Source organism: Lepus europaeus, chromosome 10, assembly GCF_033115175.1.
Source record: "Lepus europaeus isolate LE1 chromosome 10, mLepTim1.pri, whole genome shotgun sequence".
NCBI lineage: Eukaryota > Metazoa > Chordata > Mammalia > Lagomorpha > Leporidae > Lepus > Lepus europaeus.
The window spans coordinates 100,029,390-100,146,591 of NC_084836.1; the positions used below are offsets into that span (position 1 = coordinate 100,029,390).

Sequence of the window (117,202 nt, forward strand, 5' to 3'; positions counted from 1 at the left end):
GAAACTTGCCGAGGAAGGAGACTGTGCACCCTTGAGGGCAGGAAACGCAACGGCCACTTTGCCGCTCAGCGCTCTTGGCTCACGGCAGCGTGGCTGGGGGAGTGCCCGCGGAGGGCAGCCGGGCTCTGGTCGTGGGCCCTGAGCGCCGGCACTGGGGGAGGAAAGCCGAGCAGGTCGCCGGACCAGGCTGCGGGGAGGCTCAGGAGCCTCCAGGGTGGACCCGGGCCTGCGGACCCTGCCAGCGCAGGGCGCGCCGCTCATCCAATCAGAGCGGCGAGCCGGGCGCCCTCCGTCGCCTTGGCGACGGGACTCACAGGCTCGCGCGGCGCGGCGGCCGTTGGGACGGGGCCCTAGGGAATCAGGTCATGTTGCGGCCGAAGGTAGGAGTGGCGCCTGTCTGGATGCGCTCGTCTCCTTGAGAGAGGGAAGGAAGCTGCGGGGAGATTCAGAACCTGAGGGTCTCTCGAGGAGCGAGTCCCACAGAGAGAGACGTCCTCCTCAGGGACTACAAGTCCCGGCACGCCCCGCGCCGCCCCAGCGGCTGCGCATGTCCCGCGAGGCCCACGTGCTGGCAGCAGGTTGTAAAACTCCGGAGTTCTGACCTGGGCTCAGATTACTGTGACCCAAGAGGAGCTGTGTTTTCAGATTTTCCGCCTCAGAGAAGCCCTTAGAGGTTGTTCAGCCTGCTACCCGCCTGCCTATCCGTCCATCCACCCACCCATCCATCCATCCAGTCATCACCCATCCATCACCTATCCATCCGTCCATTATAGTAAGCGAGGGAGAGACACAGAATCTTCCATCCACTAGTTCACTCCCCAAGTCGCCCCAATGGCCCGGGGCTGGGCCAGGCTGAAGCCAGAAGCTTTTGTTATGCCCAGATAAGTAGATCCCCAAGAAGCTATCAGCGACCTGATCACACCGAAATGCAAAAGCAAGGTTTTTATTAAAAAGGTACAAGCCGCGACAGGGACCTCATCCAACCACCGGGCACAGCGGAGGGAGGAAGGAGGTCTTTGTTTGGGGATGCTTTTAAAGGGAAGATACGTCAGCAAGGGCTTAGGGTGCGGGGCCTTTTGTGATTAGGCTGGGCAGGGCAGGTGGTGGGTCTCCATTTGGCTTGGGTTCAGGGAGTTACCTCATTTGGTAATCTCTACTGAGCTGCCCTTGGTCTGCTGAGCTAGCTGTCCTTGGTAAGCGTTGATATCTCTGGAATGCCTGAATGCCCGCTTTTACAAGGACTCGGGTCTGCTATGGGAAACGGAGGCTGCTTTTTATTGTTTCAAAATAGAGTCACTTTGGCTCTTCACTTTACCCAGGTCTCCTACATGGGTGATGGGCTCAAACACTTGGTCTGTCCTCTGCTGCTTCCCCAGGTCATTAGCAGGGAGCTGATCGGAAGTGGAGCAGCTGAGACTCTAATCGGTGTCCACAGGGGATGCTGGTGTTGCAGGTGGTGGCTTTACCTGCTATGCAATAATGCCAGCCCCTTGAATTTGTTCTTTTCTCTGCCTCAACTTTCTCTATGCCAATCATGATTTAATTTCCAATATTAAAAAGTAAAACTATTTAAACACAGACTGGGACACATATCATTGCTTTTTAAAAAAATATTTATTTATTTGAAAGGCAGAGTTACAGAGGGGCAGAGGCAGAGAGAGAGGTCTTTCATCCACTGGTTCACTCTCCAAATGGCCTCCATGGCCAAAGCTGAGGCAATCCAAAGCCAGGAGCCTGGAGTGTCATCCGGGTCTCTCACGTGGGTGCAGATGCCCAAGGATTTGGGCCATCTTCCACTGCTTTCCCAGGCCATAGCAGAGAGCTGGATCAGAAAGTGGAGCAGGCAGGACTTGAACCAACACCCATATGGGATGCCAGTGCTGGAAGCAGCGACTTTACCTGCTGTGCCACAGCGCCGGCCCCACATATCACTGTTTTTAAGTATTATAAAAGCAGAAACTAAACATCACCTGAAATAATCCTTTCCTACCAGCCTGACTGAGCTGTTGAGAGAGGGACAAGGTGCAAGTGGCTGAGGGATGCACACTGTTAGCCGTCTACACCTTGACCATCGGGCGTGGCTGACCCAGGTCGATGTGGGGAAAAGAGAGTGGACTGCTTCCCGTGACAGGGTCTGGTTTGGGGCTCTTGAAGCGGGCGGCGCAGAGCACCTGTGTATTGACTGACAATTTTGTGCTTTCTTTCAAATGAGTCAGCGGAAATAGAAATGCGAATTTATAGAAGCGGGGGCTGGGGGTGTCGGCCTTGGAAGGGCACGCAGGGTGTGTGTGTGCACCCCACAAAAACAGGAGCACACGGGGGAATCACGCGTGTACGGGGGAATCACGCGTGTGCCAGCTTCAGTCTCAACCCCTCCACTAGAGGCCCGCTGCGAGCTCTCCAGAGGGCAGAGGGTGTGAGGAACCGGATCAGGCAGGCGTGAACCTGGGCCAGAAGGTGCCGCAGAGCAATGAAGCCGGCCCCTGGGGAGGCGGGGCTGGGGGTGTGTGTGGACCCTCCAGGGAAGAGCGCTTCTTTGCTTTTCAGCTTATAGAGGCTGTCCCTACTTCCTGGCTCTTGGCCCCCCTCATTTTCAAAGCCGGCCCTCTCATGAGGCCTCACTCCGACACTGGTCTTCTGCCTCCTTTATCCATGCTGAAGGACCCTTGTGATGACATGGGCCCACCCAGATAATCCAGAAAGTCTATTTTCAGGTCATTCCACCTGTGTCCTGAGTTCCCCCTTTCCGTGCAATGCGCGTGTGTGCAGGCTCTGGAGAGAAGACATAAGCATCTCTGTGGGTGGCATTATTCTGCCTATCACCGTTGATTATCATCAGAGATTTAGAAGATGAATGATAGAAATATTGTTTATATAACAGCATCAAACATCACATATATCCGAATATGTATAACTCAAAATGTGCGGGACTTCCCTACGGGAGCTGGGGAGCACTGTGGACATAAATCTGAATGAGCTTGAAAGGTGAGAACTGTTAACCCAGCCATCATCTAGATCGGTGCCTTGTGACTCCTGGGCACAGGATCCCACTGAGCTGTGTGTGTGGGCCCAGCCCGTGGAAACCCACACGACAACTCTGCACTGTCGTAAGCCACAAAGTAGGTCGTAATTTCCCACCCAGCAACGGAAAACTAATGCAAAGCTGTTCACGTTGCCAGGGTCATACTGCCCAGGACCAGTTTCGATTGTTCTCCCCTTAGGTGATCAGCCTTGATGGTATGAGGGCCAGGCTGCAGGGGCTTTGCAGGAGCAGGGTAATCCCCGCCACCCACTGAGGATGCACGAGATCCCTCTGGGTAGAAGGAATTCAAACTGCCCGAGTCTGTGACCCAGCCTCCTCCGGGGTCCGCAGCTGTATCAGACATTTCCAGCTGGGGGAGGAGGCCCAGGGACCTCTCCCTGAACCTGCTGAACTGGAGTCTCAGCACTGGGACTCAGGGTTCCCCTTTGGGGCTGGAAACCAGCCATTCACTGTGCTCCCATCTGTGGGGGAGCCCGCGGGGAGGCGGGCCCTCTGATACTGGGGAGTGCCTTCAGGGAAGAGGAGGTCCATCCTAGACTGTTTGCTGGACACAGGGTGGCCTGTGAGGACTTGGCTAGGCCCTGGGCATTGGGGAGTGCAATGGTTTCAACATTTTGTTTTTAAAGCCAGAGGTGTTTTTTTTGTTTTGTTTTGTTTTTTAATTTGAAAGAGTTACAGAGAAAGGTAGAGACAGAGAGAGAGGTCTTCCATCGCTAGTTCACTCCCCAGATGGCCACAATGGCCAGAATTGTGCGGATCCAAAGCCAGGAGCCAGGAGCTTCTTCCGAGTCTCCTACACGGGTGCGGGGCCCAAGGACTTGGGCCATCTTCTACTGCTTTCCCAGGCCACAGCAGGCATATGGATTGGAAGAGGAGCAGCTGGGGCTAGAACCGGTGCCCATATGGGATGCTGGTGCCTCAGGCCAGGGCTTTAACCCGCTATGCCACAGCACCAGCCCAGTTTCAACATTTAAATTGAGCTGGGCAGGCAGGATTGAGGTGCAAAAGCAGTTATACCCTTTTCCTTTTCTCATTGCAGAATCAAAATGTTAAGGGCCATGGAGCGTCAAAGGGCAAAGAGAGGTGAGTAGTCCCACGGGATCCAACAAACAGGAAAGGTTCCTGTCTGCCCACCCAGCTCCCTCCCTTTCTCCTTTCTTTACTTATAATGATTCTAAGAGCAGTAGTCATAATAATAAACTATTATGCACTTACCAGGCCCTGGGCCAAGGACCTTCCCCGTGTATTATCTGCAAATCCTCACCACGCCCTTTGAGGTTCTGCTCAAAGTTGTGTCCATTTCACAGATGGAAAAGGGGAGCTCAGAGAGGCGAAGTGGCCAGCGCAGTGTCACGGGTCTGTGAGTCACAGAGCTCATTGGCCTGCAGGGCGCCCCTCTGCCTCTGCCGTCTTCCTGCTCCTTCAGCAAGCCTGGGGGGACTGACGACGACGTCATTGTCAGCTGCGCCTGGCCCTCCGTAGCCTGGATGCACAACTCAGCACCCGCTGGCTTCCCTGAAACAGAGTCAGCTTGTGCAGAGCGGCACTGATTGGTGTAGACTGTGCCGGGGCGAGTCAGAGGATGCTGTGTGCACCGCACACACCCTAGCAAATGTTTTAGGGGTTTCTGCTCTCTGTGTCATTAGCTCTGTCTGTTCTCGCCGAGGCCTCTCCTGTCCCCACGGACCTGCTCCATCCTTTCGGGGGCACCCACCACCCACCCTTCTTCGCCTTCTTTCTCTCCACCCTGACTCTGTCCCATGCATATGAACGCTCACTGACCGACGGAGCAGCTCAGCTCCACTCCAGATCCTGCCTGGAACTTACAGCCTGCCTAAACAAAGCGCTCCAGCCAACAGCACCCATCCACCTATTTTATTAAGGTAAATGTCAATTAGAGATGTATTCAGCTACAAGTACCAGAAAACCCACCTAATGTATCTTATAAACAAATTTAATTTATTATCCTCACATATCAGAGGGCCTAGAGGTGCAGTGGTTTAATAATGTCAGCACCAGCATCTCTGTGATTTTTTAAAAAATATTTATTTATTTGAAAGTCAGAGTTACACAGAGAGAGGAGAGGGAGAGAGAGAGAGAGAGAGAGAGAGAGAGAGAGAGAAAGAGATCTTCCATCTGCTGGTTCACTCCCCAATTGGCCACATGGCCAGAACTATGCTGAACCAAAGCCAGGAGCTTCTCCCGGGTCTCCCACCTGGGTACAGGGGCCCAAGGACTTGAACCATCTCCTACTGCTTTCCCAGGCAATAGCAGAGAGATGGGTTGGAAGTGGAGCAGCCGGGACTCGAATCAGCTCCCACATGGGATGCTGGTATTGCAGGCGGCGGCTTTACCCGCTACACCACAGAACCGGCCCCTGTGATTTTCTTTTTTAAGATTATTTGAGAGACAGAGTTACAGAGAGAGAGAGAGAGAGAGAGAGAGAGAAGGAAAGATAAAGAGGTCTTCTATCTGCTGGTTCACTCCCCAAACAGCCTCAATGGCTGGTGCTGGGCCAATTTGAAGCCAGGAGCCAGGAGCTTCTTTCTGGTTTCCCACGCAGGTGCAGGGGCCCAAGCACTTGGGTCATCTTCTGCTGCTTTCCCAGACCATTGCAGGGAGCTGGATGGGAGGTGGAGCAGCCAGGACTTGGACTGGCGCCCATATGGGATGCCAGCACTGCAGGTAGAGGCTTAAGCTACTGCACCACAGCGCCGGCCCAAGCATCTCTGTGATTGTCTTGAGTCTTTCCTCATGGACACCAAGTGGTTGCTGTAATTGAGTCTTCATCTTATTTATTTATTTATTTTTTGACAGGCAGAGTGGATAGTGAGAGAGAGAGACAGAGAGAAAGGTCTTCCTTTTTGCCATTGGTTCACCCTCCAATGGCCGCTGCGGCCGGTGCATCTCGCTGATCTGAAGGCAGGAGCCAGGTGCTTCTCCTGGTCTCCCATGCGGGTGCAGGGCCCGAGCACTTGGGCCATCCTCCACTGCCTTCCCGGGCCATAGCAGAGAGCTGGCCTGGAAGAGGGGCAACCGGGATAGAATCCGGCGCCCCGACCGGGACTAGAACCCGGTGTGCCGGCGCTGCAAGGCGGAGGATTAGCCTGTTAAGCCATGGCGCCGGCAGAGTCTTCATCTTATGATCATAACAAAAAAAAGAAGCAGCAGCAGTGGGGGCTGGCGTTCCGCTGTCACTGTTTCACCCTCCCTCCCACTGCCACACAAACTCTAGGTTCTGCTTTCCCCACGTTGGTGCTCAGGACTCTGGATGCATGGCAACGCTGCGTGTGCCCCGTTGTTTACCACAAGTGGTTCATCCATCTTCCTTTGAAAGGCTCTTAGTGTTGGTTCCCCCCAGGAGCAGGCGCCGAGACCAGGATGTGACGGCAGGTAGTTTCTTCGGAAGGTAACTGCCGTGAGCACCGGCAGGAAGTGGGGAAGTGAGATGCCGAGCGAAGGAAATCCACAAAAGATGCTAGCGACAGGTTATTGCTGTGGCCAAGTGGGTTCAGTCCCACTGGGGGTTGCTGGGAGACAATGAAGACTGACTGCAGGCCCCCTGATGGAGGGATGGAGAGCTGGGGCGTCCTCGGTGCACCAACTGCAGCCTGTTGGTTGCCTGTTGTGGGGGAGGCCAGTTAACCACTGGATCCTCAGGTCTCCTCCAGATACTGGCTGCACAGCCCAGGGCGGCCCGAGAACTTCCCAGGCAGCTGCTGGCAGTGGAATGTCCTCTGATTGGCACCAAAGGGACAGTGAGTGCCGGGGGGTATGGGCAGACCCCCAGTGGGGTGTGCTTCAGGCTGTTTTCATTAAAAGAAAAAAAGCTACAATTGCAGATCACTGTGTTGGGGGAAAGCATCCTGCCTGCTGCTAGTGGGTTGGCTGCAGTTTCTGTAGGTGCTGAGGAAGTTCCCCTCTGAGAATTTTCGTCCTGAATCAGTGTTTCCTTTTGTCTGTTTCCTTTTTTTAAAAAAAAGATGTGTTTATTTATTTCAAAAGTAGAGTTAGAGAGGGAGAGACAGAGAGAGGTCTTCCATCCGCTGGTTCACTCCCCAAGTGGCCACAATGGCTGGAGCTGTGCTGATCCAAAGCCAGAAGCCTCTTCCAGGTCCCCCACATGGGTGCAGGGACCCAAAGACTTGGGCCATCTTCTATTGATTTCCCAGGCACATTAGAAGGGAGCTGGATCGGAAGTGGAGCAGCTGGGATTTGAACCAGAGCAGTTTTTATCTGCTACGCCACAGCACAGGCCCCGTCCTCCTTCAGAGCGTTTACTTGTGCGTCAGGGGATGTGACACTGCGATGTCTCTTCCTTAGTCTTTTAGTCTTTTAGCAGGTGGATGACCTCGATTGCTATTCTTTTTTTTTTTTTTTTTTTTTTTTTTTTTTGGACAGGCAGATTTAGACAGAGAGAGAGAGAGAGAGAGAGAGAGAGAGAGAGAAAGGTCTTCCTTTCTGTTGATTCACCCCGCAATGGCCGCTTTGGCCGGCGCTACGCCGATCTGAAGCCAGGAGCCAGGTGCTTCCTCCTGGTCTCCCATGCGGGTGCAGGACCCGAGCACTTGGGCCATCCTCCACTGCCTTCCCGGGCCACAGCAGAGAGCTGGACTAGAAGAAGAGCAACTGGGACAGAATCCGGCACCCCAACCTGGGGTGCCAGTGCCGCAGGTGAAGGATTAGCCAAGTGAGCCACGGCGCCGGCCCCTCGATTGCTATTCTAACAGATGTGCTTGGTCCCCACCAAAGTTCAGGTTGAAAGTTAATTCCCAGTGAAATGGTGTTGAGGAGAGCTGGGGCCTTGGAGTGGTGTGTGGGGTGAGGGGCGCCACCCGCGGGCAGGGAGCAGTGTGGCTCCTGGGGGAGTGGCTCAGCCTCCCCTTGGCCTCTCTCCCCAGCTCGTGCTTTTCCACACGTGCCTGCTCACGGCTTGTGCCCACTTTGTTTGCTCTGTGAAGCCACCCGCCAGCAGCCGAGGAAGGTTGGTGTCATGCTCTTAGGCCCCAGAACTGGGAGCTGAGTAACCTCTTTTCATGATGAAGTGCCCAGCCACAGGTATTTCGCTATAGACCAGTATGCAGACTGAGACAACAGCCGAGTCAGCCTTGCTGCTGAGGTGGGCTCCACGTGGCTGTGGTGTGCAATTCTTTTTTTTTTTTTTAATATTTGTTTATTTATTTGAAAGTCAGAATTACTCAGAGAGAAGGAGAGGCAGAGAGACAGAGAGAGGTCTTCCATCCATTGGTTCACTCCTCAAGTGACCTCAACGCTGGAGCTGGGCCACTCCGAAGCCAGGAGCCAGAAGCTTCTTGCGGATCTCCCACACAGGTGCAGGGGCCCAAGCACTTGGGCCATCTTCTACTGCTTTCCCAGGCCACAACAGAGAGCTGGATCAGAAGTGGAGCAGCCAGGACTCAAACCAGTGCCCACATGGGATGCCAGCACTGTAGGCAGTGGCTTTACCCACTACGCCTCAGTGCTGGCCCCGTGTGTAATTCTTTTTATGTTAGGCTGAATCCTATTTGCATCTGTATTCATGAGTTTTCTCTCTGTGTACCATTCCCGTCTGGTTCTGGTATCAGGTTAACACTCACTTCACAGAATGAATTTCTTCTTCTTCTTCTTTTTTCTTAAATTTATTTGACAGGTAGAGAGAGACAGAGAGAAAGGTCCTCCCTCCATTGGTTCACCCCCAAAATGGCCGCTACAGCCGGCGCTGTGCTGATTGGAAGCCAGGAGCCAGGTTCTTCCTCCTGGTCTCCCATGCGAGTGCAGGGACCCAAGCACTTGGGCCATCCTCCGCTGCTTTCCTAGGTGCATTAGCTGGGAGCTGGCTTGGAAGTGGAGCAGCTGGGACTCAAACCAGAGCCTGTACAGGATGCCGGCTTTGAGGGTGACAGCTTAACCCGTGATACCACAACACTGGCCGCATTCTTTGTTTCTGAGGTCCTTTGTCAGTCTGCCATCTCTACCTTTTGGTCTTAGGTCTGTTCTATGTAGAGTATCTCGGGTTTTCAGTTGTATTCATAGGAGGACTAGTGAAAACTACGCTTCTCCATCTTCCCAGATGACTGTCAGGAAAGGGAATTGGAAACACTCAGCACTTGATAGAAGAATTAGAGGCCACCATTGTGGCACACTGGGTTAAGTCACTGCTTGTGACGCCAGCATCCCATCTTGGAGTGCCGGTTCAAGCCCTGGCTGCTCCACTTCTGCTCCAGCTCCCTGCTAATGCACCTGGGGAGGCAGTGGAAGACGGCCCGAGTGCTTGGATCCCTGCCACTGATGTGAGAGACCTGGAGGAAGTTCCTGGCTCCTGGCAAAGACCTGGCTGTTGTAGCCATTTGGAGAGTGAAACAGTGGATGGAAGATCCCTCTCTTTTTGTCTCTCCCTTCCTCTTTCTGTCACTCTGCTTTCAAATAAATAAATATTTTTAAAAATTGGCCAGTGCCATGGCTTAACAGGCTAATCCTCCGCCTTGCGGTGCCGGCACCCCGGGTTCTAGTCCCGGTTGGGGCGCTGGATTCTATCCTGGTTGCCCCTCTTCCAGGTCAGCTCTCTGCTATGGCCCGGGAAGGCAGTGGAGGATGGCCCAGGTCCTTGGGCCCTGCACCCGCATGGGAGACCAGGAAAAGCACCTGGCTCCTGGCTTTGGATCAGCATGGTGCGCCGGCCGGCACGCTGCGGCCATTGGAGGGTGAACCAATGGCAAAAAGGAAGACCTTTCTCTCTGTCTCTCTCTCTCACTATCCACTCTGCTTGTCAAAAAAAAAAAAAAAATTAGGGTACATATAAAGCAACTGCACCATGCCTGGCACCCAGTAGGCACTGGATACATTGATTGCTATTTTTTAATGATTCAAAGATTCTCAGTTTATTGTAAGTGTTGTCGTGCTGTGATTTGTTAATTCGGATTTTGTGGAACTTGACCCTCTCCCTCCTCTTTTCCTCTCCCTGGGCCATCCCAGGAAACTTGTTGGTGCTGAGCAGGTGTTCTGCCGCCTTGTCTTGCAGAGAGCAGAGAGCATCAATCCGGTTCAAGACCACCCTCATGAACACGCTCATGGATGTCCTTCGCCACCGGCCAGGATGGGTGGAAGTGAAGGAGTAAGACCGCCCCCGCCCCCCCAATCTTATCCCTGCTTTCCTCTCCCAACCCTCCACACGTCCCTTCGTTTTTCTCACGGTTCTCTGGGAGCCCACTGGGACTTGTCCCAGAGCGGCTGTAACATTTGTTTAGACTCACAATGTGTCAGGTGTGTTACTGATGCCATCTGTCTTATTTAAGCCATACAGCCACCCAGGAAGATAGGATTACATTCAGAGTGACTAAGCCAGTTTTTCAAGGTCACACAGTAGGTGTTGGAGTGGGATTTGAGCCCAGTTCAGTGTAACTGGTGCACAGCCGGTGTCCCGTGGCTCTCAGTAGAAACAAGGAACACAGCCACCATGCTCCCGCTGGCTGGAATCCTGCAGCGATGGGGCCAGACCGAGGGTTGTTCTTTGCATTCTCTGATGTTCTAGAGCAAGTTGTTTGACCTGCGAGCCTACATTTCTTCTTTTATGCTGGGCTCTGGGGATACTAAAACAAACTAAGATACAGTGCCTGGCGCATAGTAGGTGCTCATTTTGGTTGGGTTTAGTGCTCAGATTAGTAAGATTTAGAGTCGCAGTGCAGAGACCCAAAGTAAAAGCTTTGACAGGTAGAGGTTTATTTGTCCCTTGGAAGTCCTTCCCCCACCATGAAGTCTTTACATAGGAAGTTCAGAGATGTAAGGAAGCATTTCAGAAATCTTCCATCCTTCCATGGGCTCTCCCTTGAGTGAGAGCCAGTCTTCATGGTGCAAGGTGCGTGTCTGGCCTTGCATTCAAATTCCAGGCAGCAGTAGGTAGGAAGGGAGCAGGGAAAGACGTTCCCTCCCCTGGGAGCCTGTCACATCTCACCAGCCACTATGTAACCACGTGGCCACACCTAGCTGCAAGAGAATCTGGAAAATGTCTTTATTGTGGAAAATGTCAACTCTGCTTCCCCAGGTAGATGCTCATGATTTAATCATTATAGGAAAGGGGAGCAGGGATGTGGCGGGGGAGGTCAACCAGCTGCCTGGCCAACGTGCTCAGGGAACTTCAGAAAGTCCACGGAAAACAGCTACAAACTAAGTTGATTTAGCTGCAAAAATTTTTTGAAATCCATGCATAAAGGAGCCTATGGAAAACCGCACATGAATTTCAAATTTTTCTTTTTTAAAGATTTATTTATTTGAAAGGCAGAGTTACAGAGAGACAGAGAGAGAGGGAAAGACAGAGAGAGAGAGAAAGAGAGAGAGAGAGAGAGAGAGAGAGAGAGAGAGAGAGAGAGAGGTTTTGCATCTGCTGGTTCAATCCCCAGATGGCCACAATGGCCAGAGCTGTGCCGATCCAAAGCCAAGAGCCAGGAGCTTCTTCCAGGTTTCCCACATGGGTGCAGGGGCCCAAGGACTTGGGCCATCCTCTACTGCCTTCCCAGGCTATAGCGGAGAGCTGAATCAGAAGTGGAGCAGCCAGGACTGGACCTGGTGCCCATATGGGATGCCAGTGCTGCAGGTGGAGGCTTAACCCACTGCGCCACAGCGCCGGCCCCTCAGAATGCTTCTACACCAAAATAAGCTGACTCTTCATTCCGTTTTCCACAAACCTGTTGACTCCTCGTGGCAGCAGCTAAGCCGGCTGGACATCCCCGCACTTCACTTGCTCGGTTTCCTTTAATCTTGCCCACAACCCTTCCACACTGGGGCTATCAGCCTCCGCCTCTTATTGATGAGGAAACTGGGCACAACGTGATGAAGAGTGCCACGTCTGAGGTCTGTCGGCTGGTGCGGGCGGGGCCAGGCTCAGCGCCTTGTCTGTCTGTCGGTGGAGTCCAGCTCATCCCCTCTCCGTTCTGGGAGCCTCTCAGTGAATAAAGGAGCCTGGGAGCAGGCGCTGTGACTCCATGACGCCTGCTGCCTGGGGCTGGGATCTGGCGGGAACACAGACGTTAAATCGCCCACAAAGAAACCAGGGGGTGACTTCCCACGACAAGCAGGGGCCAGGGCACCCATGACAGTGGAGTCCTGCCTCTGGGATCTGGGGGACTAGAACAATGATTTCAGTGGTGATGGCAGCTGCCCTGGGTTTGCCTCCATGGTTCTCACCGTCACACTAATCGGGTACCGAATGAGGTTCCCTGCCCTGGGTATCGAGGGGTGCATGGGCACTTGGGGGAGATAGAGAAGCAGTGTTTGCTCATTCATTTGTCCCAATGCTGACCTTCTCCTGAGTGCCAGAGGGCCGTGGTGCATGGCCACACCCTCAAACCGTTCACCCTTTTCTGATGAAAGCCACGCCTCAGGAGCCAGCTCTTGATGGGCGCAGGTCCCCAGGCTTCCGGCTCAGGGGGCAGGTGGCAGTGCAAGGCCACGAGGAAAAGCCATCTAGGGATGGTCTTCTGCGACTTTACCCTTTATCTTTTTGAACATTTTAAAATCTGTCATTTGAAATATTTTGTTACTGTCTTTTTAGACCTGATTATTTTTGACAAACTATATGCCAGTCTCATTTTTCTCTTTTGTTTTTTTTTTTTGAAAAATAATTCATAAATCATAGAACAAATCATGTTAAAATATGTACTTCCAGGTCTTTCAGCACATTCCCGAAGTGGTGTGATCATCACTGTCTAATTCTAGAGACTTAAGTCATCTGCAGAAGAAACCCCGCACCCACTAGAGGTCGTTCCCACGTCTCTCCTGCTGCCCCTGGCGGCCGCTGGCTTACTTCCCGCCTCTCTCTATCCGGGTCATTCGCATAAATTGAGTCATCCACTGTATGACCTTTTGCTGTCTTCCCTCACTCTCCGTGATGGTTTCAGGACTCAGTCACGCTGTAGCACCTGTCAGTCCTAAACGCCGTTGGACTGGTGGGGAATAGTCTGTGGTGGGGAAACCACATTTTCTTTATTCATTACTTGGTGGGCGTTTGGGCTGTTGTAACTAATGCTGCTGTGAACATTCATGCCCAAGGGTTTTGTTTTGTATTTCAGGTAAAATAATGAAAAGCTGGCAAGCACTCGGAGCTGGGAGTGGAATTGCTTGGTCGTGGGGTAGCCCTGTTTACGTTTTTGAGAAATGTATGAAGCGGCAGATTCCCCACACCCTCACCAATGTTCGTTATTAGCTGCCATCTTTACTTGAGGCACCCAGTAGGTATGGAGCAGTACCTCCTGTGGTGGTGTGGAGAGGTACCTCCTGTGGTGAGGAGGGGTACCTCCTGTGGTGGTGTGGGGCAGTACCTCCTGTGGTGTTGTGGGGCAGTACCTCCTGTGGTGGTGGGAACAGTACCTCCTGTGGTGGTGTGAACAGTACCTCCTGTGGTGGTGTGGAGAGGTACCTCCTGTGGTGAGGAGGGGTACCTCCTGTGGTGGTGTGGGGCAGTACCTCCTGTGGTGGTGTGGAGCAATACCTCCTGTGGTGGTGTGGGGCAGTACCTCCTGTGGTGGTGTGAACAGTACCTCCTGTGGTGGTGTGGGGCAGTACCTCCTGTGGTGGTGTGAACAGTACCTCCTGTGGTGGTGTGGGGCAGTATCTCCTGTGGTGGTGTGAAGCAGTACCTCCTGTGGTGGTGTGAAGCAGTATCTCCTGTGGTGGTGTGGGGCAGTACCTCCTGTGGTGGTGTGAACAGTACCTCCTGTGGTGGTGTGAAGCAGTACCTCCTGTGGTGGTGTGAAGCAGTACCTCCTGTGGTGGTGTGAAGCAGTATCTCCTGTGGTGGTGTGGGGCAGTACCTCCTGTGGTGGTGTGAACAGTACCTCCTGTGGTGGTGTGAAGCAGTACCTCCTGTGGTGGTGTGGAGCAGTACCTCCTGTGGTGGTGTGAAGCAGTATCTCCTGTGGTGGTGTGGGGCAGTACCTCCTGTGGTGGTGTGGGGCAGTACCTCCTGTGGTGGTGTGAACAGTACCTCCTGTGGTGGTGTGAAGCAGTATCTCCTGTGGTGGTGTGGGGCAGTACCTCCTGTGGTGGTGTGGGGCAGTACCTCCTGTGGTGGTGTGAACAGTACCTCCTGTGGTGGTGTGAACAGTACCTCCTGTGGTGGTGTGAAGCAGTATCTCCTGTGGTGGTGTGGGGCAGTACCTCCTGTGGTGGTGTGAACAGTACCTCCTGTGGTGGTGTGAAGCAGTACCTCCTGTGGTGGTGTGAACAGTACCTCCTGTGGTGGTGTGAACAGTACCTCCTGTGGTGGTGTGAAGCAGAATCTCCTGTGGTGGTGTGGGGCAGTACCTCCTGTGGTGGTGTGAACAGTACCTCCTGTGGTGGTGTGAACAGTACCTCCTGTGGTGGTGTGAACAGTACCTCCTGTGGTGGTGTGGGGCAGTACCTCCTGTGGTGGTGTGAACAGTACCTCCTGTGATGTTGTGAAGCAGTATCTCCTGTGGTGGTGTGAACAGTACCTCCTGTGGTGGTGTGAAGCAGTACCTCCTGTGGTGGTGTGAAGCAGTATCTCCTGTGGTGGTGTGAACAGTACCTCCTGTGGTGGTGTGAACAGTACCTCCTGTGGTGGTGTGAAGCAGTATCTCCTGTGGTGGTGTGAAGCAGTACCTCCTGTGGTGGTGTGGGGCAGTACCTCCTGTGGTGGTGTGAACAGTACCTCCTGTGGTGGTGTGAACAGTACCTCCTGTGGTGGTGTGGGGCAGTACCTCCTGTGGTGGTGTGAACAGTACCTCCTGTGGTGGTGTGAACAGTACCTCCTGTGGTGGTGTGAAGCAGTACCTCCTGTGGTGGTGTGAACAGTACCTCCTGTGGTGGTGTGAAGCAGTACCTCCTGTGGTGGTGTGGAGTGGTACCACTTGTGGTGATTTGCTTTACTCTGGTGGCTGATGCTGTGTAGCCTTTGTTCACGTGCATATTGGCCATTTGCACATCTTTGGAGAAATGTCTACTCAAAGCCAAGCCCGTTGTTTTAAATTGAGTCTGTATCAGTCAGCTCTGTGTAAGATGCCTGATAGGTACTGCCTACTAAGGACGCAGGTTTATTCTGAGTCACAGTTCTGGAGGTTCACAGTCTGAGATTGGGGACCCCATTGGGGCAGGCAAAGGTGAGGCCTGCAGGTGAGGGAGGGATGACCCCGTGATGCACCAGAGACAGGGCGCTCTGCTTCCACCCTCTCTGGTCTCTCCTTAGGAAATCGTCACAATTTGATCTTGAGCTGCACCTGGCAACCTAATCCGGCACAATCACTTCCTAAAGCCCCCGTGCCCAACACTATAATGGAATCAAGCCCCCCCCCCCCCCCGCACCCGTTAACTGTTCACGTAGGAGTTCGGCATTTAAACATCTGCTTGAGCTGGGGAGCCAAGTCCTGTTGATGCAAGGAGAGATTGCTTCCCTTTTGACTGCGACTTGAGTCCTTTGTGCCCTTGTCACAGGGTTTGCAAATATTGGCTCCTGTTTGGTGCATCCCCTTCCCACTTTCTTGCTAGTACCTTTGTAGACAGCTTTTTAATTTTGACGAAGCCCAGCTTATCGATTTTCTTTTGTTTCTTCCTTGTGCTTTTGACGTCACAGCAGAAGAAACCATTTCCAAATCGCAGGTCACAAAGTTTTACTCTGTGTTTTCCTCTGAGAGTTTTATAGTGTCAGCTCTCCTGTTTAGGTCTTTCATCAGCTCGGTAGAATTTTTGCATGTGGTATGAGGTAGGGGGCCCAGCTTTGCCCTTTTGAACACACCGATCTTTTAAGCATTTCTAATTTGAAATAATATAGACTTGCAGGAAAGTTTCACAAATATAGTTGTCCCTCAGTATCCTTGGGGAATTGGTTCCAGGACTACCCCTCCCCCATGCTAAAATCTACAGATGTTCAAGTCCTTTATATAAAGGACTTAAAGACATAGTCTTTACATGTAACGCATGCATAGCCTCCAATATACTTTTTTTTTTAAAGATTTATTTATTTGTTTGAAAGTCAGAGTTACAAAGAGAGGAGAGGCAGAGAAAGAGAGAGAGAGAGGTCTTCCATCCGCTGGGTCACTCCCCAATTGGCTGCAACAGCCAGAGCTGTGCTGATCTGAAGCCAAGAGCCAGGAGCTTCTTCTGGGTCTCCCATGCAAGTGCAGAGGCCCAAGCAGTTGGGCCTTTTTCACTGTTTTCCCAGGCCATAGCAGAGAGCTGGATCAGAAGTGGAGCAGCCAGGACATGAACCAGAGTCCATATGGGATGCCGGCACTGCAGGCGGCAGCTTTAGCTCCAACACCACAGCGCCAGACCCTCCCATATACTTTTTTTTCAATAAATATTTTTTATTTATTTGAGAGGTAGAGTTACAGACAATCAGAGGGAGAGACAGAGAGAAAGGTCTTCCTTCCGTTGGTTCACCCCCAAATGGCCGCTACGGCCGGAGCTACGCCGATCCGAAGCCAGGAGCCAGGTGGTTCTTCCTGGTCTCCGACGTGAGTGCAGGTGCCCAAGCACTTGGGCCATCCTCCAGTGCCTTCCCGGGCCACAGCAGAGAGCTGGACTGGAAGAGGAGCAACCGGGACTAGAACCTGGTGTCCATATGGGATTCTGGCACCGCAGGCGAAGGATTAGCCAAGTGAGCCACGGTGCCGGCCCTCCCATATACTTTTAAAAGATTTCTTTATTTATTTGAAAGGCAGAATAATGAAGTGGGAGAGAGCTTCCATCTACTGGGTCCTCCCCAAATAGCCTCAGTGGCTGGTGCTGGGTCAGGTGAAGCCAGGAGCCCAGAATTCCATCCAGGCCTCCCACATGGTGGCAGTGGGCCCAAACACTTAGGCCATCTTTCGCTGTTTTCCCAAGTGCGTTAGCAGGAGCTGGATTGGAAGGGAGTACCCAGGACTCGAACAGGCACTCCACACAGGATGCCAGTGTCACAAGCTTGGCTTAACCCGCTGCACCGCATCACCAGCCCCTCCTGTATGCTTTAGTTCATCTCTGGATGACTTATGCCGCCTGGTGCGAGATATTGCTGTTGAAGTAGCTGCTGTTCTGTAGCGTGTAGGGCATAACGACAAGGGAAAAAAATATGTTCGTGTTCACTGCACATGCGACTTTTCCCCCCAGTATTTTCCGCCCAGGGTTGCTTAATCCTTGGGTGCAGAACCTGCAGGTAGGTGGGGCCAGCTGTAGTGCACAGCCCCTTGTCAGTGCCTTCACCTGGTTTCCTCTGAATTGGAGACATCATTTGGATCTCACTGGTTTTCCCCGAGTATCCTTTCTCTGTTTCGGAGTCCGGTCCAGGATTCCCCCTGCAGTTAGTTGACTGCATCACCTCAAATACACGACCGTGCCTCGGTCTTCCCTCACCCTTTGTGACCCTGACACCTTGAAGAGTTCTGCCGGGCATTTTGCAGAGGGACCTCACTTTGGGCTCATCTGGCATTTTCTTGTCCCAAGGCTGTGCATTCTGGCAAGAAGGCACGGAAGTGCTGCCGCGCCTTTCCCGGGGCACCACGTCAGGGTTCGTGATGCCAACCTGTCTCTGGCATGTTACCCGGATCACCAGGTGAAGGTGCTGCCTGCCAGGCTTCTGCAATGAAAATGAGCTTTCTTCTTTTTATAAAAAAATTGTTTCAAAAATATTTGAGAGGCAGAGAGAGATTTCCCATCTGCTGACTTACTCCCCAGATGCCCACAATTGCCCCAGCTGGGGCTGAAACTGAGAACTGCAAACTTAATTCAGGTCTCCCTTTTGGGTGGCAGGAAGCCAACTTCTTCGGGAAGTGGAATCAGGAGCCAGAGGCGAGTGTTGAGCCGAGGCACTCCCGTAGCGGACGCGAGCGTCTGAACCTGGTGTCAACTGCTAGGCCAAATGCCCAGCTCTCCTTTTCTGATTTGTACTTAATAAGTATCTTGTAGACAGACACGTATATACTATGCAAATATCAACAGACTTGTTTTTTTTTTTTAATTTTTGTGCTTATTTATTTGAAAGGCAGAGAGAGAGAGAGAGAGAGAGAGAGATCTTCCATCCACTGCTTTACTCCCCAAATGGCCAGGTCTGGGCCAGGCTGAAGCCAGGAGCCAGGAACTCCATCCGGTCTCCCTTGTGGGTGGTAGGGACCAAGCACTTGGGCCATCTGCTGCTGCTTTTGCAGGTGCATTGGCAAGGAGCTGGATTGGATTTGTAGCAGTGAGGACTTGAACCGGCACTCCTGTATGGGACATCGGTGTCACAAGTGGCAGCTTCACCCAGGTTGCCACAGCACCTGCCCCAGGATCAGCGAACTTTACAGCAAGGTTTCAGATTCTTAGAGGAGTCTGGCCTACATCTGTTATTATTACTACACCGACTGAAACGGCAACTCTGACTCACAGGTTCCTGCTCCATCTATAAAGAAACATTTCTCTCCGTTGTCCACCTAGTGATTAAATGTCAGTTTCGCTCCTGGGAGTCCACGATCCCAACCAGAAGTTTTCACTCCGGGACGTCCCACGTAGGGGAAGCTGACTCTCAGGAAAGACCGCAGGTCCCCGAGGCAGCAGGAGCCGAGCCAGGGCTCCTGACTTGGGGCCGGGGGGTGCCTACGCGGCAGAACCTGGCTTAGATGAGGCACTGGGGGGAACGGGGCCGAGGTGCCTGGAGGAGGCCCCAGTGCACCGGCCAGCGTCGGCGGCTGCGGGCCTGTCTCCGGCAGCTTTCCATCCGCCCGCGGAAGCCAGCCCTCACCACTGCTGTGCCTGCGGCCGTGGCCCAAGGGGAGGTTTGGAGAGGGCCCAGGCCCGGGGTGCCGCTGTGCAGCAGGTAATTCCTGGCTGCATTGCCATCTGTGCGTGCTGTGTTGTTTGGATTTTCCTCAAGATCCACTCAGTGTTGAACTTAAATAGAGGAACTCGTGACGTTATATGTAGAGTGATGGGTTTGTCTTGCTAGTTACGCCGTCTTTTCCAGTTAATATTTTTGGTTGTTGGTTTTGTTTTGTTTTTTTTTTTTTTTAAGATTTATTTATTTATTTGAAAGGCAGAGTTACAAAGAGGCAGAGGCAGAGAGAGAAGGGTCTTCCATCCATTGGTTCACTCCCCAGTTGGCTGCAACAGCTGGAGCTGCACCAATCCGAAGCCAGGAGCTTCTTCCGGGTCTCCCACATGGGTGCAGGGGCCCAGGGACTTGGGCCATCTTCTACTGCTTTCCCAGGCCATAGCAGAGAGCTGAATCTGGAGTGGAGCACCTGGGATTCAAACCCATATGGGATGCCGGCGCTACAGGCGGTGGCTTTACCCGCTATGCCACAGCACTGGCCCCTACAGTCAATGTTAAAATAGGGACACGCTGTTAACCTTTTAAAAGGCAGACTGCGGCTTGTGGCGGTGATGGGGCCTGTGTGCTGGGAAGTGTTACCCACACAACGCCCCCTGCAGGAGACAGACTTCTCCATCCCCGCCTCCCCCACCCCCACCCCCGTCCCCACCCCTGAGCTCCACCTGAGGCGGGGCCTGCCTTGCTGCCTTCAGGCTCCGCCCCCCCCCCCCCCCCCCCCGCCCCGTGTGCAGGGGAATCTGGGAATTGAGGAGCGGTTTAAATCTGCACTCTGCTTCCTTGAAAATCCCGAAGGGAGTTCCAGCCACAACCCAAACTTCTCCACTGCTACTGCTGCAGCAGGTGACGGCCAAGGTGCTTGGGCCCCTGCCACCCATGTCGGAGACCCGGATGGATTCCTGGCTCTGACTTCAGCTTGGCCCAGACCTGGTGGTTATGGGGGAGTAAGCTAGCAGATGGAAGATCTCCCTCTCTCTCTCTCTCTTTCTCCTCCTCCTCCTTCTTCCTCCTCTTCCTCCTCCTCCTCTTCCTCCTCTTCCTCCTCTTCCTCTTCCTCCTCTTCCTCTTCTTTCCATTTCAAATAAATAAGTCATAAAAAAAAAAAAACTTAGCTGTGAAGGCAACACGGCATTAGGCTCACAGCTCCTGTGGCCAGGAATGGGGCTTCTCTCTGCAAAACCAGGGGCCAGAGTGGGGGTGAGGAAGAATCCACTCTGGGGGCCACTCAGGAGGCGCTTCCAGAGCTGAACCCAAGAATGTCCTCGAGGCTTCTCCATGCAGCCTCGCTGCCCTCAGTGTGCCCTGGCATCTCCTCTTCCCTCCTCCCCCCCCACCCCCACCCTGCCCACCTGGCATGCCCAGGTGCTGCTCATCTTTCCCCTCCAAGGTGTCAAAGCTCAGCACAGTGTCTGTAATGGGAAGAAGGGCTCTCAGCCAGACACCTGGCGACAGGAAGACAGGTGCGTGCACTGTGGCGCGTCCACTTGCTGGAGGGGTGGCAGAGTGAGACTCACAGATATCAGGGGCTGGATTCCCCAAATAGAAGGTTGCTGGGAAAAGCAAGGTGTGTGAGGAGACAGATGGGAGTGGCTCGGACCACAGTGGCCGGGATCTGGAGCCCTGAATTCAGGTCCTGCTGTGCCGCCCACCAGCTAGATGACCATGGTGAGCTCTTTAACCTCTCTGTGCCTGCCTCAGTTTCCTTGACTGCAAAACAGGCGTAATAACGGAACCTAACACTTAGGGTTTCTTTTTTTCATTTTTAAAGATTTGAGAGGCAGAGTTAGAGAGAGAGACAGAGTCTTCCATGCACTGGTTCACTTCCCAAATGGCCACAATGGCTGGATCTGTGCCAACCTGAAGCCAGGAGCTTCTTCTGGGACTCCCATGTGGGTGCAGGGGCCCAAAGACTTGGGCCATCTTCTACTGCTTTTCCAGGCCATAGCAGAGAGCTGGATCAGGAGAGAAGCAGCTGGGACACGAACCGGCACCCATATGGAGGTTTAACCTACTATACCACAGCTCTGGCTCCAGGGTTTCTATAATGGTCAGTGAGGTACATTTGTAAAGTCCTGAGGACAGGGCCTAGCACCTAGAAAGCCTAAAAACCTGCCACGTGGCTCCACGTCCTGCGTCTGGGCACACACATGCAGCAGTCCTGCAGAGGCCCCGTGTAGAAATGACACACCACGCTCCCACTAATGGCTTCCCCTGGGTCAGGAGAGAAAAACATTCAGGGGCTTCAGTTACAGCTGTCATTTTTTACTTAAAAATCAGGCAACAGTGGTCGTCATGTCATTTTCTTTCCTGTGGCATCTTTCCCAAGCCCCTTCCCTCTGCTCTTCAGCAGTGGTACCCAGGTTTGGTGGGTGAGTCTAGTTTCCTGCCCCTCTCTCTGGCACGGTGGGGGACAGCGGGCTCAGGAGTTGGAGGCTGGCAGGGGCATGGGCGAGTCCTCCCCAGCAGTCCGTCCTATTGAGAGCTCTGCGGATTCACTGAGGGCTTGGTGGCTGGTAAGGGCTTGCAAGTGTTGCCTAATTCCTCTGTGGGGGTGGCCAGGCCGGCAGCAGGACCAGGTGAGGCTGGCTGGTGGGCCCATGCCCTAGCGAGTGATGGGAGCTACGGACGGCTGTCAGCCCTGCCCATCGAGGCCAGGAGGCGCTGTGGGCGCACCTGCTGCTAGTTCAAGGGCAGCCAGCTGCCGGGATTTTCGTGTCCGCCTTGCCTGGCTTTTGCTAAACTCTAACGAAGTACAGGTGAGCAGCAGTGGCCCACAGCTGACCCCCGAAGACCCTTAAAGGCACTCCGTGTGTGCGCCCGTGCAGGCCCCTCCAAGGGCCACGGAGCCCAGCAGCAGCCAGGTCCTCCGGCCGTGACTCTGTGTCTCCCTCCTGCAGTGAAGGGGAGTGGGATTTCTACTGGTGCGACGTCAGCTGGCTCCGGGAGAACTTCGACCACACCTACATGGACGAGCACGTGCGCATCAGCCACTTCCGGAACCACTACGAGGTGGGTGGGTCCGCGCAGGGCACTGGGGGCGGCAGTGAGCAGCGTTCAGGGGCACGAGGGCCAGGGTAGAAAAACGTGTGGGAACGTGGGGTCCACAACCCGTGCTACATGGGAGGGTGTGAGGCTCGGAGCCTGACGCGGGAGTCGGCTGTCCTGGCCTTGGGCTTGCGGGCTGGCCAGTGACTCAATAGCGGCCATGTGACATGCTGGTGGGGGTGCAAGGACTGGGGGAGCAGCAGGCTTGGGGAGTGACAGTAATCTCTGGGGGAGGCTTGATTTCTAAAGACAGAGGTGGGGCTGGGGGTGGGGGAGGGGAGGCTTGCAAAGTGCTAGCTCAGCAGTAGCTACTTAGTGTAGCTTAGTAGTTAATAGAAAAACTTATTTGTTGGGGCCAGCGTTGTGCCATAGCAGGTAAAGCCATTGCCTGCAACTCCAGCATCCTCTTTGGGCACTGGCTTGTGTCCTAGCTGCTCTACTTCTGATCCAGCTCCCTGCTAACGACCTAGGAAAGCAGTGGGGAAAATGGCCCAAGTGTTTGGGCCCCTGTACCCATGTGGGAGACCCGGAAGAAGTTCCTAACTTCAGCCTGGCCCAGTCGTAGCTGTTGTAGCCGTCTGGGGAGTGAACCAACTGAGGATCTCTCTCCCCGACCCTGCTTCCCCCATCTATAACTCTTCCAAATAAGTACATCTTCGAGAAACTAAACTTATTTTCATCTTGTTTGAAAGGCATAGGGTGGGATTATGTCTTCCATCTGCTGGTTCACTTCCCAAATGCTCACGACAGCCAGGGCTGGGCCAGGTTGAAGCCAGGGGCCTGGACCTCCACCCGGGTCTCTTAAGGGGGTGGCAAGGAGCTTGGGGTGAGGAACGTGAACTTCAGAGTCAATGGCCACAGGGGAGGTAGCTCTGGGCAGCTGGGCCCCCGTCTCCTCCCCTGGAAAGAGGGCGTGAGTGTGGTCACTCCCGCTGCTCCTGTCGCGTGAGCCGGGGCGGGGAGGCCGCGGGGCCCTCACGGCCTGCCCTGCCTGCCAGCTGACCCGCAAGAACTACATGGTGAAGAACCTGAAGCGGTTCCGGAAGCAGCTGGAGCGCGAGGCGGGGAAGCCCGAGGCAGCCAAGTGCGACTTCTTCCCCAAGACCTTTGAGTTGCCCTGCGAGTACCACCTGTTCGTGGAGGAGTTTCGCAAAAACCCGGGAATCACCTGGATCATGAAGCCCGTGAGTGCCCGGGGCAGGGGTCGGGGCGGGGGCAGGGTGCCCACTGTGGGCCGGGCTCTGCTGGACAGCTGGCCTCACATGGCCTCTCTGCCTGCCCTCGAGGGCTGGCATGGGCTCTGCTTCTCCGCGGAGTGTGGGCCCAGTGGCTGTGACTGCTGGCACACAGTAGGTGCTCAATAAGCACTTACTGAATGCACAAGTGATGCTTGGGCCCCAGGGCAGGGAATCCGGAGCTCTCTTCTCGGCCGGAGGGACAGCAGTGGCTGTGCACCCATGGGCGTTAGCGATGTTGCTGTCAGCCCAGCCTTGGAAGAGCCCGGGCTGTTTACCCAAGCACCCGCAAATACAAGGAACCCCAACAAGGTGGGAGAACAGAATTCAAAGGCAAGTCTGCTCTGGTACAGAAAAAGTCACTTGCAGAGTTTGCTCACAACGTGCATCTCTGAGCTTCTGGGAGGGTCCTGGGCCTCTCTAAGCGCTTGTTTTATAGAAAGCCCTTGGCCTCAGCCCACAGGCAACAGAGAGGATAGACGTGCTGAGTGTTGGTGAGGAGGCTGGCGTAGGAGAGGGAGCGCAGGGGCCTGGCTGGCCGGGCAGGCGTCTCGGAAGCCAGAGGTTGGACTCTGAGGCCTGACCCTTCGGTCTGGATCCTGGCTGTACCACTTGGTGGCTGTGTGACCTAGGACAGGTTACCTAACTTCTCTGTCCTGATTCCCCGATCAGACACATTGGAATAACTGTAGTACCTTGCATGGTGTTGTGTGGCTAAGTCGGGTTACACAGGTAGGGAAGGTGGTAAGTACTCACCAAGTGGGAGCCGCTGTTGTTCATGTTACAAGAATTGGCATGGCGCTGCCTAAAGGCATCAAAAGGACGGAGGGAGGGAAGGGCGTCCAGGCAGAGGGAACTGCATGTGCGGAGTGTGTGGCCCAAGCCCTTCAGGGGTCAGGAAGCCAAGTGGAGGGCAGAGCACCTGTCAGTCTCCTGCTTGCCACCAAGCCATGGGCCGCCATGGTCTCGAATGCCATCGTCAAGGCCCCTGTGAGCTTTCCGGGCCAGAGCTGGGGGCAGGGAAGAGGGCACAGCCCTTCCTTGTGGAGCTGAAGATTGGGGCCTGGTGTTGGCTGATGCTTGGCGGGGGACCCGGTGCTGGGCAGGAGAAACCCCTGGGTGCTCCCAGCAGGTGCTGGGCCCAGATGTCCCCGGGCCTCTCTGCTTCTTCAAGGCATGGCAAGGAGGGCTGGAGCTTGGCGCGGTGGGGATTAGGCAGATGATAATTTGCACTAATTGGGAACGAGCGACTGTGTAGTAAGTTGATTCCTTTCCCAGCCTACAGCCTTTGTTAGCAGCAGACGCTGCAATTAAGAGGAGGATTCTTGGCTGTCTCCCTAGAGAGCTGAGCCGCCCCAGCTGGGGAGTGGGGGAGGGTGCTTCTGGTCTGCATGGCCTGGGTTCTGACTCTGTGAGTGAGAGCAGGTTACTGAGTGCTGCTGGGCGCACCTGCTCATCCGTCAGCTGCAGGGGAGCCGGTTCCCCCTACCTACAGGCTGCGAGCGATCCCGGTGTGGAGACGCATGCTGTCTGCATGACCACGAGTAACAGGCATTCGCGTTGTTACTCCAGGAGCACAGGCAGATCCCTGGGAAGCACCTGGCCAGTGCCTCTTGGGCTTTAGCGAACCTATACATCCTCCGGGCACCTGGTGAGACTGCAGCAGGTCTGGGCAGCACTGGGCATCTGCAGCTGTGGGGCTTCGGACAACGCCTGGAGTAGCCAGGTTTCTGGGCGGCGGCACAGTCCTCTCTAGAGCTTGTTAAAGCACCCCCCCCCAGCCCCCAGAGGTCTGATTCAGGAGTTACACAGAGAGGAGAGGCAGAGAGAGACAGAGAGGTCTTCCATCTGCTGGTTCACTCCCCAGTTGGCTGCAACGGCCAGAGCTGTGCAAATCTGAAGCCAGGAGCTTTTTCTGAGTCTCTCACATGGGTTCAGGGGCCCAAGCACTTGGGCCATCTTCTACTGCTTTCCCAGGTCATAGCAGAGAGCTGGATCGGAAGAGGAGCAGCCCGGACTCAAACCGGTGCCCACATGGGATGCCGGTGCTTCAGGATGGGGCTTTAACCTGCTGCGCCACAGTGCCAGCACCTAGATTTAGTTACTTAAAGAGAGAGCCAGAAAGAGACATCTTGCAGCCACTGGTTCATTCCCCAAATGGCCGCAAAGACCAGGACTGGGCTGGGCTGAAGCCAGAGCTCCATCCAGGTCTCTCTCGTGGATACAGGGGCCCAAGCATGTGGGCGTTCCCCCATGCTTTTCCAGGCCACCAGCAGGGAGATGGATTGGAAGTGGAGCAGCCAGGGCACAAAGCAGTGCAGATACAGGATGCCAGTGTCACAGGCAGCGATATTACCTGCTCTGCCACAGTGCCAGCCCCCAAGAATAGTGGCTTCAAACACAAAATCTTTGTTTGAAAAGAAAGCAATTACAAGCAAGGAGCTCAAAGACTCCCAGCATGGAGTCCTGATAGGGAGAGGGGGGGATTGGACACACTGAATCCATGGACCAGATTGCCAGATTGCCACGTCGTACCCCATAGACACATCCGTTAAAATAACAAACAGGTATGGAGGTACGCCAGGCTAAGCCCCTGCTTGGGATGCCCTTACCCATATCACAACCCCAATTTGAGTTCCTGTGCTTCCAAGCCAGCTTCCGGCAATGTGCCGGGGAAGGCAGTAGAAGATCATCCAATAGAGGTTTCAGCCTGGCCCAGCCGTAGGCGGTGTGGACATCTGGAGAATGAACCGGTGACTGGAAGACCACCTTCTCCACCACCGCGTCCTTCCCTCCCACCGTCCTGCTCACCCCCTCGCTCTGTCTTTAAATAAATGTTTTAAAAACAAACTATACTTAAAAATAGTTACCAAACTGTTACTCTGGGTCCTCCAAGAAACAACCACAAGACAAGGCTAAATATACCAGAGGTGTTTTTTTTTTTAAAGATTCATTTTTATTTATTTACTTGAAAGGCAGAGCGACAGATCTTCCATCTGCTGGTTCACTTCCCAGATGGCTGGGCCAGGCTGAAGCCAGGCGTCTGGAATTCCTTCCAGGTCTCCCACATGCATAGCAGGAGTCCAAGTATTGGGCCGTCTTCCTCTGCTTTCCCAGGTGCATCAACAGGAAGCTGGATGGCAAGCAGGGTAGCAGGGACTTGAACTGGCGCCCCGATATGGGATGCTGGCATCTTAACCCACTGTGCCCCCTAAATGTGCCGGAGTTTTGCCTGTAGGAGAAAGTGGAGAGGGAGCAGGGTGAGGCGGGGAGAGCGTCTGACCTCGGAGAGGAGAGTGGAAGAAACAAGGGGCTGGGGAGAAGGAAAGCTCCTAGACCATGTGCACCCTGAGGGCAAGTCCAGCCAGGCCCCAGGGAAGTCGCTGTGTGTGTGGGGGGGGGGGGGACAGGCAGCAGCCCCTGGCAAGGACGTCAACACCGTGTGGCGCTCGGCCCGCTGCTCTCCTGCGCTGGAGGCCTGTGGGGTGTGAACTTGCTGCCACCTCGCAAGCTGTTCAGCCGTTCTTTGTGCCACGGTACTCGACGTTAACCATCGCTGGCCCCAAGTCGTGTGGGGCGTGCGCTGTCTTTTGAGACCATGGCAATGATTGCAACGTAATGTGAAAATAGCTGATTGCTCTGGAGGCGGCGTCACTGGCACCGCTGATACGCTTGTGATGTGCTGCCTGCACTTGTAACAGAATTCCTTCTGCTGGAAACGCGACCATCTGGGTAGGAATTAGTGAAGATGAAGTCCTTGGCCGGCGCCGCGGCTCAACAGACTAATCCTCCGCCTAGCGGTGCCGGCACACCGGGTTCTAGTCCCAATCGGGGCGCCGGATTCTGTCCCGGTTGCCCCTCTTCCAGGCCAGCTCTCTGCTATGACCCTGGAAGGCAGTGGAGGATGGCCCAAGTCCTTGGGCCCTGCACCCCATGGGAGACCAGGAGAAGCACCTGGCTCCTGGCTTCGGATCAGCGCGATGTACCTGCCGCAGTGTGGCAGCCACTGGAGAGTGAACCAACGGCAAAGGAAGACCTTTCTCTCTCTCTCTCTCTCTCTCTCTCACTGTCCACTCTGCCTGTCAAAAAAAAAAAAAATGAAGTCCATTTCTCATGTGAGCTTACAGACCTTGGGGGGGTGTCCTCCAATGGAGAAAGGGCAGTTCCAGGGACGATTTGCAGGCAGCTCCCGCCTCGCAGTCACAGGGTGGCTGACACAGCTCTAACCACACCCCTCCCACCTCCCTGGCCTTGGGTCCCTTTTGGAAAAGATGAAGCTCCTCCCAGAAGTCCTTGCCGCAGACTTTTCCTAGCCAATCATGTGGCAGTGACATGGAACCCCAGTGGGGGGCTCAGACCTCCCCAGAGGACGGAGGGGTTGAGCTAAATGGGGAGCGGTGCGTCTTGTCAGGGATGGGGGGGAATAGCCGTGTGGGGGACCCCTGACTGCTCAACAGCCTGGTGAGTGTGGCCTCTAGCAGGGACAGAGCAGTGGTGACATGGGACAAGGACTGGGTGGCCACAGCTGGTATAGTTCATTCTAATAATCCATTCAAATATTGTTTCCCAGCAAAAATAATCTTTTTGGAAGAAACATAATTCAGGAGCCAGCGTTTTATACCATGTCATCAAGTAAGACAGATGCTTCCGGAAGCAGCCCCACTCGTGCCATGTCGTGATTCTGTGTGCCCCCAGTGCTGTGTCCTGCCAGCCGGGTGACTGGGCATGTGTGCAGCCTCCTGGCTCCTCGCTGTTCTTGGCTGAGCCCTGGGGGTCGTATCAGTGCCTCTGTCCGAAGGCCTCCCTTTGGAGCTTTGATGTGGGTGTGTGTGGAGGTCTTGGTGCCTGGCTCGGCGTGGACCCTGGAGAAGTTTGCCACTGGCGTTACAACGCTGTCGGGAGCATTCTGGCTCCTCCTGAGTGACACAGCCCGCAAAGTGTAGTGACTTGAAGCACCAGCACTGCCTTGTTTGTGGCTCAGGAGCCTCTGGTGGCGGTGGTGGGAGGTGTGAGCCTCTGCAGAGGGCGGGAAGACGAAGTGTCCCTCCGCCCCTCCTGCGCTGTGTGGTGCTGGGCTTCAAGGGTCACGCCTGCCCGGCAAGAGAGCCAGGCGGGAGCTGCATTGCCTTTAGGATCCAGTGCTGGAACCCACATGCTGTCACTGCGGCTGGACACTGTCATGCCGGTCCCTAAGGCTCGCCCCCGGATCGAGGGGCAGGGACTCCACCTTGGGTTGCTGGCGGGGTCCTGGAGAATACAGGGGCCTGGGAATATCGGTGATCGTGATCGGTGATCGTTTGTGGGAGGTGGCTGTTGGAACTGCAGGCGGCACTTCCGCAGACAATTAGCATTTAAAGAAACGGGAACCAGGCCTTTCCTCCCATGTCACCTTCCTCCCTGATGCGTTTTTTAAAAAGATTTATTTAGAAGGTAGAATTAAACAGAGGCAGAGAGAAAGGTCTTTTTTTCTTTTTTTATTTATTTGAAAGAGTTACACAGAGAAGGAGAGGCAGAGAGAGGGAGGTCTTCCATCCGCTGGTTCACTCCCCAATTGGCCACAAAGGACAGAACTGGGCCGATCTGAAGCCAGGAGCCAGCAGCTTCTTCCCGGTCTTCTACGTGGGTGCAGGGGCCCAAGTTCTTAGGCCATCTTCCACTGCTTTCCCAGGCCACAGCAGAGAGCTGGATTGGAAGTGGAGCAATTGAGACTTGAACCAGCACTCATAGGGGATGCCAGCACCGCAGGTGGTGGCTTTACCCACTATGCCACAGCACCAGCCCAGAGAGAAAGGTCTTAGGCTAGTTCACTCCCCAAATGGCCACAAGGGCTGGGGCTGATCTGATCCAGGGCCAGGAGCTTCTTGGTCTCCCACATGGGTGCAGGAGCCCAAGCACTTGGGCCATATTCTACTACTTTCCCAGGCCATAGGAGAGAGCTCAGTCAGAAGTGGAGCAGCTGGGACTCGAACCGGCATCCTATGGGATGCCAGCACTGCAGGTGGCAGTTTTACCTACTGTGCTGCAGCACCAACCCTCCCTCCCACCATGCATTTAACAAGGAGAAAAATCTGCCCCAGAATTGCCAGACAGATGTCTTCCAAGGTTTCATTGGCCAAAAGTGGTCGCATGGGGTCCACCAGTTGCAAGGGGAGCCAGAAAAAACCAGTATCTGGCCTTCTATGTCCACCGTGAGAGGTTGGGCTTTGCTGCCAGGAAAGGACTGGCTGTGGTGAGGGCAGCAGGGGTGGGTGTGGCTCCCAGACCAGAATGTGTGAGCCCAAAGAGGTGCTTGGAGTAGAAGTAGGGGTCCAATCTGAATGTTCACAAACTAACTGCACTCAAGTAGCCAAAGGCCAGGTCATCAGCAAAGAAGCCCCTCGGGCCCCTTCCGTGCACAGAGCCCCGAGCCAGCTGCGGCATAGGTTCGGTTTGTCTGTCCAGACTTCATGTGCATAGAGTCAGAGTGGGACTCCATGGCGTCTGGTTCCTCCCCCTCAGTGTCGTACCGTTCATCTTGTTATGGGAGTGTTTGTAAACCAGTGACGGTCGGTCATGGTCGTATCCCAATCCATGGGGCCAACGTGTATCCATTTGGGAGTTTCAAGGCTGGAGCAGTTATGAATGGCGCTGCTGTGGGTGTCCGTGCCGGGGTGTGCGGGTGCCTAGGAGAGGAATTGCTGAGTCATGTTTTGAGGAGGCCACCTAACAGTTTCCCTGCAGCGCACACTCCACCTGCCGTGAGTGGAGTTTCAGGCTCTCCCAATCCTGCCCAGCACTTGGTGTTTTCTGTTCTAGCTGTTCTCAGGGAGGGCGTAGTCATGCCACACTGGGAATCTCATCCATGTTTCCCGGGTGCCTGGTGCAGTCACGCACCTGCTCCCATGTTGACGCTGAGCAGTCTTCCTTTACCAAGTGCCCATCCAAGTCTTGCAAAGTTGAGGACTGCTGGAAGCCGTGGCTCGGGTGCTTCCCAAAAGTGCTGTGCCTGCTTGGCTGTCCTTAAGCCCTTGCCGTTGGTCCACAGTCTTTTGGGTACCCTATCTTCTGGGCACCCTCAGGCTGTCCTTAAGCCCTTGCCGATGGCCCACAGTCTTTTGGGTACCCTATCTTCTGGGCACCGTCAGGGTACATGACATGGCAGGCAGAGCAGAGGTCCCTCATGGTCAACCTGTACAGCCACGCTTGCCTGTTGTGTGTGCCCTGCAATGTACAGGGGGCCTCGGGGGCCACACCCAGGGGAGAACAGAGGGGAATGAGTTTGTACCTGCTCAGAGGCTGCAGGTAATTAAAGGGCTGTTCTGGCAACTGAGAATCCCATTTTTCTATGAGACTCTAGAAGCCAGAACTAGACTGGCGAAGTTTAGCTTAGCACAGTGAGACCATGAACATTCCACAAGGCCTGGGTTACCACTGTCTCGTGATGTTCAGCACACAGTAGGCACCTATGTACCATTTGGGGTGGGAGAGGGTAGTGAGCTCCCTGGCACCGTGAGAGTGCGAGGCCAGGCGGGTGACCGCTGGAGGAGCACTCCGCAGGACGTGAGGGATTCTGCCACCAGGGACTCAGAGGCTGAGAATTATCCACGCCGGGTTCAGCGAAGGCAGGCTGATTGCGGTATTAGCCGAAGCAAAACCTAATTAGGAAGGCAAATTGATTTCCAAAAAAAGAACTGGATGAAATGTTCCCAGGACTGTTAGAAATGGTTTTTTAATTGTCTGTTCTCTTGCATTATTCATGCAGATGCACGTCTTTGTGAGCGAAGTCTCCCGCTTTCTTCCCCCCTTCCGCTTAGCACCTTCTCTGTTCCAGCCCCTTCAGGGCAGAGCAGGCAGCCCTCTGGTCGCGGGAGACAGAGGTGCAGGGGAGCGGTCGTGCAGCGCTGAGCGGCCTCTCTGCCCCCGTCCTTGTCCCAGGTAGCCCGGTCGCAGGGGAAGGGCATCTTCCTCTTCCGGAGGCTAAAGGACATTATGGACTGGAGGAAGGTGAGCCTGCCCCCAGAGCCCCTCCTCCCATGCCTTCCTCTGCCCGGCTTGGGGGAGGAGCCGTCTCTCTTCCCTCAGCTCAGGCTGGCCCAGAGCTCTGCCCTTTGGCCTGCCCTGGGAGTGCGGCTCTGGATCCCAGTCCTGAGCCTGCCACTCAGTGGTCATGCAATGGTGGGCGGGCGAGTTACTCACCTCTCGGTGCCCCAGTGGGCAGGGATAGTAGCAGTACCTGCCAAGGACATGGCGCGTTACTGCACATCAAACCTCATGAATGGAGCGGCACCTGGCACGTGGGGAGCGCTCAGTCCGTGTTCTTGATCTGGTCCTCCTGCTCCTCACCAGCTCTGTGGTTTCGGGGGAGATTACCGAAGCCTCTGAACCTTAGAAGTGGTGGTGGTGTGGGTGTGTGGGAGGAGTAGCACCCTCTGCACCAGCAGGCTCACAGCAGGCGCTCAATAATTGCATCTCCCCCGTACCACATGTCCTGATTCCTCCCGTGAAACTGTCAGGGCACCGTGGGGAAGAAGCTCGCCAGCCTGGAGCTGCAGCCTGCCCGGAGCACCATCAACCTCTCCAGCAGCCATGTGAGCAGAGGCGGCGGGGGTGGTAGGGGTCGGGGGGAAGGCCAGGCCTGACTGCCCTTGACTGACACAGCCCTGGGGTGGGGGTTGGAGGAGGCAGCCCTGCCACTAGGCCTCGTTCCCCCATGTTGGAAAGGGGACAGTGGACAGGGAGGGATTTGCGGACAGTGGGGGTGTGGTGGGGGGGAGGGCGCTGTCCCGAGGGTCTGGGTGGTCTGGGGAACTTCCTGGAAATGCCACGTGCCTGAACCCTCCCCCCCTACGTGGGGACCACTAGCCTCAGGACACCAAGCCCCGGCAGGTGGCTGGGGGCCCCTGAAGGAGTGAATTTTAAATCTTTTTGTCCACTTTACTTAAGCGTGGGAAACTATACACAACACGGAACTGGCCATTTAGCCAAAATGCAGAGTGCGGTTCCATGCCACGGCACAGCGATGCCCACTGTCCAGCTCCAGAGCGCGTCACCTTTCCCAGCCGAGACTCGGTCCCCAGCAAGCGCAGCTCCCCATCCCTACTTCCTGTAGGGAACCTCGTGTTGGTGGACGCCCAATACTCATCCTGTGTCTGACTTAATTCACTGAGCACGCTGTCTTCACATTTCATCCATGTTGGAGCGTGATTTTGTTTAAATTTTTTTTTTATTTAAAAAATTTATTTTCATTCTGTTTGAAAGGCAGACAGAAAGAAAACCAGTCTTCCATCCACTGGTTCACTCCCCAAATGTCTGCAACAGCCAGGGCTGGGCCAGGCAGAAGCCTGGAGCCCAGAATTCAGTCTGGGTCTCCCACATGGGTGACAGGGACCACCCACCTGCTGGCCATCACCCACTGCCTCCCAGGGTGCGCATCCGCAGGAAACTGGATTGGAAACAGAGCCAGGACTCCAACTGGGTGTCTTGCAACGTGATGCAGGCATCCCAAGTAGTGTTTTAACCGCTGTGCCAAACACTTGTCCCCGTTACAAAAACCTATCTATGATCTCATTTACTTTTAATCAGTTGGAGTATAACTAGGCACATCCAGCCCAGGGCTGTCCCCCTGGGCACCCAGGCACAGGGGTCACATGCTCAGGTCCTGGGCCGAGACTCTGAATGCTCACCCCAGCTGTACCACTGACCAGCTCAGTGACCCGGGCAAGCCAGGCTCACTCCATGTGCTTCTGTTTCTCATCTGTGACATGGGCGTCGCGGTAGTATGTCCCTGGGAGGGCACAGGTGGAGGTCCCAGTGTGACGCCCAGCCCCTGGCAAACACGCAGCGGATGTTAATGGTGATCATGACCGCTAGGAGCCGAGAACTTCTGAAGAGCAGAAAGACGAGATCCCTGTGGAGAACTACGTGGCTCAGCGTTACATTGAAAACCCCTACCTGATAGGAGGTGAGGCGTGGGCTCCACCCCCCCGGCCTTCTACCCTCAGCCGGTCCAAAAGTCAGTCAACAAGCCTTGAGTGGCATCTGCCAAGGGCACAGCATGACACTGGCCATGAAGGGGTGTAGGGGCCTGGCCTGGCCTGGCCTGTACTCTCCCCTCTTAGCCACTGCCCGGGCTGTTCCCTCTGGCTGGCAACGCCCTTGCCGGCCCCCTTCTGCAAGACCCGGCTCTCCCATGCACCATGCAGCAGATGCTTGCTGGGTGCCCGCTGGGTGCCAGCCTCTGTCCCAGGTACCTGCTGCCACCCTGCTCTCGGGGAACGTGGGTCCCAGAGACAGACAGCCCCACGCAGTGGTGGGTGCTAGGAAGTGGGTCAAGCAGGGTGATGGGACAGAGTGACTGGGGGGTCAGGGAGGGTCCTCAGTGGTGACAGTGATGGAGGACAGCCAGGAGTCACCTGTGGGAACAGAGTGCAGGGGCCAGGTGGGCACATACTGCCTCCCTGAGGTCTGGCAGGTGATGGACAGCCCCTGCCTCTGCTTCCCACGTGGGCCTGCGACCTGTAGACACATCCAGTGTGGGCTGCTGTGTGGGGGTCTGGATTGAGGCACACCTTTACTGCAGTGTTGACGCCACCTGCCCCTGCCCCGCCTCCGGCAGTGACACCACCCCCCCATGGGGCGGTGGGTCCTGGATCTCTTTCTTTCCTCCTTCCCCCAGTGACCCTGTCCTGTCTCCTGGCTTTAAACACCACCCAGATGGCAGTGACTCCCAGCTTTCTGTCTCTAGTCGAGACCCTGGCCCCAAACCCCAGATCTTGATGTCCAGCAGCTGGTGACTCCCCCTTGGAAGTCAACCAGCAACTCCAACCCAACGAGCCCCACATTCAAACTGCCACCTCCCCCAGATCCGACTCATCCCGCAGCCTCTCCGACGGGGTCTGGGTCATAGCCCCTCCACACCCACCGGGAATGATTCTGGGCGTGTCCTCCCCTCCCCGGATTCTTCACTGTCAGCAGCACGGCTCTTGAAGTTGCCTGGCCACCCCTCTGGCTTGCATCCTGGTCCTCGCCGATGCTCCAGTGCTCTGGTCCCCTTCACTGCCGTGCTGAGGCCCGGAACCCTGCCGTGGCTTCCTATGGTTGGTGGAAGAAGCCCAAGGATTGTGTGTGACCCGGCCTCTGCCAGCCTCACCGACTTCATCTCCTTCCGCTTTGCCCTCGGCCCAAGCTCTTTGTCCCCCGGGGTCCCTGTCCACTGGTGCCTCCTGCCTGAGGCTGCTCCACACTCTGAACTAAGCCCCTAGAGTCCCCCCTCCCACCGGGTCTGCCTTGGCCCCTGAGCGCCAGATCTCTCCCCAGCACTGCCCTGCCACGGGGCACCCTCTCCTGTGCCTTGTGTGAGTTATGGGGAGCTCTCTGAAGGTGGGGTGCCATGTCTGTCCCCTGCTGTGTCCCTCCCGAGTCTCTCCCAGTGCCTGACGCCCTGTGAATCCACTCTCTGTCTTCCCGACAGGCCGCAAGTTTGACCTGCGCGTCTACGTGCTGGTGATGTCGGTGAGTAACCCTGGTAGGGGCCCGCTCTAGCGGGAGTTGGGGGGATGGGCAGAGGCCGCGTTGGGAGCAGCTTGTGTGAGCCTGTCGGTTTTAGCTGCTGAGCCCCGGGGGGACGTCCCTGAGGCTGACTGGGATGCCCAGTGCCTGGATCCGTCCCTGACCTTGATTCGGTGTTCTGTAGTCACCACAGCGAGCGTCTGTTAACACCTTCCCAGTCAGCAGCTCCTGCCTCATCTAGCCCTCCTAATAACCCAGCGAGGTAGATTCTGTGACTATCCTAATATTGTAGGCGGCAACAGACACAGAAGTTTGGGGACTTGCCCAGGGTCACACAGCTGGTGAGTGGCAGAGCTGGGATCTGAATCCAGGCAGCCTGGCCCCAGGGTCCACACCCAACTGGCGAGTCGCTGTCTTCCTCCCATCCATCTGTTCAGCCATTCACTCAGCAAACAGCCAAACCAGCCTGGCGCACTCCTCTGCCGGGCACAGGGGTGGCCGAGATGGGCTCAGCCACTGTCCTGGATGTCGCAGGCAGGTGGGTGTCCCTAGGAACAGAGGAGCACAAAGGGGGCCCATCCGTTTTCCTCCTGTGTCCCCCTCACCCTGGAGAGGCCATTGTGGGAGCAGGGGCTTGTAGGATGGCATGGGGGGGGGGCAGGCGGCTGGAGGGTGCGAGCTCACCTGCATGCTCCTCCCCCTTCTCTCCCTCCCTCCCACCTCCATCTCAGTACATCCCCCTGCGGGCCTGGCTCTACCGGGACGGCTTCGCCCGATTCTCCAACACCCGCTTCACGCTGAACAGCATTGACGACCAGTGTATCCTGGCATCCACCTGCCCCTCTCTGCCATCCGCAGCCCTGCACGCGCCCCTTCACCCTGCAGACGTCTGCTGGCTGCCTGCAGGGCTCTGGGCGAGCTGTGCACGGAGTGGACAAGACAGGCCCAGCCCTTTCCCTGTGGGAGCTCCAGTTTTGTGAGGTCCCAGGGGAGCAGCCCCCCCCCCCCCCCACTGCGCTGCCTGATGATGGTTTTGGTGGTGGGCTCGCGTGATTCATTTGTGCCCTTTTGTGTGCTTTGTCTTCAGTGCCTCATTCATCCTAACACAATGCCATTGTCGCCCAGCCCAGCAAGGCTCGGGGAGTCCACGAGTTGCTGGCAGGGGAGTAAAATGGTCCAACTCCTTAGAAGGCAGTCTGGCAGATGTCTATCAAAAGACACTTGGCACCACCCTGCTGCAGCAGTGTGCCGGTCCTGGACATCTATCCTACAGGTGCACCCACGACACAGGACAGAGCAGCCTCGTGTCAGCAAAGGAAACAATGGAATGAATGGCTCATTTCTACATCAGAATACTATGCAGCTGTTTGTTTTACTTTTAAAGGTTTGTTTTATTTATTTGAAAGAGTTCCAGGGAGAGACAGAGAGGTCTTCCATCCGCTGGTTCACTCCCCAATTGGCCACAATGGCCGGAGTTGCGCCGATCTGAAGCCAGGAGCTGCTTCTGGGTTTCCCATGCTGGTGCAGGGGCCCAAGGACTTGAGCCACCTTCTATTGCTTTCCCAGGTCATAGCAGAGGGCTATGGCTCCACTTTTCAAATACATAAATCTCGGCACTTGAACCAGCATGGATATGGAATGCCAGTGTTGCAGGTGGCAGCTTTAACCCGCTACACCACGATGCCAGCCCCTAAACTTTTTTTTTTTTTTAAGTTTTTTAAGATGTTTAGGCCTGAGCCTCAGAAGAGAATGTGCAAATGCTTGAGCTCGCTGGGCAGTCTAGAGTGGCCCAGAGTGGGGGGATAATTTGCATACAGTAATGGCAGGTGCTGCTGCCCAGCTTCTGGCGTGGGCAACCCAGCCAGTGTCTCGGCCTTGACCTAATCATTCAATTAAGTGTGTGTCCAAGGACATGTGTTTGTGTTGCCTCCTGTAAGGCTGAGATTAGGCCCCTCTGAGTGTTTGTTTTTACAATTTCTTTTTTTCTATTTTGGCTTCTTCATTTCCAATATGTTTGTTCTCTTTTGTAATTCTGATGACATGCGGGTTATCACATTTGTTTGAGTTGGGTTTTATTGCCCCCTGTTTTTATAATTAAATTAAACAATACACACAGAGTGCAGGGAACAGGGCCTACCCAAAGGGAGCCCTCAGCAAATGTTAGTGTCCTGACTCCCCGTCCAGCGTGTTTGCACTTCTGGGCAGCATGGGGACCTGCTGAACAAGCTGACCCTCTCCCAGGCTGCCTTCTATTTAATAAGGCCTCGCTGTTTGCACAGAGTGAATACACATCATCTTCCACCCCTCCTTTTAAATTGTTTTTAATTTTTTTAATCTTAAAATATTAAACTACATAGAAAACTGCAGCAAAGACTATAATAGAAACTCGTGTATGTACCATATTAATATTTGGCTGTATCTGCCTCAGATATTACAAACCAACTTTTAAAATAGTATAGAAGGGAGCAAATCTTTAGCTTAAAAGTTGGGATGCTGGTTAAGTGTCGGGGTTCAGGACCTGGCTCTGGCTCCTGACTCCAGCTCCTTGCTAGTGCAGGCCCCAGGAGGCAGCAGGGGTCACTCAGTGGCTGGGACACGAATCGGCGCCCATAGGGGATGCCGGTGCCACAGGCAGAGGCCTAACTTACTAGGCCACAGTGCTGGCCTCCAATTTATTTTTTCTAAAAAGGATTTATTTCTTTGAAAGGCAGAGTTGCAGAGAGGAGGAGGAGAGCCAGAGGTCCATCGGCTGCTTCACTCTTCCAGGTTCATTTATAGATTCTTTGCTGTCAGTTGCCTTGAATAGGAGCGATCCCCAGGTATAAATATAACCTTTTTTGCCCTAACCATTATCATCAGAAGTTACATTTGCTGTAACTTTTTAATTGCTACAAAATACTGCAGTGCATAGATTTAACAGGCCATTTGGGAAGCATTGAGCTTCTTGCTAGTGTAACAGACAATGCTGCAAACCTTTTGCTGTGTTTGATGTTTTTCCTTTGGAAGGAGTTGGAGACGTAAGCACAGGTCGAGGGCCCCTGGCCAGGTGTTTTCCGGAAGTTCTGTATTTACCTGCCCGCTGACCGGGTCACCCCAGCCGCCCGGTACTGGGGACAGCCATTGTCTGAAGGTCGTTTCTGAGAACATGGTCATGGCCAGGAGGAGCGTGCACGTGACCGCTTGTTACGCTATTCTCGCGACTGTTTTGTAGTTTTGAATTTTTCCAAACAAAAAGGTTGGAAACACGTGACTGACTTCAGGAAGCAGAGCTTTGCCTGAGGGGTCGCATCTCCGATGTGCATTTTGCCCAGTTCCCGTCCATTTCAAATGGTGGCTCTTGGGTTCCTAGCTGTGGTCATTCTCCTCGACGCACTCCTGCTGGCTGTGTTTTCTCGTATGTTTTCATAACCTTCGTGTATTAGAGCCGGGACGTTTCGCTGGGAACAGTTGATGTGAGATGACTCTCGCCACGTTCGCTTCCAGTCTTGGCGGTGCTCACCTTCATTCTGTCTGGACACCTGATTACCCTCGTTGTTACGGAGCTGGCCCCGGAGCTGTCTGTCCATTGCCTCTGTCCTCTCTCAGTTGAGAGGATTCCTTTCCCCCTCGAGATTTCACAACAAATCGGCTGCATTTCTCTCCGAATTGGTTCTGATAGTCTGTTCGCCCTTGGCCGCGTGGCTGGTCCCCAGGGACCTGATTTGCAGTCTGTGTGGAGGGGGAGGATCCACTGGCCCCCTGTGCCTGTGACTGGGGAAGGCGGGAGCAGGTGAGGCTGAGTCCTGGGAGCCGGCGAGGGCCCCTCTGACGCCGGCAGCTGCTCAGCCAGAGCATCCTCTTCCCTTGTTATTTTTTAAACAACCACTAACTGGGGTGTAATTGAGCTTTCTGTGCAGGAGTATATCCTAAGCTCTATGGAGATAGAACTCGCGTCCCACACGGCTCACCGCCGAAGCACACGGTGGCAGGGCTCTCACCGTACCCACACAAGCATTGCCAAGGTCTATCTCGGAGTGCTGTCGGCATCTCAGCGTTGGCAGCCAGTTTCCGCTTCAGCGGATGGGCCTTCGTACAGATGGAGCCGTATGGCCTGTGGCCTTCCGACCGGCTGCTTTCACACATGGGTGCTCCCTGTCTCCTTGCTGCAAAGGCGATCACACCACACGGATATGCCTGCCTCCGGGGGGGTGGCCGCACCCTTGGCTTCTCCCCTGGGGACAGGGCTTTGTTGACCCTTTCTGCTCATGGGCATTTCTCGTACAAGTGTGTGTGTGTGTGTGTACGTGTGTGTCCCTCTCTCTTGGATGCCTATGTACCTAGGGATGGGCTTTCTGGTCACGTGGTAATTCTCTGTGTGGGTTTTTTAAGTTTGCTTATTTGAGAGCATGCGAGGCCTGCCTTCTGCAGTTCTCCCCCAAGTGCTGCAATGGCCGGACTGAGCAGGCTGAAGCTGGGAGCCCAGGGACGTGGTCCAGGTCTCACCTGTGGCGGGCAGGGACCTCACGGCTGCCTCCTAGAATCTGCATGAGCCTGGAGTGGGTGGAGCTGGGTGTCAAACCCAGGCAGTCCCTCACTCTGGGAGGCGGGCATCTTTACCGCAAGGCCTGGTGGCCACCCCAAAGTCTATGGTTACTTTTTTTTTTTTAAGATTTTATTTATTTTTTTTTTTACAGGCAGAGTGGACAGTGAGAGAGACAGAGAGAAAGGTCTTTCTTTGCCGTTGGTTCACCCTCCAATGGCCGCCGCGGTAGGCGCGCTGCGGCCGGCACACTGCGCCGATCCAATGGCAGGAGCCAGGTGCTTCTCCTGGTCTCCCATGGGGTGCAGGGCCCAAGCACTTGGGCCATCCTCCACTGCCTTCCCGGGCCATAGCAGAGAGCTGGCCTGGAAGAGGGGCAACCGGGACAGGATCGGTGCCCCGACCGGGACTAGAACCCGGTGTGCCGGCGCCGCAAGGCGGAGGATTAGCCTGTTGAGCCGCGGCGCCGGCCAAGATTTTATTAACTTATTTATTTGAGAGGTAGAGTTACAGTGAGAGGAAAAGACACAGAGAAAGGTCTTCCATTTGCTGGTTCATTCCCCAGATGGCCACAACAGCCAGGGCTGTGCTGATCTGATGCTAGGACCCAGGAGCTTCTTCCAGGTCTCCCATACCAGTACAGGGGCCCAAGGACTTGGGCCATCTTCTACTGCTTTCCCAGGCCACAGCAGAGAGCCAGGTCAGAAGTGGAGCAGCTGGGACTCAAACTGGCACCCACGTGGGATGCCAGCACCACAGGCAGAGGACTAACCACAGCTCCTTTCTGGTTACCTTTGAGGAACTGCTAGATTTTCCCCAAGCACTGCACCATTTTCCACGTCCTCCAGTGTCACCCAGTTCCCATTTCACCATGTTCTCGCCAACACCCGTCACCTCTCGCTGCAGCAGCCTGGTGTCCGGTGGGTGTGAAGTGGTTCTCCCTTGCATTTCTCTGGTCACTCATGGCAGTGAGCTCCGTTCATTTGGGAATCACGTGTTCAGCACCTTTGCCCATTTTTAAATTGATGGTTTTGTCTTGTTGAGTTACAAGAATCCTTTATGTATTCCAGATGCTAGTCCATATCAGGTTCACGATTTGCAAATGCTTTCTCCCATTCTTTGGGACTTTTTGAAGAAAATGAAAAAAAAAAAAAAGTCTTATGAAGCACAAAAGTTTTTACTTTTGATAAAATTGGATTTAGTTTGCTTATTGCCTTTGCTTCTGGTGTCATATCTTAGAATCACTGCCTATCCCAGGCTCGTGACAACTTATTCCTATATGTCCTGTTAATAATGTTACAGTTTTGCCTTTTATGTGCAGGTATGTGGTCTGGTTGGAGTTATTTTTCATCTGTGGTGTGAGGAAGGGGGGTCTCACCTCATTCTTTTGCACATGGATATCCTGGTGTGCCTGCCCCATTTGAAAAGACCGATTCCTCTTTGCCCTAAGTACCTTCTCATACCACTTGGCCATACACAGCAGGGCCCCTTATTGGATGAGCTGTCCTGTGCCGCTGCCATTGCAACTGATGCAGGAAAAACTCAGATGAAAGTGAAGGAGAGGGAAAAGGAACTCTGAAAAGCTCTGAGGAAGACGTTTTGGGGAAAGCATGCTGAAGCTGACGCCCGCTTCTCCAGAGAGGCTGGGGGCCCTGTGCCCTGTCGCATCTGAACAGACGCGTCTCCTGGTCCTCCCGTAAGGCACGGGGCCATCCTGCTTGTGGTGCAGGGGAGGATGTGGAAGGAGGGCGTCCTCTCGATGGCCGCCGCGTCTCTGTCTCCACCTGCTCGTCTGTGGGTTGCTGTGGGACCTGCTGAGCGACGCCGGGGTCACTGGTGGTGACGGTGGTGACACAGGAGGGCAGTCTCAGGGCTGGGTCTTCAAGGCCACTCCCACCCCCACAATTCCTACAGAGTGCCACCTAGCCTGAGCCCCTTGGTCTGTCCCAGGAGGACTGCCCCATGTCTGGTCCCTTTACTGCCTAGGAAGTTTTCATTCCTCTTGAGTTGGAAAATATTAACAATAGCTTTGCAGGGCAGCATAATGGTCCTTCTATGCAGTGTTCCATCCGATCTTTCAAACAGCCCTGTGAGGCCAACAAACTGCTATGTTCCCCCGCTGCGTGGGTGGGGAAGCGGCCGGTAGAGGTGCAGGCGGGACTTGAACCCAGGCTCGTCTGCTTCCCGAGATCGTGTGTGGGACCTCTGAGCTGTTGTGTGGCCTCTCCCCATCTGGTCCTGAGCAGGGGTCTGGGTGCCGTCCCTCGGGGCTCCGTGGGGTGGGGCCCCCTCCTCTTGTCCACACTGGCCCTTGACCACCAATCTCTGCCAGACGTTCACCTCACCAACGTCGCCGTCCAGAAGACATCTCCCGACTACCACCCGAAGAAGGTGAGGGTGCGGGCTGCGGCCACCCACAGGCTGCAGCTGGGCAGGGTGGAGTGGCGAGGAGCCTGGCACGGGCCTCGGCAGAGGGGAGGAGGCTCAAGGTCACCAGTGAGGTCAGGCCTGCCCTTCCCCCGTGCACAGCCTGGGGCAAGCACATGATGGAGGCCTGTTTCTCTTGGGTCTAAACGTGTAAAACCAAACGCACCCCTGAACGAGATGCGCCTCATCCTTCTGCCATGGATATCCACTGGCGTTATCACACAGACAGAGTTTCTCGCCTGTCTGCCGTCTAATTTGTGTATAACCTGCACCGCGGGTGCCCGTATGGAATCCTCAGACTTCTGGGGTAAAGGGGCCCAGCTCACCTGCTTGCTGCTGCTCCCTCCCCGGCTCCATCCTGGTCTCGGCCCGGTGCACACAGCCCTCCACCTGCAGCCTGGGATGCACACGGGGCCGGTATGGTCTGCTCTCAGGGAGGCAGGGCCAGCGAGGAGTCCTGCGCAGGCCACCTGGGCAGGGACTTCTGGGATCCTGAGCGGCCAGTCCCCGTGGACGTGCAGAATCTTTGTCCCACAAACAGGGGCACACCTGGAGTTGTCCTAACCCCAGGCCTTGGGGCTGGGCGGGACAGGTGGAATCCTGGGGCCCCCAGGGTGCGGTCAGATGAAGGTTCCCCGCTCTCCACGCCGCGCAGGGCTGCAAGTGGATGCTGCAGCGCTTCCGGCAGTACCTGGCGTCCAAGCACGGGCCCGAGGCGGTGGAGGAGCTCTTCGGCGACATGGACAACATCTTCATCAGGAGCCTGCAGAGCGTGCAGAAGGTGATCATCAGCGACAAGCACTGCTTTGAGCTGTACGGCTATGACATCCTCATCGACCAGGACCTCAAGCCGTACGTGCCGGGGGCTGGGGGTTTCACACGCTCTGCACCTTTGAGTCCAGGCACAGCCAATTCCTCCTCGTGTAACCCTGCACATGCTTCCTTTTTCCGTGCCTCTTGCCCATGCACAAAACGAGGAGCCCGGGATGGGCTGGCCTGGGCTAGGAGATGAGCGCCAGGGCAGGCCCCACCTTCCCACGTGCAGGGCCCAGGGCCTGGGAAGGTGCGTGGCTGCGTCTGGTTGGTCCTCGCGCCTCCTCCATGTTAAGGAACTGGGGGCTAATGAGCAGAGCAGGGCATAGCAGCCCTGTCTTGATCGGCTGCTCTGCTTCAGCAGGTGAGAAACTGCTGCTCTCTGTGTCTTGGCGCTTAGAGGACGCAGAGTGCTGCGTGAGAAACAGCGCGGTGACGGCGGTCGCCACCGAGAGCTGGCAGGGACTGCGGTGAGACGCAGCATCGGGAGGCAGAGGCCCCTAGGTGGTTAGGGAGCTGAAGGTCAAGGGTGGAGCCAGGCCCAGGGTCCCGCCTCCAGGAGCCCCGCTCCCTGCCCAGGGTCACTAAAGGTGCGGGGCGGGGTTCAAAGCCTCTCACTCCTTTGCTGCCTGTATCAAGAGTGGCTGCAGGCATTGGGGTGAACGCTGCTGGGAGGAGAAACAATGGGAAGGGGGACCCCGGTGCCCCCTGCCCTGCCCTCTAGAGTCCAGCTTCCTGTGTGCAAGGAGAAGGCTGCAGGCTGCAGGCCCTTGGGCTGCTTTTGAGCTCTGATCACTTTGAGGTTGGCCCTCGGGGTGTTTGTGTGTGTCAACAATCTGAAATCTGGGAGATGTGTACGTGAAAATCAGGATGTGGGGGTCTTCAGGAAAATCGGATGCTCTTGAGATCCTGGGCCCCCCTCCCGCAGGAGCTGGGCAGGGCCACCCTGCGGATGACCCAGGGCCTTTCCAGCTCAGAGTCTGCAGCCTCCCCACCACCTCCCCAGCCCGGGTCACCTGCCATCTACCGGCAACCCTTTCTCAGGGCAGACACTTTTTACACCTGCATCTCTGTCAGGAGGAGGAAAATCGGTGATGGCACAAGGACGCCAGCTCCCCTCGCAGCACTGCTGAGCTGAGAGTGGAGCCCAGGCACCCCGGCTAGCCTCTCGGTGAACTCCCAGGGCCTCCAGGGCCCGAGGACCCTAAGGCTGTCCCGCGCCCCCTCAGGTGGCTCCTGGAGGTGAACGCCTCACCGTCGCTGACGGCCAGCAGCCAGGAGGACTACGAGCTCAAGACCTGCCTCCTGGAGGACACCCTGCACGTGGTGGACATGGAGGGGAGGTGAGGACCCCGGCCTGGCTCCCCTGTGCAGGCAGAGCATGAATGTGGAGCCTGGCGGCCCCCATCTCACACACAGGGAAGCCAAGGCATCCACACGAGACAGGGCTTGGCCCAAGGCCTCGGCCTCTCTGGGCTGAGACCCAGCCTAGGGCTTCCCTCAGGCCCTGGACCAGTCCCCTCAGTCTGTTTCCCCATCTGTGAAATGGGCAACGTGCCTGCACGCGGGGTTGTTGGAGGAACTGACCGAGACGCTGTATTGTGACCGGCCTGGCCTCAGGACGAGGCTGCCGCTTACCGGTGTGTGCGTGCTGGAAGACCCAGGCTGCGGTTTCGGGAACGGGTGGGTCCAGGCGCTCGGTCGGTGTCGGTTGCTTCGCCTGTTCCTCTCCCTCTCGTCCATGTGAGCTTTCCCCCAGTCATTCCGGCAAATGTTGGAGGGCAAGCCCTCGCGGCTGGGGACCAAGCCACGTGCCTCTCCCTGAACCAGTCCCCGTGACTCTGAATGACCAGGCACAGGTCTTGTGCCCACCTCCCCGGGGCAGAGTCGCCCCCACCTGAGTGCCGTGGGTGGAGGAGGAAGGAAGGGTTCTCGAAGAGCTGAGCTACCCCTGGACTGGAGGTGAAACGTGCTGGGCAGACAAACCCCAGCATCCACCAGACCTACCATCACTTATTCGTTCAACAAATGCACGAGCCCCTTGCGTGTGGACCTGTGCTATACACAGGACTACAGTGGTGAACAGGACAGGCCTTACCCCAGACTACATAGAAACCCTAGCAGGTGCTTGTCACTGAGGGGTCAGGAGGGGTCAGGGCCTGGCTTGGGAACCCATTGGGTGCACCTCTTTTAACCCTTGCACCCCCTGCCTGTCCAGACTCACGGGAAGGGAGAAGCGAGTCGGGGGCTTTGACCTCATGTGGAACGACGGCCCTGTCAGCAGAGAGGAGGGGGCTCCTGACCCGGTGGGGAACTTTGTGACCAACACGCACCTCGGTAAGTGTGAAGTGCGGCCGGGAGGTCTGGCAGGCAGCTGGGCGTGGCAGTCACCTCATCCGAATTCTACCTGCAAAAGCGCCCGCTGTGTGACCTCAGCAGGGGACTCGGCCGCTCTGCCCCTCACTGTAAGGTAGACATGGAATCGTTTCTCTGAGCTCTAGAACGTGGCCTGGCGTGCAGAGGGAGGTCATTACTAATCTGTCAGGAGGTGGACTCCAAAGGCTTAGGCGGAAGACAAAACTCAAGAGAAATCAAGGGCTTCAAGACTTTAAATTTGGTTTCTAAAACGTGAAAAAACATCCCCAATTATACAAATTGTTCTCACTCACTGTAGAATATTTGAAAACTAAAGGAAATTTTTTAAAAAGCCAGGCAGACAGACGTCGTTAACAATCTGGTGTGTCTCCTTCCAGTTTTTCAGAACGGCATCGTTTTCACAACACTGGCATCGGGCTGGGCTCCGGGGCCCCTCTCCCATGAGCTGTTCTCCATGCTAACGGGAGCCTCCCACTGGGAAGCACTTTTTCGGCCAGGGGTTGACTGAATATTTTACACACCTCATTTCACCTAGGGCAGCTTGGAGTGCCATTTTAGATGGGAGGAGATGGTCTCTGGAAGCCCCACGGCTTCCTGGGAGTCTCGGGTGGAAGTGGTATGCCAGGGCTTGAACGCTAGTCAGCCTGACTCCAAAATGCAAGTGACTGCCCATTGTGCTCTCCTGCCCCCTGGCAGAGTGAGAAACCGAACTGCTATACAGCTGCCAGACAGTCGAGCTGCAGGGGCTGCCCAAACTCACTGAACCAACTTCTTACAACGGAACATCTGGCACAGTTCCAACTTTGCCCGTTTTATAAATAACACTGTGATGAATATCCTCTCACACACAGCTCGGCTGCAATCCTGGCTGTTTCCTTAGGACAGGTTCCTGGAAGTAGAATTGCTGGGTCGGAAGCATGGGCTCATCACAACCAAACTGCTTTCCAGAAAAACTAAATCTGCGGGCATTGGATTGCGAAGAAAAAACTGTGCCAGCTTCACAGAAGTGCTGACTCGGGGCTGTTTGTGTGCATTTCAGGGGTTACTGGGGTAGTTTCAATTTTTTATATTTGTATTTCCTCCATACTCTGTATCTACTTTTCTATGGGTTATTTACAGTGTACTAAGTGTGTAAGGCCTGTGGATATTAATATGCTAAAGATACGACCCCTCTAACTTATGGTAGACACTTTCTTGAGTTTGTCATTTGCTTTTTAAATTTTGTGGCTGGCTTTTTTTTTTTTTTTTTTTTTTGAAAGGCAAAGTGATAGAGAGACGGAGAAAGAGGGAGATCTCCCATCTGCTGGTTCACTCCCCAAATGTTTGCAAGAGCTGAGGCTGGGCCAAGCCAAAGCCAGGAGCCCGGAACTCCATCTGGGTCTCCTACATGGGTGGCAAGGCTTTGAGCACTTGAGCCCTCGTCCACTGCTCCCAGGCTCGTCAGCAGGGAGCCGGATTGGAAGCAGAGAGCCAGGGCTTGAACCAGGTCTTCTGATAATGGGATGCAGGCATCCCAAGTGGTAGAGCTGAGCCTGTCCCTCTTTTTTTTGAATGAAATCTTTTTTGGGTTTGGTATGACTTGGAATTGGGTTTGGCTGCCAGCCACTGGAAGCCATGGTGAGCTGAGGGGTTGGTTTGTCTGGAGCCGCAGGAAGCCATGGGTAGGACACCCAGGGCTGATATGACAGCTGCGTGCCACCCCAGAGACCTCGCTTTTCCTCTTTGCTTTGCACATGCGACAGGTCGGCTCAGTGGTCATGCTTGTTGCCTCACAGTTCCAAGATGACCGCTTCAACTCTGGACAACACATCCTCGTTCCAGGCGGGAAAGACGGGATGACATAAGAGCCAGTACCTTCTTGTCAAGGCTTGTTTCTTATTCCTAAAAGGAAGCCCTCACAGGGACGTCTGCTGGCATCTCGTTGGCCAGAACTGCAGGGATGTCGAGAGTTTGCCGTGCGGAGAGCAGAGAGGGAGCCTGTGAGTGATGTTGGCACAGCCGACCCCGGGGGCTGCATCACTGGAACTCTCCATACAACGTGGACTCTGATTCAGGAGTGGGGACAGGGCCCAAGAGCAGCCTTTCTAACAAGCTCCCAATCAGTAACTTGCTGTGTAACAGACCTCCCCCAGCCTGGCAGCTTCAAATGACTTGGTTTGCTGAGGGCTCTTCAGGTCTCTCCTGGGGTAACTGGGAGGCCCACAGGCACCTGGTGGATTCACGGGGACCTGCCAGCCTGGACAGCTGCATCTGCAGGTGCGGGGCCTCCAGCGGGCGAGGCCTGGCTGCTGCATGTGCTGCTCGCGGGGCTCCATGAGAGAATGCCGCGTTCATCTGTCCATGAACTTGTCGAAGGCCCCTGGTCGGCTCCCCGGCCTTGATGGGAGCAGGGACGTAGCCTTGCAGCGAGGCCCGTGTGCAGGAACGGGAGGGGGAGGAGGGGGCGCGGCGGCGGCACCAGCTCTGCACCGGCAGCCATCAGCGCTGCTGCTGAGGAGCAGACATAGAGGACACGGGTCTCTCGTGGGCTGCGAGCCCAGACTCGCCGGGGAGCTTTCAGATGCAGTGGTCTGGCTGGACCACGGTCAGCAGTTCCCAGCCCTAAAGCCACTGCATTGGAAGCCTCTAGAATTATCCCCAAGTTTCCCATTGAGCAGGCGGATGGTGGTAAACATAGGAGGAGCTGCCTGGAGCTGGGGAAAGTACCATAGAGTGAGTGATGTGGTCAGGCACACCCAGGTGAGATCAGAAGAAAACGGAGTCTAGAATTCCAGGGGCTGTGTGTTGGACATGAAGATTTGAGAGTTGGGAAGGAGCTGGGGTTCCCTGGTGTGGACCTGGAGAGCACTGGGGATGCGCAGAGTGGGTTCTCAGTTCAGTGAAGCCTCATGGTCTGGGAGCACCTAGGAGGCAGTGACTGGGTTTGAGGGGCTAAAAAGGACGGCAGACACCTCCAGGTCAGTACCTGTGGCCGTGGGGACTCTGCAAGCATCACTCGTGAGGGCCCAGATGAACTGACTATGGGTGGGCTCCAGGGCCAGAGCTGGGAGCAAATGGGAAATGAAGGAGCGCAGGTGTGCAGGGGCTGCTGGGGCCACCGGGGGGCAAAGTCCTCTCTTGCCCACCTGTGCCTGGCACGTGGGCTGGGTAAGCAAAGTAAGCTAACGTTCACTGGGCACCCATCAGGTGTCAGCTGTGTCTCCACTGAGCAAAGCCGAGAGCAAAGGTAGCGAAGGGCAGCAGCTGACGGCGTGACTGGCACCAGACAGCCCAGGTGCAGATCCCAGCTCTACTGTGTGATCTGGGGCGAAGGGCGTGTCCACGAGTCCCTGAGGCTCCAGCAGGGTGTCCACCTGGGTGCTCCTGAAGCAGACCCAGCTTGTGGTGGCTTCCGTTCAGGAACCCATAAGTCCACTCTCCCAAGCAGGAAGCATTGTCTTGGTTTCCAGGTGAGAAGACTGACATGCAAACTGCTGAATGACCCACCTGAGGACCACGGGAGCCCAGGAGTGGAGCACGATGCAAACCAGGCCATGCATGGCTGCACAGCTCTGCCACCCCCTCCCCCACCGGACGGTGAGTGACCAGGCCCTCCCAGCCAACACCCCTCTTCCCCTCCAGGCTGCGTCAACGATCGGGAAGCACAGCTCAGGCAGCTGTTCCACTCCCTGCAAGTCCAGAAGAAATCCTCGGGCTGAGGCCCACTACCACCGGAGGAAAACGGCCCTGGGAGGCCCCGGCCTCTCCCCAGCCTGATTCCAGCACGGCAGCAGCAGCCTCCCTTCCTCCCTCCCGCCGGCCTGGCAACAACTTCGCTGGCTAAGCAGCCTGCTTGGCCTGGGCCCCCTGGATTCCCCGCCCCTGGCATCTTTGCCCCAGGAGACAGCCAATCCCAGGAACTGGATGGCCTTTAACCTTGACGGACTGGCTTGTTCAGGCCCGAGGAGGACAACTGCAGCGAGCGCCGCTACCCGAGACCACATCTAATAAATGGGCACAGGCCTTCCTTGGAAAGTCTCTGCTACTGGCCTGGCTCAGGGCAGGCTGCTAGCTGCAGCCAAGTCCCCTGGCTTTGGCATTTTGACTTCTTACAAGGTCAGTGCTGAAAGGGGTCTTTTGGGAGCAAGAGTTCGCAAGCGTAGATTAAGACTGGTCACTGAGAGACAGGGCAGTACTGAGCCCTACCGTGCACGTCGCGGCAAGCCGCGGGCCCTCTGACCACCAGCTGAAAGCCACTGGGCTGGAGCCGCCCCGCTTCTCACAGACAAGGATCAGGAAGGCAAAGCTGCTTGGTGCTCTCTGCAGAATGCATCCAAGCCGCTGGCAGCACCGGCACCCCCCGGTGCTCCCTGTATGAGGCTGGAAGCTAAGCTTCTGAACCTGTAAAGCCCCAGGCTGAACGCAGGCTGGCTTGGGAGGCGGGGAGCAAGCAGGAAAAGCTGTGTTTTCCCATTCTATACCCCTCCCCCTCCTGGGGGAGCTCCCACCCCTCCCTCAGGCCAGTTCTGGCTCAGGACAACACAATCTGCCTGGGTTAAGGCAGCTGGCCCCAGAAGCAGAGCTCCTCCAGGGCGCACCCAGGCAGCCTCTGCAGGGGCTGAGTGGCTCTTGGGCTCAGCACCCACCTTGCCTGGCAAGCAAGGGCAGTGTTCCCGTGGGGAAGCCGTGAGCCAGGCAGTCCCAACAAAGGGTGTCTACTGCTATGAATTCCGTGGCGCCTGCTCCTGCACGTGTTTAAAATGTCTCAGCAGGGTTTCAAAATCCCAAGTTGGCAAAGGCGGCACTGTGACCTCCCCGACTTGCAGCTTGCCCCAAGGATGTGCTCACACTCACTGGCCCATCATACACCTGCTCTGCTCCTTGCTCTTCTCAGTGTGGTGCCTGTTCAAATCCGTGCTCAAGTGCCTGCCTTAGCCTCGGTCAGCGCTGCACAGTACTCCACTGTCTGGAGCCACCCTCTACGGATGGGCACTTAGTTTCTAGTTCCACCTCCCTCCATCAGAGGGTTATCATGAGGAATGCGTCACTTCTACAGGCCTCTCCTGTAAGGTGTTTCGACAAACACCCAAGTTTTTACGTGTTTTTTTGACTCAGGAGACTCAACAACCCAGATTTCTGGCTCTTGAAAAATACTTGATCTGGTCCTACCAGGCTGTTCCTACCATGGTTAGTCAGTGGAACAAGGGGAACGGGCAAAGTGTGCCCTCTGCACGTTGTCAGTTGTGAGTCCCTGCTGCCTAATCCCAGGAGCCTGGAACTCCACCTTTGCATGTTTCCCTTGTGCATGGACCCAGGCACTTGCACCATCATTGCTCCCTCCCAAAGTACGCATTAACCAGGAGGCTGGGATTGACGGCAGAGTTTGGAACCCAGGCACTTGGCCACGTGATTAGTGTCCTACCTGATGCTTCAAACAGCTGCCCCGATGTGGGGTTCTCAAAGGACTGGTGCGCACTCCATGGAGGACCGAGTGAGAAAGTGCTAGAAACCGACTGTTTTCACTACCATTTATTGAGCCCTCCACAAGCAGGACACTCTTGCCCATGAGGAGCCCAGATGCTGAAGGCAGCCAGGCCTCTAAGTGGTGATGAAGGGGCGCCCCGCCCCCCCAGGGGTCTAAGCAGCACCCACGCCCTGGGGCCAGCAGGGGACATGTGTGCGCATGCCCCCAAGCTGCACAAAGCACTGAATGTCCAGAAGCCACCTGCTCTATTCCAGTTCCACCACGGATGTTGCCTGCCTGGAAAACGTCTTCCCTGAGACGAGGGCTGGACCAAGGCTCCAGCTTTGCCTCTCCTGCCCGGCGCCATGTGAACAGCAGGCCATTGTTGGGAAGTGCCTGTTGCAGTCACTCACCCACACACACCCACTGCAGCCGCCAGGGCCCATCAATAGGTCCTGTGTCCTCTGAGCCATGGACGTCAGGCCCAGCAGACACAGGTGGGCTGAGGCGCCCTCCTGCCATCACCAAGTAGCCCAGCACTATGAAGCCTTCGCATGGTGCCCCAGAGGGCTGCCTGCTGCTGCCAGTGCACGGCTGTCCTTGTAGCTTGCAAGGTTAGGGAGTCCTGGCTCCTGCGTGACTCGGGGGACGCCGGTCTTAGTTCCCCCACGGTGGTACCTGAGCTTCATCCTTTCAAGATGACCTTGAGAGCTTTAAGCTCAGCCGGGTTGAGGGGGTTCAGGTTAAAGCCCTTCAGCTCCGGTTTGCCTACAGGGAGAAAGCAATCCATCAGCACATGGGCCTCCTGCTGTCCACCCTACTGCTGGCTCTGGCAACAGGCCCAGGAAAGCGGCTAGCACGGCACAAATACTGCCAAAGTCGGCCTTGGGTTCTGGCAGGATGGGCCTCAAATTCTGCACTGCACCTGCTCCTGGGTCACCACGAACCTGCAAAGTCATGAGACTGCACACCCAGAGAGCTCCAGATTTTTGCCAGATCTGTGACTGATCTGGGGTGCTCGACCTACTCTAAGTTTCAGCTCTGACCTCGATCCCCTGACTAAGGCCACTCTATCTCTGGGTGGTTGCAGACAGCCACTGCCTGTACCGCCACTGCCCACCACTGAGGGGCTTCCCACCCCGGCCCCCCAGCCAATACCTTGGGCCTCAAAGAGGCGGTTGACCTTCACTTTAAGTTGTTTCCGCAGTTTGTCTATTTCTTTATCCAGATGGTCCTGATCTGAAAGAGGCAGGCAGACGGTAAGGCTATAGTGGACAGACTGACCTGCAAGTGGGGCTGCCAGCCTCCAGAGCACTGAGGAAGGACAGCCCTGCCCAAAACAGGCCAGGCCCCCGACTCCCAGGGGGAGTGACCTGCCCTTTTCCCAGCCAGGGAGCTGTTGCAGCCCAAGTTTGTGCCTTTAAGATACTTTTCCAGAGTTCCCAGGATCTAATGGTCTTTAGAAACTTGAGTGGCACATGCTGAGTGCCCAGACTGGCAGACCCCACAGCAGGGGTGGGGCACCTTTTTTTCTGTCTAGGGTAATTTGGATATTTATAACATAATTCATGGGCCTTATAAAATCATCAACTTAAAAATTATCCGCCTAGCAGCCTTCACTGTGGCACAGCGGGTTAAAGCCTAGCCTTCAGCGCTGGCATCCCATATGGGCGCTGGTTCAAGTCCCGGCTGCTCTTCTTCCCATCGAGCTCTCCTATATGGCCGGCGAAAGAAGATGGCCCAACTCCCTGGCCCCTGTGCCCACATGGGAGACCCCGAGGAAGCTCCTGGTCTCAGCTCAGCTCTGGCCTTTGAGTTCATTTGGGGAGTGAACCAGCGGAATGGAAGACCTAACTCTTTCAAATAATCTTAATTCGCCTCCTACAGACTGACTGAATTCCTAGTCCCACCTGCAGCTGCCTTGGCAGGGCCAGACCAAAACGTGCCCGAGGGCTGGACGTTCCTCACGCCTAGGTTCACTCCCCACACCGCCACTTCAACAGTCTTTACTGCAGTGAACAGGAAGAATAAAAGCCCACGGTCCCAGGGTCTTCTGCAGCTGAGTGCCATGTGACCTGTTCTGGGCGACGAGGTATCGGCAGTAAGCCCCTGGGAAGGATGGCTTTATTTCTAAGAAGAAAGGCCACAGGTGGAGGGCGCCTCCGGCCTCTCCTCCAGCCTGGCAAGACACGCAGTCTGTAACGACACACGGGAAACACGCAGGTGCGACACTGCGCAACCGTGCCAGTCCTGAACTGCCCTCCTGTGTCATCTCTCATGCGTGAACCCCGAATCCTTATTTCCCTGAAGCCTCCATGTGTTGGGTTTTCTGCTACTTGTAACCCAACGAGTTCCTCTCTGGTGAGCAAGCACGGTGCTGTGCGACACAGCAGCCCAAGGAGAGGGCAGGAGTTAGCCCGCATCAGTGTGACCTGTAACACAGCTGCCTCTCCTCAAGCTGCCCAGGCTCCACGCTCGGTTCTGGGTTAAGACCGAGACTTCCAAGAACGGCACCACAGCCCTGGCCCACCCCGAGGCGGCCTTCCTTACCTTTCTCAATCATCTCCTTGGTCTGAGGGTGCGGCATCTTGATAAACATGCTCCCAAAGCAAACCATCACATCCTCTGAAACGGCAAACAGTCACTCACTTACCAGTTTTCCGAGTACCTGCCATCTTCCAGGCATTGTCTTAAACACTGAGAACACAACAGAACAAGACAAAGTTCCTGCACTCGTGGTGTTTAGAGTGCAGAGGGAATAAAGCAAAGAAGGTGTGTCAGGCACCAATAAAAGCTGTGTGAAAGTCAAGTAGTTTAAAAAGAACTGGGAATCCTAGGGGAGGGAAGGCGCTTATACCAAGTGGTTCGAGGTCTCTGATTATGTGACATCTGAGCAGAGACCAAAGTGACAGTGTAGACATCCATGGAGGGAGCGAGTCAGAGGAGGAAACGGGACCAGCAAAGATCAGAAACGTGGGCAGACGCAATGCCCACATCCCATATGGGCGCCAGTTAGAGACTTGGCTGCTCCACTTCTGAACCAGCTCTCTGCTATGGCCTGGGAAAGCAGCAAAAGAGGGCCCACGTGCTTGGGCCCCTGCACCCACGTGGGAGACCCAGATGAAGCTCCAGGCTCCTGGCTTCTGATCAGCCCAGCTCTGGCCGTTGTGGCCATTTTGGGGAGTGAGAGCAGGATCAGAAGTGGAGCAGCTGGGTCTCAAACCAGTGCCCATATGGGATGGCGGCACTTCAGGCCAGGGTGTTAACCTGCTGTGCCACAGCACCGGCCCCTCAAATAAATAAATCTTAAAAAAATAAAGACTGGAAATGTGCTGGAGGTGTCACAACAGCCAGGAGACGCACAGGTCTGGAGTTCGTGAGTGAGAGAATATTGGACAGTTGTGGGGGTGGACGCTGGGCTCCATGGGGTCTCACAGGATGACTCTGGATTTTACTCTGGTGCCAGGAGAAGCAATGGGAAGGCTGTACACATTGCAGCGCCCTTCAAACAGAACACAAACTTCTTCCCTTGGCCTCTCGGCCCTTCATCACGGCGGGGTCTCTGCTCTCTCACCTGCCCTGCCACCCCCTGAACTCTGGCCTCACCTACAGAGCTCTGCTTCCGAGATACTCAACACGCGCCCCACGCCCAAGCCCATTCTTGCCGCCTCCCGACTTTCACCCACACATCTTCTGCTGTGTTTCTCACCAGAGTACAGGGCAGAGGCTGTCGTCCTGATGGACCCCAGCGCAGTGTCTGCCGCTGCTGATGAGGCCGGAGCGGGCAGCCCGTCACTAAGGTGCCCAGCAGGAATCCCCAGCCAGGCTGTCTCAGTGCCCACTAGGCTGAGTCCACATCTGTGGCCTCCTGCCTGGTCTCCACCGGGGCAAGATGGAGGCCTCTATGGAGGTTTCATTTAACTGACACGTAGTAATTATACAAACTATGGGATAAAACGTGTTTCCATTCGGGTACAGGACGGCGGGCAGGAAGTCTCCACTCACCAGAGCTGCTGAGCTCCTTCTGCAGGGCCCGCAGGCCCTCTCGGTTCTGATTCCTTTTGGTGTCCAGGTCCACAATCTGCAAAGGACAGGGACAGGGGCTCTCAGCTACCTCCTGCCCGAGCCGGCACATCCCGACAGACACGGGGCTGCGCAGTCGGGGCTCCCTGGGCTGCTGCTTTCCCGTCCTAAAGACAATGCTGTGCGCAGGTGCCGCCCACCCCACAGGGGCTGGAAAATGTCTACTAAATGGGCGATTCTGCAGTAACCAAATTTTATAGCAGATCAGAATCACCAAGGGCGTCCGACGCCTCCCCACACTCTGATCAAGCAGGTCTAAGCAGCTCTGGTGCTGGACAAAGTACTCCCGCTGACCCCGACTCGGTATGGTGAGAAACTCGAAGAGCAGGGTGAGGTGTGCCACGGTGGCTGCTAAGCAGTGAGGAGGCGGGGGTGCCCGGCTGGGCTGGCGAGCCCGGCTCCGGAGCACAGCACGCCGAGGAATCCTGCTGGGCCCGGGGAGCTGGGCACTTTCATCTTCCTATGTACTCCCCTGAACAACCGTCGGGAGCACCTGCCACTGTTCCTCTCGGCCCGCACGCCGGAGGCAGTCCTCAGCCTGACTCCTCCCCAGGTCTCCCCTTTCTCGGTAAACACAGGACCAGCCACCCAAGCACTCTACCTGGGGACGACAGGGAGTCGCGGACCCCTCAATTCCCACTTCCTCACCTGCCACTGCCTCCTGATCCACCCACTTCTCCAGCACCAAAACCTGGAGCGGCAAACGCCCCTTGCCGGTCTCCCGGGCTCCATCCTCGCCCTCCTGTAATCTGCACAGCTGCGGGAATAGCCTAAAGCCCAGCCCAACTTTTACCCTCCCCTTCCCCATGAACTCTCTTTGGAAGCGTGGCACTTAAATTAGAACCAGACCCACGCCGCCTGGGCAGGCCTGCAGCGCCCTCGGCGACCAGGGCCGCCCCCGAGGCCTCCTCTGTGCCCTTCTTCTCCCCTCGGGGCCTTGGCCGGCCCAGCGCAGCCAGACTCGCGGCGAGGCCCGGGAACTCTTTTGAAACAGGTGCTCGAAGAACCAGGCCGAGGCGGTAATGGGTCAGGACCCGGGGGGCACGCTACGGGGCAGACAGGGACGGAGCCAGACCGAACGCCCACTCAACGCCAGCCCGCGTCCGACTCACGTTACCCACGGCCGCCGCGCCTGTGGTGGCGGAGCTCAGGCCACCGGCCCAGGTCCACTCCCGCGCCCCGCGCGCTGCCCTACGCCCTGGCCGCCGGGCCCCAGCGCCCCGGCCCGGCCTCCTACCTGCCGCTTGTCCGCCAGCACCTCCTCCGCGAGCTCCTCCACCTCCACCAGGTACCGAAGCACTCGCTCCGCCTCGGGGGACAGCATGGCACCCGGCCGCTACCACCGCAGTTTAAACGCCACCGGGTTCAAGTTCGGCTCCGGCGCCGCTTCGGCTCCTCCGCGCACGCGCTGTCCGGACAGGGCTTCCGGCGCGCCTGCGCAATCAAAAGAAGCACGGTGGCGCGCTGGCTCCGACGCATGCGCGTTGACGGAACGCCAGAGGCGGGGCCTCTTTGAGGCGCGCGTTTGGAGCGCCCCCTGCAGGCCCTGAGAACACAATCGGCAGAGAGCGCTGCCTCCTACTCGTCCCGGTCCTCCCCGCTGTAAATATTTCCTAAGCATCCGCTAGATGCCAGACAGTTGGCAGTGAATAAAGAAAAACCCCTGTCTTTATGGGATTTCATGCTAGTGGGAAACACCGACAAATAATTATACGTCATGGTGGGTAGTGGTAAAGGCTTTGCAGAAGTAGAAGTCAAGCCCGTGTGGCAGTGGGACTTAGGTTTAACCTGAGACACCTTCAGCTTCCTGGTTATGAATAAAGAGGCCTAGGCATCCCCTCATGGTCTTCGGAGGAAGCGGTGAATTTTTGTTTGAGCCGTGTTTGTTGAGTCCCTCTGTTGGGTTCGATGTCCAGAGTTGTTGACTAGACACAAAGGAGGGCTGGAAACTATGGGCAGCGACCCTTGGAACTCCAGGTCAGAAAAGAGGTCTGCAGGCACTGGACAGTGAATTGGTGTTGGGCCATGAGATCCAGGAGGGCACCCCGGAGGAGACAGGTGGGCGAAAGTGGCTCCCAGCAGAACCAGGAGGCTCCCTAGGGCTCTTCATGCCCTTCCCCATCATGGAATGGCTGGGAAACCAGGGATGGGAGGACTTTGAAAAGTTAACAGCAGGGGCTGGCATTGTGGCGTAGCAGGTAAAACTGCTGTCTGCAGTGCCGGCACCCTATATGGGCACTGGCTTGAGTCCTGGCTGTTCCACTTCCAACCCAGCTCTCTGCTGTGGCCTGGGAAAGCAGTAGAAGATGGCCCAAATTCTTGGGCCCCTGCACCCGCATGGGAGACCTGTAAGAAGCCCCTGGCTCCTGGCTTCAGATCGGCACAGCTCTGGCCGTTGCAACCAACTGGGGAGTGAACCATCTGATGGAAGACCTCTCTCTCTCTCTCTCTCTGTCTCTCCTTCTCTCTCTGTTAACTGTGACTTTCAAATAAATAATAAATCAATCTCTTTAAAAAGCGTTAACAGCAGACCTGATCTAGACTCCCTGCCTCCCCGAATCCAGCGTAACCTTTATTCAAGAGGCAGAGAGAGACAGAGGTAGGCAGGCAGAGGTTCTCTCCCCAGATGCCTTAAAGGGCCAGGGCTGGGTCAGGCCAAGGCGAGGAGCTGGGAGTTCAACCCAAGGACTTGAGCCTTGCTTGGTCTGCATCAGCAGGAAGCTGGTGACTCCAGCCTTTTGTTCTTGGCTCTTGGCCCACCCTCTTGGGCCCTCTGTCTTTGCTGTATTGCACAGCAACCTTCGTCCAGACAGCATCCTTACCGCCCTGCTTTATAGCCGCAGACTGAGGCCAGGAGACGGGCAGTGCCTTGCCACACAGCAAGTCAGGAGCAGGTGTGGTCCGGAAGGGCTCCAGTCGCCATTCCATGGCTGTCTCTGGACCCTAAGAAACAACTCCCCCCCCCCACTGTGGCCCCAGAAGCCCCAGCACCTCCTCTTTCTCCTCGTTGCCCAGCCTCTGGCTGCCTTGCACTGCCGGACACGGAGCTAATTCTCTGTGCTGCCACCTGGTGTGGGGAAGGCGGCAGATCCGTTAGGGAGTCCTCACTGAGGGCGGGTTTGCCACCAAACCCAGGATGTTTTGTGTAAACACCGTCTGTCTGAGACACACAGACACGTGCCCTGAGGAGGAAGAGGGGGCATTAGTCAATGGAGAAACAGGGCTCATCAGGCATCCATGGGACCCGCACCCAGGACTGGGTCTGCTCGACCGGGGGTCCAAAGAGCTGGACCAGGCTGACCTCCAACCCCTGCCAGATAGGCCTGGATGGAGGAGGCTTAAGGAGGATCCAGGGACTGGCGCTGTGGTGCAGTGGATTAAAGCCCTCGCCTGCAGTGCTGGCATCCCATATGGGTGCCGGTTCGAAACCCAGCTGCTCCTCCTCCAATCCAGCTCTCTGCTATGGCCTCAGAAAGCAGTGGAAGATGGCCCAAAGTCCTTGGGCCCCTGCTCCCACATGGGAGACCCGGAAGAAGCTCCTGGCCCCTGGCTTCAGATCAGTGCAGCTCTGGCCATTGCGGCCATCTGGGGAGTGAACCAGTGGATGGAAGACCTCTCTCTCTCTCTCTCTCTCTACCTCTCTCTATAACTCTGTCTTTCAAATAAATAAAATAAATCTTTAAAAAAAAAAAAAAAGGAGGATCCAGTGTTTAGCAGCCCCATGCCTGTAATTGACCATTAGAAGCTACCCCTGGCCACAGTCCAACTGGGGAGGGGTCGAAGGCACAGCCAATACTTGGAGGTGGTCCGGCCCAGGACTTTGGAGAGCCCTTCCGTGTCAGCACCGTCTATTTAGCAAGTATTCACTGACCTTCTAGGCTCTGTGATGGGGAATCTGCCACGAGCAACCCTAGACCTGGTCCCTGTCCTCAGTGTGGTGGCAGGGACAACCCGTGAGCCAGGGCAGCACGTCGCCTGCCCGCCGGTGACACTGCCAGGAACGCAGGGCTGGGCAGGGTGGAGGAGAAACCATGGCAGTGTCGGCTGAGATAAAGCAGTCAGGGAGGGCTTCTCTGCGGAGGCAGCATCTGAGCAGAGGTGTGGAGGAGGTGAGGCGGTGAGCCTTGTGGCTCTCTGGGGGAAGAGTGCTCCAGGCAGAGGGAACAGAGGGAGCAAAGGCTCAGATCAGGCTTGGTTTGAAACTTGGAAGAAAGCGAGGCCAGCGTAGGTGGAACAGAATGGGCAAGGGGAAGAGGGGTAGAGATGAGGTTGGAGAGGGGAAGGAGGCACTGAGCGTGTGGAGGCTGCCGGCGCCCCACCCAAACGCACTGCCTCCCTGGCGGCCACCTGCCGGCTCTGCGGCACATACTACAGCATAGCACACATACTTTGTGCTCGCTCAGGGAGTGCCAGGGAGTACGGGTCCACGGGAACGAGCTCCCACCCGGAGAGCTGACTGCCTCTGCCAGCTTCCTTGGCCTCCTGTGGGAGACCCAGGAGGGGAAGGCTGCTGCAACCATCCAGCCAAAAGAGGATGCTCACTGGGTCAGGGGTAGCAGTGGGGCTGGTGACCAATGGTGGGAATCTTGGGGCCTTTGCCCTCACTGCTCAGTCAGCCTGGTTCATTTTGCCCCACACTTGTGTACCTGCATAACTCCCATGTGTCACCCTACTCCTCAGCTTGATGTCACCTCCCCCCAAGGGATCAGAGTCTCCTCTGGGTCCCTGTAGCTTCCTGGGTTCCCCCTTCTCTGCACTTCCCACACCATCATTTTTCTCTAAATATCTTCTTCTCCTGGCATGAGCTCTTCTCGGTCACTGCTCTATCTCCAGAACCAAGACTGGTGCACACAGTAGGTGCTCAGTCCACGTGGATGGAGCGTGTGTGAGTGGACGCAACAAGAAGCAGAACTCTCTAAACCCAGAGTAGGTGCAGAGAAGTAGAGTGCCCTCAGGGCAACTCGCGCCCATCCCAGGAGCCAGGTCAGCTGAAGCTGGGCACCACCTGGTCAGGGTATTGCCAACGAGATTCCGGCTCTGGGTAGGATGGCCCCTGAGTCTTCTCTAGCCAGAAAACACCTACTCGGTAACACCGGGGCACTTTGCCCACCCTCAGCTGTCCCTACCCAGGGCCGTGGCTGCTGGGGCTCTGGTGTGCGGGGGTGGACGCAACCAGAACAGTGCCCCGTGTGTCCCCCACATCCTCTCCCGCCCTCAGTGGGTTCATGACCAGCACCGCGTCTCTCCTTAGGGAAGACTGTCCTGGCCCTGGAGCCTCTCCGGGGGCCTTATCCTCCCTCCAAGCTGCACCCCGACTTCTCAGGTGAGTGGAAGCCCACTTTCCCTGCCTGGGAGAGGGCAGGGTCCCGCTGAAGCTGCCATCTCCACGCCTTTGGGGGAGGCTCCCAACCGCTCTTGGTGTCCTCTCCTCCCCACCCTGCCTCGGGCACTCCTTTGTGGCTGCGCCTTCCAAGGCCAAGCCACAGGGCCCCATGCCACCCGTCCTGCCTCTCTGAGTCGCCTTTTGCCTCCTCGCCTCCTCGCTGTTCCACAGACAAGCGGGACGTGGACCAACCTCAGGGCCTTTGCTTGCTCTGCGGCACGTTCCGCTGAGGTCTCCAGGGCCTCCTCTCTCACCTCCTACAAGGTTTTGCTTAATTGCCACCTTCTCAAAGAGGCGGCCCTGCCCCCCAGTGCTCCACAGCAACTTCCTCTGCTCCGCTTTCCCCTCTTTTCATAGCTCTGTCACCTTCTCATGTGCTCTGCCGTCACTCATCGGCTGGGTTCATTGTCCATCTCCCTCTGCTATCCTCGCTGATGCAACCCAAATGCCTGGAATAGTTCTGGGTCCACAATAGGTGCTCAAGAAACATTTAACGGCTTTATTTATTTATATATTTATTTGAGAGATGGAGAGCTCCCAGCTACTGGTTCACTCCTCAAATGTCCATACTGCTGACCCAGGGCTGGGCCAGACCAAAGCTGGGAGTCAAGAGCTCAGTCCAGGCCTTCCCTGGGGGGCGGGGTAGGGACCCAGCACCTTCAGCCCTCACCTGCTGCCTCCCTTGGTCCCCATTAGCAGGAAGCTGGAGTGAGCAGGTAGGCTGAGACTCAACCGCAGGCACTCTGATTTGGGGTGCAGGCATCATAATTGCTAGGCCAAATGCCCACCCCTCAGCAAACATTCATGAATGAATGAGAAGAACCAGAGTTCTAAGGTGGGCAGAGTCTCTCGGATGCCTGGCTCCTGGAGTCAGGGAGCGGCAGCCACAGACCGAGCCAGGCCCTGCTGCCCGAGGTAAGGGGATCTGGCTGTGCTCTGAGAACTGTGAGAAGCTGTCCGCTAACCTAACTGGAGGGTTTACACGGACACAGGCATGTCGGGATTTGCCTCGTGGAAGGGCCCCTAGCCTTGGGGATAGGACGGGCTAAGAGGAGTGCTGTGGTCGAGTCCTCTGGGTTGTGTGTGCAGAGGTGAGGATGAAAGGGAGCTGAGGCTGTGGCCGCACCGGGGCTGGGGAGAGAAGAGAGAGGAGCCGGCCCAATGTCCCAATTCTCCAGGCAGCCTGGGTGGCTCCTCCACCAGTGCTGGCCTGGGTCGTCCAGGCCAGGCCTCCCAGCTGCTGACAAGGCACGCTCCCACCCTGCAGATGGGCTGTTTGCTCGCCTGGGTGGTCCCCAGCTCCCCGCTCCGTTTCCTTTGCACCCTTGTGGGCTTGGCAGGTGGAAGGGAGGCCTCCACGCCCTCCCCTCTGCTGACCCGGAGAATAATCCCATGCATTCATCCTCCCACACCCCTGGGTAACACAGAGGTCTGGCTCCCATTGCACAGAAGGGGACCCTGAGCCCAGGAACAGAAAGGGGACCCTCCCAAGGTCAGGCAGCCGGATGGGGACCCAACTCCCCACACTTCCATTTTCACCAAGCAACAGATGTCCCGCGGTTTGACTGGAAAAATCTTAAGTGACCTCAAAGAGAGGGCAAGCCCAGAACATCCCAGGCCTCCCTGAACTGGTCTTTAGGACACCTTTCATCCTGAATTCATTCGTTGAAAATTGCATGAATAGATTCTTATCAAAAGTGAAAACACAATGGAACTGGTGTTTGGGGTAACAGTTAAGACAATGCTTAGGACTCCTGCATCCTACATCAGAGTCCCCAGGTGTGAGTCCCGGCTCCACTCGACTCTACCTTCCTGCTGATGTGCACCCCGGAAGGCGGCCGGTGGTGGCTTAGGCACTCGGCTCCCTGCCACCCAGAGGGACACCCAGGTTGAGTTCCAGGCTCCTGGCTTCTTCTTGGCCCAGCCTCAGTTGTTGCAGCCATTTGGAGCCTGAATGAGGAAATGGAAGATTCTCTCTCTCTCTCTCTCTCTCTCTCTCTCTCTCTCTCTCTCTCCCTTCCTCCCACCTTCCCTCCCTCGCTCTCTGCTTTTCAAGCATATGAAAATAAATAGGGACCAGCATTGTGGTGTAGCAGGTTAAGCCACCACCTGCAGCACCAGCATCCCATATGGGCACCGGTTTGATCCTGGCTGCTCCACTTCCAGTCTAGCCCCCTGCTCATGTGCCTGGGAAAGCATCAGAACATATTCCAAGTGCTTGGGCACCTATACCCCTGTGGGAGACCCAGAAGAAGCTCCTGGCTCCTGGCTTTGCATTGGTGCAGCTCCGGCTGTTGTGGTCACTTGGGGAGTGAACCAGTGGATGGAAGAACTCTGGCTCTCCTTGTCTCTCTCTGTATCTCTGCCTTTCAAATAAATAAAATAAATCTTTTTTAAGAAAAAGGAAATAAATAAACCTTTTGTAAAAATTTGTGTACAGATAGAATTTAAAAACAAATGTGTTTTGGTGCTTCCCCGCACAGTTCTACAATATGCATTTCCATGAATTTTTTGAAGGCGCCACATATCCAGACCCCCTCCCCCCTCTTTTCTAACAGGGGCAAAACATTCCATAGAACACAGGCTCTATAGTTCACTTGCTTTCTGGCTTTTCAAATAACTGTCCCCTTGCTATTTCACGCATAAAGTAAAGGGAGCTGTGCTGGCCCCTCCCTGCTTCTTTCCTCTCACTGCCCTTGGCGGGTGGCGCACCCTCATTCCTGCCGGAGCTGCCGGAGGGACTTTAGTTCCCACTTTCCTCTGGCATGATCCCTTCTCTGTCTAGGAAGAGGGCAAGCCTCTTCTGGCTTTGGCCTTTTCACCCACCTGAGGCCCGCTGAGGTCAGGGGTTGTTGTGGTTTGGACGATAGTTTGGGTGTCCCCTGCAGGCCCACGTAAATGAACCCAGGAGAGGACCTAACCCAGTGCCAGCGTCCGAATTCAGGTGGGAGCTTTGGGAAGTGATCGAGTTGCACTCTGTTGCTGGGATGGAGCTCCGTGGTCCAGTCACGATGGCTTTATAAAGAGGGATGTGTGGACACGGAAGACAAGCTTCCCCCACTTCTCGGCCTGTCCTGTGACCCTTTCTCTACACACACTCTGCCTTTGCCGGCCCCCACCATCATTAGATGTCATGCACGGGGCCAATAATGATGTTGGGCTGTGAAAAGGTGATGAACACGGGCCTCCCTAGGCTTCCCCTGAACCACACAGGCTTTCAGCAGCGAAACAAGGCTGAGGTTCGGGCACACACCTTTCCTAACCATGATGAGGCTCGGAGGCCCCTGAGTCACGTGCAGAGAAGTCCGAGCCTAAAGCCGGGGGTGGCAAGAGAGGAGGCTTCCTTTTTTTTTTTTTTTTTTTTTTTAAATGTTAACTTATTTATTGGAGAGGAAGAGAGGGTCCCAGTGGCTGTTTTACTCCTCAAATGCCTGAAAGGGCCAGGGCCGGGGACTCAACTCAATCGAGGTCTCCCCATGGGCGGCAGGGACCTAACTCCTTGGGCAATCACTTGCTGTCTCCCAGGGTCCACATCAGCAGGAAGCTGAATCAGGAGCAGAGCCAGGCTCGAACCCAGGCGCTGTGATGCTGGGATGTGGGAGTCTTAACCACTAGACGGGATGCCCACGTTCAGGCAGCTTTCTTGAGTGACATTTGAGCTGGGATCCGAGGATGAGCAGAAATGAGCTAAGCACATGGAGGACCTGTGGTTGGGTGTGGGACAGAGAAGATGTCAGCGGGTGGAAACAGCGAGTGCAAAGGCACAGAGCAGGGGGGACTGTGGAGGCTGCCTATGTGTGTGGAGCACAGAGGGACGGGGGAGACAGACAGGGAGGCTGAATGGGTGGGCAGGGACTAGGTCATAATGGAGGGCCTGGTGGGCGGGGCAAAACTGAAGGCTGCCGGACTCCTACTGTGAATTCTGAGCTATGCTTTAGCAGTGAGCAGGACAGGCGTGGCCCCCAGGTTGCTCACTGGTACAGATAATAAGAGTCAGCAATTAGGGCCGGCACTGTGGCCAGTGGGTAAAGCTGCTGCCTGTAGTGCTGGCATCCCATATGGGTGCCGGTTCAAGACCCGGCTGCTCCACTTCAGATCCAGCTCTCTACTATGGCCTGGGAAACAGTAGAAGATCCAAGTCCTTGGGCCCCTGCACCCACGTGGGAGACCCAGAGGAAGCTCCTGGCTCCTGGCTTCGGATTGGCGCAGCTCTGGCCATTGCAGCCATCTGGGGAGTGAATCAGTGGATGGAAGACCTCTCTCTCTCTGCCTCTCCTTCTCTCTTTGTGTAATTCTGACTTTTGAATAAATAAATAAAACTTTAAAAATAAAAAAGAATTTATTAAAAAAAAAAAAAACTGTAAGCAGTGGAGGAGCCATCAGCCTTCCGCAGAAGCACTGCCATGTGCCAGGGACAGTGACAAGCATTTTCTGTGTCCTATCTCACTTGAACTTCACCACCACCTTGGCAAGTATAGTACCTTCTTACCGAAGAGGAAACCCAGGCTGAGCAAGATGAGTGATTTACCCTGTGCGAGGGGTCATGGGGGCTTTTGGCCGTACCTTTCAAAAGGCCTTTTACAAGCCTTCACTCAGTGCTGGTGTGTGGAGGATAAATGGGCAAGTTTCTACAGAGGGCATCTATCAACACATGTACTGTTCAATCAGCAAGTCCATTGCTAGGAATTTATTCTACAGAAAGCCAAATGATGTGTCCATGAAGTTAGTGCCTGCCGTGTTCTTGATACAGACTGGGAACAAGCACACTGCCCATCATGAAGCGGACTGGTGAAGCAGGGCGTGGCCATCCAAGCCCAGAGGCTGAGAGAGGACCAGGATGCGCTGTGTGCACTGATACAGAGTAATCTCCCAAGATGCTGTCTCCTTGGGGTGGAGGAGAGGCAACACACCGCACTGAATGTAATTAAGTTACCGTTTGTCGAAAAGTGGTGGGACAGGTAGATGAGACTGAGAGAGACAAGCAGAGAAGGAGAAAGGAAGAGAGAGACACCTACAAGAAGTGTGCGCCGTGGATTGCCTCGGGGAGGGGAGCTGTGGCCGGAGACAGGCAGGAGGAACACTTTTTAATGTGTCCCCTCTCCGCCTTTGAGTTTTGAACCATACAAATGTATTAACTGTTCAGTGAACAAATAAATACAATTCAGTCCTTTTAAAGAACTTCTGGATTCCATGGGGATGAAAGAGACATTGGAATAGAGAAGATAGCTCAGAATTGTTGGGTTCAAAAATGAGTAATTTCCTTGTTTTGGGGCGAGCACTGTGGCATAGTGGATTAAGCTGCTGCCTGCAGTGCTGGCATCCCATATGGGTGCTCGTTTGAGTGCCAGCTGCTCCATTTCCTATCCAGCTCTCTGCTGTGGCCTGGGAAAGCAGTAGAAGATGGCCCAAGTGCTTGGGTCCCCATATCCACATGGGAGACTCAGATGAAGCTCCTGCCTCTTGGCTTTGGTCTGGCCCAGCCCTGGCTATTGCAGCCATCTGGGGAGTGAACTAGTAGATGGAAGACCTCTCTCTGTTTATCCCCACCCCCAACTTGGCCTTTCAAATAAATAAAGATAAATCTTAAAAAAAAAAAAAAACTCGCTTATTTTACAAGTAAGGAAGCTGAGGCTGGGAGCGGTGAGGTGGTCTGCGCAGGGTCACCCAGGCAGGTGATAGCAGACTCAGGACTGGCTGCTGGCTGCACTGTGGACCTGTGCCTTTTCCTGTCATGGCTGCTGCAGGACCACTGAGCATTTGCCATATTCCAGGCTCCACCAAGCGTGGAGGAGACAGCGGTGAGCTGTGTTGGTGTGATTGTAGCCTTCACTGACCTTACATGGTACACAAGAAACTAGTGCACATGTGTGACAGGCAGTGCTGGACTCTGTGAGTAAAACATAAGGTGGGGGGCTGGCACTGTGGCGTAGCGGGCAAAGCCACTGCCTGCAGTGCCGGCATCCCATATGGGCATTGGTTCGAGTCCCAGCTGCTCCACTTCTGATCCAGCTCCCTGCTATGGCCTGGGAAAGCAGTGGAAGATGGCCCAAGTCCTTGGGGCCCTGCACCCGCATGGGAGACCCAGAAGAAGCTCCAGGTTCCTGGTTTTGGATTGGCACAGCTCTGGCCGTTACAGCCACTCTGCCTTTCCAATAAATAAATAAATCTTGAGAGAGAGAGAGAGAGAGAGGCTTCTCTCCAGAGTAAGCATTTAGCCTAGCAGTAGCCTAGCAGTTAAGATGCCTGTGTCCATGTCAGAGTACCTGAGTTTGATACTCCATTCTGGCTCCTGACTCCAGTTTCCCACCGTTGCAGACCCTGGGGGCAGCAGGTGATGGCCCGAGTAATTGGGAGACCTGCATGGCGTCCCCAGCTTGGGCATTTGGGGAATGAACCAGCCCATGAGAGCTCTTTGTCTCTGTCTCTGTTTCTGTTTCTCTGTCTTTGACTCTTAAATACACTTTAAAAACCTGTTATAAAGGCTCCCCTGGCGGAGGGTGGAGAACGAACCTTAGGCAGGGAAAGGGGCTGCAGTGAGGGGGCTGGGACACAGGGTCTTGGCTGGGGGCAGTGTGGTGTGGGCAGGAGCTGGTCTCCCCATCTGTCAGCAAGGGAGTGGGAGGAGATGTCCCCTGAGGGCCTTTCCAGCCGGGGAATTTTGTGGTTTGGTGAATTACCACGCACCCACCAACGAGGTGCAGCCAGTCGCTGTTTTTCTTCTCTCATAGTCTCTGGGCTTTGCCTCTTGGATTCTGCATCTGAACAAAGCCCAACATCAGATGGGGCCTCCTGCCCATCCCCATCACTGCCAGCCCCACTCTTGTCCCCACCTCCCAGGGACAGATGGGTGGGCAGCAGGAGGCAGCTGGGCCTGATGCACGCAGGGCCCCAGAGGAGAGAATTAGCTGACAGTTCGCAACCCCTCTCCGCCTTCCAGATCCTGAGTTAAAAGCCCCAAATGTCGCATCCCCAATGGGCAGGGGTTGAAGGGCACCAAGAGATGGGCAGGGCAAGATGCTTTCCTGTCTCACAGCCGCCTGCATCGGGGTGGGAGACCTGGGAACTGAGAACGCCAGTGCTGGGAACTGGGAGCCGGTGGCCTTCAGGCCATGTCTGACCCACTGCTTCATGTCTTGGCCTGAGAAATATTTTAGAAAAATTGGAGCCAATGTTTAAAAATCAAGACATTTTCCAGGAAAGTCCAGATTTCTGAGTTCTCATGAATCTGACCATGCTAATTGCCAATTCCCATTTTACAATATACAGCAGGAGCTGAGGAGCAGCTGTCCTCATTATTATTTTAGTTTATTAATAGGTTAATACATTCACATGGTTCAGAAAAATTACACTAATGAAGCCTCCCATCTTTGTCCTCCTAATGCCCAGTGTCCTCTCGGTAATCGATGGTTTTCCTATGTCAGCTTCCAACATTTACGTGTATATAACACATAAAAAATTGAGATTACTCTCGCCCTTTCTTCCCTGCTTCACCCCTGTTCTGTCCCCATCTTTCCCCTGGAGAGGCCTTTCTGTATCAGGACGTAGAGAGCTTCCTGCCATGGGCCACTCTGTTGTCAGGAAGTCCCATGATTTATTTGGCCAGTCTCCCACTGATGGACACTTGGGTCTTCCCAATATTTGCTGTTATAAACAATGCTGTATGAATTATCTCTTGTATAGTTTGCACAGACACAAATATTTCCACAGCAGCTAAAGGAAATTTTAGGATCAGACAAAAGCAGAGCATGTAGTAGGCTCCCAGCAGGACCTTGAAGCAAGGCTAAGCCTAGAATGGTGGTGAGGGCTGCTCCTAAGAGGATCCTCAACAAAGCCCAGAGACCTCGGCCCTGGGGACTAGAGAAAAGCCCCCAGACTTGCCTCTGCCACATGCTAAGTGCAGAACATCTCTCAGGTCCTCAGCGTCCCCATCTGTAACATGAGAGAGTAGCGTGGGGAACTGGATGAGTTCCCCAAGGGCCTGTTCAGCTCTGACCAGCTGTGGCCACCTTCGCCCTCCCTGCAATGTGCCTGGCTTAGCTCCACTGTGGAGCCCTCACACAGGCTGTCCCCATCCCCTCCCCACCCCTTGCCACGAGAACACCATCCTAGTCTGGGTCTCTGAATTTGTGGCCACTCAGAACACACCAGTCCCATGTCCTTTAGAGTAGAGTTCCCTCAAGAGCACCCCCAAGAGGTGGGTCACCCTAAAACCTGACCCACACCTTAGATCCCCCCTCAAATCATTCTTCTAGGTCACTTCCTCCAGTAGCCTGAACGCCAGCAATGAGTTTCTGGATACCAGCTCCGCCACTTCCCAACAAACAGCTTTGTGACAGCCCTTCCCTGAGCCTCAGTTGCCACTCAAAGAACGGCTCCTTTGAGCACAGCATGTGGCAAATCCATGAAGCTCTCAGCACAGCTGTGGATACACAGAAGGGCTTAGCGATCTTGTAAGTTACTCCCCTGGTCTTATTAGGTTACCTTTACAAGATGGACAGAAAGATGGGCCCTTTATTGTAGGGTTGATTGCTCATTCATTCACTAATTCCATGATTTTTATAGAATACCTATCTAGTGCCGGGCACACCAGTGGGCATGAGAAAGTCTGGTGGTGAAGAAAGTACAGACATGTGTCACTTAATGGTGGGGATACATTCTGAGAAATGCATTAAGTGATTTCATCCTTGTGCTAACCTCACTAAATCTGCTTACACAAATTTAGATGATATAACCTATGACACACCTAGGCTCTCCGGTATAAGCTATTGCTCCCAGGCTGCAAACCAGTGCAGCAAGTTCCTGTATGAATACCGTAGGCAATGATAAACACAATGGTACATATGTGAGTATCTAAACACAGAAAAGTACAGTAAAAATACCAGGTGTTAGGGCCTGGTGCTGTGGCACAGTGGGTTAATGCCCTGGCCTGAAGCACTGGCATCCCATATGGGCGCCGGTTCGAGTCCTGGTTGCTCCACTTTCAATCCAGCTCTCTGCTATGGCCTGGGAAAGCAGTAGAAGATGGCCCAAGTCCTTGGGCCCCTGCACCCACGTGGGAGACCTGGAAGAAGCTCCTGGCTCCTGGCTTCAGATTGGCGCAGCTCCAGCCATTGCGGCCAATTGGGGAGTGACCCATCGGATGGAAGACCTCTCTCTCTCTCTCTCTCTCTCTCTCTCTCTCTCTCTGCCTCTCCTTTCTCTGTGTAACTCTGACTTTCAAATAATAAAAATAAATCTTAAAAAAAATACCAGGTGATAGAAATGCTTCAGCTCCACTGATGGGACCATCGCCGAATATCCCATCTGTCACTGACTGAAATATCAGGATGCAGTACATGGCCAGAGGTGGATTGTCCCAGCCCTCATCGAGCACCCAAGCAGTTCAGAGCAGGCTTGTGTGCTGATACTAAGCAGAAAAACCCTAAGGCATTATGGACACTCATAACAGGGGACCTCAGGGGCACTGGGGGATAGAGAACAGGGCACACAATTGGGTGAGAGACCCAGGCGTGAGAGGTATCACCCCCCAGAAAAAATCATTATTTATCCTCACCACAGCCCCAGGAGGAAAGCACCTGTTATCTCTCATCTTACCTTTCTCTAAAGTTAAAGGAAATCAAGTGCTTTGCCCAAAGGGATGGGTGGGTTTGAAACCTACATTTAGCCAGTTCCAGAGTCTCAGACTTAAAAACCTATCTCCTACCACCTGTTCAAATGGGCCAGTCCTGGCTTAGAGAGAGGAATGGGAGCTGGAGGAGCTGCCTCCATTTGGGTAAGGCCCATAGATGGGAACCTGACTCTGCCAGGCCCCACCCAGGCAGCCTCAAAAAGGCAGAGGTTAGACATGCAGGACCTGGCCCAGGACCAGGAGGGTACCCTTGTCCGCAGCTTCTCCCCTGCCTGCCACCATCCAGGGGCTCTGTGCACCCCTGGAGTCTCCCTGCCTAGTGTTATAGGAGAGAAAGTCAAGGCAGAAATCCTGCTTTATAACTAACATTGGGATTCAGCTCTTCCAGCCCAACCGACATACACGCCTGCTAATCTGAACACACTGGTGGATAACGGACTGTCAGCCTCGAATCCAGCCTGGAAAATTCTCTTAATCCTTAACTCTTCCCCCTCTGTTTTCAGCTTTGGGCAACAGCTGGTACCCCAACCTCCTAAGCATTGCTGAGACCAAAACAGACCCTGGATACTGAAGGGATGCCAGGCTGCTGGACTGCAGATGGCTGCTCAGGGCCCAGGACAGCTGGCTCCCTTCATCCTCCCTTACCTACCATTTCCCGACCCCCTCTGCCCTCCTCTCCTGCTCTTCCCCACCCCCTCCTCTTGAGAGTAGCAAGGTCTATTCTGGAGCCAGACAATGGGCTTGATTTTGGCTCTAGTATCATCTGCATGACTCGGAACAAATTAATTACCTTCTCTGTGACTCGGTTTCATTAGTAAAATAGAAGGGGGAAAGGCAAAGCACCTCACACACTGTGAGGATAAAATGAGTTAATAATTGTGCAGTGCTTAGAACAGCGCCGGGCCAGGAGGAGGTGCTCCAATATGAACGCCAATCTGAACAAAGGTTGGGGGGTGGGGATGGGCAGGGGTCTCCCTGGCCAGTGGGGCCTCCCGCACTGCTATAATCTCCCCTGGTCTCTCCAGCCCCAGGTTGCTTCCCTGTGGTCAGTTCTCTACCCTGCTGCTGGATCTGCTCTCTAAATCCTGGCATGGTCACAGAGCTCCCCTGCGCAAATTCTGCAGATTCCCGGTGTGCTACTGGAGGAGGGCCACCTTCCGGCCCTCTAGGACCAAACCCCTCAGAACTCCCCAGCATCCTCCCCATCTTCCCACCCACCCACTCCCATCTGCGGGCCACACTTCCTTGAAAACGCGCCCTCCAGGTCTTGCCCTCGCCCTTTTGCCCACGCAGTGTTTTGCTCTCTGCCTCTCTGCCCCCATGCTGTCCCTTCCCTCCCTTGCTCTCCAAACCTCCTGTGACCACAAGCGAGCAGTCCCTGATAGAGGGGAAGGGCGAGTGAGGAAGAGGCGACGACTCTCAGAGGGGCAATTTTCGCTGCTTCTAAACGAAGACAATAAGGAAAGGGACCTCCCAAGATCACCGAGGGGGTGGCACTGTACCAAGCACCAGGGTCACCGGGAAGGGGTGCTTTCGCCATGCACGACTGCCACAGGGTTGCTGTGGGGTCCGCCGGAGCAGCCAGGCCCCCAGCAAATTACTTCTAACTCCCTGACCCCCACCCCTGGCCGGCCCAGGCCGCTGGAGGTAAACACAGCAGATCAGAGGAAGAAGAGGACGGGAGGGGGCCATCAAGAAGAAAGGAAGTGGAGTCCGGGGGGAGGTAAGACACGCAAAGCCAGAGGCCGGGGCCCCACCTCCCGAGGAAGGACGGAGGTGACCGAGGGCGCGCTCCCCTCCCCGGCCCCTCTCCCGCCCCTCCGGAGGGCTGCCCCATCCCGAGGCGGTGCGCGCGCGCCGGGCGGGTACCGGGTGGCGCGGCGCCGGGAGGGATGAATAATTAAAGGAGAGGGAGGAGGAGAGGAGGCGGCGGCGAGGAGGGAGGAGAGGAGGCGGGAGCCGCCCGCGCAGGGTCCTCCCCGCCGCGCACCGCACCCCCTCCGCCGCCCGGAAGTCGCTCCCCGCCGCCTGCTCCGCCAACATGGCCGCGAAGTCGGATGGCGCGGCAGCCGCTGCCGGCCCGGGGCCGGAGGGGGCGGCCGGCGGGGTCCGCGGCGGGGCGGGCGGGCGCGGGGAAGCGGCGGCGGTGACCGGAGGCGCCGAGGCGGGGGGCCCTGGCCCTCGCTACGAGCTGCGGGACTGCTGCTGGGTGCTGTGCGCGCTGCTCGTGTTCTTCTCCGACGGCGCCACGGACCTGTGGCTGGCGGCCTCCTACTACCTGCAGGGTCAGCACACCTACTTCGGCCTCACCTTGCTGTTCGTGCTGCTGCCCTCGCTGGTCGTGCAGCTGCTCAGCTTCCGCTGGTTCGTCTACGACTACACCGAGCCCGCGGGGGCCCCGGGACCCGCCGTCAGCACCAAGGACAGCGGTGCAGGCGGAGCCGCCATCAGCACCAAGGACAGCGCCACCGCCTTCAGGACCAAAGAAGGCAGCCCCGACCCGGGCCCCCAGCCCGCGCCCTCAACGGCCAGCACCTACCGCCGCCGCTGCTGCCGCCTCTGCGTCTGGCTGCTGCAGACCCTCATCCACCTCCTGCAGCTCGGCCAGGTCTGGAGGTAGGAGAAGAGCAGGTGGAGGGGTTGAGTCGGGGGGGTGGAGGGTGGCCAGGGGCAGCAGCCTTTCCAGCCCTGCTGTGACCTCTCCAGGCCCCCTCCTGTGCTGACCCCCGCCCCACCTCCCCTCCCCTCATTGCAGCTCCTCCCTGACCTCTGCCCCTAAACCCTGACCAACCCAGTGCCATGTCTCTGCCTGTCAGGAGAGGAGGTGATGGGGTAACACAGAAGAGAGAGATCTGAGGGGTGTGCGGCTGAGGAGGGCCCTGAGCTCTGGCCCACCCCTGTCTGAGTGCCGAGCCCAGGCTTTGGAAAGATCTCAGAAGTCTTTTCCTGCTCCCAAACATTCTCAGTTTGGAATGAGCCCAGTCCCAACCTCCCAGGAGAGACAGAATTTGAGGCAGCCAAATGAATATCCCGCCTAAACTTTTTGGGCCTTTTGGGAACGTGTATGCTAGATCCAACTGGAAGCTCTCTGACTCCAACTTCCTAAAGGCTCCCCCAGTGCCCTCTCCCTCCAACAGGGCCAAGGGAATTTGGAATCTCGAGTCTGAGATTCAGTGGCCACCAGCTTCCCTTTAACCCTAGGACAGCAGGGTAAAAGCTGAGGCTTTGTTTAAGCTGTCCACTTGCAGACTTCTTCCCCTGCCAGAATTCAAGGTGCCTGCTGTGCTGCTGTGTTAATTGAGGAGAAAGGGACTCTCCGTGACTCCAAGGTGCTCTAGCACCTCAGGCTCTACCAGTCAGTGACAAAAGGGACTTAGTTCCCGTGTGCTCTTAGGCGAGCAGACCCCCTCCTCCTTCCAAGCCTCAGTTTCCTCACCCGGGAAACAAGGGAGAATCTCTGTACTTTGCATCTTGCTGGTTTACCATCACATTTTCCTGACCTGTTGGGGCGACCAGGGAAAGGTCTAGATGAGGGCTCTGAGACTGTCTCCTATTTCAGAAATGTAATGAGTTATCACGATGGCAACAGATGTGGGGGAAGCATGGAAGAAGTCACTCTGGAGATACACAGGGTGATTATTTCTGTTATATTTATTCCGCTACTTGTTAACACATTTTTGCTTAACTCAGAAGATTCCATTCTGGGCTGAGGGTTGGAAACAGGACTCCCAGGGTTTGTCCCAGCTGCTCACTTGCTGTGTCACCCTTGCTGGGTTGTCAGTTCTTCCTCTACCTTGGTTTCCCCATCCATGCCTGCCAAGATGATGTGTACTTTCCACCTAGCTTGCCCTGGGTGGGGGAAGGGGGTGGAGTTCTAGCTACACAAGGCATTGTTGTTATGATTATTAGCTGGACACACACAAATATTCATGTCTACATCCAGGAACTAATCTGCATTTATCATTCTGTGCCCGAGTGGACAGATGGTGAGAGATATTTTTAGATTCTGAAATGGTAACTTCCTATTCTTGGTAGCCAAAGCTTCATTCCCCTTTCCCTTCAGCCTAAAGTGGGCCAACTGCCCCTTGACTCACTGGTTACCTGCCTCCCCCATTCAGAATCCACTTACAAGAAATGAATGCTTCTCTTCTTTCTTGAACATAAACAGTTTCCCTAAAATAGGGCAAAAAATGGCCACAGGCAGGGGGTCCCAGGGGAGTGGCTGGAAATGGCTGAGGGTCTACTGAGCGGATGCTTGCTCAGATGAAAGAGCTATTTCCACTCTCCCTCATTTATAAAGTGAGGGATTCAGGATGAGATGATTCTGCAGGGATAAACAATCTAACGGCTGTGAAGTTGAATTTGGTCTTACAGGAATACTTTCTGTGGCTTGAATAGTACTTTTAAAACCCAGAGTTGTGCAAAACGTTTGAATCTAGCAGTATGAGGCCTGTAACAATTGAGACTCAGGGACTCCAGTTTGTCTGCCCTTCCCTTTGTCACAGCTGGACCATCTCACTTAGGCATGACGTAGGCTTGAGTCCCTAATTTACAGTTCTGAAGCAATTATTTTATTAAGCACTCACTTTGAGCCAAGCCTACTGGTCGCCTTTCTACCAGCTTTATCTCCTGAATTCTTCCTAATAGTCTTAGCATGTGGCTGGCATTATAATTCCTGGTTGACAGATGAAGGGCTGGGGGCTACGAGAGGGGCCTCCTTGCCCAAGGTCACATAGCTAGGGACTGGAAAAGCTGGGACTTAGGACTCTGCCTTCGCAGCCCCAGTTCAATTTATCTACCTTGCAATTCTGCCACTAACATGTCCCCCACGCGCAAAGAATTATGAGTTTGAGATTCCGAGATTCCAGGACGATAGAAAGTAAGGGCTTCTGTTGTGCTGAGATAAGAATGTGGAAAGTGGGGAGGGAGCTGAGCTCCATGGGGAAGGATGGGAAGCAGTGTGGTGAGGACTGTGCCAGGCAGGGGGTGGGGCACTGTCGGGAGTCTTACTTCTTCATAACTAGCCTGCTAGATGACCTTGCACCAGGCTCTTCCTGTCTCCGGGCCTCAGTTTCTCTGTGTGTGAAATGAGAAGATTAGATTTGATGACCTTGGCCAGGAGAAAAGGAGACATGCCTTTCTCTCTGGCATGGTGCTGGGCCCTGGCTGCTGCTTGTACCACACTAAAGTCCTCAGATTAGATTTTGGGGGGCCCTCTCTTGAATACCCCCTCTCTGTCAGGGCCACAGCACTGCTCCCTCTGCCTCCTGACAAGCCCTACATTCCTGAGAAGTTCTGAACCAAGTTAGTGGCCTGCTGGGTGCTTCCTTCTCCTCCAGACAATGAGTACTTAGAAAAGTGGGGCTCGGGACTGCAGAGAGCTGGAAAGGGACAATGGAGTGCAGACTGTCCTCTCCAGATTCGCATTCTGTGATCAGTTCGGAGCAATGTCATAGAAGTGGTCGTGGGACGTGAGAGGCCCACATGAGGTCACATCAACCAAGCTGGAATTCTAACTCTAGGTCTGTTACCAGAGCTAAAGCCTCTAGACCTTGCCCCCAAAGCCCTGGATTCCAACATGGCCTAGGGTCTGATCCAATAGGAGGAAATAGAGAGAAGGTTTAGAAAAGCCACTGGGGCTGACATTCCTAGAAACTAAGCAACGGTAGCACCACATGTTTGCTCACCACATGAAATGCTCCCTTGGTGTTCTGAGTGGCCAGCCCAGAGTAACAAGGAAAATCCTTAGGCTTGTACAATGCCAAGTCAAAAGTGCAACTGCTTTGGGGAGCCAGGAAGGTAACAAACCAAGCACATGGTACATGGGACAAGAGGACATTCGGGGACACGCAGTGTCCTAGACAACAGGAAGATACTGCCTGCTCCAGCTCAGGGTTCCAGGAGAAGTTGTGGACCCAGCGTTTTCAAGTCCTGACTTCTCAAGAGAAATGGGAATCTGGGATTTTTGTGTGAACTCTCCCAATTTGCAGAGTTCTCTAAAGTAGTATTAACAGAAGGAAACATATCCATGGGCCCATCTTCCGCATAGCCTTTGATCTAGCTCTGCACCATCAATAAGGTCCTTTAATACAAAAGCTTTTATTATTTTATACCTAAAAGGAAACCCAGAAGAGGGTGAAGCTGGGAGGGAATCCTGAGAACCCTTCACAGCCACCATGTCCCAATAGTCCCTGAGTGAGGTGGCAGAAGCACGTGGTCTCATCTCACCCAGAAGCCTTCCCCCTGGTGCTACTGAAATACCCATTAATCAGATCAGGAAGTCAACTAACTTGCCCAGAGGCACCACTGAGGAAGTGAGATGAGGTGCCTGCCCAGACTCATCCAGCTCCCAAGCCCAGCTCTCTCCCTGGCACCACACACTCGCTGCACCAGGGGATCCCAAAGCTAAGTGGCTTTGGATACAGTCCCCAGGAGAGGGGCCAGGGCGTTTTGTGGGGCACGAAGCTGGCTCTACCTGGACACCAGCCTGTGTCTTCACCCCTTTGCCTCCTTCCCACCCCCCTGAGCTGTTAAGCCACCGAGGACTGTTAGGCCAATTAAAGTCCCACCTCCGTCTCCTCTGACCCTGTGGGCAGCAGAGCAATAAGCCATGAATCCTGCTTTCCCTAATCTTGGACTCACTGGGCACGAGCTTTGCCTGGATAAGCATGGATTGCTAAGCCAATTAGTGGGAGCTGATCTGGCATGGGATTCCTCCCAGGCTGTCAGGTTATGGGGACCCCAAAATGGGGAGAGAGGGAGATAGCTGGGCTTTGGGGGTCCTCCATCTGTCCCCCCTCTTTGTCTAGTCTGCAGCACTTTCCCTCTGCATCCTAACAAGCCCTGCGGCCCAGAGAGGCACTGACCCTGCCAGCCATGCAGGGCACATGCTGGGCTCCCTCTGGGAAGGAGCCGTTCTCTTGTTCTTGGCACCATGGTTAAGAACATGGACTCTGGATTGAATGCTCAGTTCGGATCCTGACCCTCCTACTTCTTACATGTGAACTTGCCGGGCCACATCATCTCTCATCCCTTAGAATTTCAGGGACTGTTGTTTCGAGTGGGATAGTGTCTATCTACCAAGGGCTGAGAAAAGAGCTAGTCCTGTCATAAAGTGCTTGTGAGCCCTGGCAATGATTACTGCCACCAGCCTGGGCTTTGTTCCCTGCGGAGCGTGGGGCCAGTGGCAGGCAGCCATTCATGTAGTCTGCAGTCTACGCAGATATTTATGGGGCACCTGCCGTATACTAGACCCTGCTCCAGGTGCTAGGGAGAGAGCAGCGAGCAAGACAAAACCCTCGCTTTCTTGGCACTCAGTAGCCTAATGGGGAGACCAACAAACAAAATATCTGTAATATAAGATGTATTAGGGTGCCGCCGTAGCTCAATAGGCTAATCCTCCACCTGCGGCGCCGGCACACTGGGTTCTAGTCCCGGTTGCTCCTCTTCCAGTCCAGCTCTCTGCTATGGCCCAGGAGTGCAGTGGAGGATGGTCCAAGTGCTTGGGCCCTGCACCCACATGGGAGACCAGGAGAAGCACCTGGCTCCTGGCTTCGGATCAGCACGGTGCGCTGGCCATAGTGCACCGGCCACAGCGGCCATTGTTGGGTGAACCAACAGAAAAAGGAAGACCTTTCTCTCTGTCTCTCTCTCTCACTGTCCACTCTGCCTGTCAAAAAAAAAAAAAAAACCCAAGATGTATTAGGCCAGACGGTGGTCAGTGCAATGGACAAATGAAGCAGGGCAGGAGACTGGGGCAGGGCCCCACAGAGTGCCAGGGAGGAGGATGTGGCACTTCAATAAGAGGGTTAGGGCAGGAGGTGGCATGTGGGCAGGGGGCTGACCTGGGGAGGGGGAGCTGCCGGCAGGTCTTAGGAAGGGAGAGAGCAGGCAAAGGGAAGGAAGAGAGAGGGGAGAAGACCAAGTGGCAGAAGCAGAGCGAGGGGTGAGTGTAGGGGATGACGGTGGGCGAGTGGGCAGGGGCCAGGTCGTGCCGGGCCTCATCAGCTGAGACACGGGATGCCCAGGAGAACCTGACTGGGGGGTGGGGAGCAAGGTCTTTCTTAGGTTGATGACGTCCACTCTGCCTACTGAATGGAGGTGGACGGGAAGGAGGCCAGAGGCAGCCTGCAGACCCCTGTGCGGAGGCCCCAGTGAGGAGGCCCCGGTGAGGCGAGCAGGGGTCTGCCGCAGGCTGTGTGGATGGGTTCCCTTTCTTGCTCTGGTCCTCAGCTGCTCTGCTGGACCCGGAGGGTGGGGGTCCGGAACCCACTCTGCTGGACCCGGAGGGTGGGGGTCCAGAACCCACTCTGCTGGACCGGAGGGTGGGGGTCCGGAACCCACTCTGCTGGACCCGGAGGGTGGGGGTCCGGAACCCACTCTGCTGGACCCGGAGGGTGGGGGTCCGGAACCCACTCTGCTGGACCCGGAGGGTGGGGGTCCGGAACCCACTCTGCTGGACCCAGAGGGTGGGGGTCCGGAATCCACTCTGCTGGACCCGGAGGGTAGGGGTCCGGAACCCACTCTGCTGGACCCGGAGGGTGGGGGTCTGGAACCCACTCTCTGGGATCAGTGTTTCCTACATCTGCCACTTTCTGTGATTTGGAGCAAGTGGCATAATTTGTGTCTTGATTTTCTCACCTACAAAATGGTCATTCTAATACTGGAGTTGTGGCTTGGGTGGCGGGGGGATAGTACGTTGTGTGAGCACAGGGGCTGGGGCACAGGAGTGCTCCACAATGACCATTTTCCACTGTTTCTTGTAGTGTTGTACATAAAACAGCTCAGGGCTTGGATTCCATGGCGGTTTTCAGATCGCTTCTCACTCCACTCCCCATCACCCCAGTGAGTGGCTGTGTCTTTTCTGGTGTACTGGTTACGTGGCTAAGATGTTGTCTGGGCTCATCAGTCCACAGCTGCAACACGAACCTTGTGACCAGCCACAAAGTCCCTCCCTGCTGTGACTGCCTCCCCACCCACCTCCTGGGAGACCCCTCTCCACCCTCCCCCGCCCTCCTCTGCCTGCCCCTCCGGCTGCTACAGGCCATTAGAGCTCCTCCTAACAGACTCAGAGGCGGCAGTTGGGCCCAGCGTCCCCTGTTTGATCTATAAAGACCACACAGGAGAAGCCCTAGGGAGCCAGGGAGGGGAGGGCTGCCAGGAAATGGCTTTGAACCCCCCCACCCCCGGCAGCTGGGGTGAAGGTCCCTGGAGACAGGAAGGAGGTTGAGATCTGCTGGCCTCTCCATTCACCAGTGGCCATGGGGCCTTTGTCTGGGCTTCCAAATTCCTCCCTGGGGAGATCTTAGGGAAAATCTTCTCAGCCTCCACTGTCGGCCCACTCTGCCCTCCTCCCAGGCTGCGTCCACCTGGCCCTGCCACCCTGGAGCCCACAGGCAGCCCTGGCTGCCCTCCGCCCCCTGGAGCTTTAGGCTGGCACAGACGACTGTGGCCACCTGCCCCCAGAAGACCTGCTGCACCCTGGCCCTGCGATGCATCCTTGGCCCGCGTTCCCCTTCTCACTCCCCCAGGCTGTGAAATTCTGCCCATCCTTGAAGGCCAAGCCCAAATGCCGTCTCTTCTGAGCAAACCCACGCCACCCTCTGCCCCTTGACCCCCTCCGCCCCCTCCCTATCCAGGCAAAGGTCAGCTTCTGTCTAAGATAGAAACTGCTGGGCTGTGTCGTCTGTCTGTGGACGAGCTCCTGTTGGAACTCAGGCAGCACAGAAGGGCACTGAGACACCTCCCCTTGGCTCACGGCCTCTCGGGTGCATGGTGGGCCAGGCACGTTGCTGCTTCCTAATTAGTTTTCTGTACTGCTTGAAGATTTGACCTCTGGTTTTTAATTAACCAAGAAATACATGTATACATTCACTTGTTTTTAAAAAGGCAAGTATTGCTGGAAATTATTGCTACCCCTTATTAAGACTTAGGTTAGAACATTCATCTTCGTGACAATCCTGCCGGGTGGGAGTGCAGTGATGAAGAGCTGTGTGGCCTTGGGCAAGTCACTTAACCTCTCTGGGCCTCAGCTTCCTCCTCTGTGACAGGAATAATAACAGTTCTTATGTAAATGGCCCTAGTGAAGTGCACTTTGCAGGGCGCTCAGCACCCAGCAGCACTCAGGTTGTGGCAGCTTGTATCGCCTGCCCTCTTTCACAGACGTGAGAATTGGGGCACAGAGAGGAACGGCCCCCATGAGTGAGCAGCAAAGCCAGGCTAGGAAGCCAGGTCGCCAGGCCTCCAAGCCCACATGCTAACCACCCAGCTACGCTACCGTCTGCCAGTTAAATGTATTCTTGCCAAACAGCCTATCTTGCATTACTTTGCAAAGCAGAAGGAAAGTATCTGGGCTTTCTATTTGTCTATGAAGTGTCCACTGGGAACCTCCTGGGTTCTTCCTCTCAGACTTGCCCTAGGCCCAGTGATCGCCCACCCACCTGGATCAGAAGCCTGTGGTGGAGCTGAGGCCTTGTTCCTGTGCCTCTCTGTGCCCCACAGCAAGTGGCCCAGCCAGCTCTGGCAAACCTATAGCACGTTCCTAAAACGCAAAGTCTGTTGAAGCAGGCTTTGGTGGTGGCCGGGCCAGGGTTGGTGGTCTGAGTCAATGGGAAGCCCCTGGCTGTGGTGAGCACAGCACTGAGGTCAGTGACACCTGTGCCCTGTGCCTTCGACTGCCAGGGGCTCCTGCAACGGAAATGCAGCAGACATAGCAGGAACACCTAACGCTGGGCTCCTGGGAGGACACAAGTGTGTCTGACTTAGGAGATGGAGAAAGTTCTTTGCATGCAGCAGGTGCTCCATAAATGTTGACATGAACTGCTGTGTCTGTAAAGGCCCACTAGGGGCTCCAGCATCTGGGTGAGTTTCCCCAGGACTTGGACAAGGAAGCAGAGCAGCTGAGCGCTCTGGGCAGTGGTGCAGATAGGCACCGTGACCTCCTGGCCGCGTGCCCCTGGGTGAGCTCCTGCATCGCCATGAAATGGGAATGGTGATAATAGCCACCCCTATGGTCCTGAGAAACATGTCTTGAGATCCTAGAAATGCACAGGGCTTGTCACATAGTAAATGTTCAGAAAACACTGCTACTGCTATCATTATTGGTCCAAGCAGCAGCCCACCCTCCTGGCTTTTAATAATAAGGTGGGGGTGGGAGAGGAGCCTTGGGGGCCCTAAGTCTCAGTAACCCTCACCACTGGCCTCCTATCAAGGAAGGAGGCGTGTTCTGTGGCTCCAGAGATGGTGCGGGAACAGACCACAGTGCAGGGTCCTTTGAATACAAGCAAGGTCACCCTGTCAGTCAGGCTGTTCCCAGGGTGTGAACACCAGAGGTGTTCAGATACAGGTGGCCGACTTGGGCAGGGAATTCGGAGCAGAGACCGCTGCATCAGCTGGGGAATTTTGAGAACCTGTAGCTCTGACTTTGGGACTTTGTGATGCATGATTTTCCCACATTTTTAAAGAGTATCTATATTTTCTTTCTTTTTTTTAAAGATGTATTTATTTGGAAGTCAGTGACAGAGACAGGAGGAGAGACAGAAAGAGACAGACAAGTTCCCCCATCTACCTGCTGGTTCACTCCCCAAATGCCCACAAAAGTTAGAGTTGGCCCAAGACAAAGTCAGGAGCCAGGAGCTCCATCCAGGTCTCCCATGTGGGCGGCATGGACCCAGGTATTTTAGCCATCACCACAGTCTCCCAGGGTCTGCATTAGCACGGAACTGGAATCTGCTACAAAGACAAGACTAGAACCCAGGGACTCTGATATGGAATCCGAGTGTTCCAACCGAGGGCTTAGCAGCCAGGCCAATGCCTGCCCCTAGTTGACTCGCACAACCCTACGTGTATGTGTCAGAAGTGTGGGTGTTGGAGAGCAGAGGCCTAGACCCCACCTTCCTTCTGCCCTTCTGTATAATTTTGAAGCAAATCTCAGTCATCAAATGGTTGCATCTGTAAATGTTCCACTATGTCTCTAAAGAGCTAGGCTTTTTAACAAACACAACTAAAATGCATAACACTGTTATCACACCTGCAAGAAAAAGAGTAATGACTTCTTAATTAGTTGCCAACACTTTCACATTCGGGTTTTCTTTCTTCCTTCCTTTCTTGGACTCTTTCTCTCTCTCTCTCTTTTTTTTATTTGACAGGTAGAGTTATAGACAGTGAGAGAGACAGACAGAGAGAAAGGTCTTCCTTCCGTTTTTGCACGAGTACCCTGATTTCCAGGGTGCCCCGGCCATGCTGGGCTGAAGTCCTCCCTAGCCGGACTGGAGCTGGTGGCCAGCAGCTTCGTCACCCGGGACACCCTCGCACGTTCCCCAGAGTCCTCTGAGCGCTGGGCTGGAGACCCTGACTCTGCCAAGGAGAATCTCCCACCTCGCCCAGGAGCGGTGGAAGTGCTGCTTCCTCCCAGCCACCTCCAGGTCCCTTCAGGAGGCTGAACTCTGACCTCTCTGCCCCGCTGACTCTCCGCATCCCAACTCCACGAGGGGGAACCAGGAACGGGGAGGGCTGGGAACCTACGGCCTCGGGCTAGAGGTTTTAATCTCCGCTCTGCACCCATCTCACCAGCCCAGTTCACATACGGGGAAACTGAGGCCCAGAGAGGGCAGAGAGCTGGCGGCACTTATGGCATGGGTTGCAGGAGAGGCCCAAGCCTCAGCCCAAAAGCTTTGCTGGCCAGGGGCTACCTGCTCCTGTGCTGGGCAGACAGCAGCCCTGGCTGGGAGCTGATGCGAGGGAAGGGGGTCCCGGCTTTTCAGCCAGATCCTAAAATTAGTGGCTGGGAAATGTTTGGCCCTAGCCCAGGGGAAAAAAAAAAGAGGCGCTGTGACTGCAGGGGGCTGCTGAGGAGGAGGTGGCGCTCAGCTCCCAGTGCCGCAGGAGGCAGCAGCCAAATGTGTAAACTCACGCTCTTTCCTGACATTTGTGACTCATTCGGATGCCAACCCCAGGAGGGCTTTTCAAAACAAAGATTTATTTATTTATTTGAAAGGCAGAGTTACAGAGAGAGGGAGAGGGAGAGAGAAAAAGAGAGAGAGAGAGAGATCTTCTATCTGATGGTTCACTCTTCAAATGGCCACAACAGCCAGGGCTGTGCCAGGCCAAAGCCAGGAGGCAGGAGCTCCATGCAGGTCTCCTCCCACATGGATGCAGGGGCCCAAGCACTTGAGCCATCTTCTGCTGCTTTCCCAGCCACATTAGCAGGGAGCTGGATCAGAACAGCTGGAAATTGAACCCAATGCACATATGGGACTCAGGTAGCAGCTTAGCCCAGCTCCAACGCAGGCCCCAGGAAGGTCCTTTATTTATTTATTTAGCATCCTTGCAGGAGTGCTCCACCTTGAGGGGTAGCTGATGGGGAGAGGGGAGAGGCCACACCCCCTGGGGTGGGGGCCGGTAGCTGCAGCTGGGACCCGATGTGTTGAAGAAAGCCCGCATTCTGGGCCGGGTCTGTGGCCTGGCTCAGCGGGACCTCACCCCATGGTGAGATGCAGCTGGAGGTCAGCCCTGGTCTGAGATCCAGCTCCAACGCTCTGGCTGCTTGGCCCGGTCACTTCCCTGAACACACGTGAAGCGTGTGGGCAGCGTCCCCTTGTCTGCACCATCCTGACCTCCCACCGGGGCCCCACATTCTGTTCCCCAGCACAGAGTGCTCCCTCTAACGTGCAGAAGTGGTGTCTGCTCCCATCACGGCTGGTTCAGACCCTCCTGTGGCTCCTATCAGGACCCACCCAGGCCCACCTCAGCTGTCTTGCAGCTACGGCCATTCAGACCCCTGCCTGATGCCTCCCACTTCGGGATGTTGGGCAGTATGGCTTCCCCTACCTCCTTCACTGGCCAGTCCTGTGCCTGCTTCAGATCCCGGCTGAGCCATCTCCTCCAGAAAGCCTGCCCTGACTGCCACGCCCTTGCCGAGCCGGGCCAGACCCTTCTCCGGTAGCACTGGGGCACCGATGCCTGTCTGGAGCCCATCTGGAACCCAGAGAACAAGTCTGTGGTCAGCTGACGTGATGATTCCACCAATGTCCAGGTCCCCGTTAGGCTGAGATGGGCTGGATACGTCTTGCTCGCCATCGTGTCCACCAGCATTTCAGCACAGCTCCTGCTGAACAGCAGGGAAGTAGACAGCAATGGAGCCTTCCCTCTCCTGGGCCTCAGTCTCCTCATCTGTAAAATGGGAATCGTACCCACCGGGCTGCAGCGAGGATTTTGGCAAAGTACACGAGGAAGGTGGATGATGAGTGGGGCATTGTTTTCAGGGGGCAAGCAGAGACCCTCCACCACCACCAAGGAGACCTGCCCTCACCCCTCTCACAGGGGCTTCTGGGAGCCTCTGTCTCCTGGGGACAGGTTCAATAAGCACCAGAGAAAACCAGGGAAGAATGAGCGTTTGTGGGGCCTGCGTGGAGGAAGGCCTTTCCAGGCAGAGCCCTGGGGCTGGGCAGTTCGGTGTGCTCAGGAGACGCAAGACAGAAGTAGCTGCGGAGCGTGCAAGGGAGGCCGAGTGCAGAGTTTTGCTCTAGGAGCGGCGGGAGTGGCCTGGCCTGACCTGGGAACTGACAAGATTCCCTCCGGCCATGGGCTGGACGCAAGAGGAGAGTGTGGGCGTGGGCCAGGCTGGTGACGCCAGCACTAGTGGGAGAGATGCCCTCCGGTTCAGGACAGCTGTTGGCCTCAGTGATATCGGAACTGGGTGGGCAGGGTGGAAGGTTTTAAGGAAACTCTTTGGTGAGAGAGAACCAATGACTCAGAGGGGCCGGGCTTTCCAGGAACCAGATGGGTCTTCGGAGCCCCCCGTTATGATTGTCACTGCTTCCCCTCCCCATCCTCTCTAAACCACAGAATCCCCAGGGAAGCTTCTCAGTCCCTCATGTCCTGCCAGGGTCCCCCAGGGGTGGCCGCACTGCCCACTCTCTGTGCGCGGCTGCAGCTGCCTGGGTAGCAGCTAGAGTGACAGGGAGACAAAAAGAAGGTGGGACTTGGTGATCTCCCCCATCCCTCCTCTGGCCCAGGGGCCGTGGAGAACCGGCCAGGTCTGAGTTCTAAAGTCACACGGCGCTAAGCTGCTGTGTTACTGCAGCTCCCCTCAAAGATCAGTACAGAGGACTGCACGTTAGGACGCATACAAAGGCCCAGCAGCCCTGCCGTCTGCTTGGCCATCAGGAACAGAACTGTCACCATCCTCATCCTCCAGACTGCTGCACACCGTGCCCCCAGACCTGCAGAGTAGTGGCAGGTGCAGCTGCTGGAGGCTGGCCCTGCCCCTGCCCCTGCCGCAGCACGAGAGCTGCTAGCGGGGAGGCTGTTCCTGGATGGAGCCGAGAGGCGCGGGGGAGCCGCTGGAAGACGCGTGTTCTTGGCCAGGAGCTGTGAGGGGGAGTGGGGAGGGGCGAGAACACACTCGGAAGCGCGGGCCCAACAGATGGAGGAGCCGAGGACGTGAGAGACGCAGACAGACAGAGAGAGACCCAGAGTTGGGGAAAGGAGAGGTAGGCAGGGGCGGATGGCCGGCAAACCGGCAAGTTAGCAGCAGGCGGACGCTGCTGAGGGCCTGCAGCACCCAGACAGACCGAGAGGCAGCAGAGCCATGTCCCTGGGGACTGACCAACTGCAGGTCCTAGCCTCCAGGGGAAGGCAGATGGGCTGACCCCAGATCGCAGGCTCAGGCAAACAGCCAGACATAGCATCTGAGAGACTACATGGGCCGTAATCCCAGGGACATTCAGGTGGGCAAACCCAGGGTCGCAGGGTGAGCCTGAGTGACAACCAGATGGACCGACAGTGTTGGAGGAATGGACAGGGTAAGCTGACCCTGCAGTCAAGGGACAGACTGGACACGGGCAGGCAGACGCAGTGACCCGGACCTGACAGCAGAGGAAGCAGTGGGGCCCTGCTCAGGCCCAGGTGGGACTGAGTGGCCGCTGTGGTCCAGGCCAGAAGCCCCGATCCAGAAGCTGGCCCAGAAGCTCCCTGGCCTCTCAGATCCCCCTCATCCTCCGCCCCTCCTTCTGCCCATGGTAAAGGAGCCTGGGACTCTGGGAGGAGCTGGGAGGGGCCTGGGGAGAGGGGAGCGAGCTGCCATCTGCGTCTTGGTGCTGCTGCCCGCTCAGAGGCAGGGCCAGGGAGAGACGGGGTCCACACCCTGCCGGCTGGCTTCTCTCCTCCTCTCTGCTCCCACCCGACCCACAGCAATTTACACTTTTCTGCTCTCCCAGTTTCCTCCCAGACGAGCTTCTCTGAGCACAAGGCTGGGAGTCTGTAAATTAGATCCAAACCAGACAGCTCGGCACCTCTGTTTCCTCACCCAGAAAATGGGACGGCAACAGCGCTCTGTGAGCTTGAAGGGCCCCGACTCCCATCGGGCCTCAGGCAGCTGAAGACTCAGACCCGTCAGAAGAGGGGAGGCCTCACCAGGCTGGGGGGCTCTCAGGGAGGGCTTCCTGGAGGAGGGACAGAGATGAGGCAGCGAGGACAAGAGGAGCCGGCAGGGTGTCCTGGCTCCATGAAGTCAAGCAGAAACCCCAGGACCCTCCACGGTCAGGTGGGAGAGGCAAACACTCACCGACTCATTCAGTATATATCTGTTGATTGCCTGATGCTGGGGACAGAGTGGCAAGGTCCCAGGGTGAGACTGCTCTCAAGGAGCCATGTGGTAGAATAGAAAATGAATGTGTAAGTAAATGAATGAGATCTTCTCATAGTGTATGTCAAGAAGAGAATACGAGGACAGACACAGTGATATGGTGAGGGGGGAGGCGCCGACGTGGGACCAGAGGCCCAGGCCGCCTCTCCAAGAAGGTACCGTGAGCTGATGAGGAGTCAGCCACAGCACAATCCGAGGAAGGGGTGTTCCTGGCAGAGCAAGCGGCAGGTGCAAAGGCGCCATGGCAGGGCTCAAGGGGCCCCCAGTGCATCTAGCGTGCTGGGAACAAACGGGACACTGCTTGAGAGGAGGGCAGAGAAACAGGCAGGGCCAGATGGTTGGGAGTCTGCAAGCCAAGGGGAGACACTTGGGTTTTATTCCAAGTGTGATGGGAGGCCCTTGGAAGGCTCGCGAAGGGGATGACACGATCTGACAGCATTTAGAATATCCCGCGGGCTGCTCTGTGGCGGGGCAAGAGCAGAGGCAGGAAGCTCACAGGGAAGCCCTTTGTGGTCATCTGGGCAGGAGATGGCAGTGGCCTGCACTAGGTGCTGACAGTAGACAGATGGACGGACCGGGCATGCACTTTGGAAAAGAGCAGGTGCACACCTGCTCCTCAAGCCTGGATTCCGTTCCCTGAGAGGAGGCATCCTTTTCGATGGGTTCCATTCATGGGGAAGATCAACTCCCTTTCAGTGGGAGGTGGGAGGTGGGATGGGGCAGGCTTCCTGGAGGAGGTTTCAGGAAAGATGCTAGGTAGTTGGGAGGAGCCAGAGGCCCCAGCTCAGAGTGTGCTCCCCTCCACGTGCACATCCCTCTGCACTTTACAGATTTTTCTCTGACCCATCACAACAAAGAGGGAAGGCTCAGAGAAGCAGAGGCTACCTACGGCCACACAGCGGGACTGACGCAAGCCCACCAGCCCAGCACCCTGCCAAGTTGCCTTTCTGACCCTCCCTGCAGTGGCTGGGATGCAGCCAGGATGGCAGGTGCCAGCCCCAATTTAGAGAAGGGGAAACGAAGCCCAGAGAAATGAGGTTGCGTGTCCCGGGCAGGCCTGAGACATCCATGGGCTCCACATCTATCGAGCATGTTAAAATACAGCCACATCAAATGTAAATTATATATAACCCAATCAAAGCCAAATTGCAGTTGACTGGCTGACATCATGTTCTGTTTTGCAGACATTTAATTAAACATTTATTAATTTTGATTCTGCAGTTTTTCCCTATGTTTCGGAGCCAATTTATTTTAGGGCCTCAAACATTCTCCTAGGCCCATGAAAATCTCGCAGGCCCTTGGCAGGGAGCATTCGGTGGCAGCTGGGAGGAACAGCCACGGTTTTGGTCCTGTTGCCAAAAGGGACAGAGTGAGGCAGCACCCAGGCCTGTCACCCCCGATCTGCAGCACGGTCTCTCCACTCTCTCCACCAACCCCATGCTCCTGGCACGCAGAGGCCTCCTTGCTTCTCCTCCTCTGGCCAGGCTCCTGCCCGCAGCAGCCCTGGGCTGCAGGAGCCCTTTGTCTGCGGTGAGCGGGGAGCTGGCAGAGGAGGGGGTGGAAGTGGGCGGGGAGGTGGGCAGGCGGGCTGTCAATGGTGATGGATGCTGGCTGAGGGCCGGGGCCTCCCTCATGCTGACCCGGGCTTGGAAACAGATGGTCTTCCAGCCTGAGAGAAACTTCCAGGGTGTTGCCCTCCCCCAGCTCCCCGGGCCCCTTTGCATTGGGCCAGCTGCTCTCTCCTTCCAGAGCTGCAGGAGTGGAGGAGGGAATGGATCGGGGGCCCTCAGGAGTTCTGGGGACCAGCGTGGTCTCTCCCCCACCCCCACTTCTGGCCACCTCCAGATCTGCTCTCTGCTCCGCCTTGGTCCCCTGCCTTGGCTCAGCGCTGTCACTGCAGGCCTGGACCAAACCCCAGCCTGTCCTGGCTTTCCTCCTAGCCGACTTCCAGAGGGGCTGCCTGAGCTACCGACTGACCCCATCACCCCTGCTTCTGGGAAGGAGCACACATTCACAATCGAATCGGAACTCTCCCGTCCAGAATGGGATGCCTTCACAGCCCCAGTCTGCTCTGCCCCACCCAGTAGAACCCTCCTGTCCAGGTCCAGCGAGCCACAGCCACCCCAAGAGGCCACGCTCTCCCACACGTCCATGCCTTGGCGTCAGCAGGTCTTTCCACCTGAACACCCTCCTACCTCCCGTGTGCCTTCAAATGCTAACCTGCACTTTAAAACGGACAGCAAACACTTCTTTCTCCAGGAAGCCTTCCCTGACCCCCTCCCCCAGGCATTCATCCATCTCTCTGGGTTCCAGAACATCGGCTTCACCTCCTGGCTTGTCTCTCCTGGCACTGTGGGATCCAGGAGGGTACCACGCCTGGCACAGAGCAGGTGGCCAAGCTCCAGTGGCTGTGGGAAAGAAGGGCTCTGGCTTTAGAGCTCCTGCAAGGTGCAGGCAGTGGCCAGAGGATGATGGGGCAGGTTTCAGATGCTCAGGGCCCTGCCTTGGGGGAGTCCTTCCTACCCTGAGAAGTATGAGCACAGCAGGTGTGAACGCACAGGGCTGGACATTGTAGAGCAAATGCCAGCTCTGCCTGCAGGACAAACTGAAGGTGCAGCCCCTTCCCCACCCTGGCCGCCAGTTCTGTGATGCATCCTGCTGTGGGTGTGTCAATACCATTGATGCATGCCAGGAGGAGCACCCCCATGCTGGAAGTCCTTGGCCACACTTTAGGGTGAGAGTCTGGGTTGACAGATGGAGAAACTGAGGCCCAGAGGGGACCACACAGCTGCTGAGACCAGAATACTCAGTCAGGGACACTTTGTATATCAGCTGGCCCCAGCTTCCAGGGAGCTCCCTGGTCCCTGCCTTAGGCTGGCAATAACAACTGTGACTGGAGCTGGTCCTGATTCCCAAACCATGTCCCAGAAGTGCCAGCACTCCACCTCTGGGAGTGGACCTCCAAATTCTGGGCTCCCCAACTTCAGATGCAGGCCTTAGGGTCACAGACTCTGTTGGGAGTCCCCCTCTGCCCGCGCTCAGTGACTGAGGGAGGCCACTTCGGAGGAGCCCTCGATACTTCAGGGAAAGCTGCACCTGCTCTGCCAATCAGAGCATCTGGGGGCTCGGACTGTGGCTGCAGCAGTGTGGAGCAGGGCTGCTGGGCGAGGAGAAGGGCTGAGATGCGCGTGGGCACTGGTGCCTGGGCACTGTGGGCACTGGTGCCTGGGCACTGCTCCTTCCATGTGCAAAATGCTTCTCATCCACTGGACCCTCACAGCCACTGTGGGAGGGATTCTCTAGGGCTCAGAGAGGGTCTTGCTTAAGATCACAGTTCACTAGAAGCAAAGCTAAGATTTGAACTCCGGACTTTAGAAGAAAGCTGAGAGCTTCCTTAGAAGAAAGCAAAGATCATCCAGGTGTGGGGTGGGCTGGGGTTGAGGGATGGGGTGTTCAGACAGAGGGAAGAGTGGGTACAAAGGTCAGGGGTGAGGGAGAGCACTGGGTGCTCTGGAGTGGAGGATGGGAGTGGAGAAGGGGGCGCCTGAGCCGGTCGGGAGAAGGGACAGGAGCAGCATCAGCAGCAAAGTCTCGATCCAGGGGAATGGGGCTCAGAGCAGCTTCCCCACGCCCTGTGCTGAAGACAGGCACTCACAGGTGAGATGAGGGAGCAGGCCAGGTGACAGCAGAACTGGGGCTGGCACCAGATATTGTCCCTGAAGAATCCCATGCCTGCGAAACTCTAAGGCTCCCAGGAAGAGGCAGTGTGGTCTCATGGTTATGGCGTGGGTGCTGATGCCAGAATCCTGGTTCCACTACTTCCTGTGTGACCTTGGACTGATGAGGCACCTCTCTGGGCCTCAGTGTCCTTACCTTCTGTGAAATGGGGCTGATCACGGGACTGCGGAAGGCTCAGGGTGCTCCGAGCACAGAAAGCCGGCCCCATAATGACGGCCATAAACGCTCAGGAAGGGCCAATGAGCTCCCCAAACAGCCCTGGGTGATCCCCTTTGTCCGCCCTTCGCCCTCTGCACTCCCTGGCTGGGTGGCTCCGCAGGGTGCGCGCACTGATTACCCAGGCTGGAGCCTGAGCTCCCGGCCTCCCTCCTTCCCTCCCGCAGGTACCTGCGCGCGCTCTACCTGGGGCTGCAGAGCCGCTGGCGCGGCGAGAGGCTGCGACGCCACTTCTACTGGCAGATGCTGTTCGAGAGCGCCGACGTGAGCATGCTGCGCCTGCTGGAGACTTTCCTGCGCAGCGCGCCCCAGCTCGTGCTGCAGCTCAGCCTGCTGCTGCACCACGGCGGCGAGCCCCACCTGCTGCCCGGTGAGCCTCCTTCCCCGCCACAGAGCCCACCCACGCGGGGTTGGGGGAGGCCCCTCGAGACCCTTGGTCCCCTTGATGCCCTCAGAGGTAGGAGAGCCCGCTGGACGCTCCTGTTCTCACCGGTCTCCCTCCCCCACCCCCGGCCGGCAGAGCAGAGCCATTCCGGCCAAGTCAACACACCTTGGCCCTCGGGGAAGCCCCTGGCCTGGCCTGTTCATCCCCAGGCTGTTCTGGTCCCAGCAGGCATCTCCTGGGGACCCCCTGCCTCCCAGCTACCAGAGAACCTGTCTCCCTGGTCACTGGGGATACTGGGGACCCCTCCAGGCCTAGCCCCGCTCCCAATCCCCTCCTTCCCCATACCCCTTCCACTACCAACAACACAAGGCCAGCCCCTCAGTGTCCCCCAGCTGCAGTGCCCATGCTGTCCCCGCCCAGGCCCCTATGAGTCCCTGGCCCAGGACAAAGGGTCCCACCCCACCCTCAGTTCTGCTCAGCTCCACGTATCCCTCTCCACACCCAACGCCCTTCCTGGGGTCCCCGATATGTTAATTGGCCACCTCCTGGCTCCTCCATGCCCTAATCAAAACCCCCCTCCTCTTCCACTCCCAGAGTCCTGGACCCCCGACTTCCCACCCTCCCACCAAGATCCTGCCCCTAATGGCCCCATACTAGACTTGACCCTTTGGAGACTCAAGTCACCCACCCTCCCCCCCAATGCTCCCGGCTTCACAGGAACACCCAGCCCTGCCTACCCTCACCTAACCCCATCCTCCACAGCCCCTTCCCCCACACCTCGGAACCCAGCTCCTGACCCGGAACCCTCCCCCTCTCCCCAGACCCCAGCCTGGACCCGCCCCTAACCCAGCCCACCCCGCCCCCACCCTGTCTCCACAGCCCTGTCCACCTCGGCCTCCCTGGTGTCCCTGGCCTGGACACTGGCCTCCTACCAGAAGGTGCTGCGGGACTCGCGGGACGACAAGCGGCCCCTGTCCTACAAGGGCGCGGTGGCCCAGGTGCTGTGGCACCTGTTCAGCATCGCGGCCCGCAGCCTGGCCTTCGCGCTGTTCGCCAGCGTCTACAAGCTCTACTTCGGCATCTTCATCGTGGCGCACTGGTGCGTCATGACCTTCTGGGTCATCCAGGGCGAGACGGACTTCTGCACGTCCAAGTGGGAGGAGATCATCTACAACATGGTGGTGGGCATCATCTACATCTTCTGCTGGTTCAACGTCAAGGAGGGCCGCAGCCGCCGCCGCATGGCCCTCTACCACTGCCTCGTGCTCCTGGAGAACGCTGCGCTCACCGGCTTCTGGTACTCCAGCCGCAACTTCGCCACCGACTTCCGCTCGCTCATCCTGGTCTGCGTGGTGGCCTCCAGCTTCGCGCTCGGCATCTTCTTCATGTGTGTCTATTACTGCCTCCTGCACCCCAACGGGCCCATGCTGGGTCCCCAGGCTGCCGGCTGCATCTTCTCCGAGTCCCCGGAGCCCTGTGGGCCGCCGGCCGATGCTGTCACAAGTCCCCCGAGATCCCTGCCCAGGACTACAGGCGCCGAGCGGGATGGGGCCTCCATGGGGGGCGAGCGAGCCGGGACCCCCACACCACCTGTCTTCCAGGTGCGGCCCGGCCTGCCGCCCACGCCGGTGGCCCACGCCTTGCGGACAGAGGGGCCTGTCATTCGGATCGACTTGCCTCGCAAGAAGTACCCGGCGTGGGACGCTCACTTTATCGACCGCCGGCTGCGGAAGACCATCCTGGCGCTGGAGTACTCCTCGCCGGTTACACCGCGGGTGCAGTACCGGAGCGTGGGGACCTCGCAGGAACTGCTGGAGTATGAGACCACCGTGTAGGCTACAGGCTCCCTGACAAAGGCATGGGCTTGGCTGGCCCCGCGTTGACCACCGTGTGGAGCCCAAAATTTCAAGGCCACCAAGCTAAGGGGGAGTGGCCCATCATCGGGTTCTTTCGGGGTGGGGGGGCAGCCTTTCAGAAGGCCTGGCCCGAGGCCCTGTGGCCCATCCCCCAGGGAGACAACTGGTGCTACACCCCTCATGAGCTGCCCCACCCCCGTGGGGCTTCATACCCTCTCTCCTGCCTGGCTTTGCTCACAGCTCGGCCCTGGTGACCTGCCGGGCAAAAGGGCACTGTCTAGGGTCCATGACCTAGACCCTGTGCTCCTCACTGGGGTGTGTGGGGCAGGGAGGAGGCCTCGGGGAAGGATGGAGGGGCTGTACGTAGGGTTGGCACAGTTTCTGTAGGGTCTGAGGCCTGCAGCTAGGGGAAGAGGGGAGTTGATGGAGGGAGTTGGGGTGGGTGGGAGATGGAATAGGAGGCAGTACTAGAGATGGATGGGGGGCAGACCCCTGAGGGGTCCTGGCTGGCAGAGGTCTGAAGGGGGGGAGGTGTGGGGGAGAGGAACCTGCACTCCAGAGTGTGGGTGATGAGGGGGGCAGACTCCTCCTGAGAGGGGCTCTGCCAGGGCCGAGGTTCCAGACACGTCCAGGGGAAGTTTCCAGGAGCCGATCTTTGTTCTGGGTGAGCGTCTGGAACATTCTGCCATATGATGGCCTGGAGCCCAGTAGATAAAATGCATAGGAAGACACTTGGTCTGGGCCCACAACAGATGAGGCTCCATCATCTTCCTGCTCCAGAGCCATGCTTGGTTCTCAAGGAAGTTCTAGAACACTTGGCAGGTAGCAGAGTGTCCAAGAGACTCCTGGGGCTTGTGGGAGTTCTAGGCCTCTATCCACCTTGATCCACAGCTGTCTTCCTGCGAGGGCCCCTGAGACATTTCTGCTACCAACTGTTCCCAGCTGGAGAAAACGTAGCTCTGGGGACGTGACGTGAATCCTGGCTCTCAGCCGTGCTGCAGATGCGACTCCCTGGGGCGACGTGTGGGAAACTGACTTGTTTTGCCTTCCATCTGACAACACCCAGTCCCATTCCCACGGCCTGAACTCTCCCAGGGCTCGTCTCCGCACCTGGGACAGCCAGTCCTAGACGGGATGCAGACAGCAGCGAGTGTTAAGGACAGACACAGACCTGGGCAGGGGCAAGCTGGCCGTGAGAATCCTAGACTATGCAAATTAGAGGAGCACTTAGGCCTCCTTGGATCAGCTGCCCATGGGGTTCCCAGAGGGGCAGTTAGTCTCACAAAGTCCCAGGCTCCTGGACGCCACAGCAAATGGTGATGACCAGTGCTGGATTTGCCAAGAGTGACCCTAAGGGCAGAGGGGGCAGGACTCCCCTCCCCCCAACTACCAGCACCACAAGCACACATCTCACCAGTGGCAAGGCCACCCCGGTCCTGGTACCAGCGGTAGCTATGCAGACGGCACTGTGGCCGAGGCAGGGTGTGCATCTCTCCTGCCCACACAGAAGGATGCTTTTCCCTCTTTCGTCCATTTCCCCGAGCCCTGGGGAGCTCAGGAGTGGTGGGGCTGGGAGAAGCCGAGGTCATGGCAGGCCTGCTTGGCTGGGTTCTCCCAACCACCTTGTCCTCTGGCCAGTCTGTCTTCAGAGGCTGAACTCTGTGGTCCGTCACACACTCATCAAAGCCTTTATGAGACAGAACCTCGGGGACGGGGCCCCAGGCCCGGCTGTCTCTCCAGGGGTGACCTTGGCCAGGCGTTTGCACCCTGTGTGGTTTCCCTGACCTTCTCCCCTGCCTGCAACACCCCTGCAAGAAAGGTGCCCTCGACCCATCTCACAGACGCGACCATGCAGGCTCAGAGGCAGCATGCTGGCCGCCCTTGGCAGTTCCTGGAATGGCCTCTCTGCTGGTGCCCCTCTCCAGCATCCTGGGAGGAAAAGTGGACAATCTCCAGCCGGGAGCGGCTCTGGGAGGCACCCGGGCACCCTGGGAGTAGGAATGAGCTGGCAGTGCTTGGCGAGGCGTGAGGCTTGCAGGGCACAGCCATGTGTTTGGCCTCTGCTCCACCCCCTGCCCCTATCATTGCAATGCTAGAAACCTTCCCTCAGGGCCTCGGCCAGAGAGAACCCCCGAGTCCCACATGTGCTCGCGGTCCAAGGACCCCAGGCTGCCAGCCCCTTCTGCACCTCCTCCCCTGGGGAGCCCTGGACCCTGCCCCTCCCAGGCCTGAGGTCCTCTAGCGCGCTGGCCTGTGCCCACACCTGCTGTCCTGCTGCTCCCCGTGTGACGTGGGGGAGGGCCCTTCCCCTTAGAGCTGTCTCCTCTCTGTGACACAATCTACCTCAGCTGCTTTCTCCCCTGCCAGAACCAGTTCCCCGCCCTCCACCCCAGCCTGGATGCTCCGTCCTCCCAGGACGCCAAGGGGCCTTGCAGTGAGAAGGGGTCCAGAGCCCCAAGCCAGAAGGACCCTTGGGGTCCCCTAAGCCATCTGCTCCTCCCATCCATTACACACAGGTGATATTGAGATCCAGGGACTTGCCCAAGATCACACGGTGGGGTGGTGGTGTCAGGGGGTTCCCAGACATAGGCGGGAGTCAAGTGCATCTGAATTTGCCAAAACAGAACCCCTGGAACCAAAGGCCCAGGCAGGTCCAGCCCTGCCCCCAAGCAGCTCTAATCTAAGACGCTTGTGTCCCCTTTCCCATCATTGTCTTGAGCTTTCCCACCTCAAACCGACCCCCTGGGCTGCCGACTGTTCTCCCGGTTGCCACGCGCCCATCACGCCTGCACGCTCCGACCTGCCACGTGCCTTGTAAATCGCCCAGCTGAGCAGCACAGACTCTGCCCTCCCCAGCAGGAGAGGCTTCCTAGGTGCCCGCCCCCCAGTCTGCTCACCTGCTACACCTGTGTCCCCCAGGGCATGTCAGCAGTGAGAGTCGGGGAAAGCAGAGGCCAGGAGGCCGAGGCTGGGGAACACCCAGGTCTCCAGGTGAGGGTGCAGAGCCTGGGAATACCCAGGGGTGATTTTATCTGGGGCGGAGGTCCTGCAGCTCTTAGAGCTCACCCGGGCCTGGAGTCCATGCAAGCCTGATGCCATGGGGCACAGTTGCCTGGATTGTAAACTCAAATGAAAATGAGAGGCATGGAGGTGCTAGACAACAGGGAGTGGTGGAGACTGAGACTAGCAGGAGAACGTGTACTCTCCCTGTAGGCACTGAGGTTCACATTTTTGAGAAGCATGGTGCTGGCCAAACTAGGCACTCAGATTTGGCCCTCTTTGGGTCTCTGGATCAAAACGTAGAGATGGTTCTGGAAACCCCTCCAGGGACGTCAGGAACAGAGGCGGTAGCTCCCTGAGACCTTGCTAGTCCAACCCTAAACTCCTACCCCCTGGCCACCTGACAGCTGGCCCCACTGCTCTCTCAGCTGAGAGAGGAAGGTCAGTCTGGGAGTCCGAGGGTCCCTGGTTTGGGAGCCATCACCTGGTAAGGGCTATAGCCCCCTACACCCCACCCCGGAGTGCTGAGGTCTTCGGTTTAGCAGGAACCTGTATCAGGTAGGGAGAAGGGAAGCCCAGGTGCAGGATGAGAAGGAAGGCAGGCCCCAGCTGCCCCACCTGCCTCCTCCAGGACTGAGCTGGGGGTAGGGCCTGCAGGGAGGTGAGCGGTCAGTACCTGCACTGAAGTGCTTTGTGATGCCTGCGGACGAAGGACTGAGTGAGTGCCAAGCCACTGGGGCAGCCACAGGGACAGAGCCTGGGTCCCCGTTCCTGGCCAGAGAAGCTTCTGAGACTGGGGGTGGGGTGGGGAGTCAGCCATTCCAGCTGCCGAGGGGAATGGGAACTCCTGGGTTCCTGGGAGAGGCGAGGGGAGGAAGAACTCTGGAGCAGAACATGTGGGAGTGGGAGAGGAGGGCCCAGTCCAGGCCTGGCCTGGCTGCTGGAGACAGGAAGCTCCCCAGGCAAGGGGGCCCCTGTGCTCTGCCTCTTCCACCCCTCCCTTTTCAGCAACCCTGGCCTTTTTTTCTATGCACAATCTCTACAAGGGCACCCCTAGGCCAGGCTGCAGGGGCGGGGGTCCCAGGGCACCTGCAATAATCTGAGTGGAGCACCCCTGGGACAAAGAGGGGTACAACAGGCACGGGGGGGGGCAAAGGGATGCTCCCTCTCCCCCTACTCCCCAAATCCTAGACTCCACCTAGACTGAGCGTGACCCTCCTCCCACCTGTCTCCTTCGGGCTGTCCTGCCAAACCTGGAAAGGCCTGGGACAAACACAGCCCAAGCCCACTGGTTTCCCAGAGAGCAGGAAGGGACCGGAACCATTGCCTGGTCCTTCTGCCTCCGAAGAGCCTGCGGTTCGGGAGTTCGGCCTGGCGTTCCTCCAAACAAGCCTCATTCCTTGAGGAAGAACTCAGTTTCCCACACTAAAGTAACTCAAGCCAAGCTTCTGATTGCAGAAAAGTGAATGCTGCCATGGCCTGGAGTTCATGTCTAGGGTCTGGAGGCAAAGAAAATCCACATTCTGGATTGTGTAATACAGAGTCCTCGAAAGCATTCGCAGGCACTGTTTCCTGCTTCCACGGATGCTCAGTGGATTGGTCACCCAGCGTCCTTTGGGACAGCAGGGGCAGGCCTGGAGATGGGAAGCCGCCAGCCTGTCACACCGCCAGCTAGTGGCAGGGTGGGACTAGAATCTAGGTCTTTGGGGGTCCCAGCAGAACACCCCCCACCCTGATTCCCCTCCGCTTTCTCTCCCGACTCCAGGAACCACTAGCCATGCCCAAGGGGCCATTCCCCTCCCTCAGCACAATTCTGGGTGACCCTTCCCGCTCCCCAATCAGCCCCCACCTGGCCCACTTCTGTTTCCAGTTCCCTGTCCCACCTCCTGTATTTATAATGTCTGTGCCATCCCCACCCCCCACCCCCACTGAGCCCCTCCACACTTCCCCCAGGAGGGGGAGGGGCCCCAAGTTGGGGCTTCTGGACTGAGACTTTTTTGTACGCCACAGACTTTTTGTATATTTTTAATTTTGCTGCGACATGAGATATTAAAAGTCATTTCAGTACGTGCTGCTTGCCTACTATTGTTTTGGCTGTTCTGGGCCAGGGAAGGAGTGATGGGAGAGGAGCCTCCTGCGACAATCTAGGGGCTCCTTTAAGAGAGAAAGGTACTGGCTGGAAGAGGGCAGGACATTGTACAAAGTTCCCTGTTGACTGGACAGCACCTCTACCAATCAATCTCCTGGCCAACCGTTGTAGGGATGATCTCCAAATTCATTTTACAGATAAGAAAAAAAAAAATGATGAGGGTGGAGGCATACCTATCAGAGGTGACAAAATCAGGACCCAGATAGAAGTTCCTCACTTCATTAAAACAGACGTTGACTTAGCACCTACAAGGTACCAGGTAAAATTGTAGGCACAGTGAACAAAGCTATAAAACAAAGACGCTCCCTGCCCTCCAGAGTTTACCATATTCTAAAAGATCTGCTCCTGTGCATTGCCGGCTTTCAAACTTCAAATGCTGCAGAATCACCTGTGGGAAAGGGGCTTGCTTTATTTTATTTTTAAGATTATCTATATCTATCTGAAAGGCAGAGAGAGAGAGAGAGAGAGAGAGAGATTCCATTCACTGGTTCACTCCCCCAACAGCCACAACATCAGGGGCTGGGCCAGGCGCCCAGAACTCCATCTGGGTTTCCCACCCAGTGGCAGGGGCCACCATCCACTGCCTTCCCGGGCACATTAGCAGGAGGCTGGATCGGGAGCCGAGTAGCCAGGACTTGAACTGGCACTCAGATGTGGGCAAGTGTCCCAGTGCACAATGCCTGCCAGCCCAGGGAGCTTGCTGTGCGTGTGGACTTCCAACTCCTGGGATTCCACATTCTCAAAGTTCTCCAGATTCTGGAGCAAGGGCGTGTGAGGACCTTTCTTTAAGGACCACTGCTTTAATGCACCCTCTGGGGATAGGAAGCTGGCTGTGGCATTTCCTCGCCTTAGAACCCCTTGTGACTCTGTAGCCCCTGGAGGGGAAGGTTCACATCCTCCTGTTGACTCTTCACACACTGGGCCTACTTTGAGCCTCATCTTCAGCTTTGCCCCTACCTGGCCCACATGGCCTCTCCCAACCACCGTCTGTCTGCTCCCATTGTCCCGTGCAGGTAGAGCCCCAGTTTCCTAGGCCCCCCTCCAAGTGCTCAGGGAGTGCTGAAGTCCCTGTCTGGCTCCAGGAGTCAATCACGATTAGCCTAAGACTATGGTTCTCAGCGTATGGTCCCCAGACTAGTAGCACCAGGGACCTTGTTAGAAATGCAGAGTCTCAGGACCCTTCCCAGACTTACTGAATGAACCACTGCGGGGTGGGGAGAGCAGTTTGTTAAAGTTTATTTTTATTTATTTGGGGCCAGCGCTGTGGTGTAGCAGATAAAGCTGCTGCCTGCAGTGCCGGCATCCTATATGGGCGTTGGTTCGAGTTGCAGCTGCTCCCTTTCCAATCCAGCTCTCTGCTGTGGCCTGGGAAAGCAGTAGAAGATGGCCCAAGTGCTTGGGCCCCTGCACCTACATGGGAGACCTGAAAGAAAGCTCCCAGCTTCAGATCAGTGCAGCTCCAGCCGTTGCAGCCATTTGGAGAGTGAACCAGCGGATGGAAGACCTCTCTCTTTCTCTCTCTCTGCCTTTGCCTTTCAAATAAATAAATAAATCTTTTTAAAAAGAAAGGCAGAGTGACACACACAGATCGATCTTGCATCTTCTGGTTCACTCCTCAAACACCTGCAATAGCCAGGGCTGGGCCAGGAGTCAGGAGCTCCACACAGGGCACCTATGGAGGCAGCAGGGACCCAAGTACTTGGACATCATTTGCTGCCTCCCAGGGCGCACATCAGTAGGAAACTGGGTAGGAAGTGGATGTGGAACTCAAACCCTGGCAAACGACATTGGATGTGGGCATCCTGAGAGGCAGTTGCATCCCTGTGCCAAACACCCTACCTTTTTCTACAAAGGAAATGTTATCTAGCTGCATGGCCACCCAGGATAAAAGGTCCCATTTCCTTTGAAGCTGGGTGTGGCCTCGGAACAAAGTGCTGGCCGTTGAGATGTGAGAGCTCTCTGCTACTCTGGGTCTTCCCATTAAGGGAGGGACTGTATTCACTTTTGATTCAGCCTGTCGGCTGAACAACAGCTCGGTGGAGAGACCAAAACCACAGCATGGTGGGTCAGCAAGGGAGAGCGTGCCTGGCCAGGGAGCTGGGCGGCTGGTGCCTCCACTGTTCCGTGAGAAGATAAACATCTTCGCGCGTAGGTCACTGCTACTTGGGTCTTTGCTACAAAACCAAAATAAAGCCTGGCTACTGTGCTTGGCTGTAGGTTCCTAAGGAAAGTCTCCTGCGGAGTCTAGGAAAGGTTTCTCCTCCACGACGCAGACAGACAGAAGGGGAAGCAGATGGCTTCGTGTCCAGCCTCCTGCCAAGCAGCAGCTGTGTTAGCTGCCCAGGGCTGCACAAAATCCCCCAGACCGGGCGACTCGAACAACGGAGACTTACTTCCTCCAGCTCTGGAGGTCGCAAGTCCACGACGTAGGTGCCGACAGGGCTGGCTCTCCCGGAACCTGGCTCCCTGATGGCTGTCCTCGGCTGGTCCCCACGTGGCCTGTCCTCCGCACACAAGTTCCTCCAGGGTCTCTTTGTGCACCCAAATTCCCTTTTCTTAGAAGGGCACCTGCCAGATTGGATAAGGGCTCACCCTAACTCCTCATTTTAACTGAATCACTTCTTTCAAGGTTCTATCTCCAAATACTGTTAGATTCTGAAATACTGGGGCGGGGGTGGTGTTGGGGCTTCCACACGCCAGTCTCAACAGGGACAGGCACAATTCAGTCCATACCACCAGCAATGTAGAAAATACAAGGACCTTGATGCCATTGTCAAGGTGCTCGATTAGCCAGCCCTGATTGGACTTCTTGTCTGACAGAGTCAAACTTCCCTCTTGTCTAAGCTGCCTTTGGTGGCCTTGTCTGTGACTTGCAGCCAGAGCCATCACCACCCAGGGACTGTGTGTTTAAAGGTTCCCTCTGTCTTGAGAAACCTCCCTTCCATCCGTGCTTGTGCTCATGGCTTCAGTGCCACCAGCTTGGGAGTGGCTCCTGAATCTGTCTTCCCCAAACAAATCCCCTGCCTTATACCAGAGTTCTTTGCCTGTGTGTCTTTCTCTCTAACCAGATCAGGGTCAGCATATGCACTGTACACCTGCTGCCCCAGTCCCCTCTCCCGCCCATGGCAGGCATTGCTAATCAATTCCTTTTTCCTGCTGGGAGTAGATCTAGTTTTTATAATCCTCTACACAGCACTCCAGGCAGCACCTGCCAATCAGCTGGAGGCGGCCCAAAAGACATGGATCCCATCTGCCCCAACTGCTAAGTCTCCGAGCAGGGCCTTGGTTTCTCTCATCTCGTTTTTGATTCACAATTTTAATAATAGGTGTTATCACTGTATGCTTCTGTTTCCGCTTAACTCCTGCAGCCGCCTTTGAGGCAGGTGCCATCATTATCCCGCTTTTGCCATAGGAGGATTCTGAGGCTCTGAGAGATAACTTGTTCAAGGTCACTCACATTTAAATGTAGGTCTACCTGTCTCCAGCTACCTCCACTGACATTGACTAAGTACATCATTGTCCATGGCTCTGGTGGACAGGGAATTCAGAGATCGTTTTCTATTTCTAGTGGTATTCAAAACGTATTGTCTGGGGGCCCAGCACTGTGGGGTAGTGGGTAAAGCTGCCACCTGAGGTGCCGGCATCCCACATGGGTGCTGGTTCGAGTCCCAGCTGCTCCCTTTCCAATCCAGCTCTCTGCTGTGGCCTAGGAAAGCAGTGGAAGATGGCCCAAGTGCTTGGGCCCCTGCACCCACGTGGGAGACCCGGAAGAAGCTCTAGGCTCCTGGCTTTGGATCAGTGCAGTCCGGCCATGGTGGCCAGCGGATGAAGACCCTTCCCTCCCTCCCTCCCTCTCTCTCCTCTCTCTCTGCCTCTCCTTCTCTGTGTAACTCTGACTTTCAAATAAATAAATAAATAAATCTTAAAAAAAAAAAAGTATTGTCCTGTCAGAGCTTTATGGCAGTTTAGTGGTGTTTGCAGCTAGTCTAGGAATACTATAACTGCCCATTTTATAGATAAGAGAAACCAAGGCCCAAGGAAAGGAGAAGGCTTGCCAAAGCCAGTCACGGAGGTGCCAGAGCAAGAGACCACAGCTCATCCCCCACTGAAACTCTGAATTCTGGCTTAGCCCAAGGGGTTAAGTGGGAGCTTTGATGTCCAGGGCAGGGCCAGGGATTGGCTCATACTCCTGGCCGCTTCCTGTTGGCCCTGCAAGCTGAGCTCACTCCCTGCTGTTGGGAGACTGGCAGGATGTAGGGCAGCAGGAGGGCGTGGCAGGAGAGAAAAAGAAAGAGCTGGTGGCTGGGAGCCTCTCACACGCAGGCCCCACCCTGCAGCTACGCTGAGCTGATCTCCCCAAGCCTCCAAACACAGTGCAATGCCCTGGCACCAGCACGTCACCGTCACCCTTCCCAACGGCTTCCTCATTCCTAGCCTCATGTCTTCCTCATTGTACCTCTGATCAGGAGAGAGCTTTGGGGGTCATCGTTCCCATCGGAAAGAAAGCTGAGGCCAGGAGCAGTTCCCAGAGCTGAGGCCAGGAGCAGTTCCCAGAGCTGAGGCATCATGGGCCACTCAGAACCTCTCCAGCTGTCCTGGGCGGGACAGGCAGAGTGCACAGGTCCTGGAATTAAGGAACAAGGAACATGGGGCTTCAGATCCAGCCCAGTGCCAAAATCCAGGGTCTCCTGCCACTCACTGTGTGACCACCTCAAGCTAGGCTCTGCACTTGAGTTGTCGTTTTTTCTTTTTAATTTATGAGAGAGAGAGAGAAAGAGAGACTCCCATCCAATGGTTCACTCCACAAACACCTGTCATAGGCTGGGCAGGAGGGGCAGGGCCAGAGCCAGGAACTCCACCCAGTTCTTCCACGTGGGTGGCAGGAACCCAGCCATTACTGCTGCGCACCCCCCCACCCCCCCCACCCCCACCTCCCGGAAGCTGGAATCAGAGCAGAGCCAGGACTTAAACCTAGGCACTCTGGTTCAGGATGCAGGCATCTCAACCAATGTCTTAACTTCTAGGCCAAACATCTGTCTCAACCCTCAGTTTAAAAAATCTGGATAATAGGAATAATGGTGGGGCTGGAGCTGTGGTTAAACCACTGCCTGCCATGCTGGCATCCTATTGTAGTCGCTGGCTCATGTCCCAGCTGCTCCACTTCCAATCCAGTTCCCTGTTAATGCACCTGGGAAGGCAGTAGAAGATGCTCCAAGTGCTTGGCCCCTGCCACCCACGTGGGAGACCTGGATGAAGCTCCTGGTTCCTGGCTTCTGTCTGGCCCAGTGCTTGTGTTTGTGATCATTTGAGGAGTGAACCACCAGATGGAAGCTCGCTCTTGCTCTCTCTCTCTCTCTCTCTCTCTCTCTGCCTCTACCTCTCTGTAACTCTCAAAAAATTAAATAAATCTTAAAAAAAAAAAAAAAAAAACAAGGAGTAGTGGTACCCCCAGCACGGTGAGGAATGAGAGAGTACATGTGCTCGGTGCTCAGTGCAGAGCCACAGGAGGGACCTTGCCCACCTAGTATTTGCCCAAGAGACAGTTAAACAGCCCAGCACCCAGAGACAGGGAGATGGATGGTATTTGTCGAGCACTTCATATGTGCCAGGAGCTCTTCTAAGTACATTTAATCCTTACAGGTCATTGCGAGATCATACCAGTGTTGTGCCCACTTACAGACAGGGGAACAGCCACAGCTGGATGTGGAACTTGCCCGAGGTCACCACCCACATAAAATGGCAAAGCCAGGATTCAAACTCAGGCAGCCGTCGGGAGCTACGTGTTCTGCCTTCCTGAAGAGCGATGATGGATTTTAAATCATAGCTTGCCTGGGCACTCTACCATGACGAAGCACTTTCTACCACTCTCATCCCCCTCTCCCCAGGGCTGCCCGGGGAAGGGGCCGTGTTTGCCCCCATTCCTGGAGGGGTGGGGGGCAGCAGGCTGTAAAGGCACTGATTTGCCTCGCCAAGGTCACACATCAAGGTCAATGACCTAAATAGGCCTGGAACTTGGGATTTTCCGAATTTGAACTCCAAATTTAAGAGACCCTTCCCCAGGCCCATTCAGCCGCCAAGCCCCCCTGACAGCTGGAGACCTTGAGACTTTCCCTCCAGCCGGAGGGTCCCAAGGCTGTGTCCTCCATCCCCTCCTCCCCGCCAGCAGATGGGAGGGACAGGAACTCCAGGGCTGGTGGAGTTTCCGACCAGGCAGGAAAAAGAACAAAGGAAAACTGGGTGGGGGTAGGGGGGCTGGAGGGGTGGCCAGGAGGGTAGCAGGAGCAGAGGGGACACTGCACCATGGAATACGAAGTCAAGAAAGGGAAGAAGGTAGGTGGGAGTTGGGGCGGGAGGCAGGGCAGAGTGTCGCCCCTGAAGCTGGGGAAAGGGAGAGCCTGGGGGAGGGGGAACAAGTGGCACAAACACAGCCTTGCTCTCCTGTGCAGGGACCTTCCCTGCCACCCTTGGGCAGCCACACACTAAGCTGTTTCTCCACTCTCGGTGGCCTGTGCCGTCCTGGGAATGGGCCGATGGAGAAGGACCTTCCTGGGAAACTGAGCCAGGGAGACCTGCTTCCCTGGGGGGCTTCCTCTCACAGCTTCTCAGGCGGAGAGGCATACACCCAGCAGATCCACTCCTCTACTCCCCACACCCCTCCCAGGAGGGCCCCAGCAGGAGAGTCCTGTGCCAGGGAGACTGCCTACCGTGCTGCAGCCTAGCCCTGCCCTCGGATCTTCATACAGGGCCTGCTCCCAAGGCCCCAGCCCAGGAGCCATCCTCTCCAGCCCCCTGCTCCTCACCCCTTCGCTCCTCACTCGGTGTTCCAGCCTGCTTCTCTGGGCATCTCACCTGGCTGTCTTTGGGGAGCTCCTCAGATTCCAGCCCCACCCCCCATCCCCACAGAGCCCTCTTCTTCCAGGAAGCCTGGGTCAGGCTGTTCTAGAAGGCACCCATGTGAATCACAGAGGGCTCAGCAAGAAGTCAAGATTATTTGAGGGCACCTCAGAAAGTTCAAGGTCAAAATGGAGCTAAAAGCTAAGTTGATTTTGGTGCAAATTGTTTTTGAAATCCCTGCATTTGAGGGGCTTCCAAAATGCTTCTAGAAAACACATCTTATGAAAAAACCTGCCCGGAAGCCTGCCACTCTAGAAGCTCCCCTGGCAGTTATACAGGGCAGCCAGGGTGGGGGCTGGACACTGGCTGAGACCCAGCTCCTGGCCTGGACGCCCACAGTCAGATTCAGGGGCTGTGGGATGGGGCCGGAGAACCTGAATTTCTCTCAGGGTCCCAGGAGGAGACCTGCAGCAGCTGGTGCTGGAACCCAGAGTCCTGCTCAGAATTTTTATATATATATATATATATATATATATATATATATATATATATATATAGGGTTTTTTTGACAGGCAGAGTTAGACAGTGAGAGAGAGAGACAGAGAGAAAGGTCTTCCTTCCGTTGGTTCACCCCCCAAGTGGCTGCTGCGGCCAGCGCACTGCGCCGATCTGAAGCCAGGAGCCAGGTGCTTCCTCCTGGTCTCCCATGCGGGTGCAGGGCCCAAGCACTTGGGCCATCCTCCACTGCACTCCCGAGCCACAGCAGAGAGCTGGACTGGAAGAGGAGCAGCTGGGACAGAATCCGGCGCCCCAACCAGGACTAGAACCCCGGGGTGCTGGTGCCGCAGGTGGAGGATTAGCCAAGTGAGCTGTGGTGCCGGCCAGAATTTCTTTTGAGATTCAAATTGTGTAGGTCTGGGCTACACACACCTTTACATTGATCCCGGCCATTTTTACACAGGTGTCCCTGGGTTCTACTTAATTTCACTTAGTAGTTATTTGTAACTTTTAGGGAAGCACAGAAGACGGCCCAGCCAGCACCTCTGCACCCACCACTCAGCCACACTGACTCCTAACTGACCCGGGCTCACTCCTTGCACCTGGCAGGCAGGGGCTACGCCATCACCTGGGTATTTAGGATGCAGGCTTTGGAGCAGGACTGCCCAGGGTGAACTACTGGCTTCACTACTACTAGCTGGTGACTTTATCAGTTAGTGCCATCTCTGGGACTCAGTTTCTCCATCTGTGAAATGGAACTCATAGAGGTGCCCCTCCCACAGAGCTGTCAAGAATCACATGAGGCCCTGTAAGCAGCACAGCGAACGTGGGGTGCACTCAGTCCAGGTAGCCACTATTACCATGGTTACTCTACACCCTCCCAGGCTTTTGTCTCTCCCATCCGAAGACTGGTGTTCCCCAAGGCCGGGCGCCGGGCAGCCTGCCGGACCAGCGTGAGCCGCCGGCCCCTGCACTCCCTGCCCCTTTATCCTCCTGACTACCTCATCGACCCCCAGATTCTGCTGTGTGACTACCTGGAGAAGGAGGTCAAGGTGCGTGTGGGAACGACCCTGGGGTCAGGAGAGACCTGTCCGCCTTCCATACCAGCTCCTGAGCAGCCCTATCTCTCATGGGGGAAGCCACAGCTGTGTTCATATTGGCCTCTGCCCCTGCCTTATGCCAGGGGTCCTTAGCTAGGGACCCCCATCTACCATGTGTCCCCATCTCAACGTGGGGCTCCAGCTTCCACCCAGGGGAGAGTGGCGGGGAGCAGACCCCCTGCACCTCCCCAAGCCACTCTGCACCAGCTGGGGACTGAGTCTCCAAGGGCCCTACTTCTGTTTGTGAACCCTGCAAAGGAGCAGGGGGCACTGCTCATTTAGTGTTGCCAACCTTAGCAAACAACGGGCCGCCTAGGTAAGCCTGAATTTCACATAAGCAATGGATACTATCCCAGGTATGTTCCAAATATCACATGGCACTCAAAGCACCAGAAAACAGAGAGAAAAACAGTCGTTATCTGAAATTCAGATTTACCTGTCAGCCCTGCACACAGAGAAAAGCTAGGCAAGCTGCTTAGAAGTTGAGGGCTGAGGTTTCATAGCGAATCAGAAGAGAAGGGATTTGGTTGGTGGAATGCACCCGCCAGAAATTAATGAAAAAGTTCATTCTCAAAGAGCACAAGACTGAAGGCAGTGCTTTCCTGGCTCCGAGCATCTCTAGGCTGATTCTACAACCTTCTTCCCTTTCCACTGGGCTCTGCACCAAGACAGCACAGAGGACAAGTGACCTGCAGTCACCTGGACCCGATGCCCCTCCGGCCAGGAGGAAACGCACAGGCCGGCACTTGTTGCAGGCAGCGAGCGTGACTTCCGCTTCGCTCTGGAAGCTCACGCTTTGGACGCTGTGTTCAGTTTTCAAATTAGCCTCGTCGTGCCTCAGTTTTTTCTCATTCTTAAAGCAAGGATGAATGAGGCTCAGACCTGTGCCCGGCTTCTATTAAGAGCTTAATAAATGTGACCAAGTTATTATTAACTCAGATGTTCCTAGTCTACCGGCCCTGTGACAGCGAGGGGGCCCCAGGTGACGCCTCTGTGCCCTGCTCCTACCCCCTTTCCCATCCAGTTCCTGGGCCACCTCACCTGGGTGACTTCCTCCCTGAACCCTTCGAGCCGGGATGAGCTCCTGCAGCTTCTGGACACGGCCAGGGTGAGACTGCGGGAAGGGAGGGCTGGTTCGCGCCCGCGTCTCCCTTTTCTGCGGCCCCGCGCACTCAGGAGCCCCCACGTCCCCACCCTGCAGCAGCTGAAGGAGCTGCCGCTGAAGACCACGGCGGAGCAGGACAGCATCCTGAGCCTGTCGGCCCGCTGCCTGCTGCTCACCTGGCGCGACAACGAGGAGCTCATCCTGCGCATCCCCACGCACGAGATCGCCGCCGCGTCCTACCTGCAGGATGACGCGCTGCACCTGCTAGTGCTTAAGACCGGTATAAGGGGCGGGGCCTGGCGGGGGCGGGGCGCGGAGGTGAGGGGAAGAATCTTAGGTGACCTGCGGCTGGGCGGGGGCCTCAGATTGGGAGAGCAGACGATGGCAAAGGCCTGATCACTCTACCCTGAGACCAGGGGCTGGCTGAAAAAGACAGTTGCTCTTGCCTTCTTAGGCAAAGCCTGAGGTTGGGGCTGATCCACCATCCGGAGACCAGATGAGGAGCCAGGGGAGCATGGACAAGCCCGAAGCTAGGGTGAACCCTAGGGGCAGGGTCTGACCTACGAAGAGTCAGGCATAGGAGCAGATCCTAAATTAAGGGCGGAGTCTGTCTAGGGGTGGCGTCTAGACTTGGGGACAGTCTTGGGTGGAGCCTAGCTAGGGTGGAGTGCAGGTTGGGGGGCGGGGTTTGTCTGGGGCGGGATCTGAGCCTTGACCGAGGTCTGGCCTAGAAACAGTCTGGCTTAGGCTCAGAACCCAGGTTAAGGGCAGAGTCTGGCAAGGGGCGGGGTCTAGATGGGGGAGGAGTCTGTCTGGGACGGGGTCTGGCCTACAGGCAGAAATCTAAGTGGGCTGTGGCTGACATCAATCTAGGGGACAGGGTGGGCAGGGTTGAAGACAGTGGGTAAATCTGATCCAAGCAAGGCCAGGATCCTAATTTAGGCCCCAGCGTAGGGGGACAGCCTGACCACCACCCTCAGGTCAGAGGGCAGGTCTGTGTAGAGGGCCAGGGGTGAGGTGGGAATTGCATGGCCTCTGAGAAGTCCAAGCCAGTGGCGAAGCGTAAAGGGGGGGGGGGGGGAGGGCGGCGAACGCACGCGAAGCTGGGCGGCAACGGGCTGCACTACGTCGAATCCTGAATCCAGGGGTAGGCCTGAGGCCCGGGGTGGCTGGAGACCCTGAGCAGCTGGGTTGGATCCTCCAGCTGGCCTCGGCTGATGCCCCAACTTTGCCCCCGGCCTCTCCTAGGTCTGGGAGTGGACCCAGTGCCCGCCGGCGTGGATGCCAGCCCTGGCGGTGCGGGGCGCGACCCGGGCCCGCCAGGCGCCGCGCCCGAGAAGCGGCGGGTGGGCACGGCGGAGCGGCGCCACACCATCTGCAGCCTGGACTGGCGCGTGGCGTGGGGCGGGGGCGCGGGCGCCGAGGCCCGGGCAGGCGGCGGCGGCGGCAGCCTGGAGCGGCAGCGCGCCGGGACGCGGGCGTCGGGCAGCTGGGAGCGGCGGCAGACGTTCAGCGGCAGCTGGGAGCGGCGGCACGCGGGCAAGCCGGGCGGCAGCTGGGAGCGCAGGCAGGCGGGCGGCGGCGGCGGCGGCAGCTGGGAGCGGCGCCACCCGGGGCCCAACCCGCTGGACCCGCAGGACCCCAGTCCCGACGCCTACTGCAACCTGGTCATCCTGGCTGTAGCGGACAGGGTGAGACCAAGCGCACCGGCTTCTCCCTCTGACCCCCACCCTGCTCGGTTCTCTGGGTTCTTGGGGTCTGTCCCGGACGACCCCACCCGGGACTTCGGTGGCCCCAGTCCAGTCCTGGACACCTCCCCAGGGCTTCCTCAATGGAACGAAAACAAAACGTCGGGTAGCTGGGCTAACTCCCTCCTCCAGCCCTGCTGCTTCCCAGTGCTGTAGCTGTCCCCGCTGCCTCTGTAGCCATCACCAAGCCAGGAATGACCAGTCACTAGAGTCAACCCACACCAGGACGGGACAGCAGTAACCGTTGAATTCTCACAGCCACCAGAGCAGCAAATATGACCACCATCCCCCTTCTGTAGACAAGGAGCCCGGGACCCTGCGGTTAAATAAGCTGTGCAAGGCTGCACAGGAAGCAGGTGCTGATTTCCAGCCTGAAACCCGGGAAGGGCAGAGCTGGTGCTCCCGGGAGCCGAGGCGGCCACTGAAGCAGACCCCCTACTGCGTCCTCGCGGTGAGGACGTAGAACCCTCCCCGTTCACCCTGGCTTCAGCTCACTGGGCCGTGTTGAGTACCAACTATGTGCTGGGCGCTGGGCTGGTGCCGTGGGTGCTGAGGGCACAAGACGTCATGGGGCTGGTCTCCAGGAGCTCACAGTCCAGCACGCGCCTCTCATTCCACAGCCTCCCAAGCTTCTCCTCTGACCAGCAGCCAGCGGCTCCCTGTCCACGGGAACAGTGCTGAGCAAACCTGAGGGGCAGGTGGATAATACGCAGGACACTGGGGTGCCACAGCCACACCCAAGCCCTGGAAACGCTGTCACCTGACACCAGCTTCCTCCTCCCCTGGTCCTTCCGCCTCCCTGGGCCTTCTCAGGAGCTGGTCTCTCCTCTCCTCTCCAGCCTCGGACCACTGGAGTGTCCCAGGCTTGCTCTCTGCCCCTCTTCTCTCCTTTGTCAACACTCTGTTCTGGATGAGGTCCACTCCCATGCCTTAAAAACCCTGAGAACTCCCCAGAATGCACCTTTCACCTAATCTCCACTCAGCCCCTGACAGTTCCAAAGCTGAGTCCACAAGCTCCCCACCCCATGAAAAACCCGCTGTTACCACTCCCTTGCTCTCCCCACGACACCTAATGGCAGCTTCAGCCTTGCATTGCTGTGGTGGAAACCTTGCCGTGAACACCTCTCTCCCTCTCCCTCTCCCTCTCCCTCTCCCTCTCCCTCCCCCTCCCCCTCCCCCATTCACACACACACACAGAGCCACCACGCCCACCTCTCAGCCCCCATCCCTTCCTACCCTCTCGCTTCATTCCACCCCAGCCAGCCTAACCTCATTCTAGAATGCAAGGGGCCTGCGTGTTCCAGGTGCACCTGGACCAGGGCCTTGCAGTCGACACCAGTGGGTAAATGAGCACAAGTCCCAGTGTGAGACCTTGTGATGGGGACCAAGACAACGACAGGCAGCTTCCAGGAAGGATGAACGGGGGAGGGGACCCCTTTAGAACAGAGAAGCGAGTTTGTGCCATTTAATGGGAGCCAGCAGCTGAGGAAGAAGGAAACCAGATTCCAGACAGATGCAGCCGTGGGCTTTGTTTGTCCTACGCACACGAGGGCTTTGCCTACAGGGTCTGGCCCAGTGCCTGCCGCACGAGAGGATGGAGAGATGAGTAAACAGTCACTTCGGGGGGGGGGGGGTTTGAGCCTCTGGCCTCCCATCTGAGGCACTGCAATCCCAGGAAGGGTACAGGAGTGAGAGTCACAAAACCTGGGTGTCACTGTTATGCCATGAACCTGCTGTGTGAGCCTGGGTGGGTCACTTACCCTCTCTGAGCCTCGGTGTCTTTATAGAGTGAGAGTCCTCTCTGCTCTGCCTGACCTGTAGGGCTACTATAAGGATTGATCCTCACTTAATGCTTAGCATACCCCTACTATTCCAGAATGCTCAGAGTTACGTCAATTTACATCATGGGCTCTTGGAGAAATAAAATAGGAATAGCATGAGGATGGTCTTTCCATCAGTTACTGTCTGTCTTTGTCTGTTGCTTAAAGATATGAAGAAGTAAATCTCTCTTCACCTTTGTCTCAAAAAGTTTGCATCCAAGAACTTGAACTCCTTCTACCAGAGACTGGCATTTATGTATTCATCCCACTTCCGTTTGGGCGCTGGGTACCAGGAAGCTCCTATCTAGCCACAGCATCTCATAGTAGAACTACGTTGAGCCTAAAATTTTGATTATTTCTCCTCTGGCAGATCACTTCCCCTCCTGGGTCCTCAACCTCCACATTTAAATTTAATTAGGGCTCATTTTAGATAAGCTTCAGGAGGATCCAGGAGTCCCCATTTAAACACACGCTAAGAGCCAGACAGCGACCATAGGATTTTGACAGGTGATGTGAATGGGTGTGTGTGTGTGTGTGTGAGAGAGAGAGAGAGAGAGAGAGAGAGAGAGAGGGAGAGAGAGAGAGGCAGAGGGAGGGAGAGAGAGAGAGAGGGACGCAGAGGGGGGCAGAGGGGGGGAGAGGGGGGGAGAGGGAGGGAGGAAGCAGGGGCGGCCGGCAGCGGTGCGGCCTGACCCTTCCCCTTCTCTGGGCCAGGACGCCGCCGAGGAGTCCTGTGCACTCATCTGCCAGGTCTTCCAGATCATCTACGGGGACCAGAGCATCGAGTGCGTGGACCGGGCTGGCTACCACTACACATCCACACCCGAACGCCCGTGGCTCTGCAGCCGCAGTGAGTACCTGGCCTGCACCGTGCCGGACCATCCCGAGAGGCCCCGGACGTGGGGCAGGCAAAGGCCTGCAGGGACCTTTATCTCCGCCGCGGCTGTAGTGTGCCACGGTGTGTAGCTAGAATGGCCGAGGCAAACCTGGCGTCCTCAGAGACGCTCAGGGTGCCAAGTTCAAGTGGAGCCTCACAGGTGGATGTTTCTCCCTGTTGTGCGGAAACCAAAGCACGTACATTGTGCGCTTACAGCGATGCCCAGGCTGAGGCGGAAGCCACTAACTGCAGCTGCCATCACGGCCATGGGGTGAACTCCCCTCCTGCCTCCACCGCTGCCCCCTGCAGCCCGGCTCGCTGTGTGGCTGCAGCACCCAGGGGCTGGCTCTGCTCTCCTGAAGACCCTCCCACCTGTGCAGCTGGGGGAGTTAGGGATCCCCCGGGGATGACAGGCAAATGAATGAGGTCATTCAGCAACAGACGTGTGTTGAGCATCTACTATGTCCAACCCATGCCCAACCTCCAGGGCACACTGGTGAGCAGCAGCCGCCGAGGCCCCGCCCCTATACCACTCAGATGCTGAGACAGCCTGACCAGCGATTCAGGGCTTGTCATGGACCGGGCCATGAGAACTGGGCTCACCTGGGCAGTCGGTGGGAGGTGATGGGCACAGTGAGCCGAGGTCAGGAGGCCGGGGCAGGTCCCTGCACCTGCGAGGTGACGGCCAGGAGAAAGTTCTGTGTCCATAGTGCTTCCTCCTCCCGAAGATCGTGAGTTCCTTCCTCTTCACACACACATAGCTCGCAAGAACCTCCCTCACCTGTTCCTTCCTCTGCCTCCCCGAGGCGCCATGAGGCGGGCAGGAAACTGCTTCGTCAGGAGCCTTCAGGAGGTGCCCGGAGCGGCTGTGCTGGTGCCAGGCAGGACCCCACCCACGGCGAAGGCTGAGGTCGGGGCCCGGGGGCTGGGCGCGCTGGGCTCTGCTGTGCCGCCCTGACGGTGCCTCTGTCTGCTGGTCCCAGGTGAGAGCTGCCGCACGGACGGGACGTACGCCTACGACGCCGACTTCAGCTGCTGCAGCTCCTTGTAGGTGCCGCCCCCCACTCCCCGCACGCACGGTCAGGCCAGAGAGGGTGGCAGGGAAGGACCGAACTGGCCCTGTGCTGAGACGTGGGCACTGTGGGTGGGAGGTAAGCAGGGTCCCAGGCTCTGGGGAGCTCCTGGCTTCCAGACCCCTGAGAGACGGACGCAGGGGTCACCAGAACCCAGCCCCGGGTCCACATGGCCCAGTCATCCCGGCAAGGGGCCTGCAGAGTCCAAGTCGCAACTGATGTCAAAAAATCGTGCCGGTTGGCTCTTGTTTGGGTCCCATGTAATAGAAAACCGTGGAAAAGGGCAGCTTATTCAAGACAGGGCGGGCGTTCCGGGCCGCTTTAAAGCGCTTTGCTGGAATTCCCGCCGCTGACGTCTGCTTCCACCTCATTGGTCGGAACTTGGTCACGTGCCCAGCACGTAAGGCTGGAAAACGTAGGATTTTAAACTGTCCGGGTGGGGACACGGCCGGGCACTGGTTAGGTGTCCATCCCCCCGGGCGGCACAGGGCTTCCCGGGAGGCAGGATTTTCTGTGCTAAACTAAAACGTCCGGGACAAACCAGCACAAGAGGTCGCCCTCGTGGGTCTAAGGACTTGGGGTTGGAAAACAACCTTCTCTGTCAGTGATATAAGCCCTATTATCTTTTTAGTGGCAACAGAATTACCCTTTTTTTAAAAAAAAAAAAAGCATAAATATATATGTATGTATGTATTTGAAAAGCAGAAAGAGATCTTCCATCCACTGGTTCACTCCCCAAATGGCCACAGTGGCCAGGGCTGGGCCAGGCAGGAGCCGGGAGCTTCTTCCGGGTCCCCCACGTGGGTGCAGGGGCCCAAGGACTTGAGCCATCCTCTGCTGCTTTCCCAGGCGCATAGCAGGGAGCTGGATCAGAAGTGAAGCAGTGGGGACTCGAACCGGTGCTCATGCGAGACTCTGGCGTCACAGGCAGTGGCTTAACCCGCTGCGCCACGACACGGCCCCTAGCCTTTCTTCTTAGTCCCATGTGCCCTAGTCCATGAACAACCAGGTGCCTGTGGAGAGAGGGACACAGTGAGGGGCTAATGCCCAGCTTGCGTGTGCCGAGTGCTGCTCCTTAGGCACCGCGTTTCAGAAGCCAACACAGCGGCGGCGGCATGCCAGCGGCTCCCGTTTACTGTCTGCATGGCAGGACTCCATGCGATTCCCAAAGATGAACGCTTCTCATTCCCACAGTGACACCAAGTTTTACCATCCGTTTTCAGATAGAAGAACTGAGGAACAGAAAAATAAGTGTTAAGTTTCCCTAGGACCAGTGGCTCGTGAGTTGTAAGCTTAGGATTGAACACAAGCGGGCTGGCTTCAGGGCCCACACCCGGAATCACGAAGCTACCCGCTTCTCTGTAGGTAATCATAGAGAAGGTTCTGGAACAATGCCGGCACCAGGAGGCGTGAGCCCACGGCGGACTCGTTTTCTTAAGATTTGTTTATTTATTTATTTGAAAGAGAGAGACAGGGAGACAGAGACAGAGGAAGATCTTCTGTCCTCTGGTTCACTCCCCAAATGGCTGAAGCCAACAGCCAAGAACTCCTTCCCAGTCTCCCACGGGAAGGAACCCAAGCACTTGGGCCATCACCTGCTGCCTACCCTGGCACATTTGCAGGAAGCTGGATCAGAAGTAGAGCAGCTGGGACTCGAACCAGTAACTCTGGTATGGGATGCCAGCGTCTCAAGTGGCGACTTAGCCCACTGTGCCACGATGACACCACCCCACCCCACCCAGCTAAGGCTAATGTCTAACTAAGTAATATTTCTTGAGTTCCTTCTATTTGCCTGGCACTGAGCTGTGTGCCGGGGCTACAGCAGGAAAGACAGAGGCCAAGGCCTGTGCTCGGCACACAGTACGTTCTCAGGAAACAAAACCCTGTAGCCAAGTTCACCGTCTAGAGCAGGAAGCCACGAAGTCACTATTTAATGGTAACCAGCCCTAATGGTCATGCGCACTCCAGAGAAGTTCGGGGTGCTGCCAGAGGGGCTGAGGGAGACCCCACCTCATCCGATACTTGGGCCAAGACCTGGAGGATGAAAGAGGGAAGAGCGTTCCTGGGAGAGGGAACAGCATGGGCAAGGGCCCGAGCAGGGCCACCCGAGGCGTGTTTGACGCGCAGGCGGGTGGCCGCTGTGGCTGCCGGCAGAGGCTGTTAGGGCCCGAGGGCGGGAAGGCCTTGCATGTCGTGGGTTCCCTGCCAGGCTCCGTGAGCACACTGAGCCCAGTCTCAGGGGGATCAGGGAACGCTTTCCTGGGGAGAGGACATTTAGGGGCAAATGATGAGCAAGAGTTAGCTTAAGCAAAGGTGACGGGAGAGAGGTATTCTGGGCAAAGGGGAGAGCATGTGCAAAGGCCCAGAGGTGAGGAGGTGGGCGGAATATTAGAGGGAAAAGGAGAAGGCAGCAACAGAGCAGGGGGAGGCCTGGGAGGTGGCCAGGGGCCGGCCATGCAGGGGCGCGGGAGGCCAGAATGGGAGCAGCAGCAGCCGTGGCCGTCCACCTTCAGCCTGCCCAAGGCGGGGAGTGGGGGGGTGGCGAGTGAGGGCTCCTTTCCTCCTGTCCCCGCAGCAACGGCTCCCAGGACACGTTTGAGGCCTGTTACAGCGGCACGTCCACACCCTCCTTCCACGGCTCCCACTGCAGCAGCAGTGACCACAGCGGCCTGGGCCTGGAGCAGCTGCAGGATTACATGGTCACGGTGAGCTGGGGCAGGCAGTGGGAACAGCGTGGGCAAGGGCCTGGAGGCTGGAGTGCCCCTGGGCGCATCCAGGAGTCAGGCATCGTCCTGGACAAACCAGAGCGGAAGACCTCAGAGCTCAGGGCAGAGATGACGTGAGGTAGCACTGAGCCCGCTGGGAGAGGACCCGAGCACTGGCCACTGGCATGGGCTGCGTGCTTGCTGTCTAGCAGACCCTGTGCAAGCACCTTCCATGTGTCCCCAGCAGCCCCATCATGGGCCCCACTCTGCTGCTGGGGAGGGCAGGGGCCAGGGAGGCCGTCACCTGCCCAGGAGTGCAGAGCTGGCCAATGACGGGCCAGGATCTGAACTAGGCAGCTTCAGTCCACACCCCAGCGCGTCTAGGTGTGCCTCGAGCCGGCCGTTTGGTGAGGCGGATCGGGCCAGAGCTGCCCCTTCGTGAGGGCTCCGGCCAGGTCTGGTGGGCAGAGGTCGGGCGTGGCGCCTCCTTGGGCTTGACCGCCAGTGGTGTCATCTGTAGCTGCGGAGCAAGCTGGGGCCCCCCGAGATCCAGCAGTTTGCGGTGCTGCTGCGGGAGTACCGGCTGGGACTGTCCATCCAGGACTACTGCGCGGGCCTGCTGAAGCTCTACGGGGACCGGCGCAAGTTCCTCCTCCTCGGTGAGCCCCCGCCCCCAGGGTCAGCGGAGGCCCCTCCTCCTCCTCCGTGCCTGTCCCAGCCAAGGTCCTTATCCTGCAGCCTGTGGTGAGGCCGAGAGCATGCGATCCCTGGGGCAGGTGAGGCCGGGGTGCACAGAACCCGGCGGCTGAGAAAGAACCGGGCGGCTGAGAAAGCACCGGGCAGTCATTTCCTCTTCACAGCGAAGCCAGGAGACCAGGGATTCTCCCCATCTCACCCCACGAGGAAGCTGAAGCTCAGAGAGGCTGGGGAACTTGCCCGAGGTCACACAGCCAGCAACAGCAGGAACGCTAACAGTCCCAAGCTAGCGTGTGTGTGGCAGTCACTGTGTCATCTCACTGAGTGTCCCCAGTTCTGGGACGCAGATGCGAGAATTGTCCCTTGTCCCCCTTGTGCACCAGGAAACTGAGGCCTGGAGAGGTCACACAGCTGGGAAGCAGGGACAGAGAGAGCACCTATTGTTTATGGGTCCCCTGTGCTAGCACCTTGCTATGTAATCCCCGGATGCCCTGCGGCCCCGCCCTCCTGGAACAGGTGCAGGTACTCTCACTCTCACAGCTGCAGGCAGTGAGGCTCAAAGCAGTTCACAGAGCTAGGAAATGGGGCCAGGGCGGCCGTAGTTAATAACCCGTGGGCGCGAGTGAGCATTGACCGCCTGCCCAGCGCTCCCTCGCTGTCTGCCGCTCCGAGTGAGGGGCCCTGGGCGGAGCACACAGCTGCTGGGGCTGGAACTGGGGGCTCGCGAGGGGCCGCGGGTCCCCGGGGAATCAGCCTGCCCTGTGGCTGCAGGGATGCGGCCGTTCATCCCCGACCAGGACATCGGCTACTTCGAGGGCTTCCTGGAGGGCGTGGGCATCCGCGAGGGCGGCATCCTCACAGACAGCTTTGGCCGCATCAAGCGCAGCATGAGCTCCACGTCGGCGTCGGCCGTGCGCAGCTACGACGAGGCGGCGCAGAGGCCCGAGGCGCAGGCCTTCCACCGGCTGCTGGTAGACATCACCCACGACATCGAGGCGCTGGCCCCTGATGACGACGACGCCCAGGGCGCGGGCGACGCGGCTGAAGACAACTACCTGTAGCCGCCATCCATGGAGAGAGCTCGCAAGGGGAGCGGCCCTGCAGCCTGCCTGTCCGAGTGCAGTCATTATTGCCCAGGGGTCCTCGCCCAGTGTCCCTCCCCCCAGTCCTACCCCGGCCTGGCCTGGACCTCCGTCTCTGTGCTGGGACTCGGGTCCCTGCAGTACCGAGAGTGTCCTGCAGGGGGCGGGCGAGGCCGGACTCTAAACGCCCAGGCGCGCGGGTCCCTCTGCCAGCCCTGTGGTCCTGCTTTGGTCTCCCCAGCCCCAGATCCCAGGAGCCCCCCTCCTCCCCGAGACCCTCAGGGAGAGAGCTGAGGAGTGGGCTCCAGCTGCTGGCAGATGGAGAAAAGAATTCTCAGAGCCGAGGGCACCCTTGTCCTAATTTCAGGAGGGGGCTTCATAAAGATCGTGGAAAATGGAATTA

The 117,202-nt window shown here is 56.4% G+C and overlaps 4 protein-coding genes across 4 annotated transcripts; 3 read left to right on the forward strand and 1 right to left on the reverse strand.

Annotated features, from left to right (window-relative positions):
- Positions 1-365: 365 nt before the first annotated feature.
- TTLL9 (tubulin tyrosine ligase like 9) lies at positions 366-48,455 on the forward strand. The gene is made up of 15 exons (XM_062202332.1): positions 366-380; positions 4,083-4,126; positions 10,062-10,154; positions 21,731-21,842; positions 22,877-23,062; positions 31,028-31,096; positions 31,606-31,680; positions 32,963-33,053; positions 34,563-34,603; positions 35,332-35,419; positions 41,452-41,510; positions 42,202-42,398; positions 43,589-43,702; positions 44,578-44,696; positions 48,357-48,455. The coding sequence occupies exons 1-15, from the start codon at positions 366-368 to the stop codon at positions 48,431-48,433; spliced, it is 1,380 nt and encodes a 459-aa protein (XP_062058316.1). The 3' UTR covers positions 48,434-48,455.
- Positions 48,456-50,233: 1,778 nt separating this feature from the next.
- PDRG1 (p53 and DNA damage regulated 1) lies at positions 50,234-55,683 on the reverse strand. Its single transcript, XM_062204005.1, has 5 exons — positions 55,499-55,683; positions 54,184-54,259; positions 52,729-52,803; positions 51,337-51,417; positions 50,234-50,946 (listed from the first exon to the last, which is right to left on the reverse strand). Exons 1-5 carry the CDS (start codon positions 55,583-55,585, stop codon positions 50,864-50,866), a joined length of 402 nt encoding a protein of 133 aa, XP_062059989.1. The 5' UTR covers positions 55,586-55,683; the 3' UTR covers positions 50,234-50,863.
- Positions 55,684-71,313: 15,630 nt separating this feature from the next.
- XKR7 (XK related 7) lies at positions 71,314-92,091 on the forward strand. The gene is made up of 3 exons (XM_062204004.1): positions 71,314-71,888; positions 90,039-90,241; positions 91,136-92,091. The coding sequence occupies exons 1-3, from the start codon at positions 71,314-71,316 to the stop codon at positions 92,089-92,091; spliced, it is 1,734 nt and encodes a 577-aa protein (XP_062059988.1).
- Positions 92,092-103,555: 11,464 nt separating this feature from the next.
- CCM2L (CCM2 like scaffold protein) lies at positions 103,556-116,875 on the forward strand. The gene is made up of 10 exons (XM_062202333.1): positions 103,556-103,591; positions 105,478-105,645; positions 106,718-106,801; positions 106,895-107,078; positions 108,047-108,489; positions 111,081-111,216; positions 112,227-112,290; positions 114,892-115,021; positions 115,542-115,680; positions 116,489-116,875. Exons 1-10 carry the CDS (start codon positions 103,562-103,564, stop codon positions 116,776-116,778), a joined length of 1,668 nt encoding a protein of 555 aa, XP_062058317.1. The 5' UTR covers positions 103,556-103,561; the 3' UTR covers positions 116,779-116,875.
- The last annotated feature ends 327 nt before the right edge of the window (positions 116,876-117,202 follow it).

What these genes read in the sequence shown, in the direction of transcription:
- TTLL9 (XM_062202332.1), top strand. An exon ending in TCAACCTCTCCAGCAGCCAT is followed by an intron (nt 31,681 to 32,962) that starts GTGAGCAGAGGC and finishes CATGACCGCTAG; the next exon opens with GAGCCGAGAACTTCTGAAGA. An exon ending in CCGACTACCACCCGAAGAAG is followed by an intron (nt 41,511 to 42,201) that starts GTGAGGGTGCGG and finishes CACGCCGCGCAG; the next exon opens with GGCTGCAAGTGGATGCTGCA.
- CCM2L (XM_062202333.1), top strand. Translation starts at nt 103,562, where the DNA reads ATGGAATACGAAGTCAAGAAAGGGAAGAAG. An exon ending in CCTGCTAGTGCTTAAGACCG is followed by an intron (nt 107,079 to 108,046) that starts GTATAAGGGGCG and finishes GGCCTCTCCTAG; the next exon opens with GTCTGGGAGTGGACCCAGTG. An exon ending in TCCTGGCTGTAGCGGACAGG is followed by an intron (nt 108,490 to 111,080) that starts GTGAGACCAAGC and finishes TCTCTGGGCCAG; the next exon opens with GACGCCGCCGAGGAGTCCTG.
- XKR7 (XM_062204004.1), top strand. Translation starts at nt 71,314, where the DNA reads ATGGCCGCGAAGTCGGATGGCGCGGCAGCCGCTGCCGGCCCGGGGCCG. An exon ending in CAGCTCGGCCAGGTCTGGAG is followed by an intron (nt 71,889 to 90,038) that starts GTAGGAGAAGAG and finishes TCCCTCCCGCAG; the next exon opens with GTACCTGCGCGCGCTCTACC. An exon ending in CGAGCCCCACCTGCTGCCCG is followed by an intron (nt 90,242 to 91,135) that starts GTGAGCCTCCTT and finishes CTGTCTCCACAG; the next exon opens with CCCTGTCCACCTCGGCCTCC.
- PDRG1 (XM_062204005.1), bottom strand. Translation starts at nt 55,585, where the DNA reads ATGCTGTCCCCCGAGGCGGAGCGAGTGCTTCGGTACCTGGTGGAGGTG. An exon ending in TGCTGGCGGACAAGCGGCAG is followed by an intron (nt 54,260 to 55,498) that starts GTAGGAGGCCGG and finishes TGTCCTTTGCAG; the next exon opens with ATTGTGGACCTGGACACCAA. An exon ending in CCGCCTCTTTGAGGCCCAAG is followed by an intron (nt 50,947 to 51,336) that starts GTATTGGCTGGG and finishes TTCTCCCTGTAG; the next exon opens with GCAAACCGGAGCTGAAGGGC.